The following is a 134375-nucleotide window of genomic DNA, read 5'->3' on the forward strand; positions in this document are numbered from 1 at the left end:
ATTGTCCTTTTTTTTTTTTTTTTTTTTAGTTTGTTATTCATTGGCTTCTACAACTGGCTGCTTCCATGGTACGGTCATAAATATTTACAATTGTTAGATCTTCTTGTTGGATAGACCATTTAAGTATGATAGAGTGTCCTTTCTCATCTCTTATTACAGTCTTAATTTAAAATCTAATTTGTCTGATAGAAGGATTGCCACCCCAGCTTCCTTTGGATATCCATTAGCATGATCAATTTTTTTTCCACCCCCTCACTTTCAATCTGGAGGTATCTCTGGGTCTAAAACATGTCTCTTGCTGATAGCAGATCCAATGGATCTTACTTTTTGATCCAGTCTGATACCTTGTGTCTTTTGGTTGGGTCATTTAGCCCATTTACATTCAGGAAAACTGTGGAAAGGTATGAATTTAATGCTATTGTATTTGCCGGTAAGGTGACCATTACTGTATATGGTCTTTGTTCCTTTCTGGTCTATGTTCCTTTGCACTCTCTCTTTACTTAGAGGATTCCTTTCAATATTTCCTGGAGGGCTGATTTGGTGACCACAAATTGTTTGAGCTTCTGTTTATCCTGGAAACTTTTGATCACTCCTTCTATTTTCAAGGACAGCCTAACTGCATAAAGTATTCTTGGTTGTATATTTTTCTTGTTGAATACCCTGAATAGATCATACCAGTCTTTTCTGGCCTGCCAGATCTCTGTGGCTAAGTCTCCTGCCAATCTAATGTTTCTACTCTTGTAGGTTACCAACCTTGTGTCCTAACCTGCTTTGAGGATTTTCTCTTTGTCTCTGAGTTTTTTAAGTTTTCCTATTAGATATTGGGGTGTTGACCCATTTTTATTGATTTTGAGGGGCATTCTCTGTGTATCCTGGATTTTGATGCCTGTTTCCATCCCCGAAGTAGGGAAATTCTCTGTTATTATTTGTTCCAATATACCTTCTGCCCTTCTCTCTCTTTCTTCTTCTTCTGGGATCCCAATTATTCTACTATTGTTTCACTTTCTGGTATCATTTCTCTCTCAAATTAGCCCCTCATGACCCAGTATTTGTTTATCTCTCTTTCTCTCAGCTTCTTTATTCTCCATCATTGGGTCTTCTAGGTCACTAATTCTCTCTTCTGCTTCATCTGTCTTAGCAGTTAGAGCCTCTGTTTTTTTTTTTTTTTTTAATATTTTATTTATTTATTTGGCAGAAAGGGAGAGAGAGTGTGTACAAGTAGAGGGAGCACCAGAGGGAGAAGCAGGCTGTCCGCTGAGCAGGGATCCCAATTTGGGCTCAATCCCAGGACTCTGGGATCATGACTGGAGCTGAAGGAAGATGGTTAACTGACTGAGCCACCCAGGCACACCTAGAGACTCCATTTTGGATTGCTCCTCATTAATAGCCATTTTGATTTTGACTTGGTTAGGGTTTAGTTCTTTTATTTCTCTAGAAAGGGATTCTCTGTGTTTTCAATGCTTTTTTCAAGCCCAGGTAGTGTCGTTATAGTTGTTATCCTGAACTCTCATTCTAACATCTTATAAATGTCCATATTGATTAGGTCCCTGGTAGGAAGTACTGCTGCTTGTTCTCTGTTTTGAGGTGAGGTTTTCCATCTTGTCATTCTTTCCAGAGAAGAATAGATGAATAAGAGAACAAAAATACTCAAAGGGCAACAACAACCCTAGAGAAATACACAGTAAACAGATGAGACCCAAAACCAAGGGGGCGGTGGTGGAAATGAGTATATGATCAGGCAGGTGATTGGAACAAAGCCATAAACTAGATTTGGGGAGCATTTTGGTGTGTTAGAAGAAATAGCATCCCAAAATTTTAAAGAAAGAAAGAAGAAAAAATATATGTATATATACATATACACACATATATATGTATGCATATGTATACACATGTATACATGTATATATGTACATACATATATGTGTATATATACAAAAATTGTATATGTATACATATATATAAAATATGTCTATATATATGAAAAATTATATATGTATATATATACAAAAATATATGTATATGTATATATATTTTAAAAATAAGGTTAAATACAATGAAGGGATAGAATATGACAGTAAAAATGAAAATTAAATGGGATTTGAAGAAAAGCATTGAGAAGTTGATTGAAAAAGGAAAGAAGAAAAATTTTTTTTAAAAGAAAATTTAAAAATAAAGTTGAATCATCAAAGAATCATTGGAGGAAAAGCCATGAATTCTATGTGCTGTATTCCCTTAGTGCTGGCATTTTGCAGTTCTCATTGATCGGTACACTTGGTCTTGTCTGGATATTCTTGCTGATCTTCTGGGGAAGGCCTATTGCGTTGACTCTGAAATGTCTTTGGCCAAGTCAGAATTGCACCGCCCTTGCCAGGAACTAGGCTCAGTACTCTGTTCAGGTTTGCTCTCTGTACCTTTTGTTCCCCGAAGGCTTTCTGCTTTAAAGGAGGAGCATGAACTCTTTGGAGCTCCCCCACTCTGATACCTGGGAGCTCTGCTGCCCTCAAGCACCCTTGGTCTTCCTGGGACCCCAAGGATCCTGAGACCACACTGTCCCATCAAATGTTCCACCCCCTGCTTAGCTGCCAGAGTGATGTCCCTACCAGAGCAGACTTCTAAAAGTTCTGATTTGGTGCTCCGCTGCCACTAGCACTTGCCAGTAGCTGGCTGACAGAGGTTCCCTCCCCACACAGTCTATCTTCCCATTATTACCTGGGATTCACTTTGCACCTCCTACCTTGCAGAAAGTGGTCACTTTTCTGTTTGTAGAGGTGCAGCTATTCTTTTCTTTGATCTATGCTTGAGTTTGCAGGTGTTTAGAATGGTTTCATAGGTATCTAGCTGAATTTTTCAGACCACACGAAATTAAGTTCTCCTACTCTGCCACCATCTTGGAATCTCTCTTTCTTCTTTTTTCTCCAGATTGATTTGGGTATTTGGGGTCTTTTGTGATTCCATATGGCTTTTAAGATTGCTTTCTATTTCTTTAAATAATGTCATAGGGATTTGGATAGGGATTTCATCACATCTGTAGATTTGCTTTGGGTACAGTGGACATGTTAACAGTATTAACTCTTCCAGATAATGAGCATGGCGTATGCTTCCATTTATTTGTGTTTTTCCAAATCTTTGGCCCATACAGTCACCCCCTCCCCAACACAAACATGTTTTTCCTTTCTTTTACACCATGTGTTCATGATACCAGGTATTTATTATTCTTGGTTACTTTTATTCCTAGATTTTTTTTCCTGATGCAATTGTCAATTGCTTTGCTTTCTTAAATTTTATTTGTGAAACTTGGTAATCAGTATATAGAAATACAACATGTTGGACTGCTTGGGTGGCAGTTCAGTCAGTTAAGTGTCTGCCTTCAGGTCAGGTCATGATTGCAGGGTATGGGGACAGAGCCTAAAATTGGGCTCCTCGCTCAGCATGGAGTCTGCATTTCTCCAACCTTCTGCCTCTCCCCCTGTTTGTGCTCTCTCTCTGTCAAATAAATAAATAAAATCTTCAAAAAACAGAAATGCAACAGTTCTCTGTTTATTGACTTTGTATCCTGCAGCTTTACTGAGATTTATTTATTCTAACAGTTATTTGGTAGACTCTTGTGGGATTTCTACACATAGTATCATGTCATCTGCAAAGAGTGACCATTTTCTTTTCCTATTCAGATATCATATCTTTTTGTTTGTTTGCTTGTTTTGTTTTTGTCTAAATGGCTTGACTGAAGCTTTCAATACTATGAGGAATGAAAGTGCTAAGAGTGGGCATCTTTGTCTTGTTCTTGATCATAACAAATTTTTTCAGCATTTCACCCTTGAAATATGTCAGCTGAGGGCTTTTCATATAGGGTCTTTGTTTGGTTGAGGTGTGTACCCTCAATACACAGATGGTTTAAAGTCTTTATCATAAATGCATACTGAATCTTGTCAAGTGTTGTTCCGCATCTATTGTAACAATCCTAGGATTTTTATCTTTTATTTTGTTAAGCTGATGTATCCCATTGGTTGATGTGCAGATGTGAACTCATCCTTGCATCCCTGGAATAAATCCCACTGGATCCTGTTGTGTGAGTCTCTTGATATATTGTTGAATTAATTTTGCCAATAATTTGTTGAGGATTTTTGCATCTCTGTCCATGAGGGATATTGGGCTATTCTTTTCTCGTAGCATCCTTGTCTTATTTTGGTAGCAGGGTAATGCTGACCTTCATAATATGAGTTCAGACGTATGCTTGTCTCTCCTTTCTTAAAAACAGTTTGAGAAGGGTTGGTATTAATTCTTCTTTTACCGTCTGGTTGAACTCCTCAATGAAACTGTCTGGTCTTGGGCATTTGTTTGTTGGGAGGATCTGCTTATGGAATCAGTCTTTTCACTAATAGTCAGTCTGTTCAGATTTTTTTTTCACAGTTCAGTCATTCTAAGTTGTTGTTAGGAACTTACCCATTTCTTCTAGGTTGTCCAAGGTGTTGGCGTCTATTTGCTCATAGTACTCTCTTACAACCCTTTCTATTTTTGTGGTATTCATTGTAATAGCTCATCTTTCTTTCTTTCTTTTTTTAAGCTTTTCACATTTTTAAATTTAAATTCAGTTAGCCAAGGTACAGTTTTTGATGTTATGGTCAATGATTTATTAGTTTTGTATAACATCCAGTGCTCATCACCACATATCCCCTCCTTAATACCCATCACGCAGTTACCCACTTCGCAACCTAACTCTCCCCAGTTTGTTTTCTATGAGTAAGAGTCTCTCATGGTTTTTCTCCCTCTCTAATTTCTTCCCATTCAGTTCTCCCCTCCCTTCCTCTGTAGTACTCCACACTCTTTCTTGTGTTCCACTTATGAGTGAAACCATATGATTTTATTGCCATTCTCTGCTTGACTTATTTCATTTAGCATAACCCCCTCCAGTTCCATCCATGTTGATGCAAATGGTGGGCATTCATCACTTCTGAGTAATATTCTTTGGTACATATGTACTACATCTTATTTATCCATTCCACTGTTGAAGGACATCTCAACTCCTTCCACAGTTTGGCTCTCATGGACATTGCTGCTGTGAACACTGGAGAGCATGTGCCCCTTCTTTTCACTGCATCTGTATCTTTGGAGTAAATATCCAAGAGTGCAGTTGCTGGGTCATAGGGCAGCTCTATATTTAACTCTTTGAGGAACCTCCATGCTCTTTTCCATAATGACTGCAACAGCTTGCATTCCCACCAACAGTGTTAGAGGGTTCCCCTTTCTCCACATCCTCACAAACACTTGTTTTTTCCTATCTTGTTAATTTTAGCCATTCTAACTGCTGGAAGTTGGTATTTCATTGTGGTTTTGAATTCCCTGATGACAAATGATGTGGAGCATTTTTTTCATGGTCTGTTGGCCACTTGGATGTCTTCTTTGGAGAAGTGTCTCTTCCTGTCTTCTGCCCATTTCTTGAGTGGATTCGTTGTTTTTTGTGTGTTGAGTTTGAGAAGTTCTTTGTAGATCTTGGATACCAGACCTTTTTCTGTAACGCCATTTGCAAATATCTTCTACCATTCTGTAGGTTGCCTTTTAGTTTTGTTAATTGTTTACTTTGCTGTGCAGAAGCTTTTTATCTTGATGAAGTTCCAATAGTTCACTTTTGCTTTTGTTTCCCTGGCCTTTAGAGACATGTCTTGCAAGAAGTTTCAGTGTCCAAGGTCAAAGAGGTTGCTGCCTGTGTTATCATCTAGGAACTTGATGTGAGACAGGAATCAATTATCTTTCTTTCCCAATGTACTTGGGTTCTCTCTCTTTCTTGGTGAGTCTAGCTAAAGGTTCATCAGTTTTGTTTATTTTTCCAAAAAGGACAGATTGTATTTTCATTGATCTTTTGTCATTTTTGTCTCCATTGGTTTTATTTCTGCCCTCCTTTTTGTTATTTCCTTATTTCTACTGTTAGTGGGCTTTCCCACTTCTTTCCCATGTAAAATTAGGTTGGTTATTGGAGAACATATGTATGGTATGTATGCATGATATCTCAGGATATTTGGAACAAGTTCTCACAAGATTTGTTTAGTAATCTGGTAGGAAGTCCCCAAGTTCTCACAGGACTTAGACTTATGTCTCAGGAGATTTTAACTAAGATCCCACAAGATTTGGAGTAAGATCTGAAGACTTTTGGACAAAGATCTCTTGAGATTTGCACTGAGTTCTCACAAGATTGGGAATAATTTCTCATGAGATTTGCATAGAAATCTTGTGAGAAGAGCCTGATTTCTCACCTGATTTGGACTGAGATCTCAGAAGATTTAGATTGAGATCTCATGGGATTTGCCCGAAATCTCATGAGATTTGGAGTGAGTTCTCACAGGACTGGACTGACATCTCACAAGGTTTGGAATTAGTTCTCAGAGGTTTGGGTAGAAATCTCATGAAAAGTGTCTGAGTAATCATGATATTTGGTCTGAGATCTCATGAGATTTGCACCAAGATCTCTTGAGATTTGGACTGAGATCTCACAGGTTTTGACTGAGTTCTCATGAGATTTGGACAGAGATTTCATGAGATTTGGGAAGAAATCTTGTTAGATGTGCGTGAGATCTCAGGAGTTTTTGGACTGAGATATCATGAGATTTAGACAGAGATCTCATGGGATTTGACTTAGATCTCATGATATTTGGAATGATTTCTCTCGTGAAATTTGTGTAGAAATCTTGTGGGATGTGCTCAAGTTTTCATGAGATTTGGTCTGAGATCTCACAAGATTTTTATCAAAATCTCTGGAGATCTGGACTGAGATCTCATGGGATTTGACTGAAATCTCATGAGATTTAGACATAGATCATGAGTTTTCCCTGAGATGTCACAGTATTTGAAATGAGTTCTCATGATATTTGGAAATCCTACAAGTAGTTAATATTTATTTCAAATAGTAAACTCTCATCCTGTTTCATCAGCTGGAGGTGGAATCTGTTGCCTTCACACCAGGAGTTATGAAGAACTCAGTGGGGCCTCTCTGTCACCTATATATCCACCACTCTTTCTTCCCCTTAGGTATTATTTTTAATTCTTACAGTTAACTCTTTAATTCTTACAGTTTATGACCTTACAATTTATGACCTAAAATAATATAATTTAATCTCAGTTTATTTTTGAAATTTAGACAGTTACCTCTTGATACTCCCTAGTGAACAAAATGGAAATTAGCCCATTAACATTCTCATCCAATTCTTACCTCCACCATGCTCTCCAATTCTCATCTTTTTAATTTTTTTTTACTGACAAAATTATAAGTCTTTTATTATTTCTCTAAAATTATAAACTGAAGAAAATGATTACAGTCTTACCATAAGTAATTACCATTTATCACAGAATGCATTAGTCTGATCAGACCCATAGAGAAGGAAATGTAATCCTGTGCCCTTCAACTTCAGCTACTTGGCAGGTGTCCTGAGCACCAGTGCTGAGGGCTATTTCCCTTCCTTGCTTTTGGGGTTTCTCTTTTTCTGGGACCTACTTAACCACCACTGCTTCTTTTTACCTTACCCTACCTTCTTTCCCAAATTTCTTTCTCACTGTGTTTGTTTGCATGTCTCATTTTCACTTATTTTGTTCTGTATTTTGGTTTATCTTATTGTATTATAACTATCAAAGTGTCCTATAAACATGTGAGTACTTTAATCTCTCCAGCAGGTCACTTGGATATAAACTATAGATGATTCACATTCCTATTTTGCTGGCTGAACTTCACCCCTTGATTTCCCATGAGAGATTATACACTGGAATGTAAATATGTTAGAATGTTCTCATTATAGGAATAATCTAAAATTCACAATTGCTGACTTAAAGATACTAAAACATGCTATTTGCAACTTTGGTAGCTAGTGGTGGTAAGGAATTCCTTGCAACAGAATCCACCCTGCCATCCTGTGCTGTTGACTGAGAACTCCAGCTCTCAGACCCTTGCTTATGGTCCTTTCATCTCTGTCTCAACTGAAAACACCAAAGATTCCTGAGAGTCATCTTTGAGTGGCAAACTCAGCTCTCCCATCTCTCTCCCTTTTTACATCCAGTCTTTAAAACTACTGATTTTTTTCTCTTTTAACAGTTCTTTATGGAAGCATAGTTTACATACAGGAAAATGTACAAATTTTAAGTGTATATAGCTTGTTAACTTTTTACATATGTACACAGCACCAAGATCAAGACATATAACATGCTCAGGGTGCCTGAGTGACTGAGTTGGTTAAGTGTCTGACTCTCCATCTCCCATCAGGTCTTGATCTCAGGGTTGTGAGTTCAAGCCCCCATGTTGGGCTCCACCCTGGGCATGGACTCAACTTTATACACATACACACACACACACAGGCACACACACACATTTTTTTTCCTCTTTGTTTTTGCTCTATATCATAGGGGATTTATTCTAGCTTATCTTTTAGATTAGTGTCTCACCCCTCACCTCATCTGTTCTAGTATTCACTCAGGCCATTCAACATATGTATGTCTGTATGTCTGTATACATACATATATGTGCACGCACACACACACACGCATAACATTCTTACTGTTTTAGAGAACACCCTTGTGCTCCTTTCTAGTCAATTATGCTCCCTTCCCTTCCTGGTTTTGACCACAGTTTATTTTTGCCTTCTCCATTTATTTATTTATTTTTAAAGATTTTATTTATTTATTTAAGAAAGACAGAATAAGAGAGAGCAAGCATAAGAGGAGGAAGGTCAGAAGGAGAAGCAGACCCCCTGCTGAGCAGGGAGCCTGATGTGGGACTCGATCCTGGGACTCCAGGATCTTGATCTGAGCTGAAGGCAGTCACTCAACCAGCTGAGCCACCCAGGTGCCCTGCCTTTTCCATTTAAATGGAGCCAGAACTATGTACTGTATTGTCTGGCTTCTTTTGCTCAACATGTTTTAAAGATATACCCATGTTGTTGTGAGTGTCTCTACTTCATTCTTTTCTACAAATGAATTGTATTTCATGAGTATGTCAAAAAATTTTTTCTCTTCTTCTGTTGAGTTATTTATTTTTTTAAAATTTTCCTGGATTTTGACTATTAGGAATAAAGTTACTATAAACACTTGTGTACAAATCTTTTGGTGTACCTATGCTTTTATTCTTTTATGTATGTACCTCAGAGTGCTGTTTGTTAGATTATAGAGTAAGTGCATGTTGGAATTTAGAAAAAGGTGCCATAGAGTTTTTCTCTTGTGGTATACCATTGTGTACCCTCATTAGCAGTGTATGAGATTTCTAACTGATCCATATCTTCACCAGCACTGAGAGTTTGGTCTTTTTCATTGTAACCATTGTGGTATGTGTACAGTAGTATGTTATTGCAGATGAATACTTCTTTCATAATTTTACTTTTAAGATGGGAGCACAGACATTTTCTTATATATCGATATATCTTCATGTTGTCTGATTCATGCGGGCTGTGTATAGAAATCTACGGTTGAAAACCTGTTCATTTATAGTTAGAAAACATTACTGACTCTAGAATTCACATTTGCTGTACAGAAGTCTAATGCCAGTGTGGTTCTTTGCTTTGTAGGTCACCTATTTAACCTTTCTGGTACAAAGAATATGGATGTTTCTTGAACAATTTTTCTTTTTATTTTGTCCTCCAACTTCTGAAAGTTCAACAGTATAAAGCCTGTGTTCATTCATCCAATTTAGCACTCAGGGATCTTCTGGATTCCCAAAGGGTCACACCTTTCTTCACATTGAAGACATGTTGAGGACATTTTCTTCTATGTGGAGAGATGATTTCCTCCGCTCTGCTGTCTCTGCTTTCTGTTTCTGATCCTTTTACTACACACAAGTTGGGACCCAATGGACTTACCTTCTACGTTACCTTTTTTTTTTTCCCCCACAGCCTCCTTCATTATCAACATCACTTACCAGACTGTAACTTCCTTTTTTAGAGTAAAAGAGCAGGGGGCAGGGCAGAGGGAGAGGGAGAAAGATAATGTTAAGCAGCCTTCACACCCAGTATGGAGGCCAACACAGGGCTCTATCTCACAACCCTGAGATTATGACCTGAGCTGAAATCAAGAATCAGATGCTCAGCCAACCAAGGCACCCAGGTGCCTCATGGATATAGGCTTTTAACTCCTTGGAGTAAATCCTAATTTTAACTTTAAGAAAGTATTTTTTACCTATTTGTTTTTGCTCTACATCATAGGGGATTTATTCCAGTTTATGTTTTAGATTAGTGTCTCAGTCTCACCTCATCTGTTCTAGCATTCATTCAGTCCATTCAATATTTAACTTTGGCTATTTTGGTCAAATTCTTTTTTTTCTTTTTTGGTCCCTTTCTTTTATTCTGCTTATTTCTTTTCCATGTCAGCCTAAATTACTTATGGATATAAAATAGTCTCAAATAACTTTGATCATGCTAATTAGTTCTTATTAAAAAATTGGATCTGTGTTCCTTGGACTTTTTTTTCCCCCTCAGGTCAATTGTATATCCATCCTGATCCTTCTCTTCACTGCTTTTGGTTTTCCTTAATTACCAGGTCCACCTGGTCTAAATATAATTTGTGGCAGTTTGTGTTATTGAGAGATGGTCACATAAATATACCCCATCTCATGTACTCTTCTCATCACATGATGCTGACACTATTCCATCAAGAGGTGGGATTTAAGGGTGCCTGGTGGCATAGTCAATTAAGTGTCTGCCTTTGGCTCAGGTCATGATTCCAGAGTCCTGCAATCCAGTCCAGAGTCGGTCTCCCCACTCTTTGGGGAGTCTGCTTCTCCCTCTGCTTCTTCTCTCTGCTCATGTGCAAGCTCTCTCTCTCTCTTTCTCTTGCGTACACGTGGGAAAATAAATAAAATCTTTTTTTTTTTTTTTTAAGTTCCATCTTGAAGAACACCTGTGTCAAGCATTTGCCTTCAGCTCAGGTCATGATCCCAGAGCCCTGGGATTGAGCCCAGCATTGGGCTTCCTGCTCAGTGGGGAGCCTGCTTCTCCCTCTCCCTCTGCCTCTCCCAGCCCGCCACCCCATTTGTATTCTCTCTTGCTCTCTGTCAAATAAATAAATAAATAAATAAATAAAATCTTAAAAACAACAACAACAGGTGGGATCTATGTTCTCTCCACTTGAGTTGAGGTGGGCCTGTTTAAAAATGGAAGTGATGCTACATGGCTTCTGAAGCTAAATCATAAAGGCAATATATTTTCTGTCTGGCTCTTTCTTAGGATATGCCCCCTTTGGATCCCTAAGCTGTTGTGTAATAAGCCTCACTGTCCTGAAGCCACCACACTGGAGAGACCATCTAGAGATGGAGATGCCCAGTAAGACCTTGGGGGTCCAGTCCCCACACTGAAACTGCTCTAGTGCCAAGAGGAGTAGACACAAGCTGTCCCTGCTGAATTCTGCCTAAATAAATAGTCATATTTTAAGTTTTTTGGTGGTCTGTAACAAGGAGTAGATAACCAGAACACTGTTCTTAATCCCAGTCATGGCCTTCAAACCATCTTTTCCTGCAGACTCCCACTCTCAAGCGTCTCTCCTTCTCCTTGGGAAGGATTGCTGTTTATTCAAGTGATTTCCTTCCCCTCTTCTCTCCATTCATCAAATTCCATTTCCTTTCTATCTTTTAGACTTGCCCCCAAATTTTAGTTCTGTTCCTGGCTCCCTTACTTTGTTTTCTTTCATGGTTATAGTTTCAGTGGTATAAAATAAATCTTTTTTGTCTTCTCAATAGAGCTTGGAAGACCAAATCCTATGCTCACTTGACTAGAAATCTTGAAAAAGTAGCACGCGCGCACACACACACACACACACACACATTTTCAAAATGGAATAAAAAAATCTGTGTGGAAGAAGGGGGAATGAAATAATTTAATGGAGAGAATTTTTTGGTCAATCTCAAGGGATGAATTTTGAAGTTCTGGAGTGAGAATTGAGGGAACTGAACAATCAACATGATGGAATGCAATGTTCAGGTGTCAAAAACCTTCTTTATTTTGTTAAGAACACTTAGCATGAGGGATGCCTGGGTGGCTCAGTTGGTTAAGCGTCTGCCTTCAGCTCAGGTCATGACCCCAGGCTCCTTGCTCGGAGGGGAGACTTATTCTCCCTCTCTTTCTGCCTGCTGGTTCCCCTGCCTGTTCTCTCTTTCTCTGACAAATAAATGTATAAAATCTTAAAAAAAAAAAAAACAACACTTAACATAAGGCCTATTCTTTTAACAATATTAAGTCAACAATGCATTATTGTTGACTATTGATACAATGTTGTACTATAGATTTTTAGAGTTTATTCATCTTACTTAACTGAGACTTTATGACTACTTTTAAAAAGATTTTATTTATTTATTTGTCAGAGAGATAGTGAGAGTACAGGCAGGCAGAGTGGCAGGCAGAGGCAGAGGGAGAAGCAGGCTCCCTGAGGAGCAAGGAGCCTGATGTGGGACTCGATCCCAGGATGCTGGGATCATGACCTGAGCTGAAGGCAGCCGCTTAACTGACTGAGTCACCCAGGCACCCCAAACTTTATGACTATTGATAAATAAATTCCCATTTCCCTGTCCCTCATCCCCTGGGAATCACTATTCCAGTCTCTGATTTTCTGAATTTGACTGTTTTAAATGCCTCATATGAGTGGGATCATGTAGTACTTGTCCGTCTGTGACTGATTATTTCACTTAGTATAATGTCCTCCAGTTCATCTATGCTGTCACATATGGCAGAATTTCCTTCTCTTTAATGGTGAAATAGGGGACACCTGGCTGGCTCAGTTGGAAGAGCATGTGACTCTTTATCTTAGGGTCATGAGCTCAAGACCCATGTTGGGTGTAGAGATTACATACATACACACATATAAAAATAAAGGTTGAATAACATTCCATTGCATGTATATGCCATATGTCCCCAGTCAATGGGAGAATACATGGAGAAGTCAAGAGGCCTCTATGAACTTTCAAGAGACTGTCTCGTTCATAGCTCCTTCTGAGGAAAATATCCCCATGAAAGGCTTTCTTCCAAGAGCTATCATGTTATTTGAAAAATCAACTCACTTGTGCCAAAACTGTCTGAAAATATGCAAATCAACCCTCTGAGGCTGTATGGGGCATGAAACCATTCAGAAGAAGCATTCCACTTTGTGTGGTGGAGGGTTGACCAATTATGACCTCTTTCATAAGAAATATATATCCTAAATGAACAAACATAAGATGGGTACTTGACTCAAGCTATCTCTGAGCCTCAGGTCTCTAGGAACATCCATCAAAGCAGCATGAGGTAGAGAGATTGTATGGCTGGGGAAATGTACCATGCTACTTCTAGTTCCGTTGTACCCTTGCACTAACTTCCAATTTCGAAGTAAATATCTGGGCATATTTAGCACAGATGACTTAAAAGGAAACAGACTAATAGGATGAAACATAAGAACCAAAGATGGAGTTTGTCATTTACTTCTCTGTTCAGCATTAGGGCTTTGGAAAGGGCAACACATCTATCGTTGCTTTGCAAAAAAAAAAAAAACAAAAAACCAAAGTGATTTATAAATGGAGCTAAAGTCCTTGCTTATGACCAACTGGTATTTGTTTCTGTCTGCCGACTGTATCACATCTACCACTCAATACCTAATTAACTAGAAACTCTGGAGATATGGGAGAGAAATCCCTGGAAATCTACATTTTAAGTTCCTCAAGTGCCCCTCTGTGCACTGAAGTTTGAGAACCCCTGTAATACAGGTAGCTTTCTTTGAATGGGGTGTGTGTGTGTGTGTGTGTGTGTGTGTGTGTGTGATATGCACAACCTGTGGGTCAAGGGTATTTGTCGTGGGGCCAATGATATGGCCTAAAAGGAGAATAAAATCAGCAAATCCTTGCTGAGCCCACACAGAATCAGCCCTTTTGAGAAGGGATTACCTTTTGAGGAGAATGTTTGTAAGAATTGTGTTCAAATATTACAGAGTGAAGTGAAGGGCTCCTTGAGCCAACGTAGGCATCAAAGGAAAAGAACAGGCATGATCTACCTTTCTTCAAAGGACCCACTGTCTAGGCCATGAAACTGGGCAAGGAAGAACCCACTCCCACAGTAAGCAGCTGCACTTAACAGAGAAGCTGTGAGCAGGCTATTGAACTATATGCAAAGGTACGGTTATATGAGTAGTCAACACATTGAAATGATTTTGTAATGGTTGTTCAGGAGCCATTGCCTCAATCCCCCACCCCTTGATTGTTCCCTCTATCTTACTGCTCTCAACCAGCTCCCTCCAGTGTCCACAATCTAATGATCAAAAGCCAAGGCCAGGGGGGCATCAGGGTGGCTCAGTGGGTTGACCCTCTGCCTTTGATTCAGGTCATGATCCTGGGGTTGAGCCCCACATCGGGCTCTCTGCTCTGTGGGGAGCCTGTTTCCCCCTCTCTCTCTGCCTGCCTCTCTGCAACTTGTGATATCTCTCTCTCTCTCTCTCTCTCTCTGTCAAATAAATAAATAAATCTTTAAAAAAAAAAACAGCAAATGCCAGGCATGGTGGGGTTCTGGCACCCTGCGTTGGCACTACAGCTGGCTTGTCTTCTGATTGGTTGGTGCCTGTGTTCTATGGATGGTTTGATATTTTAGGTCACATCTGTAGTGGGTGACTTGTTACTACTAAATGGTAGTTCGGAACAGTAGCAGCCTGGGTAAACTCTGGACTGAGAATTCAGAATGCTTCTTTCTTTTTATTTTTTATTTTTTTATTTTTAATTTATTAGAGAGAGAGAGAGAGCGTGCGAGTACAAGCAGACAGAGAGGCAGGCAGAGGCAGAGGGCGAAGCAGGCTCCCTGCCAAGCAAGGAGCCCGATGTGGGACTCAATCCCAGGTCGCCGGGATCATGACCTGAGCCGAAGGCAGACGCTTAACCAACTGAGCCACCCAGGTATCCCTCAGAATGCTTCTTATTGGAATTCCAGCAGACCCCTTTCTTAAATTTTGAGGTCCCTTCTGGAATCCTGACATGCCAAGGTAGAGAGAACACCCCAAGAGACAGATACCAGACTCCCTTTTAATCTTGATATACAAGGCCATGAGCTGGTCCTAATTCAATTTCAAAAATAAAGACATAAAATCGGTATTAACCCAGGGATCATGAGGTGATTCATGTTGTTAAATAAGCATAATTACTTTTTTTATTTCATGACTATATAGGCCGCAGATGGATTGTTGTGTTAATGAAAACAGATCATCAAGAACTGCAATTTTCCTAGCTATTTGAAATTCAGACCACAAGAATGGATATTCCAAGAAGGTTTTCTTTTCTTTTCTTTTTTTTTCTCCGTTTTGTTCACTGATGTCTCATTGCCCAGAACAGTGCCTAGAACACAGCAGATGCTCAAAAAATGTTGCATGAAACCACAATTTCAAAGCGTTCTTGATTTGTTGTTTTATCTCAGCAGAGGCAAGAAGAAATTAGCAGGAGGTAACAAATATATTTCCTACACGGAAGTCACAGCATCCAGAATACCTACCCCTTGCAACAGTGGGAATCTCCACTGGAACTTAAAAATCAGTCATTCCGATTTGCAACCCCTGATCAAGGCCAGCTGCAATTTCCTATTTCATGAAGAAACAGTATACTACAGATTGGACAAAAACATAAGCATGTCCACATTATTCTAGATGGCATTTGAGCTCTGTGAGAGAGGCTCCAATTAAAAGTTCACTTGGTGATGGGCTCTAGGCAGAGTTCACCTAAATCCAAGAACTCATCTCAAGTGACCAAAGGGATTTATAGATGAAAGGAGACACTTTGGTCTTGATCTCCTGTTGCCAGGGGTTTTTCTCAGAATTTTGCTTGTTTTGCATTTTTCATTTGCTTCTCTGAGCCTAATTAGTTCCTTAAACATTCATTCACAGATGTTTATTTTTTCCCTCTTTTCTTTCTGAGTCTACAACAACAAAACCCTCAAAGCAAAACACTCAGAGGGAACTAGCAGCTCATTTAAATTAAGTAGATTTTAGTTGCATTAGGAAGATCACATTAAATTAAAACAAACAAAAAACACCTCCTTTAATGGATGTCTGCCTGAATATTAACTAGTAATATGAATCATTGTATTTATAGTAGTAATTTCTTGTGCCAGCCAGGTATTATACATACATAGGTTAACTTTTGGGTTGGTAATAACAGGGAAACTGAGATTTAGAGAGACTGTCTTGCTCAGTGGAAGGACACAGTCATAAATCCTGATATAAAAGTGTTCATGAGGGCGCCTGGGTGGCTCAGTTTGTTAAGCATCTGCCTTCCGCTCAGGTCATGATCCTAAGGGCCTGGGATTGAGTCCCACATCAGGCTCTCGCTCAGTGGCTAAACTGCTTCTCCTTCTCCCTCAGTCTGCCAGTTCCCCTGCTTGTGCTCACTCTCTCTCTCTCTCTGACAAATAAATAAATAGAATCTTTTAAAAAAGGGGGGGTTCTATATGTTCAGTGCAAAAAGGCAAGGTTCAAAAAAGTATGTTATAATCTCATTAATAGAAAATATACATAATAAGCCTATATATATGTACTCACATAATAGATGTTTGTAAACACATGCTAAAAATATGCAGAAAGCTGCACAATCTTGGGTAAGTTACCTATCTTCTCTAACTCTTGGTTCCTACATTTGTAAAGCAGGCGTACTAAGAGTATCTCTGACATAAAAAGGATGTGAAAATTAAATCAAACTGTCTATATGAAGCATTTGGCTTGTGTCTGACATAGAAATGAGTCCTTGATCCATTTTTACTATTATTGTTACTAGTGATACTACTACCATTCCTAAAGAAAACTACTATTATTACTACTACAGATACTACTGCTACCCTTAAAAGAAAACTAACCAAACTGTCAGGAGCAATTACCTCTAGGAAGTGAAGCTGGAGGGTGAGGAAGGGGATGGTGAGTGTATTTTCTACTTCACATCACACACATCTGAGCTGTTGGAAGTATTTTACACCAATCAGCTAATACAAATTATGTAAATTATTTTCTAGAAAATACCTCTGGTGCCAAAATTTGTTTTCCCAAGTGCCTTTATCTCCCCCTACAAAATAACAACGGGGGCGCCTGGGTGGCTCAGTGGGTAAAGCCTCTGCCTTCCGCTCAGGTCATGATCTCAGGTCCTGGAATCGAGCCCCGCATCCCGCTCTCTGCTCAGCAGGGAGCCTGCTTCTCCCTCTCTCTGCCTGCCTCTCTGCCTACTTGTGATCTCGGTTTGTCAAATAAATAAATAAATAAAATCTTCAAAACAAAATAACAACGAACTCTTAAAAATAACAGCAACAACAAAAAACTTAAACGTCTCTTTAAATGCTTCTGTTTGGGGGGTCTGGGTGGCTCAGTCAGTTAAGCGGCTGCCTTTGGATTGGGTCGTGGTCTCAGGGTCCTGGGTCCCAGGTCCCAGGATTGAGTCCCCCATCCGGCTCTCTACTCAGCGGAGAGCCTGCTTCTCCCTCTCCCTCTGCCTGCTTGTGCTCACTCTCTCTCTTTTAAATAAATAAATAATCTTTTAGAATGAATGAATGAATGAATAAATAAATAAATAAATAAATAAACAAACAAACGAGTCTGTTCCATAGCGTATTTTTGACTCCAGAGCAGTATGCAGAGCCAGATGTCATTAACAGAGTTTTCTTTGGATCCAGTCCTCCCCCAGAACATCGGCAGAGCCGACCACCTGCCTAGGCCTGGTCAACGCCTGGGGTATTTTAGACCGTCGTGTCCATCCTGAAGGCTTGCAGACCGCCTTTGAACTGGGTTTGGCAGCGGATGAAAACCTTCCCCAGCTTCCCAGACGATCCCACAGCGCGTCAGAACGCGGCTCCAGCCTCTCGCCCCCAAGAGGAGCCGCTGCAGTGCGCGCTGCAGCCGCCAGCTGGAGCTAAAAGGCTGCGGCGCCGGCGCGGAGACCGTGGGAAGCCTCGCTGCTGGGGCGCGTCCCTTCGGTCCCGCGGGCTGCGCCAATGGGAGGGGTCCTTTTCGAAGCTGGGCAGAAGTGCACGTACATCTCCGTGTTCTACCCCTGTCTCTTTATTCCCTTATCAAAGGTTGATTTAGGAGTTCAATCAAACCAAATGGAAACACTGTCAAGGGACAGACAGATCACGCTGTTGAGAGGACCGGAAACCGGCTGCTACTTCCCTCATTGGGAAACACTTGCAGCCTCTCTTACCAGATGTCAGACCCGGAGCTGGACGCTGGGGTGCCCCGTTGAGCAAAATAATCCCGGCCTCAGTCTGGTCCATAATAATCGGGTGCAAGATGGTTACGATGAAACCATTTTGTTCTGCTTTTGGCTGAAGTGCCAAAATAATAATGTCACGTCTCAACGTGAAGCGTGAGGTCGCCTTTCAGTACTTGCACAAGGAATGGCTTTGAGATGCAGAGCCCTTCGCTCCAGAGGGCGTGGGAAAGGGGCCCAGGCAGGGAAATTAAAGGAAAGGACAGTGTTTGGAGACACTGTGTTGGTGAGTTGAGCCCTTCCCCCACCCTCACCTCCAGTGAGGGGGTTTGTGGGGGTAGCTAATTGTCAGCTTAAAGCTGGAGAAAGGGGCTTTCAATGAACCCCTCAGAGAGGCTGAGCGATGAAGTGGACTCCTGCTTGTGTAATCTAAAACATGTGGCATGGGGTTGGCTAGCTATTTTGATGAGAAGATACTACCATACTAGGGACAGTCTTGTGCCCATGGTTTGTGAGGCCAAGTATGGTTGAGTGTATCCAGGGGACCAGCTGTGGATCACCTGTGGAGGGAACTGGGTTGGGACTGTCTTCTGTTTCATCCTTGGAGGTTTCCTGGTAGTATGAGGAGACCTCAGCAGACCATGGACTCCTGGAGCCTCCGATTCTAAAGGAAGGAATCCTCAAGACACCTGCCTTAAATAGAGAGGCAATGGCCTCAATCCAGTGAACTGTTGAGATATTGCCAGTGGTCCATGAGAGTAAGAGTCAGCATGAAATACCTGCTGCACCCAGAAAGTGCCAGCATTTATCAGCAACGATGGTTGAGTAACCACTTTCTGGCTCACATACCCCACTCTCCACCCCTAAGGTGTGATGCTTCGTGAGTGGGGAGAACCATGTGGCCAAGTTTGACCAGGACAGTTCTGATTTATATCTGAGGCCCTGGTATAAGTATCAACAGCACCTTCTTTCACTTCCAAAAGGGCCTCCTTTTGGATAATAAACTACATTTTTATACTACTTATGGAAGAATAGAGGTAGACACTTAGGCAGGTGTTATGGATTGAATTCTATCTGTTACACCCCCCTTCCACCAAATGACAGGTTAACGCTCTAATCTCCAATGCTGCAGAATGTAACCATATTTGGAAATAAGATATTTACAGAAGTTATCAAATTAAGATGCAGTCATTAGGGTGGAGTCCTTATAAAAAGGGGGAATTTGGACATAGAGACAGACCACACACAGGGAGAATAAAGCCATGGAAAGATGAAAACAAAGATGGGGTAGTGCATCTACAAGTCAAGCAACACCAAAAATGGCTAGCAAATCCCCCAGAAACTGGGGGAGGGGCCTGGCACAGAGTATCTCTCACAGCCCTCAGAAGGAACCCGCCTGTCAACACTTCTGGCCTCCAGGCTGTGAAACTTTACATTGCTTCACAGCCATGCAGTCTGTGGTCCTTGGTTATAGCTGTTCTAGGAAGCAAATACTCCAGGAAATAGAAGTAGACAATCTTGCCCTATGTCCCTTCTCAAAGATCCAGTCTGCAGCTGGTGCAAACTGAAATAATTTTTTTTTTTTCAGTTTCTTAAGACTTGACATACTGGATCATGTGCAGTGACTTAAAGGGACAGAAGGATTTTTTTTTTTTTTTTTGTTACATAAGAGTAACAGGATCAGGGGAACACCAGGCACATAGAACAACGGCATACCAAGGCGACACTGGGTACTGCAGTAAAGGGGTGCATTGTCTCTAAAGAAGGTAAACACAGTAGTAAACAATAGTTTATCTGCTTTTTATTATCCCCGTGCTGGCAAAATTGAACAATGTTAGTGATAAAGCACACCTTCTTCTGGGAGCTGGAGGACCACTCCCACCTCCCTGTATGCAGTTGCCTTGGGGTGGATTTAAAGGACAAGATAGCGAGAAATAGGGAAAATAAAACAATTTTTGAATAGTTGAATCCAGTGGTTTTCACCTGGAGGGAATTTTGCCCCCCAGGATATCTGGTATCCTGGATATCTCCGGGATAGCCCAAAGGAGTTATTTTTAGTTGTTACAACTGGGGGCCAGTGTGCACTACTGGCCCCTAGTGGATGGAGGCCAGGGATGACCCAAGATCCTACAGAGCTCAGGATGGCTGCGGCAAACAGAATTTGTGGGTCCCAAATGCCAGCAGTCCTAGAGGCTGAGAAACCCTGGCCTTAGCACAGCGGCCGCAAGCTGTCTGTGAGAACAGCCCAGCAAGGACTCCCAGGGCATATTGTTACATAATGCGAATTCTTGGAAGGAGGGGATTATGTCAGTCATTTTCTGGGTAGCATGTCTGGAACAGGAACACGCAGGAGGGAATTTTCCACATGAGGCATTGGAATCTTGAACATGAGAAGCAAGAATAGTGGCACCCCATCCCCGGAAAAAGGAGCAAGCTATTGTGAACTGTTATACCAATATTCTTCAGATTGGCAAATTTATGAATAGTCTTTATAATTTCTAGAAGCATATGTTTCTTTCTTTTTTAAAGATTTGTTTGAGAGAGAGAGACTGCATTGGGGAGGGACAGAGGGAGAAAGAAACTCAAACCAACTCCGAGCTGAGCACAGAGCTCCACATGGAACTCCATCTTTCAACCCTGGGATCAGAACCGAAGCCAAAATCAAGAGTCAGACACTTAACTCAACTGTGCCACCCAGGCGCCCCTGGAAGCATATGCTTCTTCATCGTACAGTTTTTTTTAAAATATTTTATTTATTTATTTGACAGACAGAGATCACAAGTAGGCAGAGAGGCAGGCAGAGAGAGAGAGAGAGAGAGGGAAGCAGGCTCCCTGCTGAGCAGAGAGCCCGACGTGGGGCTTGATCCCAGGACCCTTAGACAGTGACCTGAGCCGAAGGCAGAGGCTTAACCCACTGAGCCACCCAGGCGCCCCTTCATCATGTCTTAACACATGGCCTGAGACACATTCACTAATAGAGTCAAATTTATCTTTAGTGTTTGTGTAATAAAAGCAGGTACATCTATGTTTAGTAATTCATGTTTGATTTGGAAATGATCTAGATATTCAATGAATGTATGTCATTCAACTTAACTTAGCAAAACTCAAAGGTTTCAAGTTACCAGAATGTGGAGGAGGCCACTTCTAGGCAATAGGCTTGAGCACTGAAAACTGGAAGGTAAAAGGACCCGCGGTGGACACTAAGCTGAATGCAGGGTCAGTAAGTGACCTATCTCAAAATAGCCATAGGCCCTCACTGACCAATTACAACCAGGCACCTTAGGTGGCTCTGAGATTCCTAAGATTACTGAAAAAGGGACAATACTGTAGGTTCCTGAACAGGCTTACTGCCCTGTGACTGCGGCCCCTCACCACCACCTGGCAGCAGTCTCTCCTTTGCTGCCTGTAAGGGCCTATTTAGCCAGAGTGGCCCCACCTCAGTTGAACAGCTTTGGTGTTTACGCAGTAAAACTTAAACTGATGCTGCCCCCCCCCCCCAAACTTACTTAAAAGCAAGTCCCGGAAACCAGTCCCAGGTAACAAAGCCCAAATACAAGGGTGGGTCAGGTCAGGTGGAGATAACGGGCCGGATTCAGGGATGAGTAGGGTCAGGTGGAGACCTCCAATCAGTAAAGCACGCATACTGTCTCCCTAGCTACCAAGGAGTGTGGGCCCCACCTTTTGGGCGCCAATTCTGACCAAGGTGATAGGCTAGTTCAAATGTCTACTCTGGGGTTAATTGTAATTCAGTTAGCCACCGTGTGTGACCTAGCATGACTTCGCAGCTTTCTCTGTGTGTTGCAATCTCATTGGCCACCTGTGTGTGGCCAGGCTCAACCACATGGCCTTTGCTCTATAAAAGTTAGTCTGTGAGGAAGGGAGGGGTCATCCTCTCTGTAAGGGGTGACCCCAGCTGGTCTGACAGTCAGTTCAATTCTTTTTTTTTTTTTAATTTTATTTATTTATTTGACAGAGAGAGATCACAAGTAGGCAGAGAGGCAGGCAGAGAGAGAGAGAGAGGGAAGCAGGCTCCCTGCTGAGCAGAGAACCTGATGCGGGACTTGATCCCAGGACCCTGAGATCATGACCTGAGCCGAAGGCAGCGGCTCAACCCACTGGGCCACCCAGGTGCCCCGGTCAGTTCAATTCCTAATGCTTGGCTCAAAATAAAGTTTTGCTTGACCTTCACTTGGTATCAGTCTCGCTCCTTTGACCATGGACCCATTATTGGGGGACCCAACACTGCCCACCTTGCTCCCTTGTGGTGTAATCAACAAACTTAAGTCTCCTTTGTTCTGCCTTGAGTGAACTCTTTCACTGCCCATGCCACTGGCGTCTATTTTTAAAGTTAACAGACTTTTAGTAAGCCTACATAGAATAAAAGTACTCCATTTAATGCTAACTCTAAAAACATGCCTGTTTTGGGGTGCCTGGCTGGCTCAGTTGAAAAAGGTATGACTCTTGATCTCAGGATCATGAGTTTGAGCCTCACACTAGGTATAGTGATTATTTAAATAAATATTTTTTATTTTTCATTTTTCTTTTTTCTAAAGATTTGATCTATTTATTTATTTATTTATGAAAGAGAGAGAGAGCACAAGCAGGGGGAGTGGCAAGGAGAGGGAGAAGCAGGCTCCCCACTGAGCAAGGAGCACAATGCAGGTGGACCTCAGTGCCCTAGAATCATGACCTGAGCCAAAGGCAGACACTTAACCAACTGAGCTACCTAAATGTTCCTAAATAAATAAATATTTTTTTTAAAAGACATACCTGTTTTAATTAAACCAATAAAACAGAACTAGCTGTAATTTTGAATATTTTCCCAGATCACATGAATCTGAAATTCATTAGGGTTAGTTTCTATCATATTTTTGACAATTCGATTTATATAAGCACTTAATTTTCTTTAAGCCAACTAAATACAGCTCTTTTACAAATTAATTTTGACAATACCATCTGTAGGTAGAAAATACCATATATCTGCAGCACATATATACGTAGATACCTACAAACAGATGTAAACAGAGGCCTTTTAGTTTCCATTGCAAAATTACTGCCTTGAATTAAGTACAATAATCCAAAACTCACTAGTTAAAAAAGAAGTTGTGTCCAAGTTGTTTTTCTGGTAGATAGACTAGATTAAGTTTATCTGCTCAGATGATTAAAGCTTTTTGTATTAATATTTGTGGAGAAGACACTTTACATTTGTCCTCAACAAGTTCAGTTCCGAATGACCTTTCTCCCTTTTGTTTTTTTTCTTTTAGTAAGAATAACTTCCCAGAAGTTTGGGTATCAGAGAGATGGTCTAGATAAGAGTTTTGGATAAGCTCCCAGGGAAATATTTACATCACAAAAGCACAGAAAAAAAAGTTCCTACACAACTTTTGAGATAAGTAGGGGAGTTTGGGGGGTTGGTAAAAAGGACTGATAAATTTTGAATTGTTTCTAGAGCTGCTATCTATGATCCTGTAAAGACTAGATTTGTAAAAACAAACAAACAAACAAAAGACACCGGTATTTAATTCCTCAAAGAATTGTGTTGGCATGGGGCGCCTGGGTGGCTCATTGGGTTTGGGCCTCTGCCTTTCGCTCAGGTCATGATCCCGGGGTCTTGGGGTTGAGCCCCACGTTGGGCTCTCTGCTTGGTGGGGAGCTGTTCCCCCCCCCCCGCCTGCCTCTCTGCCTACTTGTGATCTCTGTCTGTCAAATAAATAAATAAAATCCGAAAAAAAAAAAAGAATTGTGTTGGCACCTAAGGGATATCAAGGACTAACATACCCACTTACCAATGTTAGAATGTTTTCCTTGCCTGCTGGATGCACTTAACTTAGGGGAGAAGGCCTTAAAAAATTCCTATCAGGTTCCGTTATTAGCTTCCAATTTGGCCACATTTGTGATCATACAGTTATTAAATCCCTCCAAATATCATCTCAGTTTTCAGCCAACACAGTCAATATTTCTTGCAGCATTGCACAGCCATTAATTTTAGTTTTTTTCCCCTTGGCTGTTTAAGGAAATAAGGTATCAGACCAGAAAAATCCCTCAGAGTCCCATCAACAAGGGACGCACCCTCCTTCCAGCACAGACATGTGGGTATTGAAATGGTTGTTCAAGAATTTGCATCGGACCTTTGAGATACTCTCTGTTCCAGTGTCCCAGCTGATTACAACTGAGATATTGAACCTTGGACCAGCATTTTGATGGACCCCTAGGAGGGTGCAATGGGGGAGGACCAGGTGTTATTCTAAGTGCCTTGTGATGTGGGAAGCAACGGAAGAAGAAAAGTTATTAAAGTTCCTTACTATCTACAGTCCATTGACAAGCCGTTGAAACAGGCAGAGTGACATTTTTCTAGGGACCCAACTGCCTCGATGTTAAACTTTGCTAAGGGCAAAAGGCAATCCTTGCCCAACCCCTGTGATCCTGTGTAAGTCTAATTTTACATATAAAAGGTCTTTGGGAATCTTCTTTATCTCTACCCCACGAGACACATGTTGGCAAGAATCCTCCCAAGCATGTGACCCACTGATCTACATCTGAAGGGTCTCATGACTCTGGCTTTATGAGGCAGTAATAAATGACCTTTTCCCAACAGTAGCTAGCCCCCTCCAGGTCCTGGAAACCTTGCTTTCAAAATTCCTTAGAGACTTACACTGTCCCTAACCCCCTCCCAACTTCAAAGTATATAAATGCCACTCCTCATGACCCCGGTGTGGTATTTCTGCCCAAGGGTCCTGTACCTGTGCTTTAATAAAATGACTTTTTTTTTTTTTTTTTTTTTTTTTTTGCACCAAAGACATCTCAGGAATTCTTGCTTGGCCCTTGGCTTTGAACCCTAACGTCTTCACTGTCAACTTGGAGGTGGCGTGGCTCTGAAGCAAATAGCTAGCAGACCTTTGTTTACATTGTTGTTCCAAAGTCCTTTCAAAGTATTCCACTGTGGCCATGAGTTGAGTCAGGCTGGTAGGCTCCCAACTCATTTTCTGCCCATTTACCGATCCACTAATCTCAGGAGATAATCCATTTACAAGTCGGGCAGCCAGAGCAGGTTGGGTGACCTCTTTGCTGTATGGAACCCAGAAGATTCAGCTTTCTTTTGTCTGCAGGTGTAGATATTGGACCAATCAATGCAGTCAGGGAAGATCCTCTGAATGGCTTCTAAAAGATCAGTTGCTCTTTTGCCAGCTTTTGCAGGTCCATGAAGGAAACCTATTAAAGATCAAGGATCTCAAATATCATCCTGGAGGGTTTGCCATTCTTGCTTCCTCCACCCATATTTGGGCTTCACCAGGTCCTATCAACATGTACAAGTGCTGATAAATGTCCGGCAGCCTGGAAGCATCCGTCCTGAAAATGACTCAAAATTTCTTCCAAAAACTTCTGGGATCCTCCCTGGGTTTAGAAAATGTTTTGCCTATAGCCCTAAGTTTCACCTTTGACCAAGGAGTGAAAGGTGTTAAGGAGGACCTCCTGCAACCTCGGGTGGTTTTATTTTAGAGGGGAACTTTAATAGCCTCTGAGTGTGGAAAGGTAACTAAGAGGGAGGAGTAGGGGACTGGGAGCACTCTGGTAAAGGAGTGTAGGAGGGGTCTCATGAGTCTCAGTCTTCTGTCTTAGGGATCTCATGTCTTTAATTTTTCATTAGCCTTTGTAATGACTCTTTCAACAAAGCAATTTTGAAATCTGGAAGCCTGTTGGATGTTAAAAACAGATATTCCATTCGGTTTAAATCAGGAACTCTTCCTTTCAAGTGCACTTCTCAATCTTGTCCAATTGGCATGTTCCCCCATAATGGCCATTGTAATTCTAGGCTTTTAAATAAGATTTTGCCACTTTGGTAGGTATCTATAGCTTTCTGGGACTGTCATTTTTTGACATAAAATGAACAGGTATGCTGGAAGTAGTGTGCTTAACTATTTTATCTATCTATCTATCTGTCTGTCTGTCTATCTATCTATCTATCTATCTGAAAGAGCACATACATGAGCAGGCAGAGGGGCAGAGGTAAAGAGAGAGAGAGAGAAGCAGATTCCCCACCGAGCAGGGGAGCCTGATGCAGAGCTTGATCCCAGGACTCTAGGTTCATGATCTGAGCTGAAGGCTGACACTGAACTAGCTAAACCACCCATGTGTCCTGTGCTTAACTCTTTAGATTTAAAAAATCCCATTTCTTTTAGCTAAGACTTTCTGTGTCTCTTGAAGCCAGATTAATGCTTAAAATGTATGTGCCTTTGGGTCAGGGATTGTGTGGTGTTTAAGTGTACCTCACTGCACAGAAATTTTCTGGAGGTTGGCGGGTGACCTAGTATCAATCTAACCCATTCTATGACCAACTTATCATAACACAGGACTGTTTGGGTTAGGTAGCCAGCACTCATGACCACCAATTTTGTGGCTATTTTGGCTTCTGAGATTCCCATTAGCAGTAGCCTATACTCACTGGACCCAGCACAAGTCAGACTCAGTCTGATCCCAAACCCAGTCTGGCTCTGGTACCCATGTTGGACTTAGTCCATCTTCAGTTACTAGCCACCAAATTCTCCATGTGGAATCTGGGGGCTGGGAAAAGAACTTAACCAGCAGACTCCAAAGAATGAAGACTATAGTCTGACGTAAACAACAACAACAAAAACAAATGTGGAACTACAGAGGCCACCAGCAGTATCTGATGTGAAATCTGGGAACCTGGAGATAAAAGCAAGGGCTGGAATTTCCAACCAAATAGGGAGCAGTGGAAAGCCAATGAGACAGGGAGCAGAGCTGAGAACGGAGAGAACTTACCCTGAGAAACTGTGAGACAGAGAACTACGGTATTCCTCTGGGACTGTGCCTGTGTTTCTTGTTGTTTCCAAACGCCATCAGAAGTTGACGTTAGGGGGCATCTGAGTGGCTCAGTGGGCTAAAGCCTCTGCCTTCTGCTCAGGTCGTGATCCCAGGGTCCTGGGATAGAGCCCCATGTCGGGCTTTCTGCTCAGCGGGGAGCCTGCTTCCTCCTCTCTCTCTGCCTGCCTCTCTGCCTACTTGTGATCTTTGTCAAATAAATAAATAAAATCTAAAAAAAAAAAAAAAAAAAAAAAGTCGACATTAGATCCTATGGCTGCCACCAAATGTGCTAACACCAAAACCCAACTAAGTACATTTAAAGATTTATTTGGCTTTATTCAAGAACTTATGAATCTGGAAGTTTTCCCCATCTAGCAAGTAGAAAGGAGCTTTGAGGAGCTATGCAAAATGAAGACTTTTATAGGCAGAAATAGGGGCAGGACAAGGAAGTTATCAGTGAAAGCAAAGAAAAGATTGTTCCAGGTAAGGTCACCTTCCTCTGGGCCAGGCCCAGGGTCTGTGTCACTAGTGCTGATCAAGAAATTCCAGATTGGGCGCCTGGGTGGCTCAGTGGGTTAAGCCGCTGCCTTCGGCTCAGGTCATGATCTCACAGTCCTGGGATAGAGTCCCGCATCGGGCTCTCTGCTCAGCAGGAAGCCTGCTTCTTCCTCTCTCTCTGCCTGCCTCTCTGCCTACTTGTGATCTCTCTCTGTCAAATAAATAAATAAAATCTTTAAAAAAAAAAAAAAAAGAAAAAGAAATTCCAGATTGACCAGGTAAAGGTCTCATTCCTGCAGTTAAGTCTTGGTTTGCCAAAATGGAGGCAAGGAATTCTGTTTTAGGCCTATTGTCTCCCTCACCCCTGCCTTTTAAAAACAATTACTCTAGGGACTTGATAAAGTTTCAATATTTGTTCATCAATTGTTAACTACTGTAATAAATTTTACAAATGCAATTGGTGAAGGTATGAGGGGGAAGAGGGTGAAGGGAACTCTTTCTTCATCTATTTGCTCAATTCTCTGTAAGCCAAAAACTTTTCCCTGCCAGAAATAAGTTTTTAAAAAAAAAGAAAGAAAGAAAGAATTATTTCCTCTCTCATGTAGAATCCCTTCCTGAACATTTTAATTAGGCTGCTTTGAAATAGTAAGATTTTAGAGGTTAGAGGTTCTTAAGTTTTATCTTACCCCAAACCTTCACTTCATACATAAGGAAGCTGAAGCCCAGAAAGGAGAGGTGACTGGCCTGAGATCACACAGTTATTTATATTTAAAGCCAAAATAAGAAGTTTTTATTCAACATAAGCGTTTTTCTTCCTAGTAGAGGGCTCTTTGCACCATCCCACAGCGCATTAAGTATGTTTTTTACGTATGGAATTCTCATATAATTGGATTTTCTTAAACTGGGGTTGACTAGCTCAGTTTTAGAATAATGAAGAATGTTCCTTTTGTAAGAATGAGGGCAGACTACCCCAAGATGCACCACTATGGCATGGTGATGGTTCGAGCTGAAGACAACTGTGATTTCACAGGCTCAAGAGAAACTTTTGCCCCTCCTTTACCTACCTAGAAGAAACTAAATTGGAGGTCTTTCCCAGAATAAGGATTATTAGTAGAGATATATTTTATTTGAGTGACCCATCTGTATCACAGGGCTAACATCTAATTACCAAACATCTAGGATGCCTGATTGGCTCAGTAGGTGTTGGTCTTGGAGTTGTGAGTTTGAGCCCCAAGTTGGGTGTAGAGATTAGTTTTAAAAAATGAAATCTTTGGGACGCCTGGGTGGCTCAGTTGGTTAAGCAGCTGCCTTCGGCTCAGGTCATGATCTCAGCGTCCTGGGATTGAGTCCCACATCGGGCTCCTTGCTCCACGGGGAGTCTGCTTCTCTCTCTGACTCTGCCTTCCACTCTATCTGCCTGTGCTCGCTCTCCCTCTGAAAAATAAATAAATAAAATCTTAAAAAATAAAAAATAAAAAATGAAATCTTTGAAAAAAAAAATTAACAAACATTTGCTCTTCGTATCACCCTGTGAAGTGCATTCCTTTACTCTGAAGTCCCAGACCCCTGTCCCCTTCTCCTTAGTTCAGGATGACATAAACACCTCACTCTGCCTGTCTTTGGAATTTCCATGTCTGTGTGGATTCCCTGTATGTGCGCTATTAAATTTTCTTTTTCTCCTGTGAATCTGTCTCATGTCAATTTATTTCTGACTACAGCTAGAAGGACTTGTGAAAGAATCGGAATTCGTCCTCCCTGACACCCCTAAAGAGAACTCCCCGTTTCTTTCTTCCCTTTACCTGAGGTCAACAGTCTCCTTTGAAAAGGCAGAGCTGACCTTCTGCCCCTTGCAGATTCGGGGGGCTATCTATATGACCTGAGGTGATATCCACGGGTAATGAAAAATCCTGGCTCCTTGACAGACTTGGCCGACATGCAGAAATGTCCTGTGGAGGAGGCCCAGCTGCTGTCATTTTAAGATGATCTGAGGCTGATAATGAGGCCAGTGGGAACATATGGAATGTGTCACACCCATTTTATTCTTTGGCCAAAACTATTATCCTGTTAGACAAGTGTGAAGCTAATATAACAGATGCCTAAGTGACTGCCTCATTTGCTCAGAATGAATTTATTGATTTAAATAGAAATGGTTCCCTGTCCTTAAGATGATTACAGTTTAAAATTCTGTCCCTAACTGTGATATTACCTCATCTGTGCCTCAGTTTTCTGATAGCTAAAACAAGAATGGTCTTCAAGGATGCATCCCTAGTCTGTTGGCATAGAATTTTATGTTTCTTATTACAACAGCCATGAGGTAAACATATCAGTCCATCTTCTCTCTTACCCCACACCATCCACACTCACAGGACACTGGGATTCCTGACCTTTGCACATGCCTTTTAAATGTGTCTGAACAAGTGATCCTGCATTCCAGTTCTTTTACTTAATTGGAGATAAAGTTCAAAGGCAAGAGTGTACCCATGTGATTTAGTACAATACTCGACTGAGTTCAGCAGAAAATGCCTCTTCAATTAAAACCACAAATAAGGGTGGTATCTTTATCCCTATTTTATAGATAAGAAAACTAGCCCCTGAATTGTTAACAAAATGTCCCAAGATACCATGTCCTAGAAATAATAACTACCATTTAGTGAATGTTAATAAATAGAGGCACAGAGAGGTTAAACAGCTTTGACAGTTTACACAGATGATGGGTAGAGGAGCTGATAATCACAATCAGCCGCTCTAACTACGTAGGCTATGTATAATAAGTACATCATCCTGCCTTTTACAACCTTACTTAGTTTAACTTAAGATTATTTTAATCCTCACTCTAATGCTATGATTTAGGTATTATTCACAGTGTTCTGGTAAATGTCTAACAACTGGTTTTGTTAGGAAAGATGGAATCCTGATTTATCGTGTTTCCTAATTTTCATGGTGTGACTATTGCTACTATGGCTAATTTCAAGCTATCACTATAACATGAATGAACTGAGAATTGAAAAGACATATTTAGTAACTTTCTACTATATGATATTTCCATTTATGGATAGAATACCTGTAAATAGCTTCAGGAAATAGATAATAGTGGGGTACCTCTGGCCTACTTGTGATCTCTCTCTCTGTCAAATAAATAAAATCTTAAATAAATAAATAAATAAAAATAAAAATAAGAACCTCTTAAATCTATCTTTAGAAAAAACTGGAGGGGCTTCTGGGTGGCTCAGTGGGTTAAAGCCTCTGCCTTTGGCTCAGGTCATGATCCCAGGGTCCTGGGATCGAGCCCCACATCGGGCTCTCTGCTCAGCGGGGAGCCTGCTTCCCCTCTCTCTCTCTGCCTGCCTCTCTGCCTACTTGTGATCTCTGTCTGTCAAATAAATAAATAAAATCTTAAAAAAAGAAGAAATAGATAATAGTAAACCATAGTAAAATACTAGGAAACATTTGTTTTGAGTATTTATTGCCTTTATTTTTAATAAAATGCACTTAACTGTAAGTGAACAGAAGAAGCTATAGAGTAACATCTACATGTTTCCATTTTTGTATATAAGAGAAAACTGTCACACATATGTGTATATGTGTTTATTTGATAAAAAGAGTAAACTGTTAAAATGGGTTACTTCAAAGATGAGGGAATTGAGGATGTCAAGATAAATTAACTTTTTCTTGTCATATATCTGTGTTAGATATTTTACAACCATAATATTGTGCTTATATGACAAAAAATATTCCAGTTTTTTAAAGGTTTTATTTATTTATTTGACAGAGATCACTAGGAGGCAGAGAGGCAGGTAGAGAGAGAGAGACGGGGAAGCAGGCTCCCCACTGAGCAGAGAGCCCAACACGGGGCTTGATTTCAGGACCCTGAGATCATGACCTGAGCCAAAGGCAGAGGCCCAAACCCAATGAGCCACCCAGGTGCCGCTCCAGTTTTTTTTTTTTTTTTTAAGATAGACTTAAGAGGTTCTTATTTTTAATTTTTATTTATTTATTTATTTTTAAAGATTTTAGTTATTTGACACAGAGAGAGAGAGATCACAAGTAGGCAGAGAGTCAGGGGGAGCTGAGCACATAGCCCAATGCAGGACTTGATCCCAGAACCCTGAGAGGATGACCTGAGTGGAAGGCAGAGGCTTAACCCACTGAGCTACCCAGGCACCCAATTATCCAGTTTTTTTTTTTTTAAAGGGAAACCAGAATTAGAGGGTAAGAATGACTTTTTCATTGACTAGTATTAGAGGTGAAGAGAATTACAATAATTGTAAAGGTTGAAAAATGTTCAATTTCTCATTTTAAAATTAGTGTTTATTGGTTCATTGTCCTTTCCACCAGAATGAAAGCTCTGTGATGACCAGCACGTTAAGTACCTACTACAACGTCATGGTTCCAGCCACCATCATCGCTCCCTTAAACTAATAGAAGAGCTTCCGAACCATCACACACACTGCTTCTATTATTTCTCTCTGCATTAGCTTGCTAGGGCTGCCTTAAGAACGAAGCACACACTGGATGGCTAAAAATCACAGTTTGTCTCACAGTTCTGGAGGCTACAAGTCCAAGACCAAGATGTTGGCCAGGTTGGTTCTTTCCAAAGCTGTAAGAGAGACTCTGTCCTGTGCCTCTCCCCTTGTGATGTGGTTTCAGAATATAGGTGAGGTTTGGTGCGGTGAGGTCTGGAACCCACCGCCAAGAAAGAATTGAGACGTCTTTGGTGCAAAATGATGGTTTTATTAAAGCCCAGGACAGAATCCCTCAGCAGAAAGAAGGACTGCACCAGGGGCCTTGAGAAGTGGCTGACTTGGGGGAAGTAGGGAAAAGGGAGGTTTCAAAAGTAGTTTTATAGAGGGAAATTGGAAGGGGAGGTGAACCAAGAGAGACTATGGACTCTGAAAAACAATCTGAGGGGTTTGAAGGGGCAAGGGGTAGGAGGTTGGGGGAACCAGGTTGTGGGTATTAGAGAAGGCACAGATTGCATGGGGCACTGGGTGTGGTACAAAAACAAGGAATACTGTTACGCTGAATATAAATTTAAAAAAATTAAAAAAAAAAGTAGTTTCATATGCTAAAGGAGCCCAAATTGCAAGATACCTACAAGATACCAGAGGTCTTGCCATTGTCAAGTTAAGGTTGTAGTCCCCTCTAGCAAGATATATTAGCATTTAATTGGGAGGTTCCTGGAAGAATATCATACAAGTCCCACCCAGGAGTGGGCTGGCGGGGGAAGGTGTTAGCTTGTGCTTTGCCTTCTGCTCCCTCATTACTAGCTTTTGGTGCCTTGCTGGCTAGTCCTTGGTGTTCTGTGGCTTGCAGCTGCATACTTAATAGTGTCTGCCTCTATCATCACATGGTCTTCTCTCCTGTGACTGTGTATCTTCTGCTATTCTTATAAGGACACCAGTTGTTTTGGATTAAAAGCCCACTCTACTCCAGTATGACCATCTTCACTGATTATGTCTGCAATGGCCTTATTTCCAAACAAGGTCACATTTGGAGGTATTGGGGGCTAGGATTCCAACATATCTTCTGGAGGGACACAATTCAACCCATAATGCCTTTCCATAGCTAGTTCTCCATGGAACTACGAAAGTTCACTTAAAAAAAAAAAACTTAAAAAAATATTTTATTTATTTGTGGGGTGTCTGGGTGGCTCAGTGGGTTAAAGCCTCTGCCTTTGGCTCAGGTCATGATCCTGGGGTCCTGGGATTGAGCCCGGCATTGGGCTCTCTGCTCAGCGGGGGGCCTGCTTCCCTTCCTCTCTCTCTCTGCCTGCCTCTCTGCCTGCTTGTGATCTCTGTCTGTCAAATAAATAAATAAAATCCTTAAAAAACAAACAAACAAACAAAAGATACCTAGAGAAGTCTTATTCCCATTCCTGTCTTTGGCCATTCAGTTTCTTCTAGCTCATAAGAAACCGTTTTTATTGGTCTTCTAGGATTTCTTTTTGCAAATACAATACATTCTTGTATATATATGTACATAGCATTTACAGTCCTTGAAAACATTTCCAGGACATCATTTCATTCAGTTCATAGAGAATTTCCTTATTTGTTTTTACAGCTGCATAATATTCCCTTTGGGGGGCCACACTGATATTTTAAATCAGTTTCTGCTTGATAAACATTTGTGGCTCTCCTGCTTTTGCTAATACCAAAGGAAGGGATTTTTATTCCATGCTCAATCTCCCAGAGTCTTGAAGATTTTCCGCATAGAGCCGACTGTCAATAAACAACTGTAGAAAGAACGATGAGCTAGCTAATCAGCGTTAATGAGTAAGGAAGGGGTGGTAGGGAGCCTAGGGACAGCTCCCCGGCGCCGGTGCTGCAGGGAGGCTCCAGAAGGTGGCGCTGCAGGCGGCCGACGCACCTGGCCGGACAGGCCACGTCGCTCTTGCCGTGTGTGCTGGTGGTGGCGCGCGGATGAGCGTGTGGGGTAGGGCGAGTCATATGACCCTCTCGGCTTCCTGGCTTCGGCCGCCGCCGCCCGCCTGTGTCCGCCCGTGGTGCGCCGCGGCCCCGAGGAGCCGTTGAGGGGTCGGGGCTGAGGCCCGCTCGTGTGGGTGCCGTCGCTGCTGCCGTCCTCCCGCCCGCCCGTTCCTTCTCCCTCCCGGCCGCCATCATGTTGGCGCTCATCTCCCGGCTGCTGGACTGGTTTCGCTCGCTCTTCTGGAAGGAGGAGATGGAGCTGACGCTGGTGGGGCTGCAGTACTCCGGCAAGACCACCTTCGTCAATGTCATCGCGGTGAGTGCCGCCCGCTCACCCGCCCGGGGCGCCGCAGCCCGCGAGTCCCGCCCGCCCGGCTCTTGCCCGAAGGCCCGGGCCGGGGCTGCCCTCAGCGCGGTGGGGCTAATGAGAGTGGGACGAGGGGAGGAGGCAAGCCGTTCCTGTCACCCCCGCGGGGGCCGAGGTTTGGAGTTCCCGCGTGTTGGTGACCGAGGGGTAGCGCTGGATCGGCAGTCTAAGGGTTAATTCTATTTAGTCACCTTCTACCGAAAGCTAGGTTCTCAGCGCGGCCGGAGCTTGGAAGGGGTAAAATCGGCCTTGTCGCGTTTTTAAGGATTGAGTTTCCTTTGGATTTGGTCTGTGGGGGTACCTGCAGGGTTAACGCCTGTCAGTTCCCCGAGGGGTGGGATTTGGCAAGCTGTCCCTCGGTCCTGTGAGGACGCGTGAGACTCCAGAGCGTCCCTCCAGTAGCCACTCCGGACGGAGAGCCCCATCGTGAGGCAAGCAGGAGACCCGTGTGGGCTGTCGGATTCCGTGGGCAGTATGTTCCCTGTAATTTAGTTACTAGGTTTCAGTCGTTCCCCTGTGGGGGGCGGGGAACCGAGTTTATTGCTGCTGGTCTCGCTGGTAGAAACTGGGGAGAAACCCTTCCAGCCAGTCCAGTTCGCTGTAGCCCTCAGCATTTATTTAGCCAGGCAGTTAGGGCTTTCTGCTTTTTCAGAGCCAGGAGTCGGAAAAGATGCATCTGTAGTCACTCAGCTTCCTTGGAAAAGGAAGAAGGGTTGATCTTTTGTGAGGGTGATTTTTCCTTGAAAGGGAGGGTGGGCAAGAGACTGGGCAGGAACATAGTCTGTTCCAGGCCCGGGAAATGGGTTTCTAGCGAGGAAATTGCCCTGGGAACCTGTATACGATGTGGTGTTTATTCCCCAGTGATTGAGTGGAAGGATGATGATTAAATTTTGCTTGGGTGGTTAGCTGGGGAAGGAATAAGAGAGGAAAAGATTCTCTTCAATCTTAATTTAGAGGCAGGGAGTTGATGTGACTCACTTTTAGCTGATAGGTGCTTGTACTTGTTAGGGATAAGCTTCAGAACTGTTCTAAGAGAGATGGCAGCAGTCCTTCCATCTTTTAGGTAATGGTTGGAATCCTTATTTAATAGACGAGTTGCCCAACTGGTTTGGTTACAGGAATGATTCAAACACAGCTCCTTTGTGGGAGAAAATAGGTAACATGTGACTCTTAGTCCTGCAGTAATGGAGCAGCAGAGTAAGACTTGAAGAAAAAGATTAGCAGAGATCCAGACTTCCTTTGAGGAATATTGCATAGAAGTGTAAAAGAAAATTTATCTATGTGTTTGGCTCCTTTTGTGATATGTTTTTGGCTCGAGATAACTATCTTTGCAACAGGTTGAGTGGAAAGTATATGATAGCACTAAAACTAATTTAAAAGATTTTAGCTAAATACTCATGCTAGAGCTTTTATTTATTTTAAATATTTATTTGAGAGCATGTGAGAGAGAGCGAGTGCAAGCAGGAGGTAGAGGTAGAGGTAGGGGGAGAGGGAGAAGCAGACTTGGGATGAGCAGGGAGCCTGATGCAGGACTCAACCCCAAGACCCTTGGATCATGACCTGAGCCTAAGGCAGATGCTTAACTGTCTGAGCCACCCAGGTGCCCCTGTACTAGAGTTTTTATACCATACAGAAAAGATAAGATCTCAGTTAATTGTAGATTTTCTGGTTTTCCTTTCAGATAAGTATTGAAGTCTCCTGGGGCAACTGGGTGGCTCATAGGGTTAAAGCCTCTGCCTTCGCCTCAGGTCATGATCCCGGGGTCCTAGGATTGAGCCCCACATCTGACTCTCTGCTCTGCAGGGAGCCTGCTTCCCTTTCTCTCTCTGTGCCTGCCATTCTGCCTGCTTGTGCTCTTTTTCTGTCAAATAAATAAATAAAATCTTAAAAAAAAAAAAAAAGAATTGGAGTCTCCTTAGAACCCTATCCTTTTGACGAGACTCAGTTAATATACAGTGTACATGTAGGTGCATTACTACAATTAATTGTTGTATTTGTTGCAGAGTAGTTATGCTTGGGAAACCTGAAAAAGTTCAGTAAATCTTTGAAGAGCTTGTAAAGACATAAGCCTGAAAATCATGCTTACTGTATTTTTCATAGACGGTTTAGCTTAATGTGAACAAGAACTTTCAAGTCAAGGAACTGTGGGTTTGCATTCTGGCTCTGCCACTTAGCAGCTTTGTATCCTCTTTCAGTCCTTGTTTTTCTCATCTATTAGAGATGATAATAGGTTTGTTAAAGAGTTGTTCTGGGCAGTAAATGAAATGACGGATGTTAAGTGACTAGCACCATGCTCCCCATAGAAGGGACTAGGTAAGTGGTGCTGTTATTTGTAGCAGATACACTTCTTTAATGCAGACACAGTGTTTTAAACAATATTCAGAAGGTCATTAGCTGGGGTCATTTCTTTCCTTGAAACTGATTTATCTAAATGTGGCTTCCAGTAGTGGATTTGTGGATTGTAGCAAATAATCACATCATGCACACCCCCCCATTAAAAAATATTGTATTAGATTATTTTAACAGCAGAGCTTCTGGAAACCTTTTGACTTCCAAGTGAACTAACTGGTGGTTCCATTATTTTTTTTTAATTAAACAGTTCATTTTGAATTATGATGTGGATAGGTTTGGCTTAGAAAAAAATCTGGACTGTAGTTGGTTGTAGCATTTAAGATGCTGAGAAAAAAGAAACCTCTGTAAATTTGATACCTTTTTTAAAAAAAGTATTTTATTTATTTATTTTACAGGCAGAGATCACAAGTAGGCAGAGAGGCAGGCAGAGAGAGGAGGAAGCAGGCTTCCTGCTGAGCAGAGAGCCGGATGTGGGGCTTGATTCCAGGACACTGGGATGGAGACCTGAGCTGAAGGCAGAGGCTTTAACCCACTGAGCCACCCAGGCGCCCCGATTTCATACCTTTAAAAAAAAAAACAAAACTCAGACTCTAACTTAAATCTGTGATTATTAAGAAAATATTGAGGACAAGGAAAAGGTTAGTAATTTTTACAGACTTTTAGATAAAAACAATATTTCCAAAATAGTAAATTTAGCCTTATATTTGAAAAAATTAATTGAACTATTCTTTGTATTTTGTATAAAATATTTGATTTGTAGACTCATCGGTGTTTACCGATGGTTTGAGTACTTTGTGTCTCTTGAGAAAGTAGCTTGCCCAGTATGAAAAGCCTCATGAATGCCAGTTTTCTTTTGGTAAAAGTTGACTTTTTGCATAAAATGCGGCTTTCTTTATCTTCTGCTTTAAAAGTTAAGAAAAGGGCGCCTGGGTGGCTCAGTGGGTTAAGCCGCTGCCTTCAGCTCAGGTCATGATCTCAGGGTCCTGGGATCGAGTCCCGCATAGGGCTCTCTGCTCAGCAGGGAGCCTGCTTCCTCCTCTCTCTCTCTGCCTGCCTCTCTGCCTACTTGTGATCTCTCTCTGTCAAATAAATAAATAAAATCTTAAAAAAAAAAAAAGTTAAGAAAAATTTCAGAAATAATCATTTAACTCACTCAAAAGGTTTGTGAAGCTGCATTATTTTGTACGGTTTGGCTCATTCTGAAATTAGGAATTTTATTAACAGAGAGGTTCATTCCTAAAATTCATATTCTTGTTGTTTCAAAAATGGAATGATACTTGATTTTATCTAATATTTTTTACATAGACACCCTGAACATATAGAGTGTTGTCTTTGTTTTGAACATTAAAAAACTCTGGTCTTTAATTTTGTCATTAACGTTAGGGAATGAAATATTATTGCTTATTGCTAAGTATTATGGCAGTTATTGCGTAATAAATCATGAGTCCTATATGTGTAATGTATGTTGAGTAATCTTTAGCAGAGACTCTTACATGGGTTACAGGAATTCCTAAGAAATGTTTAATAGTATTTACCAAAGTGTTATAGGCTAACTTTTATAGATAGAGTGTGTTTTAGAAATGAATAGTGTAGGGGAATCTGGGTGGCTCACTGGGTTAAGCCACTGCCTTCGGCTCAGGTCATGATCTCAGGGTCCTGGGATCCAGTCCCACATCGGACTCTCTGCTCAGCAGGGAGCCTGCTTCCCTCTCTCTCTCTCTGCCTGCCTCTCTGTCTACTTGTGATTTCTCTCTGTCAAATAAATAAATAAAATCTTAAAAAAAAAAATGAATAGTGTAAAAGTTTACATTTTTGTGAAGTATTGATACAAAATTGGTTAATCCAAGGAAAAGTTTATTACTGCTGAGAATTAGGAATATGAAGTATTTGGAACAATAGTAGAAATTTGAACCTAGAATCTTTTTTTTTTTTTTTTTTAAGATTGTTTATTTTAGGGAGAGGGAGGGAGAGAGCACAGGCTCTTTAGCATGTGTGTGGGGGAGGGGCAAAAGAAGAGAATTTAAAACTGACTCCTTGCTGAGCGTGAAGCTCCCCTGGGGCTGGGTCCCAGGACCCTGAGATTATGACTTTAGGCAAAACCGAGAGTCAGATGCTCAAACGATTGAGCCACCTAGGTGCCCCAGAATCAGTTTTTCAGAGTTTGTAGAGACTTTAATTAAACTGGTCTAATTTTACTCCCTTTTAATAGGTGTAGCTGGAGAATCCCGAAAAGTAAGTGAAATTTGTAAGACAGCTAACTAGTAGCAGAGATAAAATTAGAACTTAGGGGCTAGTTCACTTTCTAATTTTCTGGTCTACCTCTGTGAAGTCTAGCTGAGATTAGGATCATAGAGCTGTAGATTAGGAGACTTTAATCTTTTAAAAAAACTCTTTAAAAAATATATTCATAAATATACTCTTGTTATGAATCTAGATAACATTTTAAACACAGGCATCAGAAGCATGTTGATTAACTTTTGAGGACTTTGTGTGTGTGTGTTTGTGTGTGTATATCTTTCTATGTATATATGAGGACATGAATTAAGGGGAAAGAATGATTATATAAAGTATAAAGATGTGTATATAAGTTATATTATATTTGGACGTTTAAATAACTGGCTAACAGGCATTGTTGAGTTACTGAGTTATGTTTATTTTCTTTAAAAAGCAGAAATAATTCTGGGTTTGATCAGAATGTTTATTACTTAATTACTCTGGAGTAAGAATGGGGAAAATAGTTTTTAAAGAAACCGTAAGAATAGGGAAAATAGTTTTTAAAGAAACCGTAATGTGGCTCAAGTCTACAGGTTAGTATGTTTGTAATTTTATTGTAGAAAGTAGCCTTCCAGTGAGGTGGTCTTCAAATTCACGTTTGGAATTATAGCACATGAGGCATCTTGCCAAGGAGCTTCTCTTCCAAGTTCTTTACCCTCTTCCCTATTCCCGTTATTTTTTCCATGCAGACCTAGAATATCAAAAGTCAAATGTTCTCATTAAGAAGTTGTTATAGTGCAATAATCCATTTTAAATTACTGACTTAGCTATCTCACAACTTAAAGCTCTTTTTAACCTTCTCAGAGATAAAGTGGATTATTACTGAACATGGATACAAAATGCATTGCTCCTATAAAAACTAGTTACTTAAATATTATTTTTAGATTTTTTTCCTGATTATCAAAATAAGACAGGGTCATTAGTAGAAATTTGAAAAGGATAGTATAAAGTAGAGAAAACTTTCTTTTTTAAAAGATTTTATTTATTTATTTGACAGAGAGAGACACAGTGAGAGAGGGAACACAAGCAGGGGGAGTGAGAGAGGGAGAAGCAGGCTTCCTGCCAAGCAGGGAGCTGGATGCGGGGCTCATCCCAGGATCATGGGATCATGCCCTGAGCTGAAGGTAGATGTTTAATGACTGAACCACCCAGGCATCCCTAAAGTAGAAGAAACCTGTCTTCATTATCCAGCGTTACCTATTGTCAGTATTTCAAAGTAGTTCCTTTTTGTCTTTATTATTATTTAAAAAATTTTTTAATTTATATATTTGTTTTGAGAGAGAGCAGGAGTCGGGGGGGGGGTGAAGGGGGGAGAAGCAGAGACCAAGGGAGAAGCATACAGGAGGCTCCAGCCCAGGATCCTAATCTCATTAGCTGAGGCAAAGGCAGACACTTAACCAACTGAGCCACCCAGGCGCTGCCCCTATCTATCTATCTATCTATCTATCTTTTCTTTTTTTTAATGGATATATCCAAACACCTTTTTTTTTTTTTTTAAGATTTTTATTTATTTATTTGACAGACAGAGATCACAAGTAGGCAGAGAGGCAGGCAGAGAGAGAGGAAGAAGCAGGCTTCCTGCCCAGCAGGGAGCCCGATGTGGGGCTCGATCCTAGGAACCTGAGATCATGACCTGAGCCGAAGGCAGAGGCTTTAACCCACTGAGCCACCCAGGCGCCCCTCCAAACACTTTTTAAAAGTTTTGACATGATACCTAGTTTGTTTTAATTATGGTGTATATATTTTTCTGTGTGTAAAACCATTTTAATGCCTTTATAATTTATTGTTATGGCATATCTCGTGGCTGTACCATAATATTTTTGATCATTTCCTCATTATTGGACTTTTGAGTAATTTTGTGTTTTGCTAGTGTACATCAGTGTGTTCTGTATTTCCTAAGGATGAGTTCCAGAGTTACATCACTAGGTCAGAAGATAGGAACATATTGCATGTCAAACGGCCAAACTGCTTTTCAGAAAGTAAAGTATGCACTCTTACTTGAGAATGTCCTCTTAACAGATTTCATATATAGGGTTGGACGTCAGCTAAGCACTTGCCCCTTGTTATTTTTAGGGCAAAACATACTTAGTTTTGTTGATAAGTAAACCAGCAGTATTTTTAAACTATTCTATTAGGTAATTGCTCTGCCTCTGTTTAATGTTTAAAGACGTATCTATGTTTCAGCAACTACTAAGACTGGGACTATAGAGAACATAATGCCTTTCTCAATTCTCTTTTTTATTGGATTTTGCTGGCAAGTCATATAAATGCAGCTTATCCTCTTTAGCTATCTGGATCTGATTTGTTTTAAACTTAATGGTGGATTGCATTAAGATTTGTATTCCAGGAATCTGGCATATTTCCATGCAGTCCTTACCTAATCTTGTCCTTTTATAGTGTGATGCTGCTTTTCTTCCAGGGGTGGGGTTGGTGTATTAGAAAATATTCTTTTCTATATCAGAATCTCAGAAAGTTTGCCAAGTAAGGATGCGTGGATAGCTCAGTTGGTTAAACATCCGACTTTTGATTTTGACTCAGGTCATGATCTCAGGGTCATGAGATCCAGTCCTTATTGGCTCTGTGCTGGGTTTGGAGCTTGTTTAAGATTTTCTCTCTCTCCCCCTCTCTGCCCTTCTATTCTACCACCTGTCTCTCTCTTAAAAAAAAAAAAAAAAAAAAGGAAAAGAATGTTTGCCAAGTAGACCATTTTTGAGGCTATAGCATATGAATTTTTAAAATTAATAATTTGAATATCATTTATAATTATTAAAAGTTGATTATTGTCTTTTGTGCTCATATAGGAAAAAACTAAGAAAAAATTATTAACCTATTTGCTGAATGTTCAAAATTGAATGATAATTTAAGGCATTTAGTTTTTCTGGGATGTGACAAACCAAAATTGGAATCTCTAATGGGATGATTTGAGTTAATTTCTTTCTTCAAAGTCAAAACCACAAGGCTTACATTCTGTTGTGCTATTTTTTTTTTTTTAAAGGTTACACTGTTTCTTAAATTAGACATGGGTCTTGTATTTGGATCTGATTTCAGTTTGTCTAGTTTCTTACAGTAGAATAATATTCTTATTTCATATTCCAAAAGGAAATTTCTTTTATATTTAAAAAAATCACAGCTTTAGGGTTCATTTTAAAATCATCTTTAAGAATACTGTATTTTTTAAAAAATTGTAATACTGACAAAATAATTTTAGGTTTCAGGTATCTAAGTAGTGACATTTCTACTTGAAAATTGAAGCTTTTCCATCTAAGCGGAGTTAGAAAAAGAATCATTTGTTATTTAAAAAAAAAAAACTTGGATGATGATTGGCAAAATGATCCTAAAAATGTCTTTTTACAGATTTACTTGATAATAATTACTTTAGCTCTACCTAAGTAGTATTACTCTAAGAATGTATTTTGAGCCTTAATTTGTTGGCATATGAACATGGTATGAATGAGTTTATTTGGAATATGTTTAAGTGGCTACATGAGGTAAATGGCATAGAGGTTAGGAACTGAGAGCCAGACTATTGAGGTTCAAATGTTGACTCTTCTTCTTTGACTTGTCTTATTTTTGGCAAGTTTTTAACACCTTAGTGTCTGTTTCCTTACATGTAAAATGGGAAATAATAGTAGTTTCTACCTCAAAGAGTTGTTTTGAGTTAATACTGGTAAAACATTCTGAACAGTGTTCAAAACAAGGCAAGTAATATGGAAGTGCTTCATAAATGGTAGCTGCTAGATAGATTACCGTAGTGTGCTCTTCTTGAGGGCAAGGTTTTTTGTTGCGTTGTTCACCGATAACATTCCAGTACCCTGAAACGTGCCTGACACATACTAGGTGCTCAAAATATATTTTCAAATAGACTTATTTTCACAATATAACATTAAGAAAAATGTTTTTATGAACCCACATATCCGTTTTCATATTTCAGTATGCAAAGCGTACATAGTGTTAAGAATGAGAGTTAAGAATGTCGCTTCACAGTAAAAGGTAGAAAGATAGACTGATCCCTACAAGAAGAAAAGAGTGGCCCTTGGCAGCACTACCTGCCCTCTAGAATTTAGGTGACCTGTACACGTGTATGCTTAGATTGTAATTTTAAATTTGGATAAGACCAAAACTTTGGTGTCCATTTTCCTGTTTGTTTTAGTTTTTAAACCAAGATTTAAGATTAGAGTAGGTTTAATCACTGTTGACAGCCATAAATTTGCGAGCCCCAGCAGGCAGTAAGTATACTGTGTGGTAGCCCATCCTCTTTGAGATGAGAAATGTACTGTATGCAGTACTTGAGTACACTTGAGACTGTATGCAGGCTAGACCAGAAAGAGCTTTTGTCAGAGTCCTCTGTGAAGGTGGGTTGAGGTCTGGTTTAGACATTGATCACTAGACCTACTTTTTCTTGCCAGCACGTTTTTCTATGGAAAAAATTTGAATACAAGTATATGGACTTCATTATTTTTAAATAGTTCTTATCAGAGGAAAAACTAGGAAATGGAAGAAACCCAATTTTTCTGCCTCCAAAATCTAGCTTTTTTCACTCCTGGCTTTTGGTTTCTTTATTTTGATCTTACTATTTTCTTCACTCAGTGGCTGAATTTAAAAACTTAAAAACATTTGTTTCTTAAAAAGAATAAGAGAATCCATATTGTTTTAAAAAAGAGTATATCCCCCCTGCCTGCCTCTCTGCCTACTTGTGATCTCTGTCAAATAAAAAAAATAGATATGAAAACAAAAAATTTTTAATACCACTTGGATTTAATGACTATTAATATTAAGTTGTATATCCTTCCTATTTTCTCTCTGTCGTTTTAAATATACAAAAATATATGCTTTTTTTGCTATTGAGATAAATTAACGTATGATAATAATTTTAGGTGTATAACATAATGACTGCATATTTGTATATATTGCAAAATGATCCTCACAGTCTAGTTAACATCCATCACCATGCATAGTTATAATTTTTTTTAAACTCGTGATGAGAACTATTAAGATTTACTTCTTAGCAACTTTGAAATATACAGTATAGTATTATTACCTAAAGTCACCATGCTGTACATTACCTCTTATTTATTTTGTAATTGGAAGGTTGTACCTTTTGGTACCCTTTACCTATTTCTTCTGCCACCATCCTTTATGTCCTGCCTCTGGCAGCTATCAGTCTGTTCTCTGAGTACTACTTGTTTTTTGTTTTTTTAAAGATTTCACATGTAAGTGTTTTTCTCTTTCTGACTTTTTTCACCTAGCATAATGTACAGTATATGCAGTTGTGGTAGGATCATGTTGTACCTTCTGAGTGATTTCATGTAGTCTCTTTGACTTACCTACTTTGATGGCTAAAAGGCAACTCAAGTTCAGTAAGTTCAAGGTGGAACTTGTATTTGCTTTTAAAATTTTATTTATTAAGATTATATTCATCTGAGAGAGAGAGTGAGCATGGGCCGGGAGCAGGGAGGAGCAGAGAAGCAGACTCTCTGCGGATATGGGGCTTTAATCCCAGGACCCTGGGATTGTGACTCAAGCTGAAGGCAAATGCTTAACCTACTGAGCCATCCAGGAGCCCCAACATGGAGCTTTTGATCCCCTTCTTCTCAATCCAGGGACCCAACCTCTATCCTTTTCCAAAAAAAGTTAAATGAAATGGATGTTAGTAGGCTTTAATTAATCAGCATATGTATATTTTGGTTGCAGACATTATTTTCCATTACTGAGTGATTAAAATGTTTGTGCCCAAAACTTTGTTTTTGTAATTTTCTTCAGCGTGTCTGAATGTGGGCCAGTTTGACCAGTTTTAACCTTTACATACTTCTTTCATCCTGTCTCTTGCATGTGTCTTCCCAAGTTAGGATTGATCATACCACCTCCACTGTAATTTTTATTGTACTTGCTGCCTTAAGAAATTCGCTTGTTTATTACCTTTGTCTTTATTATGAATGTAAGTTCCATAGGGGCAGAGCTTTGTCCTTTTTTCAGTACTGCATTTTAGTGCAAAGCACTATGCCCTGCATGTAATAAGCTCTGTAAATATTGAGTGAATGAATGAATATAGCAACAAAGTGTATTTATGTATACTTAAACTCTGTACAAGCTTTTGTGATAGATGGTTCCTAAATGTACCAGACAAAGTTGTTTGTCGTAGAATATGTGCTTCATATTAGCCATGTATGTATAGGATACAAATACTAAGTGCCTTAAGATTGGCACAAAATGCCACCCTCACTTGACTAAGACATTGCAGGTATTTTAGAAAGGCAGTTTAGTAGGACCTTGGTGGGAGTGGCCACTAAAGTGAACTGCCTTTTTTTTTTTTTTTTTTATAGATTTTATTTATTTGAAAGAGAAAGCACAAAGAGAAAGTGAGAGGGAGAAACAGACTCCCTGCTGAGCAAAGACCCTATGCGCTTGATCCCAGGAACCTGAGATCATGACCTGAGCCAAAGGCAGATGGCTTAACCAACTGAGCCACCCAGGTGCCCTTAAGTGAACTTTGAGAGTAGAGTGGTTTTCCTTTATTCAGTGAGTATTTGATATAGTGTTCTAGGTGGCATAGATATAGTGAGGAACAAAACAGGCATGGTTCCTTCCCTTGTGCAGCTTCCAGTATTATGGAGGGAAGAAAAGATGTTCAAGAAGGAACAGTGGGAGTAGGAAGGACACAATTGAGGGAAAGAAATTTGTTGTATTACTTGTAACGTGCATGAGGGAGAAAACAAAAGACTGCAAAAGTCAATCAGTATGCATGGAGAGCCATTGAAGAATTTTGTTTGAGGGAATGAAGTAAGACCTGTTTTTCAGAGGATGAATTTAGTTATCAATAAAGAGACCAGTGAAAAGGAGCTTGGTCACAAGGCTATTACAAAGATCTGATTGAGAGATACTGAGTTAAGGAGTAAGGAAAAGACAGCTTTATTATGGAAGTAGAATGGGTGCAATTAAAAAAAATTTTTTTTAAAGATTTTATTTATTTATTTGGTAGAGGGAGACACAGCGAGAGAGGGAGCACAAGCAGTGGGAGTGGGAGAGGGAGAATTAAGCTTCCCACCGAGTGGGGAGCCCAGTGCAGGGCTTCATCCCTCTACCCTGGGACTGTGACCCGAGCTCAAGGCAGACACTTAACTACTGAGCCACCCAGGGGCTGCCAGTGGGTGCAGTTCAGTGGTTGAACCAGATGTGTAGGGCAAAGGGGGATTTGTTGTCAGAGACTTTTTTAAGGAGTTCAGTGAATGTTGGGAAATATGGTTGTTTGATCAAGTAGTGAATATGGGGTGGAGAAGGGGGAATGAGTTTAGAAGACAGAGGAATGAGTTGAGTATAAAATGTATTATATGATTATGATATAAAGTGAATTTATATATGGGAAGTGCATTCATGCTATTATTTTTAGATATGGTGGGACTAAAACTGAGAATTAACATTTCAATTTGTATCTTTATCCGTGTAGTAGGAAACTTAGAAAGTAGTTGAGTTTCTCTTCAAAATAATCTTGTAGAGTACTTTTTCCTGTGATTTGTGTCAGTTATCCTACCCTGCTGATTACTTACTTTGCAAACGTTACAAAATGTTCTCCACTCCTCCAGAATTGCATTTGGGGTATCTTGATTTGTTTATGGTGCCTGTGTACATGAGTCTGTGCCCAGATTGCAGGCTGTCCAGAATTCTGAGGGCCTAATCCACAGGCCCTCCAAGCAGCTGAATGAAGGCTGTATATTCAAAGTGGCTCAGGCTCTTGTAGGCTTGGAAGCCTTCACTATTTAATTTGGAGGGAAATGTTTTCTATCCCTGGAAAATATGGTTTAGTTTTACATACTGTCTTTCTACTGAAGAGAAAAGTTGATATGTGTAGCTTGTTGTGCTTTAAACATAAAGGATATCTGATCTCTTGGGATTTAAGTTGTGATTTTTTTAGGTACTGGGTAAACACGTGGATAGTATTAGAGTATTTTTCTCTCTTACTGGTTTCCGTTACTGATTATTTTACTGTGTGATTGAAAAGAAATTGTGATCCCCAATCTCCTTATCCCACTTAGGTTGTTTGATGTTTGCTAAGAGATTTATTTAGGAGCAGAGGGAAAGGGACAAGCTGACTCCATGCCAAGTGCGTAGTCTGACATGGGCCTTGATCTCACAACACTGAGATCATAACCCAAGCTGAAATCCGCAGTCAGAAGCTTAACCAACTGAACCATCCAGGAGCCTCTATACTATGTTATACTTAAGGATAGTAATGTAATGTTACTATACATCCTACTATTTCTTTTTTTTTTTTTAAGATTTATTTATTCATTTGACAGAGATCACAAGGAGGCAGAGAGGCAGGCAGAGAGAGGGAGAAGCAGGCTCCCCGCTGAGCAGAGAGCCCAATGTGGGGCTCCATCCCAGGACATCCCAGGAGACCATGACCTGAGCCAAAGGCAGAGACTTTAACCCACTAAGCCACCCAGGTGACCCCATCCTACTATTTCTTAGTCATCCTTTTCTACTATCTCCAACACACAAGGGGTGTTCAGTGAAAATCTTTTCATTTATTTTTTTTTAGTGGAACAGTTGACTATTTTATGAAGTGCATTCATACACAAAGCATTATATGATTCTTTTAGCTCCCTTGTTAAGTAGATACTCACTGGCTTATAAAAGGAAAAAAGAGGTTAAGTGACACAGTTTTGAGATAGGTCTGGGATACAACTATAACTCGGCCTGAATGTTCTATTCCATTAAAAAGTGAGCTATGATGAATCCTTGTTTACAGACAAATCCTTTAGGACCTTGTTTTGCCACTTGATACAGTACAGCTCTTCCAAGTCTTGTGACTGAGACTAGTTTGGAAATGGGACATCACCTCTTGTGGTGTTCCTTAGCCATTTTTAGCTTTCCTTAGCAATTTATTGCCAAATACTTTAAGTCTCTTTTACTGAGTATTTTTTTTTTTTTTAAGATTTTATTTATTTACTTGACAGACAGAGATCACAAGTAGGCAGAGAGGCAGGCAGAGAGTGAGAGAGAGGAGGAAGCAGGCTCCCCGCGGAGCAGAGAGCCCGACGCGGGGCCTGATCCCAGGACCCTGGGATCATGACCTGAGCCGAAGGCAGAGGCTTTAACCCACTGAGCCACCCAGGCGCCCCTACTGAGTATTTTAATATTTCTCTATATTATTCTTCCTAGGAGCATTTGGAAATTTTAGTGTATGTGTGTGCGTATAGGCTTTTTTTTGGGGGGGGGCAGACTTTGGAGTTGGGTTTAAATTTGCCATTGAAAATTAGCAAGATGGTTATAGGGAGAAGGAGAAATCAGGCTGTTAAATAAATGTTAGATAGATTGTTAATGATGGAAAATAAGACACCCAAGATACCAAGCCATTTTTCTTTTTTCTACAATACATTATCTCCTGGTGCTCCTTTTCCCTAGATGGCACTGCCTTACATATTGTTTGGATCTCAGATCTGTGGAGTCTTCTTTTTTTTTTTTTAATTTTTAAAAAAGATTTTTATTTATTTATTTGACAGATCACAAGTAGGCAGAGAGACAGACGGGGGTGGGAGGGGGAGCAGGCTCCCTGCTGAGCAGAGCGCCTGATGCGGGGCCCATCCCAGGACTCCAAGATCATGACGTGAGCCGAAGGCAGAGGCTTAACCCCACTGAGCCACCCAGGCGCCCCAGATCTGTGGAGTCTTGCCTTAACTCTTCTCTAAGACCAAGTTAATTGCTCTCTGTTCTCTTTTCATAGCAATATGTTCAAAATTGTATATATTTATATGGGTCTGTTATCATCTTATCTGTCTTCACTTTCAGACTGCAAACTTTCTTATTTGTATCCCTTAAGCATAACTCTATGCATGACTCAGGAGGTGCTCGTAATTATTGACTTAATAGAGTGAAACAGTGTAGTTAAGGTAATGTTTAAGTATATTGGGTCAGACATGCCTAAATTTGAATTCTAGACCTGTTGAGCTTTGTGACCCCCTCAAAGTTTCAGTTTCTTCATTGGTGATTCGGGAGTGAGAATAGTTGTCCCATGGGCTCATGGTGTGAGGTAAGATATATCAGCAAAATAGTGCCTGGCATAAATGCTCCATAGTTGATAATTATCAGTGTGATTGATGTAATATTTGGGGATTAGGGCAGGAGTATGTGTACCAGTTAGATGACAGATGAAATGGATCTTTTCTCAGCCCTCAAGTGAGTACTGAGTAGGGATTTAGTTTCAGAGGGGGTTGAAAGGTTTCTGAGTTCCAGGATGGAGTTATGCTGGCCATTAGGGACCAATTTCTTATTCTTGATGAGAGTTCTGTCATTGTGAGAGAGAAGCTGAAATTCTAGACTATCCTTTGCCATAATCTGTTATAGATGTGCTAGGATGTTTGGGGCAAATACTGAAAATTTTGCTAGTCTATTTGGTTTAAGTCTTCCTTTTGGTAACTTTGGTTGTAGTTACTAGTTTTGGTTTGGTGGAAGAGATTGTGATTGGCCTAAATTGGTATTTTACTATGTATGCTTAGTATAGTATCAATTTATAGTCTTTCAGTTGGTGATTGAGTTTGTATTTTGTTGTCCCTGTGGTTGAGCAACCTAACATAGACTTCAAGTGTCTATACGAGTAATGGCCTTGGCTTATTTATTGACAGGTAACTTTCAAATGCCTGAAGAATTATGCTCAAGTAGAAAGTAACATTAGGGTTTTGAAATTCAGACCTGGGTTCAAATCCCAGTTTTGCTGCTGTGTGTGTGACCTTGTGATCTTGATATCAAGTTTTCTTTTCTGTAAAATGAGGCAGGTAAGGTGAATGGTATCATGTTGCTATTATCATAATTACTGTTGTTATTAATGGTGTTAAGTCAGTGACATATGGCTTAACTAAAAACAATGATGTATTCTTGATGCAGGAACCACATTATAGCTGGAAAACATCCTTGTCACTCCAGCCTCTTCCTGTACTTCTAACTCCTTGCCAAGCTCCCCACCTGATGGTAGTAAGTGGGTTTGTAGACAGCTACTGAATAAAAAATGATGGTAGCATTTAGAAGACACAGCAGTTTGGAACCTGAGCACTGTACAGTGACTCAGTATTTCATGACTGCCCATCATTTAAGAGCTGTGTTTCAGTATGAAGCAGTGCTGGTAACATTGACTGGGCTAATGGAGTAGCTTTACAATGTTTGGTGTTTCTTCAGGGACACCCAGAGAGAGCAAGGGGGTGAAAAACAGCTTCTGAAAGAGAAAAGGTATTCAAACTATGCTGTACTGCCAAACTGATAACTGTAGAAGCAGAGATGTCTCTATTGATACATAAGTAAACAGAGAGCTAAAAGACTTGATGCATTCTGGTTTAAAATGTTTTTAGGGAATTAGTAACTTTAATATTTTAAAACATAAGCATTGTTACTGAAAGTTTTACAGTGGGGAAAAGCACTAAGCAATCCACATGATGTCATTAGTGGAGGAGATAAAGTTGCAGATAAACAAGAGGCAGGAAAAGGTTCCAAGTTGGAAATAAAGGATGAAGAAATTAAAATCCAGATTTTAGTGTATTCTAATAATAGGTGCCAAAGTTAGTTTACTGCAGAGCCTGATGTCAGAATTGTATTTCTAAACATTTTCTTGCTTCCACTACTTCTTTCAGGGATGCGTAGTCTTTTTTAAAAGATAAGGAAGAGAGTATTGCTGTTTTATAATAGACCTGTGGAGCAAGGTTTCAAGAATTTCATTTATCTTCTAGTTGGGAAAGAGATCTAATAAGAGGTCATGAATACGCAGTAGTCTGGCATGATATGCTGTAATCCTTGGATATTACATTATTACATTTGGAGGCTTTTTCATTCTAATATTTAAAAGTTCTTAGTAGCAGTAGAAGTTATGGGTTAAATTCTAAACTAGGAGACACTTTCCTGGTAACTTCTCAGCAATGTCTCTGACATTTATTTAATTGGAGATCTAAATAGCCACTAATGGATCTTACAGTTTCAATGAGCAATGAAGTTTATTGTCTCGGAAGTAGAATGAAGTAGACTCAGAAAATTATATAAAATGTTCATCACCAGTTAGATTTCTTAATAGCCCAGAAAAACCTCTGTATAAATTCTTTTAAAGAAATGGAGCTGAACGGGAAGCAAAAGTAGTTAATGGATGATGTTGGACCTGGGAATTCTGAATGAGTCAATTTAATTCCTGCAGGGTGTCCTGTGTCTCAAAGAAATTAGGGCAATATGTGATACAAAGCTTGCAGAGCTCCCAGTGGGCCTCCTAGTTGTATTTTTTCAGAGGTAGCAGTGGTCATGGCATCTTCCCATACAATATATGATTAGCTTGTGTTCTTCACTTTAGGGACTAGGCACAACAGTTTTAAAAATAATGTTCTCTGGTTGGTTCATCAGGAAGGAACTAAGAGTTATGGCTAAATTCCAACACAGACTGATCTTCTAGTCTTGTCCTTAATTCTCTATTTAGTGAGTGTTAGAGCAGGTTTCTGGACTTCTTAAAACTAATCCAAGGTACAGTAAGAAAAGACAGAGTGAGGGATGCAGCTGTATGTGTGGAACTGTGGTTCGTTGTATCTGAAAATTTTAGGTTTGAATAAATGTTTCCTATGTTATGAGAGAACATTGGTGGGTTTACCACCAGTAATCTCCTGGGTTAGTATTCTGCCACTCTCCTACCTTCTACACACCAGCATTTGGTTGAACAAAATTGATGAGCTAGATCATTCAGCAAATGATAGATCTCCCTTAGTCAAGGGTTATTGTCCCCAAATCACAAACAAATCCATTAGTTTATAGAACTTCATGTAGATTGGTATGTATTTTCTAGCTATCCATACTCTTGCTACCTGTTACTGTCCTATGTCATTATACTTGTTTAGGAGCGTGTCCATATTTTTGAATATTGTAAACTACTTTTTGGTATCAGGATAATACTAGACTCATAAAATTGGTTGGGAAATATTCTTGCCTCTTCTCTTGTATTTTTGGGGAAGAGATTATGTAGAACTGGTATTATTTTTTATTTAAATGTTTGGTAGGGGACACCTGGGTGGCTCAGTGGATTAAATCATCTGCCTTCGTCTCAGGACCAAGTTTTGCATGGGGCTCCTTGCTCATCAGGGATCCTGCCCTGCTTGTACACGCTCTCTCTCTCTCTCACAAATAAAATCTTTAAAAGTAAAATGTTTGGTAGAATTCACCAGTGACACCATCTGTGTCTGGAGACTTTCATTAAAGATTTATTTACTTACTTGTCGGAGAGAGAGATAACAAGTAGACAGAGAGGCAGGTGTGTGGGGTGGGGAACCCAGGCTACCTGCTGAGCAGGGAGCCCTATGCAGCGCTGGATCCCGGGACCTTAAGATCATGACTTTGAGCCTAAGGCAGAGGCTTAACCCACTGAGCCACCCAGGCACCCCTGGGTCTGGAAATTGTTTAAAGATATATTAAAATCGTGGTGCCTGACTGGCTCAGTTGGTGGAGCATGTGACTATTGATCTCAGGGTTGTGAGTGTGAGTCCCACATTGACGGTAGTAATTACATAAAAAATTAAAAAAAAAAAAAAAAGAACTCCCCCCCGCAAAAAAAGGGAATTTAAAATCCCTAATTATATTTCTTTAATTGACAGAGGACTGTTCAGTTTTTTTCTTCCTGTTTAGTTTTGATAGGTTGTGACTTTCAAGAAATTGGTCCATTTCAGTGGGGCTGTTGAATTTATGTGCATAGAGTTTATAATATTTCCTACAATACTTTTAATATCTGTAGAGTTTAGTGATATCCCTTCCTTCATTAATGATAGTGGTAATTTTGTATCTCCTGTTTTTTTCTGTCCGTTTATCAGTTTTAGTTGTCTTTTGAGAATCAGCTCTTGGTTCCATTGATTTACTTCTGTGGATTTCGTGTTCGATATTAATGATTACTACTCTTACTATTTGCTTCTGTTTGTTTTGGATTTATTTTGTTCTCCCCCACCCAGTTTTATTGATGTAAAATTGAAATATGGCACTGTGTAGTTTAAGGTACATCACATAATGGCTTGACTTTCATATATTGTGAAATGATTATCACAATAAGTTTAGTCAATGTCTATCATCTACAGATACCAAGAAGAATTCCTGATGAAACTCTTGAGATTGATTTTTTTTTAACAGCTTTCAAAATAGCATATAACAGTGTTAATTGTAGTAATACTGTTGTATATATTTGCTCTTTTAGAATTCTTTTATGTTTTGAGAATTTTCTTTTCTAAGGTACACATTTGAGTGTCTTAGTTTCCTTCTAAGCACTACTTTAGCCACCCCTCACAAATTTAATGTGTTTTTCATTTAGTCTAAAATAATACCTAATTTTCCTTAAGACTTCTCTTTTTGGCCCATAGATTAATATATAAACAATTATTTGTTTATTTTCAGATAGTATGTATTATTTCTAGCTTAATTCCCTTATAGTCAGAAAACATATTTGTATGACTCAGATCTTTATAAATTTCTTAAGCTTCGTTTTATGGTCAGGATATGGTTTATCTTGAATGAATGTTCCATGTTCACTTGAAGAAAATGTGTGTTCTCTTTTTGAATGAAGCGTTTTTAAAAATTTCTACAAATGTCAATTAGATCCTCTTGATTGTTAGTGATGTTATTAAATTCTGTATGTTTGCTGGTTTTCTTGCTATTTTGTAAACATGAGAGGAATGCTGAGTCTGACTGGGTTTACTTCTCATTTCAACGTCATCAGTTTTAATTTTATATATTTTGAAGCTCTGTTGTTAGGCCCGTATACATTTAGGATGTTATATGCTCTTGGGAAATTGGTTCGGTCATTTTGTAGAGTACTCTTTAGACTTGGAAATTTTTTTGCTCTCAAGTCTAGTTTGTTTGATAGTAATATAGCTACTCCATCTTTCTTTTGGTTAGTTACTCTTTGCATCCTTTTAACTTTTAACCTTTCTCTGTCATTATACTTAAAGTAGGTTTCTTATAGATAGCATGTAGTTGGGTCTTTTTATTAAAAATTTCTCACAATCTTTTAATTGGTGTTTATATAGCATTTACTTTTGCTATAATTGACATGTTTGGATTTAGTGCCACCATTTATTTGTTTTCTGTTTGTGACCTTTGTTTTTTTTCCTTTGTTTCTTCCTTTTTGCTTTCTTTTCTTTTTTTTTTTTTAATGTGAAAGCATTTTTTTTTTAAAAGATATTAATTTATTTGACAGAGATCACAAGTAGGCAGAGAGGCAGGCAGAGAGAGAGGGAGGGAAGCAGGCTCCCTGCTGAGCAGAGAGCCCGATGTGGGGCTTGATTCCAGGACCCTGGGATAATGACCAGAGTCAAAGGCAGAAGTTTTAACCCACTGAGCCACACAGGTGCCCTTTTCAGTTGGACTGTTTTTCACTAATTTATTGCAGTTTTGACTATTCTCTTTGTATGGTTTCTTTAGTGGTTCTGAGGATTACAGTATACATACTTAGAATTAATATGTTATCACTTTATGGGGGACTGTAGAAACCTTACTACCATATAGGTCCCTTTACCTTCTTCCCTATGTGGTGCTATTGTTATATATCTACATACGTTGAAAACAGTACCAGCTAAGATACAGTTTTTGCCTTTAACCATCAAACATTTTACGTATTCAAGAGGGAGACAATAGTTACTTTACATTTACCCAAATGTTACCATTTTTATGGCTTTTCCTTAATTCCTGAAGTTCTAGGTTTCCCTATTAGTTTCCCTTATGCCTGCAGAACTTCTTTTAGCTTTCCTTTTAGAGTATATCTGCTAGTACAAATTATTTTAGTTTTCCTTCATTCAAGATGTCTTTATCATCTTCATTCTTAAAGAATGTTTTGCTGGATGTAGAATTCTAAGTTGATCATCCTTCCTCCCTCCCCCCAGCACTTTTGTAAAGGCTTTCATTGTTTTTGATGAGAAATTCATAGTCATTCAAGTTGTTATTCTTACAGATCTTATATTGTTTCTGGCTGCTTTCAAGATTTTTTTGTTTTTGTTTTCAGCAGTTTAATAATGATGTACCCAGGTGTGGATTTCTTTGAGCTTATACTGCTTGGGTTTATTTCTTGAATCTAAGTTTGTCTTTCACTAAATTTTGGACATTATATTATTCTGTTTTTAAATTGAAGTATAATTCTCATATAACAGTTTCAGGTGTACAATCTAATGTATGTATGATATTTGTATAATGTATGACATTTGCATATATTATGAAATAATTACCACAATAAATCTAGTTAACAACATCTGTCACATGAGTACATAGTTAACAAAAAAATGTCTTTTTCTTGTAATGAGGTTTACTCCCTTAGCTTTCACTGATGAAATACAGTATTATTAGCTATAGTCACCATGCAGCACATTATATGGCTTATTTTAAAACAGAAAATTTGTACCTTTTGACTCTCTTTACCCATTTCTCTTAACTACCCTCCCACCAAATCCCCTGCCTCTGGAACCCCTAGTCTGTTTTCTCTATGAGCTTGTTGTTTTTGTTTTGTTTCGTTTTTAGATTTCACATGTGAAAGCATATGGTTGTCTTTCTCTGACTTATTTTACTTAGTGTAATGCTGTTGAGGTCCATCCATATTGTTACAAATGGCAAGATTTTATTATCTTTTAAAGATTTTATTTATATATTTGTCTGAGAGAGCGAGTGCACACAAGTAGGGGGAGTAGCAGGCAGAGGGAGAAGCAGGCTCCCCACCTAGCAAAGAGCTCAACGCAGGGCTGGATCCCAGGACCAGATCATGACCTGAGCCAAAGGCAGAAGCTTATCTGACTGAACCACCAAGTTGTCCCAATTTCATTACTTTTTATTGGTTGAATAATACATATATGAATGAACAGACATGTGAACTGATATGAATATACATATAGATCACCTTTTTCTTAATTCATCCATTTTTGGTCACTTAGGTGTTTTCTTACCTTGACTATTGTAAATAATGTTACAATGAAAGTGGGATGTGTATGTTTTTTAGTGTTTTCAGTTTCTTCAGGTATACCCAGAAGTGGAATTGCTGGATCATTTAGTAGTTCTGTGTTTAGTTCTGAGGAACTTCCATACTGTTTTCCGTAGAGGCTAGTAGTTCCAATTTACATTCCAATCAATAAGGAAGAGTTCCCTTTTCTCCGTATCTTTGCCCACATTTATTATGTCTTATCTTTTTGATAATAGCCATTCCAGCAAGTGTGAGGTTTTGATTTACACTTGGTTTTGCTTTACATTTCCCTAATGATTAGTGATGTTGAACTCCTTTTCATGTTTCTGATGACCATCTGCATATCTTCTTTGGAAAAATATCTTTTGAGGTCTTTGGCCTTTTCTAAAAAAAGTAGATTGTTATTGCATAAGTTCTTCATATTTTGGATACCAGCCCTTTATTGCATATATAATTTGCAAATATTTTCTTCCATTCAGTAAGTTGTCTTTTCATTTTGATGTTGGTTTTCTCTGCTGTGCAGACGCTTTTTAATTTCATGTACTCTCAATTTTTATTTTTGATTTTGTGTCAAGATTCAAAAAAATTCTCAAGACCTGTATCAAGGAGCTTACCACCTGTATATTTTCTTCTAGGAGTTTTATGGTGATGGGTCTTATTTCAAGTCTTTATTTTGAGTTAATTTTATATGTGGTGTAAGATAATGGCAGTTTCCCCAACATCATTTGTTGAAGAAACTGTCATTTCCCCCTTGTACATTCTAGGGTCCTTTATCATAAATTAATTGGCCACATATGCATGGGTTTATTTCTGGTCGCTCTTTTGTTTCATTGATTGGTGGGTCTTTTTTATGCCAGTATCATACTGGTTGGACTATAGTTTGTACTAGAATTTGAAGGCAGGGAGTGTAAAGTCTTTTTCCTCAAGATTGCTTTGACTTTTTCAGTATTTTGTGATTTCATTCTCTTTCTCTTATTCTGGGATTTCAGTGACATGAATATTAAACCTTTTAAAATCTTTTTTTTTTTTAAAGCTTTATTTATTTATTTATTCATTTGACAGATCACAGGTAGGCAGAGAGGCAGGCAGAGAAAGAGGGGAAAGGAGGCTCCTGGCCAAGCAGAGAGACCAATGCGGGACTCGTGACCTGAGCCACCCAGATGCTCCATGGACCTTTTAAAATTGTCTTACAAATCCTTGAGGCTTGGTTCTTTCTTTTTCCTATCTTTTTTCCTCCCTTTTTTCCAGGTTGGATAATTCTTATTTATCTTGAGGTTCATTGACTTTTTCCTCTGTCATCTCCATTCTTCTGTTGAGCCCATCTAATGAGATTTGTTTTGTTACTGTATTTTTTAGATCTGAGATTTTCATTTGGTTCTATTTTATAGCTTTTATTTACATGGTGAAACTTCCTATTACATTCATTTCATCCTTGGAGCATGATGATGATAGTCTTTGTCTCATATTTCCAACATTGGGGTCATCTTGATGTTGGCATCTATTCAGTGACTTTTTCCTTTGGTAGTTGTTGAATTTTCTTGATTATTCATATGTTCAGTTATTTTGGACACTTTGACTATTACGAGCCTCTGGGTTTTGTTTACATCCTATGTAAAATGACTTGTTTTGTTTTAGTGTGCATTTGACCCAGTTAGGTTCCCAAAAGATCCAGCCTGCCTTCTTCTGTGGGCTTTGTTTCTAATGTCATTCTGGTTTTCAGAACCTCAGAAGTACTGTTTGGATCATTCCTGGCTACATACTTTGTAGGGCGTTAACCAGAAACCTGGCAAGTAGCTTAGTTCTCAAGGCCTTTGATGTATTCTTTAGGATCAGATCCACATATCACAGTTTAGGGATGAGTCCAGGAGTTCCCATACAACTTTGTGGGGTCTGTTTCTCTAGATGTTTCCTTTGCAAATTTCCCCCTACTATCACTTACAACCCTTTTCCCACTTTGCTGATCCTCTATCTACAAACCTGGGGCTTTATTATCCCTCTTTTGCTGTGTCCTTTCCTCAACTGAATCTATCTCAGAGGCCTAGAGAATAGACAAAAAAATAATCAACAGAGATTCCTCTTTCTATCCGTGGCCCTCCCACCCCCACCAAGCATTTTTGGACCATGGTTGCTACAGTTAGAGAGGATCCTGCCTGCTCCTAGGTGCCATAGATGCTTATAGCTTGCAGGCTTGGTTTTGCCTGGAGGCTGTGGCAGGAGAAAGGGGAAAAACCCAGGGGACTTTTCCTACTCTCTTGTCTTTTCTTCCTGCCATTGTCCCCTTGCCCTTTCTCCCCCAACACACACACACACACACACACACACACACACACACACACTCCTCAGACTCAAAGGAGAAGGTACTTCTTTTGGAGGCTTTTCTGTTCATGCTTGGTATATATTTCTGGCAATTGGGTTGCCTTTCATCCAGCTAGGGAGATTGGGAGGAAAGAAAACAACCAGGAAATAGCACCAGATTGCTTGTGCTTTGAGTTCTGATTTCCTTTTCTTTTTTCTTTTTATTAAAAGATTTTGTTTATTTATTTGACAGAGAGATAGAGATTACAAGTAAGCAGACAGAGGGAGAGGGAGAAGCAGGCTTCCTGCTGAGCAAGGAGCCCGGATGCGGGGCTTGATCCCAGGACCCCGAGACCATGACCTGAGCCGAAGGCACACGCTTAATGACTGAGCCACCCAGGCGTCCCTGATTTCCTTTTCTAATCTACCTTCTTCAGCTTAGTTTTTATTTTTTTTTTTATTTTTATTTTTTTTAAAGATTTTATTTATTTATTTGAGAGATAGACAGTGAGAGAGAGAGCATGAGCGAGGAGAAGGTCAGAGGGAGAAGCAGACTCCCTATGGAGCTGGGAGCCCGATGCGGGACTCGATCCCAAGACTCCAGGATCATGACCTGAGCTGAAGGCAGTCGTCCAACCAACTGAGCCACCCAGGCGCCCCTTCAGCTTACTTTTTAGAGCCCCAGCTTCTGCGTGCATGCTGTCCAGGGCTTTTTTTTGTTTAAAAAAAATTTTTTTTTTTTAAGATTTGACTTTTTTATTTGAGGAAGAGCATGAGAAAGGGAGGGTCAGAGGGAGAAGCAGACTCCCTGCAGAGCAGAGAGCCTGATACGGGACTCAGTCCCAGGACTCCAGGATCATGACCTGAGCCGAAGGCAGTCACCAATCAACTGAGGCACCCATGAGCCCTTGTCCAGGGTTTTTGGTTACATTCAGTGGATAGGGTAGAGTGTGCGTACCTAATCTTACCCAGAACCCTGTGCATTGGTTTTCAGCATTATATCACATTTAATGGACTCCTTGTAATGATGATGGTAGCAGATACTAAATGCTTTCCCTGTACCTGTTTCTCAAGAAGGCATTTTTGTAAATGCTGTATGTGTTTTAATTGATTTAATTTTTAAAATTGATAGAATTTTTAAACAGCTCTGTGAGATAGAAACTGTTATCTCCATCTTATATTTGGGAAAAGTGAGTTACTGCAGAATTAAGGAATGTGTGAAGGGGATATACAGCTAAGCAAGTAGTAAGATAAGAGTTAAAACCTAGTGTAACTGTCTCCAGAGTCTCGTCATAACAACCAGACTAACCCTACTTCTATTTCATTGTGTTTTGACATCCGTTATATGAGAAAATGAATGGGACCTCTTATAATAACTTGACTGAACTGTACTGAAATGATTATTAGCCATTTTACTTCTGTAGGATGGGCTTTATTAATTACATTAAAATTTTAATTTTTCTTCTGATTCTGGCTTTAATAGATTTTGGTAAAGGGTTGGCCTGTTACTTTGTTTTAAAGAGTATGAAATTCACTGTTTGCAGGTTAAAATTTTGTTGCGTATGATGAAGCCTTTCCCTAAAGCAGTTTTTCTTATGACTAAAGGTCTTCTGTTACACATACAACGTTGATTTATAGCATTTGGTTAGTTCTAGGAATCCCCCTTTTAATTTAGTCATAGAAGCCTGTGTTGGGCTTCGAAGGAAACTTCTTATAATTTCTTTTTAAAAAAGCTATCCATGCACACAAAACAGGGCACATGAGTTCTCCTTCTCATTCTATTTCATAAATATCTAATTTTTCCCAGAAGGAGGTAAAGAAACTTTTAAATATAGAAAATCACTTTCTTTATGAAAAAGTTTTTAAGAGAGAAAAGTAAAAATTAAAAAAAGTAGTTGAAATGCCTAAAGACCAATCAGTAGAATAGTATTAGGGCCTGAAAATGTGACAGTATACTAATTTTTCCTGCTTTAGCTCATATGTGAAGATTAGTATTCGTTTTTTTATATGAAGACACAGATTTTTATTCAATATTTATGGTGGACCCTTGATGCTTATGGGAAATGCATCCAGGCATATTAGTGACTTGACAAGTTAGCAAAACTTGTCAAGTATTTGCTAAAGGTCTGTAGCACTGACTTCTTTTGGGGTCCATCTTCACATTATTACTGCATTATTATGATGTCTGTGTATCTTTGTGAAAATGCATTATGATGTGGTCTCTGAGTTGTGGTCTTTGTGTTTGATTAGGGATGTTCACTAGCAAATTGTTTTATAGACAAGCAAGTTGAGTTTTCCTTCAGCAGTTCTTTGGATATAAAAAAAGATTTAGTAAATCTTTTAAATGATTTAGTAAAACCATTATTAAAGTACTGTTAATGAAAAGGTATATTGAACATAGGAAATAGTCATTAGAGACCTTTTGAAATGAATTTTTTTCAGGAATAGAGGTTAGTAGAGATGAGAATTTTCAGACTCCTAATTGAAACTGTGGTTTTGAGAACATTTGAATCCTCAGGAGTTATCTTTGTGAAGGAGATTGCCTCAGAGTAGCCCTATTGGTATTAGAAAGAAGTAAGGATTAATTAGTTGTTTAAAATGAGTTGAAATGGTATGACAGGCATTTAATTAGTAGTTAGTTCCCTTTGCCATTATGCTTTTAAAAAGTTCTTATTTGGAGAATTTTTCTCTGTTATATTTAGTTTTCAAACCCTTGTGTCAAAGAAAACATATCTTCTGCTCAGTTTTATTGTTGCCACCCAAAAAGAGCTATTTTAAAATCCATGTTGCTACTGTTTGGGATATTATATATATATATATATATCCTAACAGTGTAAAAACCTACCAGTAAATAAGCCATTCACCTCCAGTCCTCCCAAGGCAAACTTGATTGCTTGCCAAATTACCATAAATTTAACAACATTAATAAAGGACAAAAGAAGACAAACCAGATACTGGCAGTTTTAACAGAAAAACCTAGAGACTTGCCTTTCCTGGACCCTTAGATTCAGGTGTTGTTCCTTGGTGGAGAAGTCTACCAAGAGCGCCTCTGTGGGCAGAGAGGCAATGCTTGAGTGGTTTGTGAGGACCAGGACAGCAGTTAGGAGTTAAATATTACATCTTATGGGTCTGTTTGCCTCAGAGATGAAAGGAATGCCCTTGTTATTAAAGGCCTGCTATTTGGCAGCGGAAACTATCTACAGTAGTTTTTGAGACTCAGGAAAGAAGAAAGGCGAAGAGAAGGGAGTAGCTGGCACTTGAGGAAATGGAGGAAGTGAAGCAGCTATATATACACCCTTAGGAGAAGCAGCTATAAGGAGAGAGGAGGTAGAACCTTTGCATTCTGAGCAAGTCTTGTTCAAAGTTGTATGTATCTGTATGCATTCAAAAGTGGCATAGCTGGAACTGAAATTTCGATTTCCTTACTGATACCCAAGAAGCACAGCAGGTAGGTTATCTGCAGAAGCTGGGCTATTATCCTATGTAGATTTTAAATTATCTTTGGATGCTTAAATGTCACTGCTTCACACAGGTCTTCCTGGATACCCAATCATCCCATATTATCTCCTTTGTTTTAAATGACATATGTTTATTGTGGGATATTTTTATATTTGTTTCCTAGTTTCTTTTCTTTTTATCTGTTGTTTGAATAAGTGAATGAATAAATAAATGAATGAGTAAAAGCAGAGGCAAAGTAGCTTTGTGGGTTTATGACCATAGAGGAAAGGGTGAACAGTATAGGTGTTTGTGAATCGGTATAATACACATTCATTGTTGATGTATGCTGGCGATGATTAGGTGTGTGAAACAGGTTTTTATAATTGCCTTGCCTACTCCAGAACCTCTAGGCCAGAGTTCATAAATGCCAAGCCCGAGAGCTGTAACCACTTTTCCCTCATCTGCGTAGATAGCACAGATGGAAGAGCACATCCTCACTGAGCCCAGGTGGAAACCCCTGCCAGTTGATCTGAATTGCCAGAGAAGATGAAAAACATTGACATCCAGACCACTATCTACACCGGGGGCCTGTCTATGCAAGAGCCTAGTGTTTAGCTAGTGTTTCTTGAAGAGTTAGAAGTTTTTTTGGAGTCAGTGTTGAAAGTCGCATCATTTTTTTGAAGGGTAATCTTGAAGTTTTATGATTTTGTGGAAAGTTACTATTTACTTCAGAAAAATAATTTCTAAGGTTAGTTTATTTAGAACAGTGGTCCATTTTGAGAATTTGGGCCATTTGAAGAAAAGAGGCCTTACTTGATTATGTCCCTGAGGTACCTGAAATTTAAAATTTTTAGGATGGTTCTTAATTCTCTGTGGTAAGTACTAAAGAGACTCTCTCCTTCCCCGAACAAACCAACCCACAGACAAGCCCACTGGAATTTTGAGAGAAGTTCTTTGCTTAATAAGATTGAATTGCCCAAACAATTTTTTAAAAGATTTATTTATTTATTTGTGTGTGAGAGAGAGAACGGGCAGGAGGAGTAGAGGGGAAGAGAGAGAGAGAAGCAGACTTCCTGTCAAGCAGGGAGCCCGATGTGGAACTCCCATTTCAGGACCTGGAGATTATGACCTGAGCTGAAGGCAGTTGTCTAACTGAGCCAACAAATTTTTTAACGTGTGCTTTCAAACTGACTGTCTTTGGGAATGAGTTACGTCTGTAATTGGAAGTAAGTCCAGATTTGCACGTAAAACTGAGAACAGATTGTTGTCTTTTGAGAAATTATTAAAGATCTTGTCCAGAGTTCTAAAATTGGGAGAAAATGGAACATTATATTCCTAATTCTTGAAGTACTACTATAGTGAATGATAATCTTTTCTAGCCCCTTAAAAAGAGATTGCCTCAGATATAATGTTTGTCTTCACAGTGGTAATTCTGAAGTGGTTAGAAAGAAAAGGAAAATATGTTTGGTTCTAAAAACTAAGAGAAGCCTAGATGTAGAACACAGTATCTTAATTCATTTCCCAGGTTGTAAATAAATATTGAAACATTGGAGTAGATTTTAAAATGCCAGTTTCAGAGCCCAGAGGATTTTATTTTATACCAAAACTATGAAATATAAAACATGGATTTTTCTATTAGAAGACATCTGTAAATGAGTGTCCTTTTAGAATATTAAAGGATAGAACAAGGTTACCAATGACTTGTTCCTGAACTTGTTGGAATGCCTTATGATTGAGTGTATTCCTGAATTTTACTGTTGGAGTAAATAGGTAATAGTGGCAGGGCTGATTTATCTTCTATTTCCAGTTGTCATTGCTGTAATGTAGGAGATGGTGATATTTGATTATCCCAATTTAAAAATTGGCATTTTAAAAATGTATTGTTTGAAAATAATTTCAGATTTACAAAAAAGTTGTAGGAATAAAAGCATTTCACAGAACATTGTGTACCCTTTATACTGAGATCAGACTATTAACATTTTACTTCATTTGCTTTATGATGTGTGTATTCTGTGTGTCGCTTTACATAGGTAAGCTGTATGTACCATGGCCCTTTATTTCCAAATGTATATTTTTCAAGATTGGGAATATTTTCTTACGTGACTATTTTTGTTACAATTTTATGACATTTAAAAATGATTTTTATCTACTGCTGCTTAGTTGGCCCAATAATGTTGTTTATAGCATATTTACCCACTAGGGTAGGATCCAGTCTAGGGTCAGGATTTGCCTTTAGTTAGGTCTCTTGAGCCCTCTCTAGTCTGAAACATTTTCACAGGCCTCCTTTATCTTTTATAATATTGACATTTGTCAGAATTATTCTCTCTCCTATTTAATGGAATGTCTCTCATTTTGGCTTTGTCTGATGGTTCCTCAAGATTAGATTTAGTTTATGCATTCTCAACTGAAATAGTACTATATGGAGGATATTGTTTCCTTTTCATGGTATTACTTCTGTAGGCACATGATGTCATCTGAGCTTCATCTGTTGATTTTGATCACTCAGTCAGGATGTTGTCTAATTTCTCAATTGTGTCATTACTAGTTTTTTTCCTCCAAGAGCAGTTTGTGGTTGATATGCTTTAAGCTTGCTTCTCATCAAGATTTCCCCAAAATCTACCTTTCATTTTAAATACTTCACCAGCAAAAAATAGATTATCATTGTTTTTTCTTACTAATGTAAATTGAAATAAAAGAACAATATTATTACCAATAATTCCACTTAGTAGTGAAATACATAATGATGCTATTAACTGGAAAAATTAGTATTGGTAATAATAATTTTATGTTATGTTAAAGGTTTTTGGAGAGAAAAATGACTAACTTGTATATTTATTGGATATATATTTTCAATATATAGCAAATGTGTGAATTTTGGCATTTACACAGTCAAGTTGTAGTGTGTGTTGTTTAAAAAACAAGAGACTCATCTGTTTAGCAGGTAAAAGTAGTCTTTTCTCGGCAAGAAAAGAAATTTATTTGAGGCATTTGTCATGCTCCTTACTGCATTCTGTCTTTCCAGAGTAGCTTGATAACCAGATCTTCTGTTTGAGAATACTCTGAGATATTTGTCAAAGCTGGTATTTTTCCATTTGTCTTCTCAAGTATATTAGACTGGATTGGATTGCTACTGTAGATGGACAGATGAAGCAAAGAGAAGCTTATTTCTTCACGGGGTAATACTTGATTTCTGCATATCTGTGCATTTAAAAGAGCAACTGTAAAATCTAACCTAATTAATTTAGAATCACTGCTTTTTAAAGCACTGTAGTGTATGAGTATTTTCACTGTATTCTCCCCAGTTGTACATGTGAGTTAGCCCTAAAGGAAAATTTTCTGGGACAAGGTTTGCTTTAGCCTTTCATATACCAAGGAATGTTGGGAAGTGAGGGCCACATTATTCTACTGTTGTAGGCATTTATCTCTTGCTTAACTATATTTTAAATGAGAGGCCTGTGAATAATACCTAAATGGTAGAGCTGGAAGTGACTTTAGACATACTCCCAATTCCTTCCTCTTCTAGATAACGTAGCTTCATTCCAAAGGTAAAATGATTTGCATGTGGTTAGTAAGTGGCAAAACTGGTAGTAAGATTCTCAGACTGAAAGGATAGTCTTCTTTTTACCACCTGTTTTGCTTCAGATTTATTTTGCCCAACTAAACAAATTCTGGGAATATTGCCTTGAGACTTTGGTTTATAGGGTGTGTGTAGATGACTACAGTTCTGTCCGTCATCACAAAATCACTGAGTGCTAAGACCAATGCTTGGTGTTATTTAAGTGTTACATTTGTTTAAGAGGATACACAATTAAGTAGTATTTTTTCAAGTTTCTGTTTGTTTCCTAAGTTGCTTGTCTCAGTGTAGCAGCATTTTGACAGCATAGAAATAAATTCTGAGTTACCTAAAGAACAATTGCCAACTTAGTGGTTTAATCATTCAGCACAAGCTATGAAAAGTGAAGATTAAGATTTGACACTAGGGAGAAGAAGTAGAAATACTTTCAGGTCTATAAAGTAGTTACACCACAAAATCCATGCATCACAGTTAAATATTTATTAAACGTATTTCTGTACTCAGGATGTTTTTGGATTAAAAACCCAAGGACTGGGGAGCCTACGTGGCTCAGTGGGTTAAGCCTCTTCCTTGGGCTAAGGTCATGATCTCAGGGTCCTGGGATCAAGCCCCGCATCTGGCTCTCTGCTCAGTAGGGAGCCTGCTTCCCCCTACTCTCTGCCTGCCTCTCTATTTGTGATCTATCAAATAAATAAAATCTTTACACACACACACACACACACACACCCAAGGACTTGATTACCTACTTTTCAGCCATTGCAGATGAGCACTAGCAACAATTAGAGAAAGTTATAGCTAACTTCTGCCACCAGTAAGAAGTATAGGTAAAGGAGATAAAGTAATATCTAAGTTGAGGATATGCAGGCCCCTACTTATTTTATCACGGGATGGCACTGTGATTGATGTTTATAATCATTAAATTTTATTGCCAGAAGGGCCCTTAAGAATTATCTTCATTTTCTTGTTTTACATTCGATGAAGTAACTTGAAATACCAAGAACACATTGAATTATGTCCCATAAATTATGTGTGAGAAGTTAGCTAAGTACGTATTGCATTTTACTATTTTTAAATTTATTTTAATGATTTTATTTATTTGAGAAAGAGAGAGCCACCCAGATGCCCTAAGTATGTAATGCATTTTAGAAAGCTTCCTGTGGAAGCTAGTTGAAAAGTTTTGGCATTTAAAAAGCTTAGCAACCGTTTTTTAAAACACCTATTTCCTAATGATACCAAACAAATAAGGCATATCTCACATGGACCTCACTTCAGAAGTAATTAAAACTTACTATAATAATACAATTACAGAGGAAAATTTTTTTTAGATTTTATTTATTTATTTATTTGTCAGAGAGAGAGAGAGAGAGAGAGAGAGAGCAAGCGAGATTGCGTGCACACGCGCGCTAGTGAGCGCTCAAGCAGGCAAGAGTGGCAGGCAGAGGCAGAAAGAGAAGCAGGCTCCCTGTCGAGCAAGGAGCCCTATGCAGGACTCGATCCCTGGGATCATGACCTGAGCCAAAGGCAGCGGCTTAACAGCCTGAGCCACCCAGGTGTCCCTACAGTGGAAATCTTTAAGAAAAACAGAATCAGCCACTATTGAGCTATGTGACTTTGGGAATTTATTTCCTGTTCTGTAAATGATAGTAATAATCACCTCTTCTTATAGCATATTAGTCTTTAAATTTGTGCTAGAGAACACAAAACATAAAATTCAACATCTTATTTTAATTTTTAATTTTTATTCATTTTTAAAGATTTCATTCATTTATTTGACAGAGAGATAGAAAGTGCAAGTAGGCAGAGTGGCAGGGAGAGGGAGAAGCAGGCTCCCCGCCAAGCAGGGAGCTTAACACGAGACTCAGTACCAGGACCCTGGGATTATGACCAGAGCTGAAGGCAGATGTCCAACCAGCTGAGCCACCCAGTGCTCCAACTTTTTTTTTATTAATTATTTTTTATTTAAATTCAGTTAACATATATTATAATATTGGTTTCATGGTAGAGGTCAATGATTCATCAATCTTTTTTTTTAAGATTTTATTTATTTATTTGGCAGAGAGAGATCACAAGTAGGCAGAGAGGAAGGCAGAGAGAGAGGGAAGCAGGTTCCCTGCTGAGGACCTTGAGATCATGACCTTAGCCGAAGGCAGAGTCTTAACCCTCTGAGCCACCCAGGCGCCCCCATCAGTTTTATATAATACCCAGTGCTCAGACATCTTGTGCCCTCCTTAATATCCATCACCCAGTTATCCCATCCCCCACCCCTCTACCTTCCAGCAGTCGTTGGTTTGTTTCCTGTGCTTAAGAGTCTCTCATGGTTTATTCTCCTCTCTGACTTCAACTTATTTTATTTTTTTCCTCTCTTCCTCCATGATCCGCTGTTTTGTTCCTTAAATTCCACATATCAGCGAGATCATACAATAATTGTCTTTCTCTGATTGTTTGACTACTTAGCATAACACCCTCCAGTTCCATCCACTTTGCTGCAAATGGCAAGATTTTGTTTTGATGGCTCATTAGTATTCCACACATTAACTGTTCTTAAGTGTACAGTTAGCTCAGTAGTATTAAGTATATCACCACCATACATCTATAGAACTTTTTTTTTTTTTTAAGATTTTATTCATTCATTTAGAAAGAGAGCAAGCGAGCAGGAGGATGAACAGAGGGAGAGGGAGAGAATCTCAAGCAGACTCTACAGCAAGCATAGCACAGAGCCGGACACAGTGTTGCATCCCACAAACCTGAGATCATGACCTGAGCCAAAACCAAAAGTTGAAGGCTTAACTGACAGCTACCCAGGTGCCCCTAGAACTTGTAATCATTTCAGACAGATTCCATACCCACGAAGCAGTTATTCCCTAGTTCCCCCTTATCCCTAGCCTTTGGCAAACACCATTCTATTTCTGTCTTTATGAATTTAACTATTTTATTTTAGGTTTCTCATGTGAGTAGAATTATATAGTATTTGTCTTTTTGTATCTAGCTTATTTATATTATTATAGTGTAATGTCTTCAAAAGGTTCATCTGTGTTTTAGCATAAGTAAGCTGTTTTTTTTTTTTTAAAAGGCTGAATAGTATTACATTGCAGGAATAAACCACATCTTGTTTATCCATTCATCTGCCAGTTGCCTTTGGGTGTCTTCCACCTTTTGGCTGTTATGGATAAGGCTGCTGTGAGCATGATATACAGGTATCTCTTTGAGTCTTGTTTTCAATGCTTTTGGGTTTATAATGGGATGTAGAATTGCTGGGTCATGTGGTAATTCTATTTTTAACCTTTTCAGGAACTTCGATACTGTTTTCCTTAGCAGCTGCACCATTTGACATTCCTGCAGCAGTGCACCAGGGTTAAAATTTCTCCATATTCTCACTATAACTTGTTATTTTTGTTTTGTTTTGTTTTGTTTTTGTTAGTAGCCATCCTAATGGGTATGAGGATAATATCTTTTGTAGTTTTGATTTTGTAGCATTTCCCTAATGATTAGTGATGTCGAGCATCTTTTCATGTTCTTATTAGCTATTTGTTTATTTCCTTTGGAGAAAGGTCGTTTCAAGTCCTTTGCCCATTTAAAAAAAAGTTATTGTTAAGATTTTTCTTTTAGAGCAGAGCACCTGGGTGGCTGAGTTGCTTAATCAGCTGCCTTCGGCTCAGGTCATGATCCCAGTGTCCTGGGATCAAGCCTCACATTAGGCTCCGTGTTCATTGGGGAGCCTGCTTCTCTCTCTCTTTTTTTAAAAGAGCAGTTTTAGGTTCACAACATAATCAAGGAGGGGAGGGTACAAAGTTTACCAAATACCTCCTGACCCTACATTCACAGGTTCCTCCATTATCAGCATCCTACACCAGAGTGATACATTTGTTACAGTCGATGAACGTAACATTGGCACATCATAATCACCCAAAGTCCGTAGTTTACATTATTTTTTCCCTCTTTATGTTGTACATTCTGTAGGTTTGGACAAATGTATAATGATATATATCCATCATTATGGTATCATACAGATTTTTTTTTTTTAGTGCATAAAAATCTTCTGTGTTCTGCCTGTTAATTTCCTCTCCACCCCTTCAAGTCCTATTGACCACTGATTTTCTTAACTCTTTCCTAGTTTTGCCTTTGTCAGACTGGAGTCATGTTTTCAGTCATTTTGTTGGAATCACAGAGTATGTAGTCCTTACAGATTGAGTTTTTCATTTAGATATATTTTTAAGATTCCTTCATGGATTTTTGTGGTTTGGTAGCTTCATTTCTTTCTGGTATTGAATAGTATTCCATTTCCTTGATAGGACAGTCTATGTATTTACTTAGGTTTTGGTTGCTTCCAAGTTTTAGCAGTTATGCATAAAGATGCTATAAGCATTAATGTGCAGGTTTTTTTTTTTTAAGATTTTTATTTATTTATTTGACAGACAGAGATCACAGGTAGGCGAGAGGCAGGCAGAGAGAGAGAGAAAGGAAAGCAGGCTCCCTGTGGAGCAGAGAGCCCGATGCGGGACTCGATCCCAGGATGCTGAGATCATGACCTGAGCCGAAGGCAGTGGCTTAACCCACTGAGCCACCCAGGCGCCCCTAATGTGCAGTTTTTTGTGTGGACTTAAGTTTTCAACATCTTTGGATAAATAATGAAGTAGCCTGATTGCTGGATTGAATGGTAAGAGTATATTTGGTTTCGTAAGAAACCACCAAACTGTCTCTGATAGTGGCTATACTGTTTTGCATTCCCACCAGTAATGAGTGAGAATTGCTGTTGTTCCACATCCTTAACGAGCATTTGGTATTATTGGTGTACCAGATTTTGGCTACTCTAATGTACCAATGGTATCTCATTTTAATTTACATTTTCCTGATGACATATAATGTGCAGTATCTTTTCGTATGCTTATTTGCCATCTCTCTGTATCTTCTTTGGTGAAGTATCAGTTGAGGTCTGTGGCTCATTTTTTAATTAGGTTTTTTTTTCATATTGTTGAGGTTTTAAGAGTTCTTTGTATATTTTGGATAATAGACCTTTATTGGATGTATATTTTTAGAAATATTTTCTCTTACTCTGTGCCTCTTTTCTAACTCTGTAACTCTTCTGGATCTTGTTCATATAGCAGTTTTTAATTTTAAGGAAGTCCACCTTATTGTTGCTTTCATGGATAGTGCCTTTGGTTGTTGCCTTTGCTTCCCTTTTAATCAGGTTATATTTTTTTTGTATCATTACTAGTTTTGATATATGTAGTTTTGATGTCATGACTAGATTTTCACATATAAATTATATGTGAAAGTTCTGAGAATGAGAGTGTTTAATATAAGTGAAAATAGTTATTGTGGTTAACATCTTTTTTTCTGAAATCAGCCTGAATTCCACTGAATGCGGCAGGGTTGGGGAATGTAGAACTTTGGAGTTATTTAGAGGAAATTAATTTGTAAAATTAGAATTCATTGTGCTCAGGACTTGTAGACAGTTTTAGAATCATGTGTGGCTAGCATAAGGTCACAGCAAACAATCAGCCAGTGTTAGGGCCTTGAAAATAGTCCTGTTTGTTTAACCATTCCTTTGTTGAGAGATTTCCTAATCCTGGGCTGTTTACCTAAAAAGCAAGAGTCAGATCAACTGAGAAATTAATATTTGGTAAATAAAATTTATAAATACATAAAAGTATAAAGTCAGTATTAGCTGTGATTCATTAGATGTAGTTTGTAATTGTAGTCAAAATTAAGAATATGAGGGACATCTGGGTGACTCAGCAGGTTGGGGATCTGGCTGAGGTTTCTGCTCAGGTCATGATCTCAGGGTGATGAGATTGAGCCCTGCACTGGATTCTGTGCTCAGTGTGGAGTCTTCTTGAGATTCTCTCCCTAGCCCCCCACTCCTCTCTCCCATACCTTCTACTTGTGCTCTCTTTCTCTCTCTCAAATAAATAAATAAAATCTTTTTAAAAATAAGAAATGTGGAAGCTATTATGAGAATTATGATACTTTATAGTGAAGGATATAAAAGATTTGAATGTTTAAATGAACAAACCATGTGCCTGGATGGAGGAACTTGATCCTGGTTAAATATCAAGAATCGATATAGGGCAATCCTCAGATTAATAGTTAATATACTTCTAGTCAATATTTTAACTGAAATATGAATTTCTAAAGTTTATTTGGAACGTGAGTGATGACCAAGACAGTTTTGAAAGCATTCCAAATTTTTTATCTTCTATATAGAATCAGAAATTGTATAGGATGCAGTAATTCATTTAATCCTAATTTAGGAATAAACAGACTAATGGAAAAGTATTGACTCAGATATAGAAGTATCTCTGTATGACATTTGGCGTATCACTTCAAATTAGGAATGTGGATTTTTAAATGAGGAGTGAGATGATTGAAAAAAGGAACTTTTTCCAGATGGATGGACATTTTAAAATTTAAAAGGGCATTTAAATATTATTAGAAAATATTTTAATCTTATGATAAGGTCATGAGCCAAAAAGAGAACAGAATTGATTACATAAAAGGGAAACCTATACAATGACAAAATATTTTATAAATCTTGTTTAAAAGACACACTTGGAAAAACTAGTTAGCAGTGAGTTGTAAATTGTCAAAATAATTTAAGTGCTAAAAATGGAGAACTTTGACGTTTTACTTCTGATTTCCTACTTTGTTAACACTTATATATAGGTGGGAAATGAATAAATTTTCATTTATAGTTGTAATATGTAATATTTCTTTTTTAAACTTAAGGAAATATGTAAGAAGTTTTAATCTTATTAAAAGTATTTTTTTTAAGGGAATATGCATTTGTATGAATGAAATAATGTATCTCTTCAAAAATTGTGGTTAAAAGAAATGTTTTATTTCTTTCTTTCTTTTTTGGTTTTTTTTTTTTAGAGGAGAGTGGGTAGGAGCAAGGGGAGAGGGAGAGAGAGAATCTTTAAGCAGGCTCCACGCCCACTGAAGAGGGGCTTGATCTCACAACCCAGAGATCATCACCTGAGCTGAAATCAGGAGTTGGACACTTAACTGAGCCACCCAGGCATATGTATAAAGAATGTTTTCTTAAGACAATTTGTTAACCACCAGTAGGTTTCAGTTATATACTGAAATGGTTATAGAAGCATTGTTGATTCCTCAAGCTTATGCCATGTTATATGTCTTAATAAATGTTGATTAACTTCAGATGTTTTCTTTTGTTCAGTCAGGTCAATTCAGTGAAGATATGATACCCACAGTGGGCTTTAACATGAGGAAAGTAACTAAAGGTAACGTCACAATAAAGGTACGTGACCTTCTTGCCATACTTGATTTAAATTTTCAGCATACACAGCTACAGATTTTTCTCTTCCTTTGTTTTTTACATGCTTATTCGTAATTCTTAACTCATGAATGGGTACATTCCAAACAAATGTAAATCAGTTGTTTTTTTCTTTCATATATCAGAATGTGTACGTTGAAATGTTAAGTGCCATAAAAAAACTTAACATATGGCTTGGCAGAATTATATTTGGGATGCAGATGTTCCTAAGAAATAAAAATCCCATGTTTGAGATCCTGTATTTGGAATTACATTTGTATTGGTATTATATTATTTCATGGACAGTATTTTATATTGAAAGATAATTTATTTATAATACTGGTAATTTAATATTATATTTGTGGTACATATATAGTAACCCAGCTTTCTCTTTCTTTGCTACTAAGTGCTGAAATTAAAACTGTGAAATAAGAAAGCTAACTAGGTAAACATAATATTGTTTTGAGAATGAGTTTGACAGGTTTAATTAAATCCTGGACTGTTGGATTGTTTACCAGGGGATATATTTTAGTTTTTTTGGGTGTGTTCTATAGTTCATGGGAGTCTACTTGTAACTGTCTGAGCCTTTACAGTCCTTTCACCTAATTCCTATGGCTCACAGAAGCTGCTTACTAAATTCTTTCTGGAGCTCATCTAATGAAGCTTCTCATTTTTCATGTATAGGTTTTTTTTTATGCATATTACAGGTGTCTGTCCCTAAAGTGGAAGCCTAAAGTGGAAGCCTTTTGAAGACAAATACCATGACTTAAGACGTTTAGGTAGCTCAGTGTCCAGAATAATACCTACAGAGTAGGCAGAACTATGGAATTATTGTGGGTAGTAGCTTTCGTGTAGATACAGTAAATTTGTAAATGATTAGGCATTAATGCATACCCAGTCAAACAATTAAATCTTAATAGATTGTGGATGATGCTTGGTTTGGTACATGCTGAAAGTGTTCTCTTAAAGATATATTTTCAATACAGAAATTTATTGGTTAGCAAGCAAAGAAGGTATTGCACAAAATTTTCTTTAGTAGAACTTATTAGATCCCGTGTAAACATATGAAATATGAGCTTCAAATTTAGAGGTGGACCCAAGAGCTTCTAGATTAAGAACTTGTTTCAGCTTAAGTTTTTCAGGAGTAATTTGGCTCTGACATTGTGGAAATGGGCGTATCTGCCTGATTTTATTCTCCTGCTACTTTTTCTTTCAAAGTATTACTTAAAATATCTTTATTAAAAATTCTCTCTTGATTTAAAGATTTGGGACATAGGAGGACAGCCCCGATTCCGAAGCATGTGGGAACGGTACTGCAGAGGAGTCAATGCCATTGTGTAAGCGCTTCTTAAAAAGGTCAATTTAGGTTTCCGGGAAAAAACTTGTTTTTAATACTTGCAAAGCTCAATTTTTATTTCATGCAGTAATAGTCTTTATTAGTGTAATCCCATTAATACAAAACTTTAACAAATTTAATCATAAATGGGAGTTTTAGGGTTTTTTTGTTTATGCTGCTAAGAACTAAGGGTTATAAATGTTTTACTGTCATATATTAGCATCTAAATATAGTCTGTTTAAAAGTTTTTTTTTAAAAGATTATTTATTTATTTATTTCACAGACAGAGATCACAAGTAGAGATGCAGGCAGAGAGAGAGGGAGGAAGCAGGCTCCCCGCTGAGCAGATAGCTCGATGCAGGACTCGATCCCAGGACCCTGGGATCATGACCTGAGCTGAAGGCAGAGGCTTTAACCCACTGAGCCAACCAGGCGCCCCTGTTTAAAAGTATTTTTGAGTACTGAGCTTTTCTTTATCTGGGTCTTTATTATTAACAATTTCAGTGATGTAAATCTTTTTTTAAAGTAAGTTTGTTTGTTTGTTTGTTTATTTATTTATTTAAGTAATCTCTACACCCTATATGGGGCCCAAACTCACAGTCCCAATATCAAAAGTCGCATGCTATTCTGACTGAGCCAGCCAGGTGCCCCTTAGTAGTGTAAATTTGAAAATTAAAAATCTTCACCCCTAATTGTGACCATCAGAGAATTTGGAGACAAGAGATACTGAAGTCACTTTTTCTTTTAAGTTATATGATAGATGCTGCTGATCGTGAAAAGATAGAAGCCTCTCGAAATGAACTACATAATCTTCTAGATAAGCCACAGTTACAAGGAATTCCAGTAAGTATGGGGTTCTTGTTATTTTATATGATTATAAGAGTTATTATTTTTAAAATTATGATTTATTATGTTAAATGTCTTAAGATCTTAAAAGACTTTTTAACTGAATATTAGCCATATACTGGGTACTGTGCTTTTTATTAATTTCTTAACCAGCTAGTTATTAAACTATATACAATAGGAGCAGTGCTCAGTCGTGGGGTTACAGTGATGAACAGAAGTGTACAGAAGCATGCTTCCTGCCATCATGGAGCTTATGGTTTAGTAGGAAAGGTAGATGCCATGAAGTCAATTGAATAATACAGCTCTGATAAGTGCTATGAGGGAGAGGTACCTGGGGCCTTGAGAATTATGTTAGAGGGGAAATTTGATCTAGATTGGGGGAAGAAAGAAGGATTCTCTGAGGAATCGATGCTTGAGCTGAATGGTGAGGATATGTAGACATGTGAGGAAAAGAGAGTTGTAGCCAAAGCCTTTTGGTAGGAGGAAGCAAGGCACTGAGAAGAGGCCAGTCTCCCTAGAGCAAAAGCAGAGTGAGAGGGTGGGGAGAGTGTGGTAAGCCATGTGGCAGCTAGGGTACTAAAGGGAGGCTGGGCTGGACTATGTGGGAAACTGTTGCTAGTTTTAAAGCTTTTTTCTGAAGTGTTTCTTTTTTCTTTTCCTTTTTTTTTTTTTTTTTAAAGATTTAATTTATTAAGAGAGCATGTGTGGGTGGGGGAAGGGGGAGGAGCAGAGCAGAAGGAGAAGTAGACTTCCCTGAGTACAGAGCTGGTGGGAGGGTGTCCGACCCCATGACCCTGAGCCAAAAAACAGGAATCAGACGATCAACTGCTCCACTGACCGGCCGACCGAGCCACCCAGACACTCACTGTTGTAGTATTTTAAATGTCAGATTTATTACTTGAGTCATTGTGATTTCATTTTAAGAATGGGTTAAAGTGGCAAGGGGGACTATAAGGAGGGTAGTTTTGGGAAGCTGTTGGAAGTTGTCTTGGCAAATTACAGTACCATGGGTTAGGGTGGTAGTAGACAAGATGATGAGAAGGATACAGATTTTAGGGATATTTAGGAATGCTGTCTACCCGACGACATAATGGATTGGAAGAAGAGATAGAAAGAATAATTCCTAGTTGTTTCTGGTTCATGAAGTTAGATGGAAGGTGGTGCCATTTGTTGAGCTGAAGAATGTTGGCAAAGGACCATGCGTTAGCCTCATGACAAGTTCATGAACGTCAAATACTTGAGGTATATTATCTCAGGTAATCCTAACAACATAATGAAGTTTGTGGTTATCCCTCCTTTAGAACAGTTGTTCTTCACAGTTACATGGCAACATTACCTGTTATGCAACAGGTTTCGAATCCATGTCTATCTGACTTCAAAGCCTATTCTATTTTTTAAGTGTTAAAACTTAGTTCTGTATACCTACCAGAAGTAAAAATCAGTCTTCCCTTAAGGTCACCATAAGCCTTCTTAGTTGCAAGCAGTAAAAAGCTGACTTATGTGGAAAGGAATTCATTGAAGGGATATTGGGTAGCTCACAGAGTCTCTGAGAAGGCTACACATAAGCAGGTTCAAGAAATAAGCTGGAACAAGGAAGTAACCAGCTGCTAGAATCACATCCAAACTCACACCACAGAGTAAGTCTGTTGACCACATGCAGTTTCTGAACACTAGACATAATTGTTCTGATTGGAAAGTCATTTAGCTGTTTCCCTTTCTCTATCGGAATGGTTCTCTATCCTGCTTTCTTGCATCTCTGCCTCTGCATGGAAAGGTTTGGTTCATCCTAGATTATGCATCCATGCTCTAGCAGAGGAACTGGTGGAAAAATTATCCATAGAAGCAAGTAGCTTTATCAGGAGGCAGGTTCATAAGGTAGGAGGAGAGTTCTTAAATGTAGTAAGAGGGCCAAAATGCCAGGTAACCCTGAAACTGACAGCTGATCACAAATGTCCATGATATTATTTTTAGAAATTCAGTCAGGTCTAGCCTGAGAACCTGGTGTGACTTAAATAAGAGTATGGAGAGGGGTGAAAGTTGGGGAAGGGGAGACAGGCTGTAGTTTAACATTGTCCTGTGAGCTCCCAGTTTCCCCAGCTCTCTCTGCCTTTGTCCTTGTCTCTTGGTCCCTTGTGCAGAGTAAGTATCTTGGTCCTATGAGTAGAAATGGTCAAAGTGTATGGAGTAGAGTGGGGATAGGGGTGTATTAAGTGAAAGAAATAGTTATGGTAAGGTAGACATGGCATGTATATTGTTGGGATGGGTCAAAGATTACATGTTCTTAGAGAACACTGATTTAGAGTATGGATATTCTCAAATATGTTATATGTACTCAAATTCTTTTTCTTCTCTAAGGCAGAAAGGACTTATCTGAGACAGAGTGGTGGTTGGGAAGCCTCTCTGCTTTCCTTTCTTTTCAAAGCACATCTAGCAACCAGATGATACCATTTCTTCATAGAGCTTATGACTGCTATATTTATCCTAATTTCCAGACTTAACCATTGTCTTAGAATATTTATACATGATATTCTGTAGGATGGATTGGGAATTTTAAGCATACTTATGTGTTCGTATGATTGATGGCTAACAAAAATGGTTAAAAAATTGTTCCCCCATTCTTGGTTATGTTAAGATCATATTCACATTATGTAGAGATTTATGTAGAAATTGGAGAATTCATACCATAGAATTGTAACATTTTAGTAGAAGTTGGCAGCCATGTATTGAATTCGGGGCATTGATGCAGTAGAAGTTGAAATGAATACTAATTTGAATGACTAAGTAAGTGAGATAGGCCACCAGTTAAACAAATATGCCTCAATATTATGGTAGCGTTCCAATTTTAATGTCTACAGATATGACTATCATATGTTCCTGTGACCTTTTCTTACATAAACGTTTATTGTTAATATCTTTTCTTTTTAAAGGTGCTAGTACTTGGAAACAAGAGAGATCTTCCTAATGCCTTGGATGAGAAACAGCTAATTGAAAAAATGTATGTTTTAAGAATGAATGATGGTGTTTTTTTTTAAAAAAAGGGTTCTAAATTACACTGTTTTGCCTAGTAATCTCTACATACAGCATGGAGCTTGAACTTAAAACCCCGAGATCAAGAGTCATTCATATGCTCTTCTGAGCCAGCCAGGCCCTCCTGTTATTTAGTAGTTACAGCCATGTGTTTGGGCAAACATGGTAAATTTGGCCTACCAGACAAGTGAATTTCTAAAATTTTCATAGTAGTAAAATAATTTCTTCAGTATAAAAAGATAAGAAAATTGAACAAAGAATGATAGGTATGATAGTTATTTTAAGTACAGACTTATTGTCTTAATTCTGCTTCTTATAGGAACCTGTCTGCTATTCAAGATAGAGAAATTTGCTGCTATTCAATTTCTTGCAAAGAAAAGGATAATATAGGTAAGAAATGACTGTGAAAGAAATGACTATCACGGGAAGGGATGTCTTAATGCTCCTTACTCTTTATTATTCCCAGTTCTAAGTGACTTCTTTTATAGAGGACTGTTGTTTTTATCTAAGGAAAAGCAATAGACATTATATCTTTTGACAGCAAATACAACATCCTGAATGTGCCCTATGCTATTTAAAGAAGTAAATGAAATAGACATGAAGTTAAACATTATGTGTTATCAATTTATTGTATTAATTTTGGCAGAGTTAGTATCCAGCTATGCTTTGTAACAAAATGTTTTTGAAATAAGACTATAAAAATTGGTCCGTAGGCATTAAAACAGTTGTTCATTTATTGAACCAGTATATTACTGTAATGTTAGTACTCAGTTGGAAATATAAGCCAAAAGTACTCTTTATGTATTTAATGTCTGTATTAATTTCCTAGAACTATCATAGCAAAGTACCACAAACTGGGTGGTTTAAAACAGCAGAAATTTATTTTCTCAAGTTGAGGTTGGTTAGGTGTCCAAAATCAAGGTGTCAGCAGGGCCATGAAGGCTGTTGGAGAATGTCCTTCCTTGCTTTTCTTAGCTTGTGGTTGCCGGCTGCCTTTAACATTCTTTGATATATTGATGCTTCCCTCCATTTTCTGCCTCTGGCTTCATATAGCCTTCTTCTTTGTGCATGTCTGTGTGTGTATTTCCTCTTCTTACAAAGATAGATACCATTGGATTAAGGCCTACCTTCATTCAGTATGATCTCATGTATCTGTAAAGACAATTTTTGAATAAATTCTGAGGTTCTAGGTAAGTGTGAATTTTTAGGGGAACAGTATTCAGTCCAATACAGGATCCTTAAAGAATTCAAGTATCTGGTTGAACTTCAGTTTCTTAACTGATTTGTGAGAGGTTATTTAATAAACGTGGATTGGAATGGGTGAGAAGGATCAAAAGGTAAAGAGGAAAGATGAAAGATTTGACAAGATGAATGGCTATTCAACCTCTTAGCTATTTGAGTGAAAAGACCTATAATGGTGCAATAAAATATCCTCACAGGAAAGTGTACCTTCGTGACAAAAAGCTACTAAGGCTAAGTCACACAGTTCTTGTCTGGTATGACAGGTTCAACCAAAGTGTGAGAGGAGAGTTTAATGCATGTACCTTGAAGCAGCTGGGTAGGAGCCTAGAGATTTTCATGGTACCTTTACCTCTCCCAGTTTGGTGGTCACTAGTGAAAAAAATTGCTTTGTGGGCCACTACAGAAAAATGAAGCTGTCCATCATTGCCACATAATTGGCTTAACAAACAGCATGGGCATTGGAGTCCTGCAGCCTCAGGCCAGAACACTTGGTCCTAAGTTACTTTCTGACTGGTTTTGGATAAAGCACTTAACCTCCCTGATCCCCAGTCTTTACTCATCTATAAAATGGTGATAATGGCAGCAATTTAAAAATTCTTTAGTGAGAGGGAGTGTGAAAATGCATGGCAGCATTTGACATATGGTGGATGTCATGTGGGTGTATTAGTTTTCTATTGCTACTGTCAGTTAGAAGCCTGTCATAGTTCTCACAGAACTAGAAATGAAGGACTGAAATGACAGGTTGTGTTCTTTTTGGAGACTCTAGGAGAGACTCCATTTCCTTGTCTTTTCCAGCTTTTAGATACTGCCTGCATTCTTGGCTCATGGCTCCTTCCTCCAACTTCAAAGTCAAAAATATGGTGTCTCTGACCATTCTACCATAGTCACACTTCCAATTTAAAAAAAAAAAAAACCAGCAATATCTTGTATTGGAGTAGAATGTAATACGTAGTACCAACACATATGTTTAGAAGAATGTATTGTTATTTTTTTCTCTTTAGCCTCATTCAGTATGTATTGGTTCTCATCATAGTTAACTTTTTCCCCACTCAGTTCTAGTCTTATCAACTCTTTCCTCACCCCTCCTCAGACATGCTCTGATAAGCTCAAAGTGTTGATAGTTTTCTGGCTAATTCTGGGCTTCCTTTATTTTTTATTTTTACTTTTTTTTATGATTTTATTTTTAAGTAGCTGTACCCCCAGTGTGGGTGGGTGACTCCTGAGATCAGGAGTCACATGCTCTGCCCACTGAACCAGCCAGGTACCCATGGGCTTCCTTTAAAGAGCACCCAAAAGGAATCTGAACCTAATACTTTGCTGATGGACACAAGCTGTCCTCTATTAAATGGGAATAGAATAAGGGACTTGCTATATTATGAGCATTTAGTTAATTTGAGAAAAGACTCTTCAAGCACTTAGGGTTTACTTAGAGTTATTATTTAAAAAAAAAAAAATCCTCCCCCTCCTTACGTGTTAGGAGGAATTCTTGTTAAGTTTTAAGTTGTGTCCCTAAGAGAGCATTTACTTATATACACTGGTTCTCACTGAAGGATTTTCCCCCAGGATACATTTGGCAGTGTTTGGAGACACTTGGTTGTCATAAACGAAAGTGTGATGCTGGTACTTAGTGGGTAGAGACCAGGGATGTTCTAAAGATGCTACAGTCCCCACAGCTAATTGTCCAGTATAAAAGGTCAGTATTGGTGAGGTTGAAAAACCCTGTTCTGCATACGCTAACCATAATCTTAGGGCGTTGTGCTATTCTGTAAATCCATTTTACTCCTTTATACTCTCTCGTATTTTATAAAATAGGGGGAAAAAGTTATTGAAAAGAGAAAAAAAAATCCTTTGTTTTACTACCTTGACAAACCAGCCGTATACTTTCCTGAAAAAATCTTGTGAGCTTATTTAGGAAGTAAATCAAAGAGAGTTGGTGAGAACTACTTTTGTTATTTGAGGCTGACTTCATAGTCTGTCATAAAGCTCCATAGTCACCAGTTTGTGATTGTAGAACTCCTGCTTCACTTAGTAGTATCTGAGCCCAAGGAAATGGATCCACTCTTACTGGATTCAGAACAAGTAGATTGTAAATCAGAATGCCTGTTTTATTTGGAGCAAGAAATATAACAGCTAAGTAGATTAGACTTTTTGGATAGTCAAATCTGAATATCCTCCCTATTTTCACCTTTTACAACGTATTTCAGAACCAAATTTATGAATTTACTAAATTTTTCCCAAAGTATCTCAGTGCACACAGGTGGCACAGGTGGTATATTCTCCTTCTAGCTTCCCAGTGTGGTGTATGAAATACTTCAGTAATGTGTCCTTAAACACAGAACAGATTACTTCTGTGAACATGATCTTTGCAAAGATAACTCCTTCATCTGAGTATCATCTTTCTTTTGTTGTTCTTTATTTTTTTTTAAATTATGTTTGTTTATTAGAGAGCATGAGAAGGGGGGAGGGTCAAAGGCAGAAGCAGACTCTCTGCTGAGCAAGGAACCCCATGTGGGACTCGATTATGGGACTTCGGGATCATGACCTGAACGGAAAGTAGTTGCTTAACCAACTGAGCCACCCCGGCACCCTAAGTATTGTCTTTATTTTCTGCTTTTTTAATCTAGTCTTAAGGATCCATTTGTCTTTAGGATATAATTTCGACTGATGTCCACAAGCTTTGTTTTAAGTGACTTTCTTAAATATTTAAACCTAGGCCTTCCACCGTCAGATTTACTTTTCTCCCCATTCAATTCTAATGAATGTGGCCTTGCTTTTGACTACATACTGCAGTCTTCCTTTTAAAGTGCACATGATCTGGTTCAGTAATCAGGTTAAATCATTGTTTCCACAGCTCTGAACAGGTTGCATTTCTTCAGATCTTAGCTCTAGGGTATTCTTTACATGTGTGTGGCTTACAGTTTCTATAACATGTTATTAGCTTGGAAACTGAATTTGCATTCATCTTTCAGGTTTGGAGAATTGAGTGCTGCATCTGATAGATTCTCACATACCCTTTTTATGGATGACATATTTTTAAAGAATTCAAGGACAGTAACTCACTGTTTTGACTTAGCTGCCTTCTCTTGTCAGTCTAAGTGCTTTTTTGGGGGACTAATCTTAGCTGTGATAGCTGCAGCTGCCACCTCTGGACACCTCTTACCAGAGATCAGTAAAACTATCTGCTGGACATCTCCATGCCTGTTACCTTCTACACGTGAAATCTGATGTGCTCTGTTGCTAACTTATCTTTTATTTTTCTCAAGTCTGTTCTTTAACCACTGTGTTTGTCAAAAGCTTTATGACAAACACAACTCACTGAGGCTGGAAGATTCTTTCTCTGTTTGTATGTTGGTCAGCTCCACATTTTCCTTCTTCCATTCCTACAGCACTTGTTTGCTTCAGGCGGTTTTTGTCACTACTCCTGTTGTGATAGTCATTGTCTATACTGACAACTCCAAGTGGTCCTCTTTTGCCATTGATCATTCTAAAATAAGCAAATATAATTTCCTTGCTTAAAATTCCCCAGTAATTTCCAGTTGACTTGAGAATAAAACCCAAACTTGGTAGCATCTTAGAGTGGTATACAAGGTTATCTAGCTCCCTCTAGCCCGTGGTTCTCAGTTGAGGACAGAAGACATTTTTGCTCCTCAGGGGACATTTGGCAATCCCTGGAGATATTATTGATTGTCACAATTGCAGGTGTGTAGGGAGGTAGATAATGGCATCTAGAGGTAGAGGTCATGGATGCTGCAAAATAGTCTGCCATGCACTGGGAAGGCCTTCTTCCATCCCAGCGAAGAATTACCCAGTCCAAAAGGTCAAAAAGGTGAAGTTGAGACCCCGGCGGTAGCCTTAGTGTTGAATGGCAGCCTCTTCCCCTGTACTATGCTTCATCCACATCTTATCACATATGATCCATCTAGATCTCCACCCTGTTCACGCTTTTGTTTATTCTTTTGCTTTTATTGTTTCCTTTGCCTGGAATTCTGTGGGGCAGTCCTCCTCCCAGTCCCAAATGAGTTTGTCTATGTTTACCAACCTTGAGGGGAGAGAGGGGTTCTCCCATATCTTTGCATTCCTGGCACTTCATATACAGTACTACCTTAACAGGCAGTCAGTAAATTTTTGAATGAATAAAAGATGGCACAGGCTGTCCTGAGCACAATTTAACTTTTAAATCAGAGACTGCTGAGTCTCTCATAATTCCTTAGAATGTCCTCTTGAAGTTTCGGTAATGGAGAATAGTATAGATGAAAAAGCAGGACAGGGCCAGCATGTACTTTGAATTAGCTGCATTTTAAGTACTGTCTCTCATGTTTAGTGTCTTAACTTTGATCTTAACACCTTCAATTTTTTTCCCCTCCATCTTTAGATATCACACTTCAGTGGCTTATTCAACATTCAAAATCTAGAAGAAGCTGAAGCTCTCCTGAAGTCTTCCAGTCCTTCCTGGCTATAATCCTAGAATTACTGTCCGTTCCTCTGAAGTACTTCCCAGAATACGGTCCTTCCTAAACCCAAGAAATTGCCTTTTTCAGAGTTTATTTCTCTTGTGCACTGCTGAAGATGTGTATCCCTAATCCTCCATAAAGAATCAGCTAGAGTTGTCATGATAAAGTCAGCACACACAGAAAAGCTTCTCATACATACTTGTCTTAAACAGTGTGTAGAGAGTGTGTAGAGCCTTTTTTTTTTTTTTTTTTTGGAACTAAAACAAAAACACTTGACCATCTTAAATCAAGAAAATTGCATATTTCTGTTCTGGTCTTTCTGGGCCAGATTTTTATATTGGTTTTCAGTAAATGTCTATGATATTTCATTGTAGAATTCATTTGCTTAATACTGATACTGACTTGATACAGCATGAAGTTTCTAGTGCCACACAGTATTTAGAAAACCTTTAGCTTGACTCATGTGGGATATAAACATAATGTTTACATATCTCACAAATGCATGTGAAATGTATAATTACACCTTAGGAATTTTAAAAAAATGGTCTTCAAAGAGTGAGCTGAGGCACCAGATCAGTGTTGTTATGGTTTTTTACACTGGTGAGATCATATATGAACTTTTAAAACATCTGCTTTCTGAGAATTCTTCACAGATAGCAGTTGGGGATATGAGAGGAACTAAGGCATGCTGTTGTATATCTGTCCCAGATCATTACTTCTCTATTTTTTCTTCTTTTTCTTTTTCTCTTATTCGGGGTTGCGGGGGGGCTCAACACACTTTTTTAAAGGGTTGGGAATTGATTTTCTCAAAGGCTTTCATGGATTTAGAGCATTCCAGCCAATGTAATAAAATGTGTTAAGAATGTCAGACTTTGTTAACAAACACCTGTTTGTTCTTTCTATCTCTAGTCATTAAATCAGTGCTGCTGCATGACACTCTAACTCTTGACTTTTTATATCCAGTCAGACTTTCAGCACAATAGATACTTAGAAACAAGTAAAAATTCTTATTTTTCTCTCTTATTGAGGTAAGGTTTGGCACTCTTTTGTCTGGTGCCATTAGACATCTTGATTATTGTGACAACTCTAGACCTGCCTGCTCTCTCTAATGTAATCATGCACAACGTCTACAGGTTGTTTAATAATCAGTCACACAGAGAACTGAGGAACTGATGCTGTGTATTGTTTGCTTCTACTATACGGAGATGTATAAAAACTTAAAATGAACATGTTTTGTAGTTTAGTGATGTCCATATACATAAAGGGACACATTAATACTGGTTCACTTGTAAATTGTTATTCACATAAACCACTGTAGTAGATAAAACTTTATGCTACACCCGCTTATGTGTTGCCTCACACTGTGTGTGATTTTGTTTCTTTTGTTAAGCAGCACTCATGTAGACAGTGCATTTCCATAGATGTTGAGCACTCAAAAGTGCAGTCAACAGTTGTTTTAATGAATACCAGTTTTAATTTATAGACTGCCATGGCCTTAACAATATTCTGTACAAAATACTGCACTGTGTTGCACAGATACTACTTGTTTTTCTCCATTCACATTTTTATGAGTAGAATCTCAGCTTTTAAAATTCTGTTCTTATTCTTTGAAGCGTGTTGCATACTTCCCTGATGGGATGGATGGTTCTGTAAATGAAGGGATATTTAAACTTGCTACTGTAGCTCAACACCGTTAATGGTTACTGTGAACCATTACAAAGAATGTGGCAATTTGCTTGTGCCTGAAAGGAGGAATTGGAACTAAAGTGAGTGACTGTGTGGGGACCGCATAGGTTCGTTAATTGACCTATAGCTAAAACTTAATGTTTATGTGTCTGTTCATTGCTTTCAGCATTTCAAGACATCCAAACTCTACTACCAACATTTTCCTGTGCATTAACTTCTGCATGTGAAAACTTAACAGTTACTGAACTTTGTAAATACGTGAATTTTTTTATTTAGGTGATGCATTTTTTTGTCTGTTTACTGCTCTTCTCAGCTTTATTCAATAAACTTGCATTTTGAGGGTTGTATTGACAGTTTTAACTTAAAATGTGCATCGTAATGGAAGGTGCTGATTTTTTTGGAAGGGGTTGGGAAGAAAGTTACGATGAGCAAGTGCCATAGACAGTGTGCTAGAAAGAAATCAGTTCATTTCTCAAAGAATTGAGTCTGCAAGTTAGTTAAAATAGAAATAAACTTTTAAAATAACCACAGGGTTGATAGTGCGATTTTTTTTTGGGCGGACATGGTGGAGGAGATGCTGTTACTTGTAAACCATCCTGATACACCAAACTTAGGACTTCTGGAAGTGGCAAGAGCTAGTTGTATAGACATTTTATAATTTATTTGTTTCAAAAGTTATAATAAAAATCTAATAAACTGAAATTGCAAGGCAGGCCTACTTCTCTTCCAGAATGAAAAGATGTTAAATATCAAAATGGTGGTTGTCCCACAGAAACATATATTTTTTTAAAAGATTTTATTTATTTGACAGAGATCACAAGTAGGCAGAGAGGCAGGCAGAGAAGGGGGAGAAGCAGGCTCCCCGCCGAGTAGAGAGCCCGATGGGGGGCTCGATCCCAGGACCCTGAGATAATGACCTGAGCCAAAGGCAGAGGCTTTAACCCACTGAGCCACCCAGGTGCCCCCCAGAAGCGTATTTTTAAGGTAAAGCCATTTGGCCTACTTCCCTAGTGTGGTATATGTTTTACATTATAAAAGTGAACATTTATCTCATCAAAGCTATTGCAGAAATGATCTTAGGTAGTTTTACTCAAGAAAAGTTAGCTTGGCTCTTCTCTATAGCCATACTGTTACTCTTTACAGCTAAACCTTGTTGGCCAGTTGGATGTGATTTAGCATGTCTGGACAGAAGTCCTTAGGATATCTGGTTTCATTTCTTGTATGGAATTGGTGGAGACGTTTTCGTCAGCAGTTAACTTGGTCCTCTTCTCGTCACCCTCCTACCAAAGGGATTTTTAAAAAAGATTTTATTTATTTGAGAGAGAGTGGGTGCGTGAGCATGAGAAGGGAGAGAGTCAGAGGGAGAAGCAGACTTCCTGCTGAGCAGGGAGCCCTATTTGCGACTGAATACCTGGGACTCGGGATCATGAGCGGAAGGTAGTTGCTTAAAAACTGAGCCACCCAGGCGCCCCAAAGTGAATGTGATGTGTGGGGAAGGAGTGGGAAGTATAGAAGGATAGAAGGTTAGTTTTATCCTTGATTTTAAGCTTTTAACTGCTTTCAAAAATTGAGACTTCTAAAATAGGTTCCTTTGATTCAGTCAAAGGAACAAAATTCTCTATGTGTTGGACTGTGGCTACTTTAGTATTCATTGTTTTGACTGAGGAACTAATTGCTTTGTGTAGTTCTAGACATACAGGATCAAGTTACACTGAAATCCTGTTGATTTGATAATTCTAGCCTCCTCACCTGGTAGATGGCAGCTGGAGTTGAAGTCTGAATTTACTGTAGCCAGCATTATAAAGTAACATCCACTTGGCCAAATACTTTAAAAATGCCATCATGGGGAAACCACCATATTGAGTGATGGAAAAATTTTGTTCTCTTACAAACTTTTAACTGTTGTGCCCTCAACAATGTATATGCCTGTGAAGATGATTGAAAAGAAAATAATGCAAACACTAGCCTTGCCAACTTCCTTAAGCTTGTAGTTCTACAATGTGTGGCCTGCTGCAGGTGTTTCCTGTTGATTAGTAAATAGCCTCTGCACAATTTCTGTTTAAAACTCAGCTATTACTAAAAATGGGTGCTTTTGTAATTATTGCTGATTCTTGACTGTTCTTAGGGAAACAGAAGCAATTCATTGACATGCCAGATAGATTGCAGTGGGAAGTTTCTTAATCTAAGCAATCGCAGTAGTCATTCATTATTCCATTTCATTAACAAGCCCTCTCTTCAGTAAGGTAATTTCTATTTTAAAACTGCAAGGCAGCTGGTAACTTAGGTACTGCAGATTTCCTAGCAGGAATCAGAGGGGGAAAAAATATACTTTAACTGCACTTTATTGGGGCTTGCAGGTCATGAATTTATAAGAGGAAAGGATGGGTAGGAGAATAATTTGTCAAGTTTAAAATGCTAATGTAGTTTGACTCTGACAGGAGTGCTGGATTGACATCTGAGAAAATGGGTTCCTTTCTTTGTTATTAACTGATTTGTGTGGTGAGTTGCTGAATTGTCTCTGGCTCTGTAGTTTTCCCATCTGTAAAATGAGAGAGGATTTCTAGTATAATTTCTCCTAACAGGCTACCACCATTTTAGGAGACAAGAGATGTGGATGATAGTAAAACAGCAGAGTAGATGAAAAGACCCACTTGGCCTAGTGAATATGTTAATTTCGCATGTTTTTCATCTTGGAAATAATCCAAAAGTACAAATATTTATATTTTAACACAGTTAAGAGTGGAGATCACAGACACTTTACAGAATCAAACAATAACTTAGATTTTATTTGAAGGAAATGCTATAAAACATACAGGCTTATAACTTGAAGACCATTTAAAAAAATTAAAGTTATTTCTCCCAGACTGCAGAAAATTGTTTATTCTGGTATACAATGTGGAAAACACATACCTACTACCAATTTGGGGGCAAACTATTTTAGAGCTAATGTTTAACACTTTATAACTGCAGTGTTACTGGGTTCTGCTAGAATTGATTTGGCGCTTGGAGAAAACTGCAACAGTTAGAAAATACTTCTTTTCGTAGTATTGAGAGGAGGAAAAATACCTTGGGGCCTCTGGGGAGCTCACTTGTTAAGTGTCTGCCTTCGGTTCAGGTCATGATCCCAGGGTTCTGGGATCAAGGCTCGCATCGGGAAGCCTGCTTCTCCCTCTCCCACTCCCCCTGTTTGTTTTCCCTCTCGCTGTCTTTCTGTCAAAATAAATCTTAAAAACAAAACAAAACAAGAAAATCAATATAATCCCTTTTGAACATGGGAAATAGAACATTAATATATTTCCAATTATGGTGTCTTCTCCAGCCAGCTTTTACACATAGCTTTGGCCTACCCTCAGTTTTGTACCGTCTTTATCACACAATGTGCCGTCTTGTTCCTATATATGAAAAGTCCACCATTTCTATCTACCAGTTACCCAGTATTTTTCTAAGGAAAAAGAAATACGTATTTATCATACCACTGACCGACTTAATGAAAGCACAAGCTCTCCTCACCCTTCAAAGAAGGTTAAGAACTTTTATGATAACTACTTTCTCTGGAAACATCAGTGACCTAAAGGGTGGGGCAGGCCTATGAATGGTGAATATCACTTCTTGATGGATAACCACTGCATAGTGGTTTAGTAGTTAGAACAGGTGGGGAAGAGAAGGTAACCACTTATTTTCCTAGATTCCATTTATTTTTTGAATGATTTTTAATAGGTAAGTCACATGATTAAAAAATCGAAAACACCCTAAGAAACATGATGGTCTGACCCATGAATGAGTATCCACTCTTCCACCACCACTCTGGTCTTACAGGTAATCCTTGTATCACTTTTCTATCGCTATTTATTTTTCTAGTGTTTTCTTAATACAAAATACAAAAAGCAAATAGGAATATATACATATATATATATATATGTCTCACTTTCTTACATAGAAAGCATACTGATTCGAACATGAATTTATCCAATTCCTGTGTCCTAGCAATCTTTCTATATCAGTGTATAGAGAGTTCCTCATTCTCCTTCATAGCAGCATGGTTCCCGTGCCATTGTCTATGTGTTTTTCACTGTTCTAGATTCCATAGTTTACCTAACTGGTCCCTTGTTGATAGGTATTTGGGTTATTACAACCTTTTGTTTTTGTGACCAATACTGCAGTGAATCATGTATGTGTGCAGCAATTCACAGAAGCTTATTTGTGTCAAAGGGTAAATGGGTTTGTACTTTGGCTAGTACAACTAGCCAAACTGTAAACTGTCCTTTACAGAGGATATGCCAGTTTTTATTTCTACCAGTTCCTGTTCCCTGTGTCTTGTCAGCAGAGTCTGTTGAGAGACTTCTGGATTTCTGCCCATCAAATAGAGTGGGAATGATAATTATATACAGTACAATTTTAAGCACATGAAATTTAGCTTTTCTTACCCAGCTGAGGAGACAATATTACCTTAATTCTGGTGTTGGATCTCTACCAAATTAATGTGATTATAGGTAATTTCCTCCTTTTCCCTACCCCTTTTTCTTAAGTCACCCCCCCAACCCTGCCTTTTAGAAAGTATACATTGCTTCATAAAGAAGCAGTACTCTTTCTTTTGTTTTGTTTTAAGATTTTTATTTACTTGACAGATCACAAGTAGGCAGAGAGGCAGGCAGAGAGAGAGGAGGAAGCAGGCTCCCTGTGGAGCAGAGATTCCCGGGACCCTGGAATCATGACCTGAGCTGAAGGCTGAGGCTTTAACCTACTGAGCCACCCAGGCGTCCCACAGTACTCTGTTTTAAAAGTTACCATTATACCACTTGTTTTATATTATTGCTTTGGATGATAAATCCCTTATAGTTTCTTAGAGCAGAGAAATCCTCCTTGTAAGAGACTATTTTAATGCTTATATTTAACATAGGCATCTCTGGAAGTATCCTTGTACCCTTTGAGGTTATAGGGCCGAGCTGTTTTCTGGCTTTACAGTTTTAGGAACCTAGTGCGCTGATTGACTTACACTCACAAGATTGATTCTGAAAACTGGAATGTCTGCTGATTTATTTACAATGGAGGATATCTTTAAAGGCACCAAAATATACCTCCTAGGTCACTTCCTTCACCTGTCAAAGTAAGAGGGAGATTGAATTTGGATCACCTTGTAGGATAGAATTCCAAATCACAGAGATTTAGGACCATGAGGTATAGAAGCTGGAACAGGTTAAGTAGAACTGGAATTAGATGTGAGGTTCCAAAGCTCTTTCTGCCCATGCTGGACTGGTAAGTTTTAGTCCTTGTCCAGTCTCATACTTGGTTTCCTTAGACACAGTTTTCTCCTAAAATAGTGCTTTGAAAATAGGAGGGGCTTACTTGTTTAATTCATCCAACAAACCTCAGATTCATATGTACCAGGTACTTTTACTAAATGAGTAGTGATAGTGCTCACCATGGAACACCGTTGTACACTATATACATTCAATACTTCAGTTCTTACCATTGCCGTATGCTCTGAGTACTGCTCTTATTACCCTCATTTTACAGATGGGAAAACCAGGAAAAATTAACTAACTTTCCAGGGTCACTCAGAGGCCAAAGCAATGACTTGAACATCTGGCAATCAGGGCTTCTGAGTCTGGATTTTTAGCTGTCATCTCTTCTGCGTCCCCCAGAGTGAAGCCATTTTTACTATAGTACATTTCATTTTTTTTTTTTTTTTAAATCAGTCCCCTGATCATCTCCTGAGACTGTGCAGAAAAGCCTTTCATAAAGTTGATTTTTAAGGTTGAGGTTTTCTGATTACGTAAGGGTATTGTCCCAGTCTTAACAGCCACATTTACCTTGAGGGAAGACTTAGGCTAATCTAAAAGGCTAGCAGGAGATACTTCGTGTTCCTTTGGCTCAGTTTAATTCAAGACAAAACACTTTTTGAACTTGGCCCCCAAATCTTTGGGTGTGCCTTGCAGGGTGCTAATGTCAACAATGTTGCCAAGCCAACAGTGGTTTAGGAAGAATAGAAAAAGCAGTCTTCATCTGCTTTGTGGACCAGCTAGTTTTTTTAAACGGAAAGTTCAGGAAACCTGGGTGGTAGCTCTTTTTCTGCCCACCGTAAGTAGCTCAGAGAACTTGAACCTTCCAACCTGATTTCTTCCATTAGGGCTTGTGGAATAGGCCTAAACAAGGCTTTCTGTGAAGATTAAACGGATCACATTTTGAAAACCATAAGTTTTACCAGGACAGGCATCTTTCAGAAGTTGGATGGTTTTCTCTTTGTTTTTATTAGAGCTTGTCTCCAAATGTGAGGACAGGAGCTGACACTAATGTGGACTGCACTTAAGCAGGGAGCAAGAGCAAATTTAAAACTTTTAAAATTTGCAGTATAATAATTACTAAGGGAACAACATATACCTTCATGTTCACATTCGGTTTTCAGGTTCTGGGAAGGCAGACCTGAAAGTCCAGGATCAAGCGCTAAGTTTGGATTTCTAGCAGGGTTCCTAGCTGCTTGCACAGAGGAGTAAAAGAATCTCAGTAGGCAAAAGACCTTGGTTCAATCTCTCTTTATACTCTTTGATGCTTGGGCAGGTGTATCTCTCAGAATTCGGGGGGAGGGATAAGGCTCAGCCAAAAAACAAAACAAAACAAAACAAACCCACAAAAACCCAGCCTTACTAGGTGCCAGTTACTTTGTGTTGTAATAAAATGTTTCTTTGAGTTCCCTCTGAGTCTCCATTACTTACACCTCTGTGTTGCAAAAAGTCCCCTGAGAATGTGATGATCGTACCCCATTACTTATCATCCTCTTAATCACTGCTTTGGTCACTCAGCCAGTCCCTGATTTGGGCCATCCATCAGTCTTTGCTTCCTATGCTTTTCAGAAACCTTAGTGTAACAAGGCATATGGTCTAACTTTGAGAGTACATCTTAACAGGTATCTACAAATGTAGCAAACAAAACAAAACCCCTACGCTGTTGAATCGTTACATGAGAGCCCTAGTCCTTCAGAGCTGATATTTGCAACCTTCTTAATTATAGGAAGTAGACACAGAATGGGTAAAGTGATTTGACCAGGACTCTATCCTACAACCGAAAGGTTAGGTCGCTACTGTGGCGCACAGAAGAGATGGTGGGAGTAGCAGAGGTGGGAGGGGACTTGGTTAAATGAATTTGGCAAAAATAAGTCGGTGGTAGCGGCGGCCATGACTCTTACCCTTTTTTCTAAAGCTCCTATTTCCGAGACAAAGGCAGTATAGCCTAATTCAGCATTTCCTGAAATTGCCAGATGCTAAGAATTGTCCAAGAAGAGCACTTGGTATACAGACATTTCCAGGACCCTCCACTGGTATTTGCTAGGTCTACTACAAGATCTGGGAATACGTGTTTTACAATCACAGTGAGCGGTTCTTACAAATTAGGGTGTTCTGATGAAAAGAGTAGAATTCAGGATACCTTTTTGTGCGGTCCAGAGCTACCAGGTAGTACCCCACCCCCCACAGTATACGACGGTCCTGTTAAAAACCCTGCCCTTGCAATGCAAAAGTAGCTCCTTTTACGAGGAAATGCTCCTTTCCCTCCTTTTCCTTACGTCTTTTAACTGGCACCATCCCTAACCTAGAGCTGGAGTGGCTTTCTCCGGTCCCTGCTAGGAGGGAGACACGCTCTGCCCGAAGACGCCTGGTTGGGGGCCACGTCTCCGTCCGCCGTCCCTCTGGTGCTCCCGTGCCGCGCTCCCATTGGCTGGAAGTTTCCTCGCTAGTAGCCCGAGCGGCCCTTACTCGCCACGCCAGCCCATCTGGACTCCGACCGCCCAGGGGGCGGGGCGAGATGATGGGGCGGGGTCCCGGGGGCGGGGCGGGGGATGGGGCGGGGCCTCGCGGCGCTGCGGAAGTCCGGGCGGCCTATGGCGCGGGAGGGAGTCCCCGGCCGCGCCCCCACGAGGTTGGGCCGGGCCGGGGCCAATCCCGGGCGACTGGGCGGGCGAACGCGGGGCCTGGCCGGGCGGCCCGAGGGACTGGGGGTGGGGGACAATGGGCTGGTTCCTGGTGCGTCACGGGGGAGTTCCTTAAAGGGGAAGTGAGCGGGGCTACGGGGCGGGTGCGGGGTGCGGTGGTCCGCGGGGGAGGTCCCCCGCGCTTTAAAATAATGCCCGCGGCGCCCGCGCGACCATGCAATGGCGAGCGCTCGTCCTGGGGCTGGTGCTCCTCCGGCTTGGCCTCCATGGAGTGCTGTGGCTCGTCTTCGGGCTGGGGCCCAGCATGGGCTTCTACCAGCGTTTTCCGCTCAGCTTCGGCTTCCAGCGCCTGAGGGCCCCCGACGGCCCCGAGTCTCCTGCCTTGGGGCCCGCCGGCCGGCCCGGGCCGCCCGGGGGGCCGTCGGGGCCGTCGTGGCTGCAGCCGCCCGTCTCTGGGGCGGCGGCGGCGGCGGGACGGCGGCGGGCCCCGCGGCGGCCGGAGCCGGGAGTGTGCGGGCCGGCCCACTGGGGCTACGTGCTGGGCGGCCGGGGCCGCGACCGGGACGAGTACGAGAAGCGCTACAGCGGCGCCTTCCCGCCGCAGCTGCGCGCCCAGATGCGCGACCTGGCGCGGGGCATGTTCGTCTTCGGGTACGACAACTACATGGCGCACGCCTTTCCCCAGGACGAGCTCAACCCCATCCACTGCCGCGGCCGAGGGCCTGACCGCGGGGACCCGTGAGTAGTAGGCGCTGGCCCGACGCCCGGGCCGCGCGCCCCACGCGCTTTCTTCCGTCCTCCCGGTCAGGGTGCAGCCTTCTGACCTCCGGGTCCCCCAAGGGATGCCAAGGCATTTGGGGGCCTGGAACCACACCCTCCCGCTCAGTGCTTTGGCCCGACACTCTCCCCGGGGGGTCCCCCTGGGGTTGGGCGGGGGGTGTGGGTGGGCCGGTGGCTGTCCTCTTTCTTGATTCTCTCAGGATTTCTGAGTTACAGGACAGCTGTCCAACGCAGTCTCTTTTACAGATGGGGAAACTGAGGCTCAGAGACCGGAAGGGACGGTAGCAGTAACAAGGCTTAGCTTCGGAGGCTTTAGATTCTCATCTTCCACAACCCCTTCTCCAGATGAACATGTATATAATCAAAACGAAATCCCTTTTAAACGCAGCTTTCAAAACAAGCCTTCCATCTCCCTTCCACCCATCCCCATATAAAAATTCAGGAGTTGGTTCCAGGAAAGGACTTCTCCAAAGCCAGCCAGTGATCGGGAGGCAGAGCAGGGTTACAACCTTTGACCTTCATTTACAGGGGCTGCTACATAGGCTGAGGGAATTTACAGGAAAGGGAAGGGGGTGGAGATTGAGAGACAGAGGCTATCTAGCTCAGATTTGGGGTCTTGATACTCAGGGTTTGATTCTTTGGCCACTGCATTGCTTGTCCCCTTTATCTGTTCCATAAATTCCTCCACTCTGGTGGTTGGACTGTCCAGTAAGGTCAGCCAGTCCTCCCCTCCCACCAGCCTTTGGAGGTCAAGCTTCCAGGGTCACCCTTGTTGACATCAGAGTCCAAGAGGAAAGCATACCCAGCTGAGGACCTTCCAGCTGGAGGGAATGGGTGTGCTTTGCCATGGATCCTGTTAGACCAGATAGGTGACTACCTTCCTCTGGGTGGTGGGAGTGGAGGAATTGGGCTGCCCATTGCCTTGACCCCACGTTCTGTGGGTGCCTTTGGACTTTTAGGGGGATGTATCTTCCTTCACCTGGTAAAAGGAAGAGTCCAGTCCTTAAATTCTGAAAAGGAAGCCCATATACTAAAGGGGCTTGAAGAATTTTAAAAAATGGTTCGGTTATCTACAAAGTCATATCTTAGCTGACAATTTGAGGAGCATCAGTTTTAGTGACGCGAGGGGCACAGTCCAAGCCATTTCAAAGGACTGGGCCTTTCAAAGATTGTAGGAAACTGATTAGTTACTTTTCTTGTGTCACCTTACTGGGCTTTATGCATATTAGCACTTTCTCAGTTTTGTTTTGTTTTTGTTGGTTTTTTTTTTTTTTTTTTGAGAAAAATTTTTATTAATTTTTGATAAAAATTACTGGGGCCTTTCCAGATATTAGGAAATTAATGAGTTATTAATGGGTTAATTGTTAGTCCTTAAATGTACCAGAATTTATACCTATGTATTTTCTTTGGATCTCATTTTTTGTTGTTGGTTGTTGGAGGGGAAAAAAAGATTAAAATTTGAAAAAATAAAAAAGCCTAAAACCCCGTCAGACAGTTATTTTTAATTTATTTTTCCTGCCAGCTCCCACCCATATGCCTACACATATTTTACATAGTTGAAACCAAAGTGTGTGTACATATTTTGGATCTTACTTGTATTTTCCCCCTAATGCTCATGGTATTACAAGGCGGGAGAGGATACTTTGAGTAAGTGCCCTTATTCTCTCTCACAGACTTTTTCCTCAGATTTCCTTTTATGGTGTGGACCTAAGGAAAACAGTTTAATGAGGACTTGTGATAACGCTTTCAGTTGGGAATATCATGGTCAGGAGAGTGAGTTGATGACATATTGATGCTTTTCTTAATGAACCGTAGAAACCCTTTGGAGAGTTGGAGCCCCTCTCCAGCAAGGTGACGTGGCAGTTGATTAACTTGCTGGTCTCTATGGGTAGTTCCGGGTGGCATAGGCTTTTGATTCAGGATGAAGTGTGCTGAGGAGTGTCTTGGTTTGATTGTACAGTGGCAGTGCAGGTAAACTAAGGTCAGCTCGCTTTGAGACGGCTGAATGGCTGTTGGAAAGATGGGAGTTTGAACTACTAAGGGGCGGCATTTGGGAGGGGTTGTGCCCAGAGGTTAATAAACCTTTCAGTTGATAAACCTTTGATGTCTCTGAGGAGGTGAAAGAACTCTGGGGTTATGGTGACCCTGAGTAGACCCTTACACTGGCTGCTTCCAAAAGAGTGGAAAGGTTAATTTTTTTACTCTCCTTTCTTTAGCTTAACTCCTTTCAGACCAGTATTTTCAAGGAAAAGTTTAGAACCAGAGCTTTGTCATTCTGGCTCTGAAACAATACGATACGTTTACATCCCCAAGATAGATCACTTACAGTAAAAACTTCTCAGATTTTATTTTTTTAGTTTTTTAATTTTTGGGGGTGGGTAAAGATTTTATTTACTTAAGGGTGAGCAAGAGTGAGAGAGCACAGAAAGAGAAGGAGCTGAGCAGGGTGCCTGACGTGGGTTCCATCTCATGACCCCGAGATCATGACCTGAGCTGAAGGCAGATGCTTAACTGACTGAGCCACCAAGTGCCCCCAGATTTTTCAGATTTAAAAAAAATCAAATGTATTCTAGTGATAGTTGTCAAATTTATTCTAATGATATATTTAAAATATAGAGACATAACCATTAGAATATTATGTAGGAAGTACAGAAACAAACCATGGGTGTTCTACCTGTGTCTCTTTTCTTTTTAGTCACATGTGCTTGAGGCTTGTCTTGCCTGTCTTCTTTAACTGTAGGTAGTGTGAGGAGTTACAGTGAAGTCAATGAAACCTGAACACTTTAAAATAGCAAATCTTTTGGCCCAGTTATAGATTACTTTGCAAAGTCAGTTACTCTTATATCCCCAGTTTGGGTTGGAGGGTCCAAGTTTCTTCAAATAAATTTGGATATTCTATTTTTTGTAATCTTGTGAATGCTAACAGTAGTTCAGGCCTTGGGCACGTGATCCTTTTTGCTTCCTCCCCAGCCATATTGCTGTTCAAGTAAAAAAGCAAATCTGTGCACAACCCCAACTGATACTGGCCCCCAAACTGACCCATTCCTAGGCACCCCAGCATAAGATGGCTTCCTGTGCATTCTTCCTTCTTTCTAAACTACTGTCCCACTTCAGAGTCAGACCTAAGTCGTTTCCTATGATGCCATTAAACTTTTGAAGACGATTTTTCTCGCTTTGCTTGGTTCTTCTTTCAGTTCCTTTCTTTGGTTCTTTGGGCTGCTGTTCCACATTTCATCATCACTTGAGAACTGAATGCTCTTATGTATTCACGTTCCTTTCCCTTTGTCGTGTCTCCCCAGATTATCAATCCCTCGACACAGAGACCGTTTCTTATATTACCTCTGTGCCTACCCAGCACTAGGTAGATTTCTGAACAGCTGGTACAGGTTAAGTATATGTGGGAGACTTTTTTTTTTTTTTTAAACCATATGTTTGATTTTCTTAGTTACATAAGAAAAAATTGCCTGTCAAAGGTTGTAGTTTCTTCCAGCTCTGTTTTGGAGTGATACGAACCTTACAAATGCACACTGGGGTGAATGTCCCGAACAGTCACACATGGTAAAATTAAGTGGAGAGTTTAATTCTGGGTCATTGTAGTCCTGCCAGCTGGTGATGTGGAAAGATGTGTACTTGTGGGCCTAGCCTTATACTGAAAGATTGAGTTCTTGGCTTGAGGCACTTAGCAGATAAGTCAGGCTAGCCATCGATCAAGAGTATCTCCAGAGAACAAGGCCACAGTCGTACACCAGCATTGTGGGCTGGCATGAATGGAATCACAGTATAATAGTGCTGTTAGGCCAAGAGGGTTTTATGGAATCTGCATTTCTCTTCACACCCCTCTTTTTTTTCTTCTTTCTATTTTGGTATATTTTGAAAGACTGTATAGTAATTATTTGGTAGAAAATAATTAAAAGTGCTTTAATGCACACCTTAGATTTTTCAGGGGATTTGTCTTAAGTGGAGAGAAGGACCCCACCCACTTATTCCAAAAAAAATTTTTTTTTTTAACCATAGCATTGCTTGTAACTGTTCATTGTGAGTGACTGCTTGGACACTGTATCGAGAGGTATTGTAAAATTGGGTCCTTTTTAGTTATAGCCTGCAGGAAGAGTACTATACATCATGTGCAGGAGTACAGCAATCAACAGTCATACTACCTTCCATTGGCCTGTGCAGATGGAGAGGGTGACCTTGGCCCAGACGAGGGTACAGCTCAGGAGAGGGCAGTTGGGGTATTTTACACATCGTCCAGCTTGGATGCTAAGTGGTGAGAGAGCCACTTTCTAATGAGGTGGGTCGTGGGAACCACTCATTGTTTCTGAGCCGCAGAGCAAAGCAGTTAAATATTTAAACCCAACAGAATATTCTAGAGTTGGCAGAATTGAGCAGGAGGAGCTCCCTGTCTACTCTGACCTTCTCCAACTTTTGGCATTTCCTGTATCCTTTCTGGCTGGCACTGCCCTTGCAGTGCTTATTTTAACCCCCAGCTCTCCTCTTTAGAGGACCTTTTGCAATTATATAACTCCATTTAGGAAGAATCTACACATAGAAGAAGCCAGTGCAGTTTTCAGCCCTGCAGTGTGCTGGCCTGATGGCTTGTGAGGTATGAGATAATCCTGGTTCTCAGATAGCCCCTTCTCTGTAGCTTGTTTCAAACAATGTATCTACCTTAGCTCTGAGTTCTTTGTCCTAGATTCAGTGGGGTAACATAGCACACAACAAAGCAACAGGAAGGCTCGAGTAAGATCAGCTGTGACATGTGGCCCTCGGTTCACCAGGCCCAGGCACATGGGAGGGTGCACTTTCAGAGAGCAGAGCAGGCCATCCAGAACAGAGGGAGGGAGACCAGGCCCCATTCGAGTGACTCAAGGACTAGCTACCGTGGTCTGGGACTGTGCTGGGAGGTGCCATAATTTCAGCAAATCTGCTGTTGAAGATAGAGCTAGGGCTTTTCACTTTGGTCTTCAATAAAAGTAAACAGGTGTCCTATTTCTTTCCTACCTTACATCTTTTCAGGCTTTTGCCATTTCCTTCCTGGCCTTGTGGGAATGAGACAGTGGAATAACTGAAGTCCCGGGGATTTGTCAAGCTGCATGATGTCTCCATCCCCACCCTTCCCCGACCTATTTCTCATCCTTGTCATTGTTTTTTAGCATTATGAGGAGCTGTCCGAGTGACTGGGGAGCTTTACCCTCACTGCAGGCCTGAAGTTGGTGGCTTAAGATTGCTTCAGAAAGGGGAATCAGTGTGGACTGTGGGGGCAGGAGTTGTGGGCAGAAACGTGTGTGTAGCTCTAGCGCAGAGAAGTCCTGTCTTGGCTCAGCTCCTCAGAGTTGGTGGAGGTGATGGGGATTCTTGGATTGAGATGTGAATGAGAAAATGAGATCAAGAGGTTAATATACTCCCCCCAGCCAAAGCACAGGGGAGTGGTAATCAGGCCATCATGGAAGGTATTTGGTTCTTTTTGTGTGGAACCTGCTGGAGGAGCTGGTTTCTGTATTAAAGTGTTGGGGTGGGGGGGTGCATCTGGGTGGCTCAGTCGGTTAAGTGTCTGCCTTTGGCTCGGGTCATGATCTCAGGGTCCTGAGATCCAGTCCTGCTTAGTGGGGAGCCTGCTTCTCCCTCTCACCCTACCCCCTGCTTGTGCACACTCTCTCAAACAAATAAATAAGTAAAATCTTAAAAAATAAAATAAAGGGTCATGGGCAGGTCACATGACAGGGTTTTTCTTTTTTCATTCCTAATAATTTTGAAATAAGAGCTCTTTGAAACTGGCCAGGGAGGTGACTTGTGGTGATAAAACGGTATGTCAGGGAGGGCACATGACTCTGGTTCACCATCTCCCGACTTCCTGTTGCATGTTCTTTCCACAATAGCATCATCAGTGTGTCTCTGTTGCTGTGTGACTTGAGTCTGTTTGCAGATGCTCTAGAAATGGTCACTTAGGAGATAGAAGGACCACTGCCATACTCACCCACATGTAATTGTCCCTGAATCAGTAAGAGTCCAACAGTTTTAGTTTCTGATGGGTGTTTAATTTTATTGTCCCTTTTCTCATTTGAAATAAAGCACCTTTCTTTAATTGTATTTCTTTTTCAGTTCAAATCTGAACATCAATGATGTCCTGGGGAATTACTCATTGACTCTTGTGGATGCACTGGATACACTTGCAGTAAGTCTTTAGCCTTATTTTTTTTTCCTCACTAATTAAGACATTTTGGAGTTGATTATCTCTAGTTCCCACCAGGGATGGGAATTCCAGGAAACCTGGTACTCAAAATGTATTCACAACTTTGATAGCTGTTGTTTATTTTAATGACCTTAATGGTGAGGGCGAGAAAGGCATTCAGGGTCAAAGGAGTGGAGATGTGATTCCCCTAAAAAAAGTGGAGAAGAAAGTATGATTTTTTGGGGGGAGCCCAGTTTCCCACTAATTTATTCCATAAAGGAATCAGTAGAGCATTCCATTCAAGTTGACAGCTACTTTGGTTAAGATCTGAGAAGTAAAAGACAAGCTCCACGTCAGTGCGCCCCTGGAATAGCATCTGACTAGTGCTCCCCAAGAGTGTGTCCCGAGCCCTGGTCCTGGCCCCCACGCAGGGCCTTCCCTAGAAACACTCCTTTCTGCATGCCGCTCTGTGTTTTGTCCACACTGGGGCTGCCAATTCAGGTGCTGCCTTTCCCCCCAGTGTCCCGTGGTTTCCCTTGTGAAGGCTGGGGAGCTGGAGACCTCAGGACAGCCATGAAGGACCGAGTGTGGCATGGTACTTACCATCACACTGTGCGTGCCCTGTGCACCATCTGCCCCTTGCACTGTGCTTCCAATGGACTGTATTTCAGCATAGCCTGTTAAATCCTCCTTCGTGAGGGTGACCGCACAGCCTCTTTGCTCTGCTTCATTGTCCAGCACGCATTTACCATGAGAGAATTCTTCCCGCAGTTGAGCCCGAATCCTGTATTTAATAACGTACCCTTGTCTGTTTTAACTTCCCTGAGAAGAGTTTAGTGCTGTCAGGGGTTGTAAGTGGGTAGTGCTAGCTAAGTCCGTTTTAGAGCTGCCCTGGAGTTTGCTGGCGGAAGATTCATGAGGCCTTGGAAGGAGCTTGAGCGACTGACCTCCCTATGTGCTCTTGGCCCAGGTCTGTGCGGCCTCTGGGCTTTCATTTGGCCAGCCCATGTTTGCACAGTGTTTTAGTGGCCCAGTTGCTCTTTCTGTAGTTCTTGCTGCCCCACTTCAGTTATTTGTCATCGGCAATCACAATGTGCCCAGGCAAGTCTGCTCAGCCTAATTAGAGTTAACTTGTTGAAGATCCCGGAGGCTGACTCAGCCTTATACGTGTTGCTTAAACAGTCTTCTGGAACTCATATACATTATGAAGGAGTACCTCTCATCCCTGACCTCTCTTTCTGGCCCTCATTGTGTCTTTTTATCCCTCTCCTATGCTCATTAAGTACAGAGACCTCATCTCTATTATTCCCTGCACTCTCCACCTAATGGTGTCGGATGTATAGTAGGAGTGCAAATATGTGTTCAGAAAATGAATTTCTACAAATTCAGCACTTCCCAACAACATTTCCAAGGGTATATCCCCTAAAAGAAGAATTCTATTCCCAAATGAAGTTCTGTGTGCCTCTCCCATTATTGGAGAGTACAATGTACAGCAGCATTTTAAAGGCTCTGAGAAGTCCTGCAATAAAGAAACCGATTTAACTCTTTTGTTCAGTCCAGGTTTTCTTAAGCCTGAGCGAATGATTTCACAGCCTGCTTGCTCTGTCTGTAGCTGTGTTGACTACAGTGGGAAATTAGAATATGCAATTGAAAATTGCTGCCTTCCTTGACCATCCTCCACTTGATCTGAGATCATATCAGCCTCTGCAGCTGCTAACAGATATTGTTGCTGGTGAGCATCTGTAAGGAAACAAAGCCATTTTTTGTGGTTTTCATTGTAGAATATCCGGTCTTCAGTGTGCTAGCACTTCAGGCTTCTTTTTCAGGTGTTATCTCAGTTGAGGTTTTCTTGTTCTTTTGCTAACATTTTAAACAGGCTCTAACAGATGTGCTGTGGAAACATTCAGAAGATAGCAGTCCCCTGACCATTGGCAGCAACGTGTAGCACTATTGCATAATCTTTTAAAAAGAAAGAAGTAAAGGCCAGGAAAGAAACATCTATAGTTGCTCTGCATGTTTATGGCAGAATAACAATGAAGAGAGGGATGAAATTATGGGCCAGACCAAGAAATACTAAGAAATAAGGCACACTTGAAAGAAGTAGTGTCTGCTTGAAATTATTTGCTTTTCCTTTGTGTGTATCATTATGATGTCCTTAAAGTCCCTGGATCGTCCTAAATTTTTGAACAGAATGAAAGCATTCTGGTTCAGTTAATCTGTAAAATTTTGTTCCCAATTTGCACTTCATATTGGAGAGAGCGGCTTAGTATGAGATCATATTTATGTACCGAAAATAGGAATTGTAATTTTAGATCAGTCTTTAAAAAGGACATGGAGCTGATTATTTGTATGTTTTATTTGTTTTGAATGCCACTGGTTTTATGCTGCGCTTCAAGACATAATGCTACTATTTCTCAAAGTGTTTAGACATCTGGATAACCAGCAACAAGTGGTTTTCCAGATGTTTTGGTCTCCTGGGAGCCAAGCACCCAAGCTGTCGATTTATTTGAGGAGCATAGGGGAAGTTATATTTTTGTTTCTTCGGTTTTTGGATTTATTTTTACTCTTTTCAAGAGTTTTAGGAACTCCAGTGCCTTGCATCCTAAATCAGATCAGACTGAAGTTTGAGGGAGAGTCTAGTGGGAAGGTGAGGGATACTAATGATTCATGAGGAATATTTCACAGTTTGACTATTTGGAGATAGGAGTCTTGAGTTGCAGGAAATGGGCTTGCCATCTGTCCTGGAATATATTCTAAGAGATAACTGTGCTTTTCTAACTTTTGTGTTTTCGCTCCTCCCAAGAGTGGCAAAACCGTGTGATAAGTGGTCCCTCCGTGTTATTTCAAGCTGTTGTAATGGTTTGTGTTCCTCTTTTTGAAGATAATGGGAAATTCATCTGAGTTCCAGAAAGCAGTCAAGTTAGTGATCGACACAGTTTCATTTGACAAAGATTCCACCGTCCAAGTCTTTGAGGCCACAATCAGGTAAGATAGTACATGAAATGGATTGAAGGCTTCTTTTGTGTGTGTGAGCAGCAAAATTCCTATGAGGTTTTCCCAGCTGTGAGAGCCAGGTAGAGAGTCCATGGGGGACCTTATGGGTGCTGTGTCCATTTTCCTCTCCCTTTTGGGCTTTATTAACAGTGGAACAATGGACATTTCAAAGTAATTACATTGGGGGCTGAAAAAAAACACTCAAGTTTTAATGAGGTGGGAGACAGGTGTCCTTTTTTAAGGCAGATTTTCACTGTCACTTGGTGTCTGGTCTCATTTCCTTCCTGTGTCCTAGGAAAACCCCTACACATTTCTGAAGGAAGTGAGAGTTTCCCATCTTACCTACCACCCACAGAAGACCACTGCTTACCATTTGGGTGTATTTCCCCCTCGTGTGCCACTGTCTCTTCTGTCCAACCCCCTCACCCCGCCGTCTTCTCTGTCCACCGCCCCTCTCCCCACCATTCCCCGCCGAGGTACTGGGCATATGTTCCATACTCGGTTTTGTATCTTGCCTTTCTGGGTTGATACATTGTGACTGTTTTACTATTTAGACTTTTTGAAAACTGTGTTATTGCATACCATTCCAGATGTATCATTTATTTGAAATTAAAGTTATGAAAACATTTGTACTGACAAACATCACAGTCGGCTTGCGATCATTGGAGTGGTGCATGATTCCTGGCTCTGTAGGGACATGGCTCTAGAGCTGGTGGCCTTCTGCCTCAGAGCAGGTCTTTTCCTCCTCCTCGCTTTCTCCTCTTCCACACCTTGCCTCCTCACCAGAGTGGAGAATTTCTCAGCTATTTGGCAACCTGAACTAGGGAAGCTACTTAGTATTTGTTGTCTTTCCCTTTACTGTTTCTGATATGGTGAAGTGTTTTCCCCATGTGAGAGAAACCGAGAGTCATTTATTAATACTGAAAGGTAAAGCTTATTCTGAGAATGGTTAGTACCCTCCTGTCTGATGAGATGATTGGAACTGCTGGTCATTGGTTATTACTTTAGGTGAGATTATTCTTGGTGGCCTCAGGTGAAGGGTTCTTTTCCCCCCTACCCCCTTCAGTAATGTGGTTACTCAAGAATTGGTCATTTATCAGGGCTGGAAGGAACTTCAAGAAGCCATTGAGTTTAGTCCGTCTGATTCCAGGCAGCTGTGAGTTCAAGGGATTTGAGGCTGCTGCTTTCAGCGTGAACTGGATTGTATGCGTTGACAAGTAGCGTGATTGTATTGTTTTTGTGTTCTTGTCATCCTGTCTTTTAGGGTCCTAGGAAGCCTCCTTTCTGCCCACAGAATAATAACTGACTCCAAACAGCCCTTTGGTGACATGACAATTAAGGATTATGATAACGAATTACTGCACATGGCCCATGACCTGGCTGTGCGCCTCCTGCCGGCCTTTGAGAACACCAAGACAGGGATCCCCTATCCTCGGGTAGGTAGACTAGTTGGACATCCCAGCATCTTCCTGAATTAAAATTCTTTTTTGATTAAGTTATTTGGGGGGAGGAGGGAGTGATGTGAAAGAGGAAAGCTGGGTCCTTGAGAGTGTCCCTAAATGTGATGTGTCTGTTTTTTTAATTCATTCAACATTTACCAAGCACCTACTGAGTGCCAAGCATAAGGCTGACGTACTTGATTCTTCCCTTTAAGGAACTTATGTTCCTGTGCTCAGTATTCTGAAGTTCTTCTGCATGTGCCATTTATATCCTCTAGGGTGGGGAATTTGTCTTATTTCTGACTCAAGTACCTTCTTCCCCCAAAGACCCTCATATGTGTACTGTTGGATCCTGGCGAATGTTCTTGGGAGTGCTTTACATGGATCTTTCAAATAAAAGCCTGCCCAGCCCAGCCAGTGAGCTGCTGATTTAAATGCAAGATCTGGAATGCAATTATATCTTTGTGGCTCTGGATTTGCTGAGCTCAGAACTCCCTTGGGAATTGAGTCAGCCTTTTAGGTAACCAGCAGAGAGTTGCCAGCCCACAGAGCCTCAGTGATGAAACCGGCTGTCACCTTCTTCCTGTCTTCCTTGTCTGCCAGTCTGTGATTTGTTTATGTTCACTGAGCAGAGTTGGGTTCCTAGTACCTCACTTAACATTGATAAGGGAATTCCACAGCTGGCCTTTGTTTCTGATGCCAGAGCCTGGTGCTGGAACGAAGTGGGTTAGCGCATGGTATTGTAACCATTCCCCTAAGACTCGCTCTTATTAAAAGAAGGCTGTGGTCTGATTGTCTTGTGTCTTTGAAGCTTAACTCCTATATCTATCTCAGGTGTGACATGGAAGGCTGTGAGCTGAGTCACACTGCAGTAAGTTTGGTTCAGTAGTTGAGGCTAGTGGCTGTGACTTGGCCTTCTAGCCCTGAGGGTTCCTCACAAGTCTTGCCCCAAATCCTTTGTCTCTTCCTGTCCCCAGGTGAATCTAAAGACAGGCGTTCCTCCTGACAGCAATAATGAGACGTGTACAGCAGGTGCCGGTTCCCTTCTGGTGGAATTTGGGATTCTGAGCCGACTCCTGGGGGATTCTACATTTGAGTGGGTGGCCAGACGTGCTGTGAAAGCCCTTTGGAACCTGCGGAGCAATGATACGGGATTATTAGGTGTGGTGGCACCTTCTCAGGCCATCGGGACTGGGTACATCTGGCCCCCTTTCCTTTCCTCTTCTCTGGGGCTCTCCCCGCTCTCCACTACTTCTGTCTGTGCCGCTGAACCTGACAGTGGACACCTCAGAGAGAATGGCGCTTCATGTCTGCCTTGTCCAATTTCTCTGTAGGACTGTCTCCTTAGAGTGAGGCTGTAATGTTTGATAGGAAGGAATAATGTTTTTGCTGTTTGAGGGTTCCCTTTTGATTTGAATCCCTGGGCATGTTCCGTTTGAAAATAATTATTAATGGAAATGCTATAAAAAGAATTGCCTCTGAAGCAGATTATATTGTTTCAATATAAGGCTCTCAATATAGGCATTTGGAGTTACTGGTAGAGTGGCTTTTTCTTTTAAAAAAGTCTAGGCATGTGGTAGTAGGTTGAAAGGCCAGATTAAACCTATATTAGGTGGGATATTTTTTTCCTCTTGAGAATGTTTGGTGAGGATGTTATTAAAAATTATTATGCAACATTTCAAATCTGCAGAAGTAGGGAGAAAGTATAATGAATAATGAATCCCTGTGTACTCATCATCCATCTTTAATAAGTACTAGGTTTTTGCTCACTGAAGATACTGTTTTAAATTGTCTTACTGAGAAAAATTAAAAAAAAATTTTTTTTTAAATTTATTCAGTTGAGAGAGAGAGAGCCAAGAGCATGAGCAAAGCGGAAGGGCAGAGGGAAAGGGAGAAGCAGACTCCCTGTTGAGCAGGAAGCTGAGTGGGCCTCCATCCCAGGACCCCAGGAGCATGACCTGAGCCAAAGGCAGATGCTTAACCAACTGAGCCACCCAGGTGCCCCAGAAAACTTTTTTTTGTTGTTGAAAAGTACCTTGATTAGTTGTCCTAGAGTATCATTGCATTTTAAAATTAATTTTTTTTTTTTTTAAGTAAACTCTGTGCCCAGCTTGTGACTTGAACTTGTGACCCTGAGCTCAAGAGTTGCATACTCTACCGACTGAGCCAGCCAGGCGTCTATAATGTGATTTTTGGTTATTCCTTAAGTTATTAAATGTATGTACGTATTTGTTGTGTTTAGCAGCAATGGTAGAAATAAACAAGTTGCTCAAATTGCCACTCCACCACCAAATAGTTTGCTAGTATCACCATAAATTGTTACCTTTTAAATTTCCCATTGGTCCTTTCAGTCTGCATGTGCAATATTTATACCTTCAACTTATGAATAAGCATTTTTATTCTGCCTTATATTAGGCAGTTCAGGTTTTCCAAGTTGTTACCTTGTTTTCATAGCTACCATCTTTAAAATCTACATAGAGTCCATTAATTAACTCTTCTAGTGTTGGACACTTGGATTATTTCTCTCCCCCTCCCCTATTTTACAGATAATATAAATCATACAGTTCATAATTCTTGATGAATGACACGATACTTTTTCTTAAAAAACACTTTTTTCATTAAGGATAAGTTGCCAGGAATGGCATTACAAAGCCAAAGGTTTGAGTACTCCTTTGGCATTTGAAATGCACTGTTAATCTGGAAAGGCAAAATGACAAATATACTTTTCTCTTGCCTCAAGTGTTTTCCCCAGTTTTGTTCCCAGTGTTTAAACACCATGTATTGAGAAAGATTTCCTGGCTGTCTACCACTGATGGGACTGATAATAATGTGAGAGCCAGACGTTCATTCCGTCTTTTCTGCCAAGGCCCAGGGTGCGGGTCGGGTGGTGGGGCAGACTTGAGGGCACCCTGGAGGAGGAGCTGTCCCCAGACACCTGGGGCCAAGCCCCAAGGGCTTTGTTTGTTTTTGCAGGCAATGTGGTGAACATTCAGACGGGCCGCTGGGTTGGAAAGCAGAGCGGCTTGGGTGCTGGCCTGGACTCCTTCTATGAATACCTCTTGAAATCTTACATTCTCTTTGGAGAAAAGGAAGACCTCGAGATGTTTAATGCTGCGTACAGGAGTATTCAGAACTACTTAAGAAGAGGGTGTGTCTCCTCTCTTGCCCCGTAAAACAAGTAGGGTGTGTTCTCAGCCTGAATCCACAGCGTCCTGTGGTGTCTGCACTCATCTTCCCACTTCCTAGTTCTAGGGCAGATACTTGGGGGTGAAGAGCTGTATTATCCTTTACTGGGGCATAGAAAATTACCCCAGCACTTAATGGCTTAAGACAACAAACAGTATCTCCCACAGTTTCTGAAGGTCAGGAAGCCAGGAGCCGCTGAGTGGACCTAGGGTCTCACAAGGGTGTCACCAGGCTATTGGCAGGGTCTGCAGCCGTGTCAAGGCTCGGTCGGGGCCAGAGGACCCACTTCTCGGCTCACTCCTGTGGTGGTTAGCAGGCTTCAGTTGCTTGCCATGTGGACGTCTTTGTAGGCACGTCATGGCAGCTGGCTTCCCCCAGAGTGACTGATACAAGAGGGATAGAAAGAGAGGCCAAAAGGGTGCTTTCATGACCAAAGTGTGGATTGACAAACCAACACTTCTGTCCAGGTCTGCAGGTCCCACACACGGGCTGTGGTACGGTATGGGAGTGGGCTGTACGGTTCATGCCCTCTGTGACTGCCCAGAGTCCAGGATCTCTGGCGGCCGTGGGGGAGACTGGCTGCCATGAGGAATGACATGTACCTGTGTTTCACTGTGGCTTTAATGGCAGATAGAGCTGTAATACAGGACCATTACTGAGTTTATTTTGGTTCTTTTACTTGCCAAAGAATTGTTTGGATTGGTCTTTATAGCTAATGAGAGAAAGGACAATTAACACACACCCCCTACCCCCATTGTTTAAAAGAGCATAATTTGCTACTACCCAATTATACAATTAGGAGGGCAGGAGAGAAGTGCCATTGAAAGCTACAGTGGCTTCTAACCCCGATGTCCTCTCACTTCCTTAGGTCTTTCTTTGTATGCTTTTGTATATTAAATATCTAATGCAGGTGGTAGCTACCGAGTTTCTGCTTGTTGGGATTTTCTTGGACCCATTTCTAGGTTAGCTGTTGTAGGAACCCCTTTTGTGAGTGCTATGTTTCAGTAGGAGGCCATTTGGGCAGGGTTCAGTCATTTTTGCTTTTTATTTATTTATTTATTTTATTTTTAAGATTTATTTATTTATTTGACGGAGTGAGAGAGCTCAAGCATGGGGAGCGGCAGAGTGAGAGGGAGAAGCTGAGCAAGGAGCCCAGTGCGGGGCTGGATCCCAGGACCCTGGAATCATGACCTGAGCCAAAGGCAGACCCTTAACTGACTGAGCCATCCAGGCATCCCCATTTTTGCTTTTTAAAGTTCCAACCTATAATCCCCAAGCATCCTGATGGATTCCTTCAGGCTCCTGGTGTAGAACCTTATTAGAGAAGAGACTTCTTCTTTTTTTTTTTTTTTTAATGTAGAAGTAACCAGGATTTTCCACTCAGGTCAAATCCAGCAAAGACTCTGCTAGATACATTATGTGGCAATATTCATAAGCCGGAGTGTCCAAGTGCTTTCCGCAAAATATAGTGAAATCCCTGATCAGTTACAATGGCTAAGTCAGAACTTTTATTCTCTTTTATCTTTTGCTAGAGTCTGGTGTCCACAGGTAGAGGCAGTTTTTCTTCAAAGGTTGAAAAGAATGAGTCAGGAGAAAATATTCATGTTGATGCCACTGAGGTTAAAGCAGCAGGGGCTGCGGGAGGAGTAGGGCTGGAGGGCTGTCAGTGATCTTCCCCCTCACCTCTGCCCCCTCTGCTTGGCCTGTTAGTCGGGAAGCCTGTAACGAAGGAGAAGGAGACCCGCCGCTATATGTGAACGTGAACATGTTCAGCGGGCAGCTGATGAACACTTGGATCGACTCTCTGCAGGCTTTCTTCCCTGGACTGCAGGTACTCAGCACCCGTGTTTGCCGGGAGAACGCGATCATTGTCAAGGGTTTCTGTGGTTCTGTTCTGTTATGATACCAGAGCATTCCCAGGCTCGTCCGGATTTGGGAGGGTAGCCACGCAGTATGTCTTGATTATTCTTTTTGTGAGATGAGTCCTCCCGATCCAGAACAGAGCCAGACTAAATAAGTGCAAAACCAAGGCTGAAAGTAACCATATGTGATTTTTGGATCATCTGTCTCTTATTGTTTATTCTTGGCTCCCAAGTACAGTTAACCTCTTGTCCTATGCAGTTGGCACAGGTTTGGCATGGATGGTCTGTTAGGGAGGGCATCCTTTTTTCTGGGTTGCTACTTTTGGGTTGGTTTTGTCTCCAGCCAGGTTGGATAAGAACTGGGGGACAGAGGGAGAGCCCAGGGCCTTTGTGTCACGTGTTGCCACTTGAGAAAAGCGTCTTCTCCTTAGGTTCTGATAGGAGATGTGGAAGATGCCATCTGCCTCCATGCCTTTTACTACGCCATCTGGAAACGCTACGGGGCCCTCCCTGAGAGGTACAACTGGCAGCTCCAGGCCCCCGATGTGCTCTTCTACCCACTGAGACCCGAGTTAGTGGAGTCTACGTATCTTCTCTACCAGGTACTGGATTCTGTGTTTAAATGCCAGCAGGACCTGTAGCAGTTGGTGTTTAGTGGACACTGGCTGATGGGTATAGAACTGTGGGGTTTCCCATTGACTCCGATATGGGGGCCGCCTAACCATAGGTTGGTTGGTACTGAGTGTGATTCCTGGTTCCACAGGACAGAGAAGTGTCTACAGTCACACATGGAGTTGTTGAACCTTACCTTCTGCAAAGCCCATTCTGCCTGGACCATAGGCCTTTCTCTCACATCCTTAAACATGAAAGAAGACTTAGTACTCCATGTTTTCTAGATTTATTTGGCCAAAGAACTCTTTTTTTGATATATGGCCCTCTCCTCATGCCCTGTGGAACCCTGATCTGTGTAATCATTATTCAGACCAAAGGAATTCCTTTTCTGGGTAAAGGAAATCATCTGGGATTCATCTGAATGTCTGTTTTTGTTTAACGCTTTAAAAAAAAATGTATAGTGTTCATTTTTGCATGGAATATAATGCCAGAGGGATTGCTGCTTTAGCTGTGAAGACTCCCCCGCCCTCGAAGGCAGATATTTATACCTCTGGGCGTGCCATCCATTCACACGGAGAGCCTACACCCATTCACAGATACAGCAGCTTTGTGCAAAGCCGGCCTTCAGTGTACCTCGGTGGACCTGAGACAGACGCCTGCAGGGGCAGGCCCGCACAAGAAGATGCTTATTGTTAGGCGTCCTCATAGTAGGCTTAGTATTGTGGTTTTGATTTAGTAAAGAAAAAATTAACACTGAATCATGCCATTTGCTTCTAGATGAAAAAGGGTCCAACGGGTCCTAGGCCTCACGTGTAAAGAGAAACTTCCTGAATTTGAGATAACCTCTCAGAAGAGGTCATAGATAGCCTCCGCGTTTGCTTCTTCGAGCTGTGTGGATAGCCTGGCTCCGCGCTCCGGGCTCCATGGCTGGTGCTGCCTGAGCCCTCCTCTTAAGCTTAAGTCTGTTGCCTTTGCGTTTGTACCTTTTCATTTCGGTCACTTCTTCTTTCCTATTTTCAGCTTCTTCCTCCACTGACTATTTTCTTAGAAGTGGGAGAACCCTTGGGCTTCCCATCTCTGCCTTCGGATGCCACACCCTGTGCTCTCTGCCCACACAGCCCGCTACCCTCAGACACAGGAGCTGGCATTGGCTGCTGCAGGCGGGCACTAGTGGGAATTCAGGATGACCCCCAGCTTTTAAACTGTTGGTGGGGTACCGGTCTCGTCTTGTCAGAGAATTGGTGTCCTAGTGAAACCATGCAAGAGCGTGTGACAGCTGAGCAAGCAACCCCGAGGGCTGAGTTCGTAGGGCAGTTGGAGAGCAAAGTGTGGGGGCCTCCTGTTTGAAAATCTTCCTGTTCCTCTTTGCTTTAACTCAAAAGGCTGTAAGTGGAATGGGGGCCAAGTCTTGCATCCTTGGGTCTGCATCTTGAGTTTCTAGAGAGTTCTGAGGCAAGAGAGAAACGAGATTTGTTCTCACATGTGGTACCATCAGTGAGGCATTATTTCATTTTGGATCATGGTGGGGATCAAGAGAGCCAGAGCACAATGTTGTTCTACACTGGAGCGGATTGTCTCAGCCCTGGTCACGGTTAAACAGGTGGTACAGGTACTTTGACAGGAACTGACGGAACACCGTTGTTCTTTACCATTTGTAACCCTTCAAGGTAACGTGAGCTGGGCGTTGTGCCTGCCTTTGGCCAATGACTCACCTCCTCGGGAGAGTCCTGTGTCACCGTGATGTGTGTTGATGGCATGTTTTCCAGGCCCTTGCTGGATCACATTCTCTCATGTTCTCTCTAGGCAACCAAGAATCCCTTCTACCTCCATGTAGGAATGGATATTCTGCAGAGTCTGGAAAAGTACACAAAAGTCAAGTTAGTTTTCTAAGTTCCTTCCTTTTTCTGTTGGCCACTTTTGATTTATTTTCAGTTGTTCCGGGGAAGTACTCTATTTTGCACTTTAATTTATAGAACAGATCATTAATGTTAATTCTGTAGGGAAATTGCTTACTTTTTGTGTAACAGGACTGTCCGTTATAGTGGGAATTGCTTTTTTTTTCACCTTTTTTTTCCTCTAAGGTTCCAGCAGATTGTGTATGTCCTTTTTAAGTCACTTATTTTTCCTAGTTGTACAAATAATACATGTACTAGAAAGTTTAGGGAATACAGAAGAAGTATGGAGGTAGAGTATTATCATTGTAATCTCCATGTGTAGAGAACCACAATCAATAGTCAACATTTAAGTTTATATACTTATGATCATTTATATATTTTATATATAATATGCATTTATACATATATATTTCAATTTTGTGACTTTTTTTCGCCTAGCAGTATATCTTTTTTCTTACAAAATAGTATTTTAGGCTAGCCAGTGTTAAGTCAATTCTACAGATACTAGGACAGAAAATTTCAATTAGTTCTGAATTCGTTGCCAGTCATTTTCTTGGTGTCATATTAAGTACTTGGCAAATATCCTGCACCAGCGCCCCCTTCTTTCCCGTATAACTAACCTGTTGATGTAGCAGCCAAACAGCTTTTTCATAAATTTGCAAATAGTCTAGGCTGAAAAAGGATAGCTCTTAAACCTAACCTAATTTGTTTTTCATATAGCATTTGGTAATTTGGTGATTATTCTATTAATAGACTATTTCCATTTCTTAAATTAGTAAGCAGATAGGAAGGAGCAGAGACAGGACTAACTGGAAACTTGTTTTATAGGTGTGGTTATGCAACGTTGCATCACGTCATAGACAAATCCAAAGAGGACCGGATGGAGAGCTTCTTTCTCAGTGAGACCTGTAAATACTTGTATCTGGTATGTGTGTTCGAAGGTTAACCCAAGAAATGTTTATTAGTGCTCAGAGCGTGCATTCATTTGGTCTCCCATCTAGCATGTATTCCCCAGGCACGGCTCTGTGCTGGACATGTGCTGGCCCAGGGACGCAGTGCTCTCAAAACAAGAGCGTAGTGCTGTCGTCTGTGGTGGTTTCTAACATTGTTGGGGAGGCATCGATAAGTAAACAAAGGAACTTTGGATTACAACTGGTATGAAGTCCTGGTCATGGTTCCTAGAGGAGCCGTGCACATGAGTTGTGGTGGTCGGGGAAGGTGTCTCTGAGGAAGAGAACAGTGTTTTCAACTCCTGCATCTTCTGATGCTTGTGAGTTGGGCCGAGACCCCAGCCCATTGGGCTCTCAGGTGTGTGGAGAGAGACAGAGTCGTGGGCGCTAGAGGAAACCTTGAAGGGATCATTTGTCAACATTTGTTCTTCCCCTTCTGGGAGCTGCTGTCTACATGGAGATGTCAGGTGACTTGCCTGGGTTTTCGGGGTGACTGTAGGGCAGAGCTGAGGCTTCAGTCCTGGTCTTGACTGCTGCAGTGCTCTTTCCGCTCCCCTGCTCTGCAGCGTGCACACCCGGTCTCTGTGGCGTGTGCGCGCAGCTACGCTCCCCTGCTCAGCAGTGTGCACACCCGGTCTCTGTGGCGTGTGCACACAGCTACTCGCCCACCCTCTGTGCGGCCGTACTCCACATGGCTGTGTACAGCAGGATGCTTCCTCAAGGCGCAGAGGGGCAGGGCTTCCTCCTGGGAAAGCAGGGTGGAGGCTGAGACTCAAAGGGAGGATAGCAGTAGTGACAGGCTGTTATTGAGGTCCCCAGTTCTCAGGTCCGGGGGCCAGCTGGATCAGAATCACCCTAGGGCCCTTGTTAAAATTACAGCCCTCTTGAACCAGATCTTCAGAAATGGGCTCAAGAGTCTGTAATTCTGGCAAGTGGCTTGTGCTTCTGTAAAGCCAGGGTTTGGAATCCCCAGTGTGAAGTGGTGTGACTTCACAGGAGACTGCAGGGGAGGCATGCCCACGGGAAGGTGGCTGGCCTGCTGTCAGATCCCTGTGGGGGCCTAGGCCTCCCTCTCAGTGCTTTGGTGGTGGGGAGGGGTGTGCAGGCTGGACACTGCAGGCTGTCAGGAGTCCTGCATGCGTCCCGTTCAGCAGCCCTTGGTGCCTGGGATGATCGCAGGGTGAATTCTAGAGCAAATGAAGGAGACCTTCTAGGCAGTTCTAGAGGAAAGAACATAGGGTCTGGGGCCAGAAAACGCAGGCCTACCACATTCTTCCCCAGTTAGCTGTGGAAACACAGACAAGGTGTGCCAAGTCTTGTTTTTCCTCATCTGTACAGTACTTCAGGTGACTGAGGTTTCTTCCATCACAAGATTTCTGTTTTAAATGTTCACTCATTTAACATTTACTAGACACCTGCCTTCTCCCCCACTGACCTGTCCTATATTCAGTTAGGTGTTCTTTCTGGATGCTCCTGCCACATTCCTCCTGTTGAAGGAAAGCACTGCCCTCTGTCCTCGGAGCCTGACCTGTGTCCTGACAGGAATCAGTGGGATGGTGGCACAGGTGTCTGCTCTGTGCCAGGCCCTGGGATGTGGAGAAGGATGAAGGATCTGCTTCCTCTCTTCCAGCATTTTATAACGTGGGGCCTGCATGTGTGAAGTGGGGTAGTTCTAGAACTCTAGTGCCAGAACTCTCAGGGGAGCACATGGGGTCATCTAGAGAGCTTTAGTAGCAAGTTTGGGTCTCAGCCCTGGGATTTCTGAGTCTTTAGGTCTGAGCGGGTGAGATGGGGTCGGGGAAACTCAGGTACTTGGATTTAAATGAAACCGGTGGTTCTGGTTTGCAGCCAGAGTTGGGAATCACCTTTTCACCCATTAGTCACTCAAAAGCTTGAGGACCTGGCAAATTCTACTCCCTGAGTAGTCTGGGATACATTTGACCGAGTTTGTTCCAAATTTGCTCGACCTACCAGTTGTATCTTTTTTATTTTTTTTTCCTTTAATTTTATAATTTTTATTTCCTTTCCTTTTATGTTCTTTTTTTTTTTTTTTTCCCACTAGCTATTTGATGAGGAGAATCCAGTCCACAAGTCTGGAACCAAATACATGTTTACAACTGAGGGACACATTGTATCTGTGGATAAACATCTGCGCGAATCACCCTGGAAGGAATTCTTTTCTGAAGACGGAGGGCAGGACCAAGAAGGGAAGTCTGTGCACAGGCCTAAGTCACCCGAGTTAAAAGTCATCAACTCCAGCTCCAACGTAAGTTGCTTTCTCCGGGGGGGGGGGGGGGGGGGGGGGTTGGCATGTGGAGGAGGAGAAAAATAAAGCAAACTTGTCATCCAGAGTTCCTGCCAGAAAATCAGTGGCACACTTAGACTACACCACTGGAGAAGAGGTTCACAAAAGACCATTGACGTGGATATCGTCAGGGTGTGGGGACCCACGGGAGCAGCGCCACTGTCCATCCTCACTGCAGCAGCTCGTGGTCACAGGAACATGGGTGGGCAGAGGCATGTGGGGGTGGGGGGTTCCTGGCAGAAGCCTTGTTCTGAGCTGGCTCCTGTGAGCTTGCAAGAGGGGAGCAGCAGAGTAAAGATTTAACCATCTTTCTGCCCTCTTCTTTGTGGGAGCTTCTCATTGGCGATGCTTCCCAGAAGTCAGAGGCCACAGAGACCTTTTGGTATGATCTATTAAGTTCACCCCTGGGGCCAGAGAAGGATGGGGGAGGGCAGAGAGTGGATCTGGACGGACAGATGGAAGAGATCTAGCCAAATCACCCACCAGCAGGAGAGGGAGAAAGAGCAGTCATCAGTCATTGAGATTTTTTAATGAAATGCTCTTGGAAGTGCAGAAGAACTCGGTTTCATTTAAAGCAGGGTTTCACTGAGCAGGTCTCAACCATCCTGATAATCCCTGATAATCTGGGAAAGATTTGGAAACAAGTCCTGGAGTTTCTGGTAGGAGTCCTAGGTAGTTGGATTGATTTGAGTCAGGATGGTTTGGAAGTGAGAATGGGGAAGGAGACCCTGTGTCAATTGAAATATCAAACTGGGTTATCCCATATGCATTGGATGGCACCTCTCTGCTCAGAAAAAGCCTCTGTTGTCAAGATTCCTACCACCTCCTTCCAAACTGCCTTGGTTAGGGGACACACCCCTTGGTCCCGGGCTGTGCTTCAGTACTTGGCCTTCAGTGTCCCATTGACGGTCTTTATCGTCAAGTCTGTGAACTACGTTGACAGACCAGAGCAGAATTCGGTCCCCCAAATCTCCATAAGGCCATGCAGTGTAGACTAGGTGAACACAGCCTAACTGAGAAGGAAAGGGAAGGAACAGAGGGGTAAAGAAAGAGTAATAACAGTTGTGTATAATGCCTTCCATAGCCCAGGCCCCTTTTCCAACCGGTCATATGCGTCAGTCTCTCACAGAGGCCCCAGGAGGGTAGGTGCCTTTGGTCTCATTTTACGTGTGGAGAAAGGGAGGCACAGAGAGCCTCTGGTCATATGTTGGAGCCAGGAGCCGGACTGCAAGGAGACACTCCTCTTAGACCCGATCCTGTGCCTGGCTCTGGTGATGTGGGTCCATCCAAGGGGTCTCGTGGGGAGACCAGCTCCTCCTGGGGTGTTCGGCAGTGTGGTGCTGCCTGAAGAGCTGCCTAAGCACAGAGGAGGGCATAGCTGATCTGCCCTGGAGAATACCGAGGGCTTCATTGCAGAGGTGGCTTTTCAGAAGATCTGTGAGCGATGGGGGGAGCTTCCAGGAAGGGCTGTTCAGGCAGCAGGACCAGACCTCCAAGTGCATGGCTGGGCAGCGTTTGGGATGAGCTGAAGGACCTGTTGGACTTGATCTCATGAGGAGGAGGAGCGGGGCCTAGTGAGTTCAGTAGTGGGGCTGAGCAGTGGGAACCTGTTTCTTTGGGGGCAAGCGTGTCACGAGTGTAGTCACGAGTGTATGTGGAAACTGTTGGCGGATAAACACTTGTGGTTCTCAAACTTGCATCTCCTTTGAGCGGGGAAAAGGGGCTTTTCCTTAAAACAAGAAAGTTCTGTGAAGCATTTAGGTTTTAGCTGTGGATGGGAAGAACTCTAAACTCAGGAAAAACCACAGTACAGTTGACACTGAGCAATGCAGGTCTGATCTGCATGCAGGTGTTTTTTGATGAAGACATTGGAGTCCTGTAAATGCGTTTTCTCTTCCTTATGATTTTCTTAATAACACTATTCTCTCTAACCGACTCTATTGTAAGAATATATTGTCTAATACATGCAGCATACAAAATTCAAGTTAACCGACTGTTGATGTTCTTGGTACGGCTTCCAGTCAGCAGTAGGCCGTCAGTAGCTCTGAGGGCGTCACAAGCTGTGTGTGGGCTTTCAACTGCACCAACCCCTCCATTGTTCAAAGTCCAGATATACTTTGATTCTTTTTTTTTTTAAGATTTTTCTTTATTTATTTGAGTGAGGGAGAGACAGAGAGGCACAAGTGGGGGAAGGGCAGAGGAAGAGGGAGAAGCAGGCTCCCCGCTGAGCAGGGAGTCGGACGTCGGACGTGGGGCTCGATCCCAGACTCTGGGAATCACTACCTGGGCCGAAGGCAGATGCTTAACCGACTGAGCCACCCAGGTGCCCCAGCCAGCTGTATTTTCAGATAGCTCAAGTGTTTCTGAAATTCTGGGGGGACTAAGATAAGGACCCAAGGGATGAGTTTTTCGTCCTGGTTACTCTCCCCTTGGGTGAATATCTTGGGTGAATAGCCTCCCTGGGTCTGCATTTCTTCACCTGAAATGAAGGTGAAGAAATGGTCCTCAGCTGGGGGTGGTTTCCTCCCCATAGAACATTGAGCAATGTGTGGAGGCAATCTTGGTTGTCACGACTAGGGGAGTGGAGGGAGGGGGCACCTAGCGGGAGAGGCCAGGGATGCTGCTGAGCCTCCTGCAGTGCCCGGTGGAGAAACCGCAGTGTATTCTCTTAGCGAGTAATACTTGGATTTTTAACTCAGAGTACATTTTTCCCCTGGGCTTTTTTTCTTTCTAGTGCAATCGTGTTCCTGATGAGAGGAGATACTCGCTGCCCTTGAAGAGCATCTACATGCGGCAGATCGACCAAATGGTTGGCTTGATATGATCTACTTTCCTCTGTGTGGCCTCATCTGAAATTGGATGGAAGCAGCCGAAACCACACTGTGCAGAGATCCAGTCTGAAGTGGAAGAGGGTGGAAGTCGGGCCATCTGTGAGGGTGTAGGGATTTCTGTCCAACTCCTCACACACGTCTAGCAGAGTCTTGCATACAGTAGTTTCTCTTCGTTCAATAAAATGTCCTGCTTTCTTAATGGTAAAATTTGAAGTAAGAAGGTGCGTAGACGTTGGCCTCCTAGGACATGCTGATTTTATAAGCACAGTGTGGATGGGGCATCTTTGGATGGACTTGCATGGCTTCCCACTTTGGAATCCAACAAGTGTGTTCCAGTCTCCAGCACTTGCTGTGACTGCAGTATTGCTACCTCTCTGTTAGAGGACTGTGAACGAAATTTCCGTGTAAAGGGCCCGAGGTTCATCCCTATTTAATGCATTTTGTTATCTTTCTCTCTCATTAGATGATAGGCTCTCCTTCCACCCATGATTTTGGATCACAGTGGGGGAAATCATACTGTTTTTCATTTGCACCCCACATAATTGTCACAGTGTTACAAGTTAATTGCTTATGAATAACTTTTATCTGAATTTCAAAAGGCAGTCTTTTAAGTTGTCACACAACTAGATCTTTTGGATGGTATATTACATTTAATTTGAACTTAACTGAGGAACTCCCATAGTGCCAGAACCAGGTGCCTTTTAGGGAGAGAAAAATACCCAAGAATGTCTGAGCTTCCATCTTTCTCCTACCTACTAACCAAGGATTCTCAATTCTGACCATGTTTGGGTTAGAATTTTGTTTTGTTTTTGTTTTCTCTGTCCAGTGCCAATTAGCTAAGTCAGGGAGAAAGAAATGATCAGATGACTCTCTGGCATCCCTGAGCTGTTTTTCTGTACTACAGGCTTTAGCTTAGTGCCTTATAGGATTTTGGTTGGGGCTGCTGCTTGTCACAGCTGCTGCTCTGGTTTTAGCAGCTTTGTTTTGGGTTGTCACAGGGTGGGACCACAGTGAAAAAGGGGAAGGGATGAGTATCAGTAAGATTCTGGAAAATTCTTGGCCAGTCCTTGCCTTTCAGCCTGATACTTTAAGCAAACCTACATTAGGAGGAAGTTACGCCACATTGCCTTCTTTCTTTGTTGTTATTTTCTTAGCCAGAACAGAGCATCTCTGTTTGAACTGAGGCTGAAGGCTCCTCCAGAGCAGAGGTGGACGTGAACCCTTAGCCTGGCTTCCATAGAACGTCTGAGGTTGAAATGAGTCCTGATACAAAGGGTAGAAGTCTTCTAAGAACCTCCGGTCTCACCTGTCATTGCTTGCACAGCCTTACCATGCTTATCTGTCTCTCCTTGCACACTTCAAATGATTTCCTCTTCATCTTCTTAAAACCAGAAATGTGGTCTGAGCCATTGTATACCAATCAAAGGGAGAAGTTTTATTCCTTCTTGGAAAATTTCAGTGTTACTGTTTTGTTTTGTTTTTTCTTTTTTTAAAATAGTTATAGAATTCAGTTCTTAGAGAGTTTTGAAAAAGGGATTTTCACCTCTTGTCTTTTTAAATATTTACTATGCAAATTGTTATAAACAAAGTCATATGTTCTATTTTACCTTTGCTCTTCATTTCAGAAGCATTCTCTTTATCAACCATGTGTGTCATCTCCTGAACAGAACACATTCTTTGAGAACACTACATATTTTAGGTGTTCTTGTCTTGGTTAAATCAGAATGTTCCATTTGACATACCCACGTGCACACAGGCACAGCGTCCCTGGACCTTTTCTCCAGGCATACCGAGTCAGGACTATAAGTGTCCCTTTTAGGAGGATAGGGTATGTCAGGGAAGAAATTGGGTCTCAGGGCAACAGTTCTCTCTCTTGTGGCCCTGCTGGGTTCCCTCTCCAGCTTCTGGGACAACATCGATGTGTAGCATTCCAACACCATCTTCTCATCTGGGACATTAACATGTCTCCCGCTCTGGCATTCCATCCCTCTTATGCTCAGGAGTAGGGACCTGTGCCGCAGGGCCACTAACGCACGCCAGGGGCCATAGGCTGGCCTAAGGTCTGTTTTGTATGAAGTCTTAAACCCCCTTGATTGCTGGGCATTGACATGTACCAGTTGGTGAGACTGAGGCTGAAGGCATTACTGCACACTAATCCTGGTGGTTGACCTTCCAGACTACCCCGTCTAAAGTTGGAGGCTGCCCGGGATCTGTAGGGCTAGAGGCAGGATACTGTCTAGTGCCAATCATGAAACGAGGCCAAGTTCAAAGCTTGTTTTCTTTCTGGAAATCAGAATGTCAACAACTGTGTTATATCTTGCAGGGCTTTTGCTGTTTTCTTTTGTTCTATGTTGCAGGATACCTGGTGGGGGAGGGCCAAGGAGGGGAGTGCTAAAGAGATTCCTGGGCTTCATGCTTTGCCCCAGGACTGCCCTGATTGTGAATAGACGTCATCCTTTGGAACAGCTGTGAGCCCACACTGTCCTCAAGTTCCCCTGGGTAGTTAGTGTCTGGAGTCTGGTCGACACGAGGTATACAGTTTTGCAAAACTCTTCCAGAAAGCTGCCCTGTTAGGCCAGGCCACGGGGTTCTCAGTTGGTACAGGGCGGGCTTTGCTGCTTTCAGTGATGTGACTCAGGAGCTCCTTTTCCAGAATAGTAGGTGACAGAGGAAGTGTTGGCTGGCTTCCAGCTCTGCTGGCCTTTGTGAGGAACCAGCTTCTATGTTCATGTGCTTTCCTGCAGTTTGTTCTAACTCTTCTACCTGAATTTAGTCTGTGTCTCCTTATCCCAGGTTCTTTGTCCTGGATCGGGGGGCAGGCACATGTCACTAAAGTCATTGTGTGTTTCTGCACCAGGGTGGTGTCTGTGCAGGTGAATTTTAGAGGAGGCTCTGTGTGTAACCCGAGAGCTTGAATGTGGCTCCCCTTCCGTCTCTCCCCTCCCCCACCAAAGAAAAATACCCTCTTAGCCATTTCCTTAGCTCAATTTTTTGAATGATTGCAGACTGTAATTCTTTGCTTTGGATCTTGTGGACTGAACATCAGACATCCTTTTCTTCTCTCTGTAGGGCTCCAGAGGTCTTTCTCTTTTGACACTTTCAAATCTAATGCTGTTGAAAAGGTAGGGCTGAATGATTGCTCTAACCAGAGTACCTGAACAGGGACTTCTGAAGAAAACCTTGGTCTTTCCTTTTCCATTCCCAGACATCCAGCTCCTTCTCTAGTGCCTCTTCCCTGCAGGGCAGGGACCCTTGTGAAAGAGGGAAGGTGGGCTGGCTGGGTGTGTCCCAGGTGTGGCAGGGCTCAGGGTTCTGTTCCTGCTGGAGTTTGGATGTGAATCCGGGAAAAAGTACCTGTGGACCTTCCTGATTCACTATACCCCTTTCCCTCTTTCTGAGAGGCAGAGAAATAATATTTTTTAAAGGTATTTTGTTTTAGTTTTAAAGAGCAAAACACAAGCTGCATTTTTATTTATTATGCACAAGAAAGGTAAATCTGTTTTTACACAAAAATCTGGAGTTGGAAACTCTGGGAAAACCAATTGAGATACACACGTGCTTCTCTCTCTGTAATGTGCAATATGCTTTGCAACTATAGATGATATTTTATGTTTAATCTGTAAATAAGAAATGTATTTAAATTAAGAGGGAGCTTTTTGTAAAAGGACCAAATGTTCTTTTATAAATGTACTAAGAAATATCTTGTTCTTTGAAATTTATTAGGATTTTTAATGAGTAATTTTTATTAAAAGATTTTTTTTGAATTGTCATTTTGTTTCTCCTTTATATACTCATCTATATATACATATAGATATATGTGTGTGTATTTGTGTGTGTGTATATATATGTATATATATACACACACACAAGGGGGAAACCCTTTAAAGGAAATTATAAAACTAGACAAATAAAAACTTTATTTTGTGGTTTTGTTTTGTGGGTTTTGTTTTTTTTGTTTTTGTTTTTTACAGCTGAGCCCTGAGTAATACTTGCCCCATTTTTGTCTGTCGTAGCTCCCATTGAACTGTCCTTGCCATGTGGCTGAGAGCAGCGATTTTCGTCTTGTCCCTCCCCTCCTCCCTGCAGCAGCCCCCGTTCTCCCAGGCACTGACTTGTTCATTTGCAGTTCTTGTTGCCATTTATCTGAGTCTCTCTAGGTTCTGGAACCCATTCTGCATTATTTTAGCAAGGCGGTTCATTTCTCCTGACCTCTTGCAGGCTAAGTGGGGGTAATAGTGCATGGGGTCAGCATGGGATGCACTGGTCTGGGGGAGGTATGAGCCAGGAGGGTTTCAAGTGCGATGGCTTCCGTCCCTACCGCTACCTGAGTCGTGACGGGATGTGGAAGAAGATGGCTGATTCTGCCCCTGTGACACCTTGGTGTCCCACCTTTGTGTTCCAGGCAATTCTAACAGGGCTTTTAAAAAACTGAATTGCAGCAAGGAGAGGGAGGGAACCCTGAGATGGGAAGTACCCTGCTGGTTGTAAAGCACACTGGCCTGACGTGCTGGGGTGAAGGGTTTAACCCTTGATCTCAGCTTAGGTCTTAATCTCCGGGTGTGAGTTCAAGTCCCATATTGGGCTCCGCACTGGGTGTGGAGCCTACTTTTAAAAAAAGGAAAAAGCACACTGCCCTTTGTAAGGGTTCTTGGTGGTTGTGTTGATGAAGCCTTACGGGTTTGTAACCCTCCTGACAAGGTCAGGCAGGGTCCCTATGCCACAGGGTCAGCTGAAGAGCCTTGAGAGGGGGAGCACCGGTGTCCTCGGTCAGCCGTGGTGAGCGTCCCAGAGCATCCTGTCCAGACATTGTCACCTCCCTTAAATATATTTACAGCAAGACCCCGGAGCCGTAGTGTTAACACAATTGGGAGGAGATAACTACCACGTAACCTAATAGGTAAGCTGGTCCTTGTTTTTAAGCTCTTTGGCCCTTGCAGGCTTCTTGCTGATGGGAAAAGCCTGATTTCATTTTTCAGTCCTAGTAAATGTGGTCATTAACACGAGAGCCCTCTGCCTTCTGCATCCCAGCATGGAGTGAGGCTGTACAAAGTTTTGCTGTGTTTGCTACAGAACAGAAGGAGGCACGTGAGTTCCTGATCCGGGCACTATTGCCAACAAGCCGGGAAGGGAAGAGGCAGTTTGTTTCCTGAGAAGTAGTTCCTGCAGAACCTTCGGTGCTCCAGAAGTTTCTACACTCCAGGGCTGTGCACACAGAGCAGTGAGCTTCTGGGTGCGTGAGACATAGGCCCTCCCCTCACATTGGAGAGGGATCGCGGTGGCTGAGAACCCGCAGGTCACAGGTCAAGCCTCAAGCAGAGCCATTTTCAGTGAAAGTACGTATGTGTACTTTTATGCTGTGTATGGTGAGGATTTGGCATTTCCTTTAAAGACAATGTTTGTCAGACTCTGAAGTTCCTTGGAGGCACGTGGAGTGTTTGTAGAAACGCGAATTCCTTGGGCTCTACCGTAGAGCTTCTGACTTAGTAGGTCTGGGGCAGGGCCTGAGAATCTGCATTGCTAACCAGTGTCTGGGTGAGCCTGACTCTTTTAGAGCATGTTTTTTTTTAAAAACTTAAATTCAATTAACATTTAGTGTATTATTAATTTCAGAGTTGGTGCTCAGTGACTCATCAGTCTTCTATAACAGCCAGTGCTCATTACCTCATGTGCCTCCTTAATGCCCACCACCCAGTTACCCTCCTCCCCTGCAGCAACTCTCCGTTTGTTCCTGTGATTAAGGGTCTCTTATGGTTTGACTCCCTCTCTGATTTTGTCTTGTTTTATTTTTATTTTATTTCCTTCCCTTCCCCTATGATCCTCTATTGTTTCTCAAATTCCTCGTATCAGTGAGATCATATGATAATTGTCTTTCTCTGATTGACTAATTTTGCTTAGCATAATACCCTCTAGTTCCATCTGTGTTGTTGCAAATGGCAAGATGTTGGCGAGGATGTGGAGAAAGGGGATCCCTCTCACACTGTTGGTGGGAATGCAAGCTGGTGCAGCCACCCTGGAAAAGAGTGTGGTAGCTCTATTTCAAAAGTTGAAAATAGAGCTACCTTATGACCTAGCAATTGCGCTACTGGGTATTTACCCTAAAGATACAAATGTAGTCATCTGAAGGGACATGTGCACCCCAATGTTTATAGCAGCAATGTCCACAATTGCCAAACTGTGGAAAAAGCCCAGATGTCCATCGACAGATGAATGGATAAAGAAGATGTAATATATGTGTGTGCGTGTGTATATGTGTGTGTATTTTATTTCATATACATATATATGCATATATATATATATATATGAATACTATTTTGCCATCAAAAATCAACAAGCCTGGTTGCTGCCAATCTGGGGACCACAGTTTGATAATCCTGCTTAAAGCTTTCCCCTTGGAGCATCTTCCAGAATAAAGGACACTCTTAACTTTTCCATGTTTTGTAGGGGGCGATCTGGGTTTTGGAGGTATGTCTTTCATGAAAAATGATACAAAATTATGAGCACAAAATTAGAAATGCTAAAGTAAATATGTATATAGGAGGAGAAAAAAATCACAACAAATCACAAATATTAAAAAGCTGACAAATACCACAACAACACACATCCCATAAAAATTATAATAATGATATAATAATTCCATAAAAATTACCTGAGGTACCTCTTTTCCTACACTTTTTGCTTATATATGCTTTGATTAGTCTCTATATTTATACTTATATGAATCTGTATATATTTTGTGCCTCACATTTGTGTGCCCCTTCCCTGACATAAACACTTAACCCTCTGCTTATAGAACCTCAGCTTCCTGGCAGTTAGAGCAAAGAAAGAAAGTAGTTGGGTTCTTGGCCTCTCATTGTCTAGCCAAACCTCTTCTTCAGTAGAAGACAAGTGGTTCTGAGCCTGAAGAGTTTGTGGAGAGTTGGAGAAGAGACATTCCACTACATTCTTCATTACCTTTTTTAAAAACTAAGATCACCATAGCTAGCATTCAATTCTTAAATTTCATGTCTAACACTTGGACTAAGCTGAGGTGGGAGTTTTAGTCATTACTTCCATTTTGCACACCACACAAGGAAACAGATTCAGAGAAGCGTAGCATCAGCCAAGCGTCACCCAGCCAGTAACTGGTAGAGTCAGAATCGGAACCCAGGATTTGAACATCTGGCTGCAGCAGATTAATCATATCCGTATCTTATAGGCACCATGTGGGGCAGTTTTCGTTTTGGCTCTCTGTAAGTTGATTAGCATTGAACAGTGGTTTGTAGCCTTTCTAAAGAGCTTATAAAATTCTTCAAATAAACCATTATGTAATGGCTGAATTTTTAAAACAGATGGAAAAACAACACTGCAAGCTTGTACCTCCGGTTAAATATGGGAGAGAGTGGGGAACTCTGAACTCCCCCACCTCTACCACCCAGCTCTGCTTTACAAGAACAAAATGTCACCAAGAAACTCACTGAGATAGCCATTCACTCTGTTTCCTTTACTAGTAGGGTTTTTATTTTTCAGGTTTTAATATGGTCTGCGGTCTTCCACAAAAAATGGCCTCAACCTCAACCACCAGTCTTTGTTGCCTGTCTTCTCTTAGTAGGAGGATATTCTCAAGTTCAAAGGCATGATTTGAATGACCCAAACACTTGCCTCAGCAATGGATCAGCATGGATGTGGGGGAAGGGGCAAGAGGGAGGTACAAACCCAGTGCTTCTGCCACTTAGGTGCTCAAGGAGAAATGTCTTCTCTTCAATTTATAAGAAAGCAGTAATTAAGTCAGAAATAAGTGAACTCAGGAAGAGGGGAAAGCAAGATGGTGGAAATGTAGGAGACCTAAATTTTGTCTGGTCCCAGGAATTCAGCTAGTTACCAAACCGTTCTGAACGCCTACCAACTCGACAGGGGATGGAAGAAAAGAAAAGCAGCAATTCTAGGAACAGAAAAGCAACCTCAGAAGTGATTCTGAGGTGGTGTTTGGGAAGATAGACCATGGTGGGAGGCGACCTCCGGCAGCTGGCTCTCGGCAAGTGATAGAAAAGCAGAGCACAAAATCAGAACTTTTAGAAGTCTGCTCCACTGAGACACGTCGTCCCAGTGGCTAAGTCGGGGGTGGAGCCCTTGTAGGGACAGTGTGGTCTCAGGACCCTCGGGGTCACAAAAAGGTGCCTGAGTGTAGCAGACCTCCCAGGTATCAGAGCAGGGAAGCAAAGACGAAGACAAGGAGGGGGCTCTCAGCTCAGGGTTGCCATAAACTGTGATTCATGGTACAGTCAGGCCACTGCTCTGGGAGCAGGGACCCACCAAGCAGCAGATCCTATGAGACTCACCTTACTCCCTGGGAGGAGTGGTGTGGGAGTACACCACAGGAATCTGCTGGGTTTAGAGACTCCAAATGTGCCCGTGCACCAGAGACAGAAACACTTGGTCACAGGCTGGGTGAGCCTATAGTGTGGCCAGGGACCAGGGAGAAAGGAGGGATTAACTGCTTTTCTCTGAGTGTGCACTAAGGACTAGGGACCCAAGTGCTCGGCTCCTCTGCCAGAAATTGGGAGGCTGCCATTTCCATTCTCGTTCTCCAAAGCTGTATGGAAAGCATTCAGGGAACAAAAGCTTCCAGAAGAATTTTACCAAACATTTAAAGAATGTTTGTTTAAAAACTGTTCCAAATAATAGAAATGGAAGGAAAACTTCAAACTCATTTTATGAGGCCAGCATTACCTTGATCCCAAAACCAGACAAAGACCCCATCAAAATGGAGAATTACAGACCAATATCCTTGATGAACATAGATGCAAATATTCTCACCAAAACAGTAGCCAATAGGATCCAACAGTACACTAAAAGGATTATTCAGCACGACCAAGTGGGATTTATTCCTGGGCTGCAAGTTTGGTTCGACATCTGCAAATCAATCAATGTGATACAATACATTAATAAAAGAAAGAACAAGAACCATATGATACTCTCAATAGATGCAGAAAAAGTGTTTGACCAAGTACAGCATCCTTTCTTGATCAAAACTCTTCACAGTGTAGGGATAGAGGGTACATACCCCTCAGTATCACAAAAGTCATCTATGAAAAACCTACAGCAAATACCATTCACAGTGGGGAAAAACACAGCTTTCCCTCTAAGGTCAGGAACACGGCAGGGCTGTCCATTATCACCACTGCTATTCAACATAGTACTAGAAGTCCTAGCCTCAGCAATCAGACAACCAAAAGAAAAGGCATCCAAATAGGCAAAGAAGTCAAATTTCATTCTTTGCAGATGATCTGATACTTTATGTGGAAAGTCCAAAAGACTCCACTCCAAAACTGTTAGAACTCTTACAGGAATTCAGTAAAGTGTCAGGATATAAAATCAATGCACAGAAATCAGTTGCATTTCTAAACACCAACAAGAAGACAGAAGAAAGAGAACTTAAGGAGTCAATCCCATTTACAATTGCACTCCAAACCATAAAATACCTAGGAGTAAACCTAACCAAAGCGGCAAAGAATCTGTACTCAGAAAACTATAAAGTACTCATGAAAGAAATTGAGAAATACAAAAAGAAATGGAAAAACATTCCACGCTCATGGACTGAAAGAACAAATATTGTGAAAATGTCTATGATACCTAGTGCAATCTACACATTTAATGCAATCCCTATCAAAATACCATCAACTTTTTTTTTAAGGAAATGTAACAAATAATCCTAAAATTTATATGGAACCAGAAAAGACCCTGAATAGCCAGAGGACTGTTGAAAAGAAAGCCAAGTTGGTGGCATCACAATTCCAGACTTCAAGCTCTATTACAAAGCTGCGATCATCAAGACAGTATGGTACTGGCTCAAAAACAGACATAATGATCAATGGACATAATAGAGAGCCCAGAAATGGGCCCTCAACTCTATGGTCAACTAATGTTTGACAAAGCAGGAAAGAATATTCATGGAAAAAAGACAGTCTCTTCAACAAATGGTGGTGGGAAAATTGGACAGCCACACGCAGAAGAATGAAACTGGACCATTTCCTTACACCACACACAGAAATAGACTCAAAATGGATGAAAAACCTCAATGGGACACAGGAATCCATCAAAATCCTTTAAGAGAACACAGGCAGCATCCTCTTCAACTTCAGACACAGCATTTTCTTCCTAGAAATATTGCCAAAGGCAAGGGAAGCAAGGGCAAAAATGAACTATTGGACTTCATCAAGATCAAAAGCTTTTGCACAGCAAAGGAAACTGTCAACAAAACCAAAAGACAACTGACAGAATGGGAGAAAATATTCACAAATGACATATCAGATAAAGGGCTAGTATCCAAAATCTATACAAACTCAACACCCAAAGAACAAATAATCTAACCAAGAAATGGGCAGAAGACACGAACAGACATTTCTGCAAAGAAGATGTCCAGATGGCCAACAGACACAGGAAAAAATGCTCCACATCACTTGGCATCAGGGAAATACAAATAAAAACCACAGTGAGATACCACCTCACACCAGGCAGAATGGCTAAGCTTAACAAGTCAGGAAACGACAGGTGTTGGCAAGGGTGCAGAGAAAGGGGTCCCCCCTACACTATTGGTGGGAATGAAAGCTGATGAAGCCACCCTGGAAAACAGTATGGAGATTCCTCAAACAATTGAAAATAGAGCTACCTTATAATCCAGCAATCGCACAACTGGTATTTATGCCAAAGATACATATAGTGATCCCAATGTTTATAGCAGTATTGTCCTCAGTACCCAAACTATGAAAAGAACCTAGATGTCCATCAAAGATGAATGGATAAGGAAGATGTGGTATTATCTACAATGGAATATTATATGGCCATCAAAAAAGAAACAAAATCTTGCCATTTGCAGAGACCTGGATGGAACTAGAGGTATTATGATAAGCGAAATAAGTCAATCAGAGAAAGACAATTATCATATGATCTCACTGATATGAGGAATTTGAGAAATAAGACAGAGGATCATAGGGGAAGAGGAGGAAAAAATAAAACAAGAAGAAACCAGAGAAGAAGACAACCATAAGAGACTCTCAATCTCAGGAAACAAACTGAAGGTTGCTGGAGTGGAGGGGGTGGGAGGGATGAGGTGGTGTGTGATGGACCCTGGGGAAGGTATGTGCTATGGTGAGCGCTGTGAACTGCGTAAGACTGATACATCATCGACCTGTACCCCTGAAACAAATAATACATTACAGGTTAATAAAAAAAAAAAGATATATGAACTCAAGACTCAGCTATGTTTCAGTGAACTACAATGCAAAATTCTTGCATACCCAAAGGTTTGGCAGAAATTAACGATACCAGGTACTGGTAAGGATCTTAGTGATGGGGACACTGCCACACTGTTCGTGGAATGCAAACTTGTGTGTCCACTCAGGGGAGGAGCTTGGTGTTACCCGGTAAAGTTGCCCCGTAGCCCAACTTCTGGTGGTGCCAGGCTGTGTACCACATCGACGTGGGGTTGCCATGGACTTGTGTGATGGGGTGGCTCTGGCAAGTTCATGCCTAAAGAAGTCATCTTTAACATGAGTCAGCATACTATTGGACCACTGTCCAAATTGGATCTGCCACCTGTTTTTGTTTGGTTTTGCATTGTTAAATAAAGTTTTATTGGAGTACATTCATGTTCATTTGTTTCCACATGGTCACATTTGCTTTTCCTCTACAATGACAAAGTTGAATAATTGTGAGAGACCATCTGGGTTGCAAAACCCCAAACATTCACTGTTTGACAAACAGGAAATGTTAGCCAGCACATAGTCTAGAGGGTTTCTTGCATGTGAGAACCTGTTGACACTTATTGAGACAGTTTGTAGCAGCATGGTTTGTCAAAGCAAAAAACTGAGACGCTACCCAAATGTCCATCAAAAGTAGTGATTTGTAGAGTGGACTATTATAGAGCAGAGAGGCAAGGGACAAATCGTCCATTTACACACAGGTCAAAAGCAACCAAAACTGAATTTATTGCTTAGGTGTGTAAATATGTGTGGAAAGTTATAAAGAAAACGAAGGACATGATTATCGCAGAAGTTAGCAGAAGGGCTATGCCTGGAGTGTGATGAGGATACCATGGTGCTGAGGCACATAGGGCTGCTGGTGGTGTCCATTTCTCTCTTGGGTTCATTGTTAGCTGTCTGGCTATTTTATGTTTATTCATTATGTAGTCTCCATGATTTAGATGCTCTTCAGTGTGTCTGTCAAATTTCATAATACATGAATTTTAACATTGGAGGTGAAACTGGTCTCCCAAATTGTGAAAAGTCCTAATTCAGTTTGTTCTGGTATAGTGTGAAAACTGGCAAAATGTTGTACAAAATAGGAAAAATAAGATCACGTGCATTGTCTAGCGGATAAATCTACGAAGGATTTTGGACACCCTCAACCCTTTTAGTTCGGTTCCACCTATGCTACCCTTAGTCTTTCTTTTCCTTCCATGGACACCAATCTAGATGAGGGCATGTCAGTGGGTTGGTGACCATTTTTGAATAGGAGTCTAAGAGGGAAGGTCTTTAAGTTGCATGCACGTACCACCCCCAACCCTCACTGAAAGTGATTTTTTAAGAAAAGGTTTTATTTATTTATTTGGGAGAGAGAGAGAGACAGCAAGAGTGAGAGCACAAGCAGAGGGAGAGGCCGAGGGAGAAAGAGAAGCAGGCTACCTGCTGAGCAGAGAGCCCCAGGACTCAGGCATCAGTACCTGAGTCAGAGGCAGACACTTAACCAACTGAGCCACCCAGGTGCCCCTGAAAATGATATTTGAAGAAAACAGTGGTCCACACCCCCACAGTGCTGGTAAAACTGTTCAAACACTGGATCTCAGATCTCTCAGCTCATATTTCTTGAACACCTGCTATAAACTTGCCTGGTGATTGCGAAGCGTGGAGTAGACAGGCTGGTGATGGAGAGGAGGGATGCAACTTTTCATAGTCTGGAGGAAAGGCTGCTCAGTATGGCTTCAGGTTTTAGGCATGCACTTTCCAAAACCACTCACTCTGAACACAGGCCACTTCCCTCCAGCGGGCTTCAAAAGATCCTGTGCCACCCCAGCTTGATAACTTGTTGTAGGTGTCATCACTTCCACAAGAGGCCACTCTTGCTTCACTTTTTCTAACGGTGCCGGTTTAAAAAAAATATATATATATATATATATATATATATATATATATATATATATATATATATACAGTTTTAACAACCCGTGGTACAGAAAAAAACAGTGTTGGCATGTTTTAAACTCAGCATGCAAAAATGTAATTTCATGGTCTTTTGGACTCTTGTATCGAACTCTTGGTGTGTGCTGCTAATTGAAAGATGAGTAATAGTGACGATGACAATGATGACATCGGGTGTCTCCATGGGGTCTTCCTCCAGAGAGAGCAGATTCTTTCATACGCATTATTCAGTGAAGACTCACAATGCCATGTGTCTTGGGGTTCTCGGTTTCCAAGAGGGAGACTTGGTAAATACCGCAACGTGCCCTGTTTAGATGGTGATATTTCAGAACAAGGGTGCGTAAGAAAAGGGGAAATGTAGACCTCGTCTATGGGAAGTGCACCAGATTTCCTCAGCGTTGGGTGGATGGTTTAATTTTCATTTGTTAAGTTGCTTTTGGCTTGCTATGAATTTGGGTAGGTGCACAGTTCTAGATACAACTTAGGAGGGTGACCCTCGGCACCCACAGGGCATGGCACAATGAGGAGTTTCCCAGATGACGGCTTCCTTAGGCTTTCCTTCTTCATGGTTTCTCTCCCTTGAACTTATACTCTGGATGTTAGACACTTCTGGGTCCTGCTGAGCCTTCCCTTCCAGTTACTGTCCTGCCTTCAGATTCTGTTGTCTGATTTGGCAGACAGAAGGCAGTATATCAAGTCGACATTATAGGTTTAACTCTAGACTCTGCTACTTATTGGCTGGGTGAGTTATTACCTCTCAGAATCTCAGTTTTGTTTTTGTTTCTGTTTTTCTTTCTTTCTTTCTTTTTTTTAGATTTTATGTATTTATTTGTCAGAGAGAGAGAGTGAGCACAAGCAAACAGAGTGGCAGGCAGAGGCAGAGGGAGAAGCAGGCTCCCTGCTGAGCAAGGAGCGGATGTGGGGCTCAGTCCCAGGACCCAGGGATCATGACCTGAGCCGAAGGCAGCCCCTTAATCGACTGAGCCACCCAGGCGTCCCTCAGAATCTGTTTACTCATCAGGGTAAACAGTAAAATGGGGCTAATTATACCCATTTCACAGGGGTTGGGGGGGTATCCTTCTCTTTCTTCCTTCCTCACCCTCAGCTGGGCTGCCTCTATGGTTGTGAGCCCTGGTTTCTGAGAGGATTGGCAGAATATTCGTTACTGACTTAACTGCTTTCTGCTACAACCCTGCAGACTTGGGGCAGTCGTTCTAACATTTAAATGAGAATGCCCTGCTCAGTCTAAGATGGCGGGCCAGGCTGGGTCTGTGTGGCCATCTCTTCATGGAGGCGTGGCTGGCCACTGGCTCTCACTGTCCCCTCCCACCCTGGAGGTGGCTGAGCAAACAAGATTGTCCTCCCCATGTGGGCAGACATCCAGTCTGAGACTGACCCTCCGAACAGAACAGAAAGGCAGAGGAAGGGCAGAGCTGCTCTCTGCTGAGCCACAACGTCCATGTCCTGCCCTCAGTCATCTGGACTCCTGACTCTCAGGCCTTTGGACTCTGGGAGTTCCCTCACTGGCTCTCCTCCTTGGGCCTCAGGAGTTTGCTGGGGGAAAGGGAACCACAGCCTTCATTTCAAGGCATACCTCTGGGATGGGTTTAATAAAATTTGCAAATGCAGCTCACCTAGGCTGCTTCCTGCTGTGCCCTTTTAAGGACTCCTGCCACCCAATAGCTGCCCCCAAGCTCCGTCAGGAAAACAGACAGTTAGAAAAACGCAGTTTTGGTGGGAAAGCTCCTTCTCACAATGTGGTTCCTGAAACAGCAGCGGCAGCAGCAGCACCTGGGGACTTGTCAGAAATGCAAACTCAGGGGCTCAGAGCCTTAGAGAACGGGAATCCCGGGCCGGGTGGGGTGGGGGTGGGGTGGGGTGGTGGAATTTGGCAATTGGCTTTAACAAGGATTGTGGATTCTGAAGGGCGGGGGACCTTCCAAGACAGCCGGCTGGTCTTCCTTCCAAGCAGGTGGAACAGATTCTGGAATCTATCTACTTCCTGCCATTGCTGGGCTAGTAGAGGTGGGAGATGGTGGGGGGCGGGGGGGGGGGGGGGGCTGTTCTCTACTTTCTCCAGTCGGCAGGTGCTGAGCATGTATGAAAGGTCTACTAAGACTGCTGATCATTTCCTCCCCCTCCAACACGCCTTACTGCCTAAACCATGTTATTTCTAGTTGAGAGGCAGGTTTGGTGTTTCTGATTCATTCATTCGTTTTATTGAGCAAATACGCAGCAGCTCTCACATGCTGGGTACTCTTCTGGGTACTGCGGTGTGGTGATAGCATTGTACTTTTCCAGAAATCAATCAATTTATGCTATCATTTCAGAGATGGTGAGAGCATGAGGACAGAGCAGGGAGAAAGACTAGTGTGCTGGGTGGAGGAGGGGTCAGGGGAGGCTACGCTTCTTTCTCGGATGATACGGAAGACTCTATTTTGTCCTTTAATCCTTGTTCTGGGAGAGCACCTTGATCTTCACCCCATCCGGTTCTCGGTTCTAGAGAGGTTTCACTCTCTTTCCCCACAGAGTTGGGGGTGGGCACATGACCCAGGCCCAGCCAATCAGCATTCATCTCCCTGCCCCCAAAACTTGAGCACCAAGGCTTGAGCACCAAGCTCTTAGGTAGAGCTGCCGGGAGGAGAGAGCCCTGATCACGTTGTTTTAACCCCTAAATCCAGCCATGCCTGAAGCCCTCTTAGCTTGGTGCACCAATACTTTCCTTTTTCGGCTGGAGCCTGCTTCAGTCTGTTGGAAGCCAAAGGGTTTTAATATGAAACTCAGGGGACATAGGTTCAGGCCCCGACTCTGCCCCTTTTGGGCTGAGTCTTCACCGCTTCTGTTAAAAGTGCTGAAGCTTCGTCAGGGAGAGAGAGCCTATAAGGGAGGTGTCCACTAAGGGGTGGCTGGACTGTAGAGAAAACTAGCTTCGAGCTGATTTCTTTTGACCTTAGCTTAATGGTGTTCGTATTTTGTTTTTCAGGAATGTGTGACTGAATTCCCAATGACGGGGCGAGTGGCTGTTCTATTTTTCATCTTTATGCTGACAGTCCAGATGGTACAGTGCTCTTGCCCCTCCTCCTTCCCTCTCTCCTCACTCAGACGCGCACAAGTATGTCAGGAGAGACATTTTTCCTTTTCTCAATGAAACGTAATTACATTGAATTCATGGCATTGATGATATTCATTGTCTCAAATTACACTGTTTCCTGGTGTTGGCTTGAGAGCTGTATAATAAAGTACTGATAAGGATTTTCTTTTTCTAACCCAAATTGTA

At 41.1% G+C, this 134375-nt stretch overlaps 2 protein-coding genes and 1 pseudogene across 3 annotated transcripts; 2 read left to right on the forward strand and 1 right to left on the reverse strand.

Annotated features, from left to right (window-relative positions):
• The first annotated feature begins 33857 nt into the window (after positions 1-33857).
• On the forward strand, positions 33858-85329 carry ARL8B (ADP ribosylation factor like GTPase 8B). The gene is given in 8 exon segments (XM_059161566.1): positions 33858-34029; positions 34031-34204; positions 72299-72379; positions 73658-73731; positions 74480-74573; positions 77504-77571; positions 77923-77993; positions 83218-85329. Coding segments are annotated over 8 exon segments (759 nt in total). The 5' UTR covers positions 33858-33882; the 3' UTR covers positions 83268-85329.
• Positions 85330-92974: 7645 nt separating this feature from the next.
• Positions 92975-121696, forward strand: EDEM1 (ER degradation enhancing alpha-mannosidase like protein 1). 2 transcript variants are annotated; one of them, XM_059161564.1, is made up of 12 exons: positions 92980-93641; positions 99783-99855; positions 102734-102837; positions 104111-104282; positions 105263-105446; positions 107259-107433; positions 109182-109302; positions 109765-109935; positions 111749-111822; positions 112669-112765; positions 114853-115056; positions 117830-121696. In XM_059161564.1, the coding sequence occupies exons 1-12, from the start codon at positions 93118-93120 to the stop codon at positions 117917-117919; spliced, it is 1989 nt and encodes a 662-aa protein (XP_059017547.1). In that variant the 5' UTR covers positions 92980-93117; the 3' UTR covers positions 117920-121696. The 2 variants fall into 2 exon arrangements, with proteins under 2 accessions (XP_059017548.1, XP_059017547.1); XM_059161565.1 differs by lacking the exons at positions 111749-111822; positions 117830-121696 and having other exon boundaries at positions 92975-93641; positions 114853-114992.
• Positions 121697-126424: 4728 nt separating this feature from the next.
• The window catches only part of LOC131825523 (small ribosomal subunit protein uS8-like), a 10398-nt pseudogene continuing 2447 nt past the window's right edge, over positions 126425-134375 (reverse strand).

Source organism: Mustela lutreola, chromosome 2 (genome assembly GCF_030435805.1).
Source record: "Mustela lutreola isolate mMusLut2 chromosome 2, mMusLut2.pri, whole genome shotgun sequence".
Taxonomy (NCBI): Eukaryota; Metazoa; Chordata; class Mammalia; order Carnivora; family Mustelidae; genus Mustela; species Mustela lutreola.

Excerpts from the sequence above, each read along its gene's own strand:
- EDEM1 (XM_059161564.1), top strand. The coding sequence starts at position 93,118 with ATGCAATGGCGAGCGCTCGTCCTGGGGCTGGTGCTCCTCCGGCTTGGC. Across the intron at positions 105,447-107,258 it reads CAATGATACGGGATTATTAG|GCAATGTGGTGAACATTCAG; the intron begins GTGTGGTGGCAC and ends TTGTTTTTGCAG. Across the intron at positions 109,936-111,748 it reads CTACGTATCTTCTCTACCAG|GCAACCAAGAATCCCTTCTA; the intron begins GTACTGGATTCT and ends TGTTCTCTCTAG.